Here is a 111,141-nt window from a genome sequence, read left to right as displayed (position 1 = left end):
TTCATTCAGGATGAGTAATGTTAGCAGTAACCTGTCTGGCAAGAATGTGGAAGCAACAACATTGGACATGCTTAAAATGCAGCTGGGTGCAGGACAGAAAGAGCTTGAGTACTAAAGGAATGAGTTTTAATGAATTAATCACATCCTGCAGAGCAGTCATAGAGGTTTACACCATGGAAACAGGCCCTTCGGCCCGACTTGTTCATGCTGCCCTTTTTAAACCCCTAAGCTAGTCCCAATTAAAAGTCAGAAATTAGGAAATAGAAACAGTTGTATGACATTTCTGATTTGTTGAGTTCTCATTTGTTATATTTTTAGTAAGAAGTTTAACAACACCAGGTTAAAGTCCAACAGGTTTATTTGGTAGCAAAAGCCACACAAGCTTTCAGAGCTCCAAGCCCCTTCTTCAGGTGAGTGGGAATTCTGTTCACAAACAGGGCATATAAAGACACAGACTCAATTTACATGAATCTTTGTAGAAACTTGATGTCTGTGTCGATATGCGCGATCTTCTTGGAGATCCTCTCCACTTGGACATCAAGTTTCTACAAAGATTCATGTAAATTGAGTCTGAGTCTTTATATGCCCTGTTTGTGAATAGAATTCCCACTCACCTGAAGAAGGGGCTTGGAGCTCCGAAAGCTTGTGTGGCTTTTGCTACCAAATAAACCTGTTGGACTTTAACCTGGTGTTGTTAAACTTCTTACTGTGTTTACCCCAGTCCAACGCCGGCATCTCCACATCGTTATATTTTTAAACAGATTGCGTGGTTGCTTTCAGAGCTGATCATATGATTTGATGGCGATGTCATTAGGGTGTTTGCAGAGGCTGCTGTTTTACACTCAGTTTTGTACACTGTGCAGTGCAGAGAACATCTCTTTCAATAAAACCTGTGATGTGTTGGTATGAATCTACACGTGCAAACCCCGTCTTTTCTTGTTGTGTGAAACCCACAACCCTTAACATAGTTGGGACATTACACATATTTTCAGGAATGTTTTCTGAAAAGCTGGGTACTGACTGAAGCAAAGACTAGCTTATATGTTTATTTTCCAAGTGGTTGCCTCATAGTTCCAGAATCTGAAGTGATGTCACAAGCAGCCAAATACTCATTGCACCATATTCCTGCTCATGTGACTTGAAAGAAATTAGCTCAGAATCCTGGAACTGTCTTCTGGCCCATTTGGAGTGTATGGTGACTCCTTCATGTGCATGACATTGGAGGTTAATAGATATGTAAGATTAATATATTGAAAGCACTAGCACAAACTAACACACATTTTGCGAACAAAATCAGTCATGAGATTTTATTGACAGAGTGAAGAGATACAGTCACATCAGAGAGATGTCAATTATTCTTTCAACAGTTTGTTTTGCAGAATATTAGGTCTAGGCTCCAGTGCAACCTTATTGGAGGGAGAATGAGCCTTCTGTCATCCAGGGGAGGCAATGGCCTAGTGGTACCGTCATTAGACTATTAGTCCAGAAACTCAGCTAATGTTCTGAGGACCTGGGTTCGAATCCCGCCACGGCAGATGGTGGAATTCAAATTCAATTAAGAATATCTGGAATTAAGAATCTACCATGAAACCATTGTCGAGTGTCGGAAAAACCCACCTGGTTCACTAATGTCCTTCAGGGAAGGAAATCTGCCGTCCTTACTTGGACTGGTCTACATGTGACTCCAGAGCCACAGCAATGTGGTTAACTTTCAACTGCCCTCTGATCAAGGACAACTAGGGATGGGCAATAAATGCTGGCCCAGCCAGTGACACCCATGTCCCATAAATGAATTTAAAAAAAGCTATTGTTGAATTGCTATTTCACAGAGGTGGTGAGGGGAAGGTATAACTTGCATTTTCATTGTGGATTCATCATATAAACACCACAAGGCACATCCCAAGATAAAATAATAGATAAGGGAAAAGGGAGTGGTCAGTAGAGATGTGCATGAGTGTCCGAAAGCTTATCAAAAATGGTAAATTTTGTCATGGATTTTAAAAACAGGAGAAAGATATAAGGAGTCAGTACAACTTAGGGAGGGAGCTATATGAGTTGGCTACAGGTTCTGCTTTCAATGGTGGGAAGACAGTAGACGAAACAATGGCCTAATGACAGAAATATGTGGGATCTATTGGGCCAAGGCCACACAGGAATTTGAGAACCAAATTTAAGGATCTTGCGAGCAATGCTCTGTGAAATAAGCAGTCTGTGTCAGCCAGCAAGGATGATGGTGATGAGCGAATGGTTTGTAGCGTCAGATGCATGGTAGATTTTTGGATGATTCGGAGTTTAAGGGCTGGGAGGCCATAAACAGGAGAATAGATAAAAGTAGAGGTAACAAGAAGTTAAAAGAGGGGTTTAGTAGCAGGAACACTGATGCAGTCAATACCCTTGGTTTGAAGTAAGCAGTCCCGGTGATAGAAAGTTGAATGAAAGTTCAATGAATGCCAAGGACAAAATTAATTGTCTCTTGGGAAAGCATTGGTTAATAAGGGACAGCCAGCATGGCTTTGTCAAAGGCAAGTTGTGCGACAAACCTGGTTGAGTTCTTCGATGAATTAAGAGACTCGGTGGATGAAAGTTGCAGTAGATATTAGATGCATGGACTTTTAAAAGACCAAAATGCTTTGACATCACATCATTGCAGTTTCAAAATAACTTTCCAAAATAAAACTAAAGACATTTTAAATTCCATTAGATTGAAAGCTTATAAGATCAGGCTTTCATCAGACGAGGTTAAGTTTGCTTTATTTTAGGTGATATATATTAGCACAGTCTTGGCATTGAAGGTTCTCTTTTGCTTGTGAGATATTCGTATCAGAGGTCAGGTTTAGTTGAGACAATAAGGCATTCATTGTCGGCATTCAAAATCTGTATTTTTCACAGTTTTTCTCTAGTAACTGCTGAACTATGTTTACAACTTGGTGGCTTACCTAGTATGGCTTTTGCTTCCAGGTCTCCCTTATTCTTCCCTAAGGAATGTATAACTTTCTTTTTAAGTCCTTTGACATGTATTACCTGATTAGGGTGGCAGAGTGGTTAGCACTGCTGCCTCACAGTGCCAGGGACCCGGGTTTGATTCCCGGCTTGGGTCACTGTCTGTGTGAAGTCTGCCCGTTCTTCCCGTGTCTGCGTGGGTTTCCTCCGGATGCTCAGGTCTCCTCCCATAGTCCGAAAGACATGCTGGTTAAGTGCATTGGCCATGCTAAATGCTCCCTCAGTGTACCCGAACAGGAGCCGGGGTGTGGAGACGAGGGGATTATCACAGTAACTTCATTGCAGCGTGAATGTAAGTCGACTTATGACATTAATAAATAAACTTTAAAAACAATTTGTTTAGTTTAGCTCAGATGAGCGATAGTTTTCCACTTTCATGTTGGTTTTCCCCAGTCCTTTGTGTACCCCATTTCTTCCCCAAAACAGGATATCTTCATTATAACCTTGACCACAACAGTAACTCTACGTACAGAGAAGAGTGGGATAATCTGAAGATTCCAAAACAATGCTACTTGAGATATTGTGAATTAATTTTCTGTATTTGCAAATCTGAAATTAGAAAATATAACCAGATTTTGATAATTATGAAGCATTCACCAGCTTTATTGGATCTGTTCAATATTTAAATATTTATTAACACAATTATCAGGCAACTAATACCCCTCAATGTGATACAATCAGACTGTCACTTAACCTAAACCAAACTGATTGGAATTTCACTCCTTCTCCCTCTGCTCAATATCACATTAACATCTTCAACATCAATGAAAAGAGCAAAACTAGAAAGACAAAGAGCCACCCCTCATTCTCTCATAATATCAGTTTCTATTTCATTCACTGAAACACTCCCAGTTCATAAAGAATCTCACCTTCCTGCACAGGCTGCCTGCTGCTCGCCTGTCAATCATTAACATTGCTCCTCCCATCTGGGCTGTCACTGGCTGAGTACATTCCAGAAGTCTCTGGAATGGCTCCAGTGGCTGTCACTGAGTCGACTCATTCTCCTTTCAGTCAAGGCTGAGATGAGACATCATTTATTTTCAGCTCCCCTGTCAGAAACCCAGCAAAGTTGAGTTCATTCTGGAAGTGTCTGGGTTTCTGCCACTAGAATATATAAGGCGTGTGTTCCGAGTGCTGCAGCAGATCAGAGACTGAAGACTGGGAGTTCACATCAGTGGCTTTGAGAGAAGTGAGAGAAGAGGCAGAGACAATGCTGAGCCTTCGGCCTTTCCACCCTTCACGTCAGTGCCAGCAGCCTGTGTACACATTGTGGCCTGTTCCACACAGGCTCTGGGAGCCGCTTGGATGCAACATGTGGAATCAGGTGGAAGAAATGAGAAAGAGCATGAACTTCATGGATCGAGTTCTTGAGGGGCTGGCAAAAGAATTTTGTGAGGACAAGTCAAGGAATCAAGACAAGAGAGCTGAAGATAATGAAGAAGGTAAAAGACAATCAGGGGACAAGGATGGAGATGGGTTTTCTCTGTCCCTGGATGTGCAGCGATTCTCCCCAGAAGAACTGAAGGTGAAAGTACTTGGAAGAAAAGTGCTGGTGACAGGAAAACACGAGAAGAAAAGCGATGATGGCAGCGGCTCCTACAGCTACAAATATGAAGAGTTCAGGAGAGAATTTCAGCTGCCTGAAGATGTCGATGCTGAAGCTCTTAACTGCTGTTTGTCACAGGACGGTCGGTTAAAGGTTCAAGCCCCACGCCTGGCACTGCCACCTGTGAATGAACGAACCGTGCCCGTCAACATCACCCCTGAGACAACAACCACTCCCCGGCTAAATCCTGAGCAAGAGGCAGAGAAACAGCAGAGTGGAAAAGATGAGAAGAGAAATGAGGAGGATGGAAAATGAAGAATTAAAACTCATTTCCAGTGAACTGTTGTAAGGTGTAAGAATGGATTATACAGAGAAATGTGTTTCTGAGACCATGATATGAAGGCACAATGCTGCAAATTAATTGTTTCCAGTTTGTATGTCAATAGCGTGATGTTCTCAGCATTTCTGGGAATTATTTCCATATATCTGTGTATATTGGAACAATAAATACTTTTGAATAAAATGATGATGATTCAGCTTTGTTACTTGATAAAAAGAAATTGATGTTAAACAACTGAAAACTATAAACTTACTTTCTTTACACTCAGTTAAAAAAATACATTTTATCCAACTTAAAACCCAGAGCAAGAATTCTCTGTGCCGCGATTTGTTCGAAATGGAATTTAGTTGATGAACAGATATATCAAACTATTGTACAGAGCCAGTGGGCCAACATCTCGGTATTCCTCTGCAGCCTCACAGTCAGCAGCAACAACAGCTTGGGCACAATTTTCCCAAAATCAGACTCGGTGAGAATAATCGAGTCCAGCGCACTCCACACCGCAAACGTCCCAAACTGAATCCCTTTTTTGGAGAATGCTGAGTCGGTGCCCGTATGGGGGAGGCCGAGCCTCAATGTGTTGGTGATCTGAAATGGGCTGACCACATCAGGCCATCCTGATGTGTGCCCCTGCGGTACCCCCGATGTACCACCCCCAGCATGACCCCATCCCCAATCAACCCCTACACAAACCTCCATGCAAGACCCTTGTCATGGCCCCACCCAGGCCCCACCCTTCTGGCACTGCTCCTGCCACACTGGCAATGTCCAACTGGCACACTGGCGGTACTCAAATGATACACCGGCAATGCCTATCTGGCACCCTGGCAGTGCCCAACCGGCACCACCAGGTTGCCTGATGGGCAGTGACAAGGTATCCAGTGGGCACAGCCACATAGGCACTGCTAACCCATGCCCCCAACAAGCGCAAGGGTCTTCAATTGCTCCCAAGCCCCCACCACAGGGAGAGCTGCTGCCTCACAGTGCCAAGGAGCTGGATTCGATCCCCGGCTTGGGTCAGTGTCTGTGCGGAGTTTGCACATTTACCCCATGTCTGCGTGGGCTTCCTCTGGGTGCTCCAGTTTCCTCCTACAGTCAGAAAGACGTGCTGGATAAGCGCATTGACCATGCTAAATTCTCCCTCAGTGCACTGGAACAGGCACCGGAGTGTGGCGATGAGGGTATGTTCACAGTGACTTCATTGCAGCGTTCATGTGAGTCTATTTGTGACTCATAAATAAACTTTATTTTTTAGCTGTGGCAATTCATGCCCTGGTGGCATCGCACTCAAAGGCTGGGAGATTTATTTTCTGGCCTGGCATTTGAACGGAGGGATGCATGCTATTTCACAGCATTAGAAAGGGGCCACGATGATCGCAACCTGTTTTGCGCCAGGCATGATTGTTAGCTTGGCACGCTGTATCCCAGCTCACCATGCTGATCGTCGGGCACAGTGAGGTGGTAAAATCGTGCCCCATTTCATCCAACACACACACACCAGACCAGACACCACTCATTTACTGGGCAGTGGAAACCTCTTTCATTGGGGTTACCCGTCTGAAATAAACAACTTGGAAATAGACCATGTTTCCAGGATTGTAAATAATGTTTATAAATGTTCAGCTGAATAATATTACTGATACAAAGAACAAAGAACAGTTCAGCACAGGAAACAGGCCCTTCGGCCCTCCAAGCCTGTGCCGCTCATTGGTCCAACTATCCCTCCATTCCCAGACTGCTCATGTGACTATCCAGGTAAGTCTTAAACGATGCCAGCGTGTCTGCCTCCACCATCCTACTTGGCAGCGCATTCCAGGTCCCCACCATCTCTGTGTAAAAAGCGCCCCTCTGATATCTGAGTTGTACCTCGCCCCTCTCACCTTGAGCCCATGACCCTTCATGATCGTCACCTCCGACCTGGGAAAAAGCTTCCCATTGTTCACCCTATCTATACCCTTCATAATTTCGTACAGCTCTATTAGGTCTTCCCTCATTCTCCGTCTTTCCAGGGAGAACAAGACCAGTTTACCCAATCTCTCCTCATAGCTAAGACCCTCCATACCAGGCAACATCCTGGTAAACCTTCTCTGCACTCTCTCTGTAAAGCCTCCACGTCCTTCTGGTAGTGTGGCATCTAGAACTGGACGCAGCACTCCAAATGTGGCCTAACCAGCGTTCTATACAGCTACAACATCAGACTCCAGCTTTTATACTCTATACCCCATCCGATGAAGGCAAGCATACAATATGCCTTCTTCACCATCTTCTCCACCTGTGCTGCCACCTTCAAGGATTTGTGGAGTTGCACACCTAGGTCCCTCTGTACATTGTACATAAACACATGGGGAATAGGAGCAAGTGAAGACCATTCGGTAAATTGAGTCCCAATCGCCATTCAATAAGATCATGGTCACCCTGAATGTGACGTTAACTCCATCTTCCTGCCTGCTCCCCATAACCTTTGACCCGATTGTCAATCAGAAATCTGTCTGACAGCCTTGAACGTGTTCAATGACCCAACCTCCACTGCTCGCTGTGGAAGAGAATTCCAAACACTGACCTCCGTCCGAGAGAAGACATTTCTCTGAATCTTCATCTTGAATGGGAGACCTCTTCATTTAAACAGCCCATTAGTTCTTGCTTTAACCATGAGGGGGAAACGTCCTCTCAGCATCCATCCTGTCAAAGCCCAAAGAATCTGACAAGTTTCAATAAGGGATCAATATCTCACATTATCAGTGTGGTGTGTAATATTTCTCACAGTGTCAGTCAGCAGTTATATTCCTCCAGTTCATTTCCTGTATTACACTGACAGACAAACAGCTCGTGTGTTTAGGTTGATGCTGGACAGTGGGAAACATCGACAATCGTATCACACGATGTGGAATACATGAGCAATGCCACAGCTTATCCATTCGTTTAAATATTAAATAGAATCATCGGATCCTACATTTCAGAAGGAGGCCATTTGGCCCATTGAGTCTGCAACGATCATAATCCTATCCTGGCCCTTTTCCTATAGCTCCATGCATTTACCCGAACTAGTTCCCCTGGCACTAAGGGGCAATTTAGCATGGCCAATCTAATTAACCCACGCATCTTTGGACTCTGGGAGGAAACTGGAGCAGGCGGAGGAAACCCACGCAGACATGGGGAGAATGTACAAACTTCACACGGACAGCAACCCAAGCCGGGAATCAAAACCAGATCCCTGGTGCTGTGAGGCAGCAGTGCAAACCACTGCGTCACCGTGGGGCCCTAAATGGTTCCCAAAGGTACATTGAGACAAATAATTTAAATTAAACCTGGAATCTACTTAGTTGCAATGCTACCAAAACACACCTGAGAATAAAGATTTAAGGTGCAGTTCACAGGAGACTCTTGTGTGTGACGGAATCTCTAATTTACCAATTGAGGAAGTTCTGATGTTGGGATCTTTGCAACAACATTAATGGGAGCGCCTCCATTTTTATTAATTTAACAACACAGAAAATGGAAACATTGCTCCATTTGATGATGAATATGTTGTCAATGTTGATGTTCTCAGTGAAGAGACCAGAGGGAAGACAAACAGTTTTCATTTGTGTTGTTTTGTTGTTCCTGGAATGGAAAATGTGAAAGGGGAGATTGAATGACAACTTTCAAATTGGGATTGCAAAGAAATAATTTGCAGAGCTTTGGAGAAAGAGCAGGAGATTTGGGAGTGATTGATTCAATCACTCCCAAATCTCCTGCTCTTTCTCCAAAGAGCTGACACAGGCATGATGGGCTGAATGGCCTCGTTCTGAGCAGAGATACTAGACTTATCAACAACGTATTATTGATTTTAAATTAGCAAATCTCAGACCAAAGCCCTTAACTGACAACAGGTAATTATAAGTGGAACAGCAGTTTATTTGTAACTATCTGAATTTTAAATATGTATTATCATTCTCACAAGGGAACTAATGCCTCTCTGTGGGATAGAATCAGAACTTCACTTCACCTGAATCAAACTGATTGGAATTTCACTCCTTCTCACTCTGCTCAATATCATATTAACATCTTCAACATCAATGAAAAGCATTCTCTCATAATATCAGTTTCTATTTCATTCACTGAAACACTCCCAGTTCATAAAGAATCTCACCTTCCTGCACAGGCTGCCTGCTGCTCGCCTGTCAATCATTAACATTGCTCCTCCCATCTGTGCTGTTACTGGCTGAGTACATTCCAGAAGTCTCTGGAATGGCTCCAGTGGCTGTCACTGAGTCGACTCATTCTCCTTTCAGTCAAGGCTGAGATGAGACTTCATTTATTTTCAGTTCACCTGTCAGAAACCCAGCAAAGTTGAGTTCATTCTGGAAGTGTCTGGGTTTCTGCCACTAGAATATATAAGGCGTGTGTTCCGAGTGCTGCAGCAGATCAGAGACTGAAGACTGGGAGTTCACATCAGTGGCTTTGAGAGAAGTGAGAGAAGAGGCAGAGACAATGCTGAGCCTTCGGCCTTTCCACCCTTCACGTCAGTGCCAGCAGCCTGTGTACACATTGTGGCCTGTTCCACACAGGCTCTGGGAGCCGCTTGGATGCAACATGTGGAATCAGGTGGAAGAAGCGAGAAAGAGCACGAACTTCATGGATCGAGTTCTTGAGGAGCTGGCAAAAGAATTTTGCGAGGAAAAGTCAAGAAATCAGGAGAAGGGAGCTGAAGATAATGAAGAAGGTAAAAGACAATCAGGGGACAAGGATGGAGATGGCTTTTCTCTGTCCCTGGATGTGCAGCGATTCTCCCCAGAAGAACTGAAGGTGAAAGTACTTGGAAGAAAAGTGCTGGTGACGGGAAAACACGAGAAGAAAAGCGATGATGGCAGCGGCTCTTACAGCTACAAATATGAAGAGTTCAGGAGAGAATTTCAGCTGCCTGAAGATGTCGATGCTGAAGCTCTTAACTGCTGTTTGTCACAGGACGGTCGGTTAAAGGTTCAAGCCCCACGCCTGGCACTGCCAACTGTGAATGAACGAACCGTGCCCGTCAACATCACCCCTGAGACAACAACCACTCCCCGGCTAAATCCTGAGCAAGAGGCAGAGAAACAGCAAAGTGAAAAAGATGAGAAGAGAAATGAGGAGGATGGAAAATGAAGAATTAAAACTCATTTCCAGTGAACTGTTGTAAGGTGTAAGAATGGATTATACAGAGAAATGTGTTTCTGAGACCATGATATGAAGGCACAATGCTGCAAATTAATTGTTTCCAGTTTGTATGTCAATAGTGTGATGTTCTCAGCATTCCTGGGAATTATTTCCATATATCTGTGTATATTGGAACAATAAATACTTTTGAATAAAATGATGATGATTCAGCTTTGTTACTTCATAAAAAGAAATTGATGTTAAACAACTGAAAACTAGATACTTACTTCCTTTACATTCAGTAAAAATAAAGCATTTTATACAACTTTAAACCCAGAGCAAGAATTCTCGGTGTCGCGATTTGTCTGAAATGGAATTTAGTTGATGAACAGATATATCAAACTATTGTACAGAGCCAGTGGGCCAACATCTCGGTATTCCCCTGCAGCCTCACAGTCAGCAGCAACAACAGCTCGGGCACAATTTTCCCAAAATCAGACTCGGTGAGAATAATAGTGTTCGGCGCACTCCACACCGCAAACGTCCCAAACTGAATCCCTTTTTTGGAGAGTGCTGAGCTGCGCGCTGATACGGGGGAGGCAGGGCATAAATGTGCCGGTGATCTGGTCACAGAGAATTCAAACCCCATTTCGCAAGAGCGTCCTGATCTCGCACTGCACTAGAAGACGCCCTCCAACCCCCCATAGACATTGAGACCAGCCCCCCTCTGAACACACCCCGCCCACCCCCCTCACCCCCGCATTGGTGGCATGTTTCCCCAGTTCGACATGAGGCCATCAGGGCCCTCCTGCTGTGTGCCCCTCTGTACCCCTAACATGCATGACCCCATCCTCAATCCACCCCTGCACAAACCTGTTCGCAAGTCCCTTATCATGGCTGCCCCCCAGGCCCCACCCACTGGCACTGCTCCTGCCACACTGACATTGACCAACTGGCACACTGGATGTACGAAATGATACACAGGTGGCGCCCATCTAGCACCCTGGAGGTGCCCAACTGGGGCCACCAGGGTGCCTGCTGGCCACAGCTGGCGTGCCTGGTGGGTACGAGCAAGGTGTCTGGTGGGCACAGAGAGATAGGCACAGATCCGCCATGCCCCCAACTAATGCCGAGGTCTTCAATGGCGACCTGGAGCAATTCATGCCCTAATGGTGCCGAACTCAAAGGCTGATAAATTGTCTGGGCTGAGATTTCAAAGGGTGATGCATGCTGTTTCACACTGTTAGAAAGGGGACGGAAATTTAGCAACTGTTTTGCGCCGGGTGTGAATCAGACTGTTGGCTTGGCACGCAATATCCCGCCTCGCTGTGCTGTTCGTTGGGTGCGGTGAGGTGGTAAAATTGCGCCCCTTGACTTCCAGCACACACATACCAGACTAGAGACCACTCATTTACTGGGGGTTACCCGTTTGAAATAAGCAACTGGGAAATAAATTATGTTTCCAGGAATGTAAATAATATTCATAAATTTTAAGTTGAGTAATATTAGTGATCCTGTACATTGTACACAAACACATGGGGAATAGGAGCAAGTGAAGACCATTCGGTAAACCAAAGTTCCTTTGCCATTCAATAAGATCATGGTCACCCTGAATGTGACGTTAACTCTATCTTCCTGCCTGCTCCCCATAACCTTTGACCCGATTGTCAATCAGAAATCTGTCTGACAGCCTTGAACGTGTTCAATGACCCAACCTCCACTGCTCGCTGTGGAAGAGAATTCCAAACACTGTCCTCCGTCCGAGAGAAGACATTTCTCTGAATCTTCATCTTGAATGGGAGACCTCTTCATTTAAACAGCCCATTATCTCTTGCTTTAATCACGAGGGGGAAACATCCTCTCAGCATCCATCCTGTCAAAGCCCAAAGAATCTGACAAGTTTCAATAAGGGATCAATATCTCACATTATCAGTGTGGTGTGTAATATTTCTCACAGTGTCAGTCAGCAGTTATATTCCTCCAGTTCATTTACTGTATTACACTGACAGACAAACAGCTCGTGTGTTTAGGTTGATGCTGGACAGTGGGAAACATCGACAATCGTATCACACAATGCGGAATACATGAACAATGCCACAGCTTATCCATTGGTTTAAATATTAAATGGTTCAAAAACATAAATTCTGACAAACTATTTATATTAATTCTGGAATCTATTTAATTGCAATGATTCCAAAACACACCTGAGAATAAAGATTTAAGCTGCAGTTCACAGGAGACTCTTGTGTGTGACGGAATCTCTAATTTACCAATTGAGGAAGTTCTGATGTTGGGATCTTTGCAACAACATTAATGGCAGCGCCTCCATTTTTATTAATTTAACAGCACAGAAAATGGAAACAGTGCTGCATTCGATGACGAATATGTTGTCAATGTTGATGTTCTCAGTGGAGAGACCAGAGGGAACACAAACAGTTTTCATTTGTGCTGTTTCTTTGTTCCTGGAATGGAAAATGTGAAAGGGGAGACTGAATGACAACTTTCAAATTGGGATTGCAAAGAAATAATTTGCAGAGCTTTGGAGAAAGAGCAGGAAATTTGGAAGTTATTGAATCGCACTTTCAAAGAGCTGACACAGGCATGATGGGCCGAATGGCCTCCTTCTCAGGAGCGATACTAGATTTATCGACAACTTATTATTGATTTTAGATTAGCAAATCTCAGATCAAAACACATAACGGACAACAGGTAATTATAAATGGAACAGCAGCTTTATTTGTAACTGTTTGAATTATAAATACATATTAGCATTCTTACAAGGGAACTAATGCCTCTCTGTGGGATAGAATCAGAACTTCACTTCACCTCAACCAAACTGATTGGAATTTCACTCCTTCTCCCTCTGCTCAATATCACATTAACATCTTCAACGTCAATGAAAAGAACAAAACTAGAAAGACAAAGAGCCACCCCTCATTCTCTCATAATATCAGTTTCTACTTCATTCACTGAAACAGTCCCAGTTCATAAAGAATCTCACCTTCCTGCACAGGCTGCCTGCTGCTCGCCTGTCAATCATTAACATTGCTCCTCCCATCTGGCCTGTCACTGGCTGAGTACATTCCAGAAGTCTCTGGAATGGCTCCAGTGGCTGTCACTGAGTCGACTCATTCTCCTTTCAGTCAAGGCTGAGATGAGACATCATTTATTTTCAGCTCCCCTGTCAGAAACCCAGCAAAGTTGAGTTCATTCTGGAAGTGTCTGGGTTTCTGCCACTAGAATATATAAGGCGTGTGTTCCGAGTGCTGCAGCAGATCAGAGACTGAAGACTGGGAGTTCACATCAGTGGCTTTGAGAGAAGTGAGAGAAGAGGCAGAGACAATGCTGAGCCTTCGGCCTTTCCATCCTTCACGTCAGTGCCAGCAGCCTGTGTACACATTGTGGCCTGTTCCACACAGGCTCTGGGAACCGCTTGGATGCAACATGTGGAATCAGGTGGAAGAAGCGAGAAAGAGCATGAACTTCCTGGATCGAGTTCTTGAGGAGCTGGCAAAAGAATTTTGGGAGGAAAAGTCAAGAAATCAGGACAAGGGAGCTGAAGATAATGAAGAAGGTAAAAGACAATCAGGGGACAAGGATGGAGACGGCTTTTCGCTGTCCCTGGATGTGCAGCGATTCTCCCCAGAAGAACTGAAGGTGAAAGTACTTGGAAGGAAAGTGCTGGTGACGGGAAAACACGAGAAGAAAAGCGATGATGGCAGCGGCTCTTACAGCTACAAATATGAAGAGTTCAGGAGAGAATTTCAGCTGCCTGAAGATGTCGATGCTGAAGCTCTTAACTGCTGTTTGTCACAGGACGGTCGGTTAAAGGTTCAAGCCCCACGCCTGGCACTGCCAACTGTGAATGAACGAACCGTGCCCGTCAACATCACCCCTGAGACAACAACCACTCCCCGGCTAAATCCTGAGCAAGAGGCAGAGAAACAGCAGAGTGGAAAAGATGAGAAGAGAAATGAGGAGGATGGAAAATGAAGAATTAAAACTCATTTCCAGTGAACTGTTGTAAGGTGTAAGAATGGATTATACAGAGAAATGTGTTTCTGAGACCATGATATGAAGGCACAATGCTGCAAATTAATTGTTTCCATTTTGTATGTCAATAGTGTGATGTTCTCAGCATTCCTGGGAATTATTTCCATATATCTGTGTATATTGGAACAATAAATACTTTTGAATAAAATGATGATGACTCTGCTTGGTTCCTTCATAAAAAGAAATAACTTAATAACCTCAAACCCAGAGCAAGAATTCTCTTTGCGATGATCTGCCCCAAACAGATTCATGGACAGATGTATCAAACTATTGTACAGAGCCATTGCACCAACAGGACGGTCGGTTCAAGGTTCAAGCCCCACGCCTGGCACTGCCTGCTGTGAATGAACGAACCGTGCCCGTCAACACCACCTCTGAGACACCAACCACTCCAGAACTAAATCCTGACCAACAGGCAGAGAAAGAGCAGAGTGGAAAAGATGAGGGGAAGAGGATGGAGGGGGTGTTTGGTGGGGATGGAATGGAGAATTAAAGATCAATTGCAGTGAACTCTTGTAAGATGTCAAAGTAGTTTATTTGGTAAAATGTGTTTCCCAGCACATGATCTGATGGCACAGTTCTAAAAATTCATCTTGTATGTCAGTACTGTGTTGTTATTGGTATTCATGTGGATTTTTATATATATATATGTGTATTAAAGCAATAAATATCTTAGAAAGGTAATGACAATGATTCAATTTATTATTTTTAAAAGCCTTATTTTCTAAACATCAAAAACTCTCCGCTTACGTCCCTTCACTCTCAGTAAATGCACTATTTTAATTTGGATGAACTTCACACCCAGGGATAGAATTCTATATGGCAAGATCTTCCTCTATTTGAACCAAGTCCAACCAAAAGGTATTAAAATAAAACTATTGCACAGACCCTGTGCATTAATACGTGAGGTAGCTCTCTATGCGAAGGTCCCTCGATTCCCTGCAGCCTCACAATGACCAGTGAGAACTGCTTGTCTTCCATTATAGACATCAGGCTGTACAAGACTCCTTTACTGGATGTTGGAAACCTGCTCCGATGAGGTGACCCATTCACTATTCGTAACTGGGATGGAAAGAAAAGTTTCTTTAATTTTAATCAAGTTTTAAGTTTCTGTTAAATAATCTTACTAATCCTAAATCCTAAACCACGGTGGCACAGTGGTTAGCACAGCTGCCTCACAGCACCAGGGACCCGGATTCAATTCTGGCCTTGTGTGACTGTGTGGAGTTGCATCTTGTCTGCGAGGGGTTTCCTCCCACAGTCCAAAGATGTGCAGGTTAGTTGGATTGGCCATGCTAAATTGCCCCTTTGTGTCGGGGGATTAGCAGATTAAATATGTGGGGTTATGGGTATACGGCCTGGGTGGGATTGTTGATAGTGCAGGCTTGATGGGCTGAATGGCCTCCTTCTGCACTGCAGGGATACTATGCTAAATTCTTGAGGTCTGCATCTTACAATATCAGTAAGGTGTGTAACATTTTTTGTAGTGTCAGCGAGCAGTTATATTCCTTCAGTAAATTTATTGTACTGGTGACAGGCAGCTTGTGCGTTTAGATTGGTACAGGACAGTGGGAAACATCAACAATCGTATTACAAGGTCCCAGATAATATACAAGTTTTAAAGTTTTAAGTTTAAGCTTATTTATTAGTGTCACAAATATGCTTACATTAACACTGCAATGAAATTACTGTGAAAATCCCCTAGTCGCCACTCTCCGGCACCTGTTCGGGTTACACCGAGGGAGAATTTAGCACGGCCAATGCACCTAACCAGCACGTCTTTTGGACTGTGGGAGGAAACCGGAGCACCCGGAGGAAACCCACGCAGACACGGGGAGAAAGTGCAAACTCCACACAGACAGTGACCCAAGCAGTAAATCAAACCCGGGTCCCTGGCGCTGTGAGGCAGCAGTGCTAACCAGTTGATTTGTTAATAACATATTACATGTTGTAGAAATGTAAACTCTTGACAATGAATGCACAATTAAGATGGAAAGTAGAAAGAGTGGGGAATACGGATTCATATTGCAGTTGATAAGCAATTTTATGTGAACTGTCATGGAGCCTTTCATGAATTATCATGTTGAGAACTTTACATCCACATTAAATATACATCCTTCATTTTTAACAATTGAATATAATGCAGGGGAAAACATTGCTGAATTTTATCAATAAACTTTTCAATGTTAATATAATTGGTGGTGTAACCAGAGGGAAGGCCAGCAGAATTGCTTCTGTTTGAGAAGATCAAATCCAGCCTCCTAGATTGCCTGGATCCACTACAGTTCATCTACCATCACAACAGGGTCCACAGCAGACGCCATCTCCCTGATCCTGCACTCAACCCTGGAACACCTAGATAACAAGGACGCCTATGTCACACTCCTATTTATTGACTACAGCTCAGCCTTCAACACCATTATTCCCACGAAACTCATCTCCAAACTCTGTGGCCGGGGCCCCGGCTTCTCCCTCTGTGACTGGATCCTGAACATCCTAACCCACAGACCACAATCAGTAAGGATAGACAACAACACCTCCTCCATGATCATCCTCAACACCGGTGCCCCACAAGGCTGTGTTCTCATCTCCCTACTATATTCCTTATACACCTATGACTGTGTGACCAAATTCCCTTCCAACTCGATTTTCAAGTTTGCTGACGGCACCACTGTAGTGGGTCGGATCTCAAACAATGACGAGACAGAGTACAGGAATGAGGTAGAGCATCTGGTGAACTGGTGCAACAACAATAATCTCTCCCTCAATGTTATCAAAATGAAAGAGATTGTCATCGACTTCAGGAAGCGTAGTGGAGAACATGCCCTTGTCTACGTCAATGGGGACGAAGTAGAAATGGTCGAGAGCTTCACGTTTTTAGGTGTCCAGATCACCAACAACCTGTCCTGGTCCCCCCATGCCGACACTACAGTTAGGAAAGCCCACCAACACCTCTGCTTTCTCAGAAGACTAAGGAAATTTGACATGTCCACTACGACTCTCACTAACCTTTACAAATGCACCATAGAAAGCATTCTTTCTGGTTGTTTTGCAGCTTGGTATGGCTCCTGCTCTGCCCAAGACAGCAAGAAACTACAAAAGGTCATGAATGTAGCCCAATCCATCACGCAAAGTAGCCTCCCATCCATTAACTCTGTCTACACTTCCTGCAGCCTCGGAAAAGCAGCCAGCATAATTAAAGACCCTATGCATACCGGACATGCTCTCTTCCACTTACTTCCGTCGGGAAAAAGATACAAAAGTCTGAGGTCGCGTACCAACCGACTCAAGAACAGCTTCTTCCCTGCTGCCATCAGTCATTTGAAAGGATCTACCTTGCACTAAGTTGACCTTTCTCTACACCCTAGCTATGACTGTAACACTACAGTCTGCACTCCTTTCCTTCTCAATGAACGGTATGCTTTGTCTGTATAGCGCACAAGAAACAATACTTTTCACTGTATACTAATACATGTGACAATAATAAATCAAATCAAAAAATGGACTGGGATGTGTGAAGCTTGCAAGATACAGACTCAATGGCAGCTTTCCAAAGGGAATTGGATACTGAACTGAAAATAAATCATTTATGGGGCTTGTGATTAAGAGAATAGATTGGATAGCTCTTTGAAAGAGCTGAAACCAGCATAATGAGCTAAATAGCTCCTTTTGTCTGGTGTGATTCTACATGTATTAGTTATTCATTATTCATAGAGTCATAGAATCCCTATAGTCCAAAAAGAGGCCATTTGGTCCCTTGAGTCTGCACTGACAACAATCCCACCCAGGCCCTATCCCCGTAACCCCATGCATTTACACTGCTAATCCCCTGACACCAGGGGGCAATTTAGCACTGCCAATCCAACCTCATCTGTACAGTTTTGGAGTGTGGGAGGAGACTGGAGCACCCGGAGGAAACCCACGCAGACACGAAAGAACATGAAAACTCCACACAGTTACCCAAGGCCGGTATTGAACATGGGTCCCTGGCGCTGTGAGGCAGCAATGCTAACCACTGTGCCACTCCTATTCCACCCTGTTACTTGGGATTTTCACAGTAACTTCACTGCAGTGTTCATGTACACTTACTTGTGACACTAATAAATAAACCTATTGTCACTTCCCCTCCCTATTATTCCCCCACCCCATTATTCCCCACCTCCTCTCCCCTGTTATTCCTAGTCCTCTCCAATTCTTTTCCACACTTCCCCCATTCCACATCTACCCCCAATAACCTTTGATTCCTTTGCCAAATAAGAATCTACCTACCTCCGCCTTAAAAATATTCAGTGACCCTGCTTCCACGCCTTTCTGAGGCAGAGAGTTCCAAAGTCACACAACCGTCAGGGAAATGCAAGAGGCCTGATGGGCAAGGCAGATGAACTCAGGGCATGGATGGTACATGGGACTGGGACATTATACCAATTACTGAAACATGGCTAAGGGAGGGACAGGACTGGCAGCTCAATGTTCCAGGGTACAGATGCTATAGGAAAGATATAACAGGAGGTAAGAGGAGAGGAGGAGTTGCACTTTTGATCAGGGAAAACATCACGGCAGTACTGAGAGGGGATATATCCGAGGGTTCGGCCACTGAGTCTATATGGGTAGAACTGAGAAATAAGAAGGGGAAAATCACTTTGATAGGGTTTTAATATAGGCCCCCAAATAGTCAGCAGGAAATTGAGGAGCAAATCTGTAAGGAGATTACAGATAGGATGCGTGGTGTCCCATGGGTAAGGTGTTGGATTTGGGGGAAGGCTAACTTTAGTGGGATTAGGCAGAAATTGGCAGCTCTTGATTGGGAGAGGCTGTTTGAGGGTAAATCCACATCTAGCATGTGGGAGTCTTTTAAGGAACGGTTGTTAGGGCTACAGGGCAGGCATGTGCCTGTAAAAAAGAAGGATAGGAAGGGTAGGATTCGAGAACCGTGGATAACCAGGGAAATTGAGGGACTGGTCAAAAAGAAAAGAGAGGCGTATGTTAGGTCCAGGCAGCTAAAAACGGAGGGAGCTCTGGAGGAGTACAAAGAAAGTAGGAAAGAACTCAAACAGGGAATTAGAAGAGCAAAAAGGGGTCACGAAATGTCCTTGGCAGACAGGATTAAGGAGAGCCCCAAGGCATTTTATTCATATGTTAGGAACAAAAGGGTTGTCAGGGAAAAAAATCGGACCTCTCAGGGACAAAAGTGGGGAATTATGCTTAGAGCCCAAAGAAGTAGAGGAGATCCTAAATGAATACTTTGCGTCGGTATTCACAATGGAGAGGGATGTGTTGACTGGGAGTGTCTCGGAGGGGAGTGTTGAACCGTTAGAGAAAATCTCCATTACAAGGGAGGAAGTGTTAGATTTGTTAGAGAATATAAAGACTGACAAATCCCCAGGGCCTGATGGAATCTATCCAAGGCTGCTCAGGGAGACGAGAGATGAAATCGCTGGGCCTCTGACGCAAATCTTTGTCTCGTCACTGGACGCAGGTGAGGTCCCAGAGGATTGGAGGATAGCTAATGTGGTCCCATTATTTAAGAAGGGTAGGAAGGATAACCCGGGTAATTATAGGCCGGTGAGCTTGACGTCCGTGGTGGGGAAGTTGTTGGAGAAGATTCTTAGAGATAGGATGTATGCGCATTTAGAAAGGAATAAACTCATTAACGATAGCCAGCATGGTTTTGTGGGAGGGAGGTCATGCCTCACTAACCTGGTGGAGTTTTTTGAAGAAGTGACCAGAATGGTTGACGAGGGAAGAGCCGTGGATGTTGTCTATATGGACTTTAGTAAAGCGTTTGACAAAGTCCCTCATGGTAGGCTGGTGCAAAAGGTTGGATCTCATGGGATAAAGGGGGAGGTGGCTAGATGGGTGGAGAACTGGCTTGGTCACAGAACTGGCTTGGTCCACTTCTCCAGCTTCCACACTAAACACGTAAAAGAAGCCATCCCCTACGGACAAGCCCTCCGAATACACAGGATCTGCTCGGATGAGGAGGATCGCAACAGACACCTCCAGACGCTGAAAGATGCCCTCATAAGAACAGGATATGGCACTCGACTCATCGATCAACAGTTCCGACGCGCCACAGCGAAAAACCGCACCGACCTCCTCAGAAGACAAACACGGGACACGGTGGACAGAGTACCCTTCGTCGTCCAGTACTTCCCCGGAGCGGAGAAGCTACGGCATCTCCTCCGGAGCCTTCAACATGTCATTGATGAAGACGAACATCTCGCCAAGGCCATCCCCACACCCCCACTTCTTGCCTTCAAACAACCACGCAACCTCAAACAGACCATTGTCCGCAGCAAACTAACCAGCCTTCAGGAGAACAGTGACCATGACACCACACAACCCTGCCACAACAACCTCTGCAAGACGTGCCGGATCATCGACACGGATGCCATCATCTCACGTGAGAACACCATCTACCAGGTACACGGTACATACTCTTGCAACTCGGCCAACGTTGTCTACCTGATACGCTGCAGGAAAGGATGTCCCGAGGCATGGTACATTGGGGAAACCATGCAGACGCTACGACAACAGATGAATGAACACCGCTCGACAATCACCAGGCAAGACTGTTCTCTTCCTGTGGGGGAGCACTTCAGCAGTCACGGGCATTCAGCCTTGGATCTTCAGGTAAGCGTTCTCCAAGGTGGCCTTCACGACACACGACAGCGCAGAGTCGCTGAGCAGAAACTGATAGCCAAGTTCCGCACACATGAGGACGGCCTAAAGCGGGATGTTGGATTTATGTCACATTATCAGTAACCCCCACAGTTCGCCCCTGGTCTTGCATAATCTCACCAGCTGTTCTGTCTGGAGACAATACACATCTCTTTAACCTGTGTTTAATGTTCCCTCCAACCACATTATCTGTACCTTTTAAGACCTGGCTGGCTGTAGAGTTTTGCATTCTAATTAGTATTCTGTAACTTGATTTCTGTGTCTGTGCACTGTTGGAGAACAGAGACCACTCCATCTGACGAAGGAGCAGCAAGCTCCGAAAGCTTATGGTATTTGCTACCAAATAAACCTGTTGGACTTTAACCTGGTGTTGTGAGACTTCTTACCTTGGTCACAGAAGACAGAGGGTGGTAGTGGAAGGGTCTTTTTCTGGCTGGAGGCCTGTGGTGTTCCGCAGAGCTCTGTATTGGGACCTCTGCTGTTTGTGATTTATATAAACGATCTGGAAGAAGGTGTAACTGGGGTGATCAGTAAGTTTGCGGACGACACAAAATTGGCAGGACTTGCAGATAGTGAGGAACATTGTCAGAGGCTACAGAAGGATATAGATAGGTTGGAAATTTGGGCAAAGAAATGGCAGATGGAGTTCAATCCTGATAAATGTGAAGTGATGCATTTTGGTAGAAATAATGTAGGGAGGAGCTATACGATAAATGGCAGAACCATAAAGGGTGCAGATACGCAGAGGGACCTGGGTGTGCAAGTCCACAGATCCTTGAAGGTGACATCACAGGTGGAGAAGGTGGTGAAGAAGGCATATGGCATGCTTGCCTTTATAGGACGGGGCATAGAGTATAAAAGTTGGGGTCTGATGTTGCAGATGTATAGAACGTTGGTTCGGCCGCATTTGGAATACTGCGTCCAGTTCTGGTCGCCACACTACCAGAAGGACGTGGAGGCTTTGGAGGGAGTACAGAGGAGGTTTACCAGGATGTTGCCTGGTATGGAGGGGCTTAGGTATGAGGAGAGATTGGGTAAACTGGGGTTGTTCTCCCTGGAAAGACAGAGGATGAGGGGAGACTTAATAGAGGTGTATAAAATTATGAAAGGCATAGATAGGGTGAACGGTGGGAAGCTTTTCCCCAGGTCGGTGGTGACGTTCATGAGGGGTCATAGGTTCAAGGTGAAGGGGGGGAGGTTTAACACAGATATCAGAAAGACATATTTTACACAGAGGGTCGTGGGGGCCTGGAATGCACTGCCAGGCAAGGTGGTGGGGGCGGACACACTGGGAACGTTTAAGACTTATCTAGATAGCCACATGAACGGAGTGGGAATGGAGGGATACAAAAGAATGGTCTAGTTTGGACCAGGGAGCGGCACGGGCTTGGAGGGCCGAAGGGCCTGTTCCTGTGCTATATTGTTCTTTGTTCTTTAGCTCTAAGAAAAATAGGATGGTAATACTAGGGGATTTAAACTTTCCCAACATTGACTGGGACAGCCATAGTATTAGAGGGTTGGATGGAGACAGGATCTACAGGCATTTAGAGATGCAAGGACTAATTAGGGACAGTCAGCATGGTTTTGTGATTGGAAAATCATGTCTCACAAATTTGATTGCGTTTTTTGATGGGATAACCAAGAAGGTAGATGAGGGCAATGCAGTTGATGTTGCCTACATGGTCTTTAGAAAAGCCTTTGACAAGGTACCGCATGGTAGGTTGTTGCATAATGTTAAATCTCATGGGATCCAGGGTGAGGTAGCTAAATGGATACAAAATTAGCTTGATGACAGAAGCCAGAGGGTGGTTGTAGAGGGTTGTTTTTCAAATTGGAGACCTGTGACCAGCGGTGTGCCTCAGGGATCGGTGCTGGGTCCACTGTTATTTGTCATTTATATTAATAATTTAGATGAGAATATAGGAGGCATGGTTAGTACGTTTGCTGATGACACCAAGATTGGTGGCATAGTGGTCAGTGAAGAAGGTTATTTCGGATTGCAACGGGATCTTGATCAATTGGGCCAGTGGGCTGATGAATGGCAGATGGAGTATAATTTAGATAAATGTGATGTGATGCATTTTGGTAGACTGAACCAGGGCAGGACTTACTCAGTTAATGGTAAGGCGTTGGGGAGAGTTACAGAACAAAGAGAACTAGGGTTACAGGTTCATAGCTCCTTGAAAGTGGAGTCATAGGTGGACAGAGTGGTGAAGAAGGCATTCAGCATGCTTGGTTTCATTGGTCAGAGCATTGAATACAGGAGTTGAGACGTCTTGTTGAAGTTGTACAAGACATTAGTAAGGCCACACTTGGAATACTGTGTACAGTTCTGGTCACCCTATTATAGAAAGGATATTATTAAACTAGAAAGAGTGCAGAAAAGATTTACTAGGATGCTACCGGGACTTGATGGTTTAAGTTATAAGGAGAGGCTGGATAGACTGAGACTTTTTTCTCAGGAGCGTAGAAAGCTGAGGGGTGATCTTATAGAGGTCTATAAAATAATGAGGGGCACAGATCAGCTAGATAGTCAATATCTTTTCCCAAAGGTAGGGGAGTCTAAAACTAGAGGGCACAGGTTTAAGATGAGAGGGGAGAGATACAAAAGGGTCCAGAGGGGCAATTTTTTCACACAGAGGGTGGTGAGTATCTGGAACAAGTTGCCAGAGGTAGTAGTAGAGGCGGGTACAATTTTGTCTTTTAAAAAGCATTTAGACAGCTACATGGGTAAGATGGGTATAGAGGGATATGGGCCAAACGTGGGCAATTGGAACTAGCTTAGGGGTTTAAAAAAAGTGGTGGTATGGACAAGTTGGGCCAAAGGGCCTGTTTCCATGCTGTAAACCTCTATGATTGTAAAATAAAAATTCCTCATCTCTGTCCAATGTTAAAACATTGTCCGCTAGTTCTGGACTTACCCGTGAGAGGAAATATCCCTTCAATTCCACTTTGTCAATCCTGTTCAGGACTTGATATACTTCAATCAAGTTACCCTCACCGTCTAAACTCTGGTGAAAAAAAGCCCAGCCTTTTGAACTGACCCTCATAAAACAAGTTGCGAATTCCAGGTATCTTTATTCATTTGTGGGACATGGGTGTCGCGGGCTGGCCAACATTAATTGCCCATCCCTAGTTGCCCCGAGTGGTGGTGAGCTGCCTTCTTAAATCACTACAGTCCATGTTCTGTGGGTTGACCCACAATGCTGTTCGGGAGGGAATTCCAGGATTTTGACCCAGCAACTGGGTGAAAATCCGAGAATTTCCTCAAACTAATAAACAAGCCTTAGTTCAATTTGAGAGGGATTTTTATATTATTTTTTTCTGGCTTGAGTCAAACCACATTAAAATGAGAACCAGCAATAAGCAGAAATCCAAGTATGTGGCCAGTTTTTGCAATATCCAATATCGTCTTTATATGATGGGAATGCATTGAATCATAGCCATTAGAATTTCAAAATCTTTATTTTTATATAGCATTTATATAAATAAACCACAGGAATGATACTGAAGACACAGTGAACAGTTCGATACAGAGGAGAAGAAAACAATAATTCATTTTTAGCTTACTACATCACATCACTGTCACAGTAATTCAGTTCTACACAGACTAACATTTATAGTTTACAAAGCTTGACTGAAAATGAGTTTTAATTGTTCATTTTCCATCCTCCTCATTTCTCTTCTCATCTTTTCCACTCTGCTGTTTCTCTGCCTCTTGCTCAGGATTTAGCCGGGGAGTGGTTGTTAACTCAGAGGTGACGTTGACGGGCACGGTTCGTTCATTCACAGCTAGCAGTGCCAGGCGTGGGGCTCGAACCTTTAACCGACCGTCCTGTGACAAACAGCAGTTAAGAGCTTCAGCATCGACATCTTCAGGCAGCTGAAATTCTCTCCTGAACTCTTCATATTTATAGCTGTAAAAGCCGCTGCCATCATCGCTTTTCTTCTCATGTTTTCCTGTCACCAGCACTTTTTTTCCAAGTACTTTCACCTTCAGTTCTTCTGGGGAGAATCGCTGCACATCCAGGGACAGAGAAAAGCCGTCTCCATCCTTGTCCCCTGATTGTCTTTTACCTTCTTCATTATCTTCAGCTCCCCTCTCCTGATTCCTTGTCTTTTCCTCGCAAAATTCTTTTGCCAGCTCCTCAAGAACTTGATCCGTGAAGTTCATGCTCTTTCTCGCTTCTTCCACCTGATTCCACATGTTGCATCCAAGCGGCTCCCAGAGCCTGTGTGGAACAGGCCACAATGTGTACACAGGCTGCTGGCACTGACGTGAAGGGTGGAAAGGCCGAAGGCTCAGCATTGTCTCTGCCTCTTCTCTCACTTCTTTCAAAGCCACTGATGTGAACTCCCAGTCTTCAGTCTCTGATCTGCTGCAGCACTCGGAACACACGCCTTATATATTCTAGTGGCAGAAACCCAGACACTTCCAGAATGAACTCAACTTTGCTGGGTTTCTGACAGGGGAACTGAAAATAAATGACGTCTCATCTCAGCCTTGACTGAAAGGAGAATGAGTTGACTCAGTGACAGCCACTGGAGCCATTCCAGAGACTTCTGGAATGTACTCAGCCAGTGACAGCCCAGATGGGAGGAGCAATGTTAATGATTGACAGGCGAGCAGCAGGCAGCCTGTGCAGGAAGGTGAGATTCTTTATGAACTGGGAGTGTTTCAGTGAATGAAATAGAAACTGATATTATGAGAGAATGAGGGGTGGCTCTTTGTCTTTCTAGTTTTGCTCTTTTCATTGATGTTGAAGATGTTAATGTGATATTGAGCAGAGTGAGAAGGAGTAAAATTCCAATCAGTTTGATTTAGGTGAAGTGAAGTTCTGATTCTATCCCACAGAGAGGCATTAGTTCCCTTGTAAGAATGATAATATATATTTAAAATTCAAATAGTTACAAATAAAGCTGCTGTTCCATTTATAATTGCCTTTTGTCCGTTATGTGTTTTGATCTGAGATTTGTAAATATAAAAACTGAATACCAAGATGTCGATAAATCTAGAATCTCTGCTCAGAATGAGGCCATTCGGCTGATCTTGCCTGTGTCAGCCCTTTGAAAGTGCGATTCCATCACTCCCAAATCTCCTGTTCTTTCTCCAAAGCTCTGCAAATTATTTCTTTGCAATTCCAATTTGAAAGTTGTCATTCAATCTCCCCTTTCACATTTTCCATTCCAGTAACAAAGAAACAGCACAAATGAAAACTGTTTCTCTTCCCTCTGGTCTCTTCACAGAGAACATCAACATTGACAACATTTTCTTCATCAAATGGAGCACTGTTTCCATTTTCTGTGTTGTTAAATGAATAAAAATGGAGGCGCTGCCATTAATGTTGTTGCAAAGACCCCAACATCAGAACTTCCTCAATTGGTAAATTAGAGATTCCGTCACACACAAGAGTCTCCTGTGAACTGCAGCTTAAATCTTTATTCTCAGGTGTGTTTTGGCAGCATTGCAATTAAATCGATTCCAGGTTTAATATAAATACTTTGTCTGAACTTGCATTTTAAAGGCATTCAATATTTTAACTAATGGATAAGCTGTGGCATTGTTCATGTATTCCACATCGTGTGATACGATTGTCGATGTTTCCCACTGTCCAGCATCAACCTAAACACACGAGCTGTTTGTCTGTCAGTGTAATACAGTAAATGAACTGGAGGAATATAACTGCTGACTGACACTGTGAGAAATATTACACACCACACTGATAATGTGAGATATTGATCCCTTATTGAAACTTGTCAGATTCTTTGGGCTTTGACAGGATGGATGCTGAGAGGATGTTTCCCCCTCGTGGTTAAAGCAAGAACTAATGTGCTGTTTAAATGAAGAGGTCTCCCATTCAAGATGAAGATTCAGAGAAATGTCTTCTCTCGGACGGAGGACAGTGTTTGGAATTCTCTTCCACAGCGAGCAGTGGAGGTTGGGTCATTGACCACGTTCAAGGCTGTCAGACAGATTTCTGATTGACAATCGGGTCAAAGGTTATGGGGAGCAGGCAGGAAGATGGAGTTAACGTCACATTCAGGGTGACCATGATCTTATTGAATGGCGAAGGAGCCTCGATTTACCGAATGGTCTTCACTTGCTCCTATTCCCCCTGTGTTTATGTACAATGCACAGGATCACTAATATTATTCAGCTGAAATTTTATAAATATTATGTACATTCCTGGAAACGTAATTTGCTTCCCAGTTGTTTATTTCAAACGGGTAACTCCAATGAAAGATGTTTCCACTACCCAGTAAATGAGTGGTGTCTGGTCTGGTGTGTGTGTTGGAAGAAATGGGGCACGATTTTACCACCTCACTGTGCCCGATGATCAGCATGGTGAGCCGGGAAAACAGCGTTCCAAGCTAAAAATCGATTGGCGCTTGGATCAAAACAGGTTGTGATCTTCCCGGACCCTTTCACCATGAAACAGCGTGCATCGCCCATTCAAATATCAGCCCAGAAAATCTTCCAGCCTTTGTGTGTGGCACTATAAGGACATGAATTGCTACAGGTCTCCCTTGGTGGGGTGCTTGGAGGCAATTGAAGACCCCCACATTTATTGGGGGGATGGCTGAGCAGAACCTATCTGGCTGTGCCCACCAGACACCTTGCCAGTGCCCACCAGGCATCCCAGCTGTGGCCAGCAGGCACCTTGGTGGCACCAATTGGGCACTGCTGGTGTATCACTTGGGTTCCATCAGTGTGCCAGTCAGACATTGACAGTTTGGCAGGAGCAGTGCCAGAGGGATGGGACCTGGGTGCTGACCATGAGAAGGGTCTTGAGAGGGGTTATTGTGCAGAGGTGGATTGCAAATGGGGTCATGCTGGAGGATCACGTAGGTGGTCATGGTGGGGTGAGGGGCGCATCGGGGTTCCAGCAGGGGCATGCAGCAGGAGGGCCCTGATGGCCCGATGTGGGTTGCCCATGTCGCAGGGGTGAAACATGCCACCAATGCAAGGTGGTGGGGAGGGAGCTGGCCTCAACGTCTATGAGGGGGTGGAGGGGGTCTCAAAGTTCAGTGTGAAATCGGGGCGCCCTTGCGAAACGGGGTTCGAGTTCTCTGTAGCCGGATCACCGTCAGATTTAGGCCACACCTTCCCCACATTGGCGCACAACTCAACACTCTCCAAGAAAGTAACTAAGTGTGCGAAGTTTGCAGTGCGGAGTGCGCCGGACTCGCTTATTCTCACCGAGTCTGATTTTGGGAAAATTGTGCCCGAGCTGTTGTTGCTGCTGACTGTGAGGCTGCAGAGGAATACCGAGATGTTGGCCCACTGGTTCTGTACAATAGTTTGATATATCTGTTCATCAACTAAATTCCATTTCAGACAGATCGCGACACGGAGAATTCTTGCTCTGGGTTTTAAGTTGTATAAAATGTTCTTTCTTACTGAGTGTAAAGGAAGTAAGTGAATAGTTTTCACTTGTTTAATATTAATTTCCTTTTCTGAAGTAACAAAGCTGAATCATCTTCATTTTATTCAAAAGTATTTATTGTTCCAATATACACAGATATATGGAAATAATTCCCAGGAATGCTGAGAACATCACACTATTGACATACAAAATGGAAACAATTAATTTGCAGCATTGTGCCTTCATATCATGGTCTCAGAAACACATTTCTCTGTATAATCCATTCTTACACCTTACAACAGTTCACTGGAAATGAGTTTTAATTCTTCATTTTCCATCCTCCTCATTTCTCTTCTCATCTTTTCCACTCTGCTGTTTCTCTGCCTCTTGCTCAGGATTTAGCCGGGGAGTGGTTGTTGTCTCAGGGGTGATGTTGACGGGCACGGTTCGTTCATTCACAGTTGGCAGTGCCAGGCGTGGGGCTTGAACCTTGAACCGACCGTCCTGTGACAAACAGCAGTTAAGAGCTTCAGCATCGACATCTTCAGGCAGCTGAAATTCTCTCCTGAACTCTTCATATTTGTAGCTGTAAGAGCCGCTGCCATCATCGCTTTTCTTCTCGTGTTTTCCTGTCACCAGCACTTTTCTTCCAAGTACTTTCACCTTCAGTTCTTCTGGGGAGAATCGCAGAACATCCAGGGACAGAGAAAACCCATCTCCATCCTTGTCCCCTGATTGTCTTTTACCTTCTTCATTATCTTCAGCTGTCTTGTCTTGATTCCTTGACTTGCCCTCACAAAATTCTTTTGCCAGCTCCTCAAGAACTCGATCCATGAAGTTCGTGCTCCTTCTCACTTCTTCCACCTGATTCCACATGTTGCATCCAAGCGGCTCCCAGAGCCTGTGTGGAACAGGCCACAATGTGTACACAGGCTGCTGGCACTGACGTGAAGGGTGGAAAGACCCACAGCTCAGCATTGTCTCTGCCTCTTCTCTCACTTCTCTCAAAGCCACTGATGTGAACTCCCAGTCTTCAGTCTCTGATCTGCTGCAGCACTCGGAACACACGCCTTATATATTCTAGTGGCAGAAACCCAGACACTTCCAGAATGAACTCAACTTTGCTGGGTTTCTGACAGGGGAGCTGAAAATAAATGACGTCTCATCTCAGCCTTGACTGAAAGGAGAATGAGTCGACTCAGTGACAGCCACTGGAGCCATTCCAGAGACTTCTGGAATGTACTCAGCCAGTGACAGGCCAGATGGGAGGAGCAATGTTAATGATTGACAGTCTAGCAACATGAAAATATTGTCTCATAAAGAGCTTTTGAAAAGAAGCAGAAGCATTTAACTTGACTAATCTTGAACATGAGGCGTTCAGGTTAAGAGCAATCCTTTTCTGTGCAGTAACTTTCAAGCAGATTGACTCAAATCACCATCTCAGCTGCTTTTGCTGGTTGATCATTAATGTGAGGAACACTGCCTCCTGCTGGACGGAGGAGCAGGAAGATATAGTCCATCAACATTTACTGTGGCGTATTCCTGAGCATGTCATAAATTGGGTATCACTTTCAGCATACAATAATGGATCAAATATTGTTATCTAAGTAATAACGAGGCTAATAGCACACACCATGATTTAGTTATGGGTGACGTGGTAACATAGTGATAGCACTGCTTCACAATCAAGTGTAGAAAACCTTTGTTGACGTTTTCTTCCTAATTAGTTAGTTCTGTAAGAGTTTCTGGTGGTCCAACTGCTGTCCCGCTCGAAACAATAGCTTTTGAGGTCGAGGAACAGTCTAACAATTGAATTAAACATTGGACTCACAACATGAGTACCCTAAAGTAAAGAAGGACCATTATTCAGTAAAATGCTTTGTTGGGGTCTTGGTTTAATCTGTTACTTCTAATGTAGTCATTTTATTCTAAACTTTAAAATAATTACAAAACATATTTTTGAGCAGCACGGTGGCACGGTGGTTAGCACTGCTGCCTCACATTGCCAGGACCCGGGTTCAATCCCCGGCTCGGATCACTGTCTGTGCAGAGTCTGCGCATTTTCCCCATGTCTGTGTGGGTTTCCTCTGGGTGCTCCCACAGTCTGAAAGATGTACTGGTTGGGTGCATTGGCCATGCTAAATTCTACCTCAGTGTTCCCAAACAGGCACCAGAGTGTGGTGACTCAGGGATTTTCAGAATAACTTCATTGCAGTGTTAATGTAAGCCTACTTGTGACACCAATAAATAAACTTTAACTTTTGCTTTTTTTGTTCAACTTAAAACTTCAGAGATGTTCATTTTCTACAAAATGTGTTAATAGCATAAATGCACACTTTCTTAAATAATATGGTAAGAAGTCTCACAACACCAGGTTGAAGTCCAACAGGTGTATTTGGAATCACGAGCTTTCAGAGCGCTGCTCCTTCATCAGGTGAGTCAGACTAACCTGTTGGACTTTAACCTGGTGTTGTGAGACTTCTTACTGTGCCCACCCCAGTCCAACGCCAGCATCTCCACCGTCTGCCCAAGACTGCAAGAAACTACAAAAGATCGTGAATGTAGCCCAATCCATCATGCAAACCAGCCTCCCAACCATTGACTCTGTCTACACTTCCCGCTGCCTTGGAAAAGCAGCCAGCATAATTAAGGACCCCACGCACCCCAGACATTCTCTCTTCCACCTTCTTCCATCGGGAAAAAGATACAAAAATCTGAGATCACGTACCAAATGACTCAAGAACAGCTTCTTCCCTGCTGCTGTCAGACTTTTGAATGGACCTATCTTGCATTAAGTTGACCTTTCTCTATATCCTAGCTATGACTGTAACACTACATTCTGCACTCTCATTTCCTTCTCTATGAACAGTATGCTTTGTCTCTATTGTGGACAAGAAACAATACTTTTCACTGTATACTAATACATATGACAATAATAAATCAAATCAAATCATGTTTAAACAATATGGCCACAGAATTAAGTTTTTAAATCAATGATTTAGCTGCCTTCTGCGTTTGGAATCCTTAACTAATTTCCAAGCTGTGCATCTGACATTCTGTACCAAAGTAGTATATTTTAACTCTTTAACTTTCAAAAGAAAAAGAATCAAGTTGCACTGAAATTTCCAGGTGTGAAAACACAACCAAGAATAGGCCATGAATGACCTCATTTCCTATTTGCCCTCTCTCCACTTTATTTACTGAGATTCACAGATAGTGGAAATTAAAACACAAACTGATTTTCTTTTGATGTGAGGATCTGGTACATTTGTAATGTTCAAAACAATTGTCAGAAAAAGCATTCCTTACAATATCACTGAGAATGCCAGAATCATGCAAGCTTGTCCTTTCAGCTGAAGCGATCATGTTGGTAACTGTGTTACAACTTTTATAGATGCACCATAGAAAGCATCCTTTCCGGATGTATCGCAGCTTGGTACGGTTCCTGCTCTGACCAAGACTGCAAGAAACTACAAAGGGTTGTGAACGTAGCCCAGTCCATCACGCAAACCAGCCCATCCATTGACTCTGTCTACACTTCCTGCATAATCAAGGATCCCACACACCCAGACATTCTCTCTTCCACCTTCTTCCGTCGGGAAAAAGATACAAAAGTCTGAGGTCACGGACCAACTGACTCAAGAAGAGCTTCTTCCCTGCTGCCATCAGACTTTTGAATGGACCTACCATATATTAAGCTGATCTTTAATATATCACTATATTCTGCACCCTGTCCTTTCCTTTTTCCCTATGTACTCGATGAATGGTATGTATAGCGCGCAAGAAACAATACTTTTTACTGTATCCCAATATGTGTGACAATAATGAATCATATCAAATCAAATCATGCAGGGAACCAGAGCTGCTGTAGCAACATGCACCTTTTACGTGCAAGGTGCAGTCTGGAGCTATGGATAGTGATGATAGAGGTTTCAACTTTCTTACCATCATACGGCTGACCAGGAATCTCTGACGCTTGTACTCGTCTGCCATTGACATGTGTTGGAAGGGCCTGCAGGTTGCTACTCAGCCTGTTTAGCTATGTTATGAGGGCACCTTCCTTGATCGTCAAGTCCTGAGGTGCCATTCGAACATTGGCAGTGTTAGTTCCTCTTTAATGCAAGACCGAGAATTATAATAAATTACCTCACATCCTTAGGTCGCTGGTTCAATTCCACCTCGAAGGAAGCCCAATATCCACTTTGGGGCGGCACGGTGGCACAATGGTTAGCACTGTTGCCTCACAGCGCCAAGAACCTGGAATCGATTCCCGGCTTGGGTCACTGTGTGGAGTTTGCACGTTCTCCCCGTGTCTGCGTGGGTTTCCTCCGGGTGCTCCGGTTTCCTCCCACAGTCCAAAGATGTGCGGGTTAGGTGGATTGGCCATGCTAAATTGCCCCTCAGTGTCAGGGGCTACCTAGGATAAATGCATGGGGTTATGGGGATAAGGCCTGGGTGGGATTGTGGTCGGTGCAGACTCGATGGGCTGAATGGCCTCCCTCTGCACAGTATGATTCTATGATCTAACATAAGTCAAACTTCTGTTAATGCTGCAAGGCTATGGGCTTCTCAGAGTAGAATGAATGAAGCATGAATTGTGGATACTCAGAGACTGAAGATTGGGAGGTTTCAGCAGACAGGATTTTCTGACAACTGAGAAGAGTTGTACGAAAGGCAAAGAAAAATGCTGAGCCTTTCCCAGTCCTGATGCTTGCACCCAGCAGCCTGAGTCTTTGAACAATTTTAGCACAACCCACAGAAATAAATGGTGCAAGTGGAGAACAGAATGAGCAGGGCTTAAAAAAACATTGTTGCTGCAAAGGCCAAGGAATCAGGACAAGGGAGCTGAAGATAATGAAGAAGGTAAAAGACAATCAGGGGACAAGGATGGAGACGGCTTTTCTCTGTCCCTGGATGTGCAGCGATTCTCCCCAGAAGAACTGAAGGTGAAAGTACTTGGAAGAAAAGTGCTGGTGACGGGAAAACACGAGAAGAAAAGCGATGATGGCAGCGGCTCTTACAGCTACAAATATGAAGAGTTCAGGAGAGAATTTCAGCTGCCTGAAGATGTCGATGCTGAAGCTCTTAACTGCTGTTTGTCACAGGACGGTCGGTTCAAGGTTCAAGCCCCACGCCTGGCACTGCCAACTGTGAATGAACAAACCGTGCCCGTCAACATCACCTCTGGGATATTACTTGGGATTAGAAAGGGCACTTGGGTGCCCTCGGGCTGGCGTGAACAAGATGTGTTGAATGGACCCCCTTTGAGCTGTAACTTTTCTATGAGAATCATTGAATCCCTGCAGTGCAGAATTAGGCCATTCGGCCCATTGAGTCTGCTGAACATAATCCCACCTAGACCCTATTCCCGTTACCCCATATATTTACCCTGCTAATCCCCCTGACACTAGGGTCAATTTAGCATGGCCAATCAACCCAACCCATACATCTATGGTGCCACTATCCAATCAGAAGCTGGCACAGAGAAAAGTAGGGACAGAATGACTGCAATGTTAAGATTAATAAGAGGTACAGGAGAACTGATCAAGTCTACACTTGTGTCCTATCCCCACAGTCCCATATCTGAGTAAATGTTGCATAAAAATTTGTGGATGGTGAAGAGATTCAATTTGATATTTCTAGTTATTTGCTTCGTTGTTCTTTCTCTTCGAATGAACAGTTTTATGTTTGCAATAAATTGCTTCTTAAACACTGGCACAAGGAGCAAGACAGAACAGGTAAGTAGCAGAAAGGAAGAGAGAGACGCATGAATGATTTCATTTAGATGGTGGTGACTTCAATGTCGCAAAACATCCCAAAGCATTTTTCAGGAGCATTCTCAAACAAAATTTGACACTAAAATGTCATTAGGAGATATGGGGACAGATGGCCAATAGCTTGGTCATAGATGTAGGTTTTAAGGAATATTTTGAAGGAGAAGGGAAAGGCAGAGAGATCATAAGATCATAAGATATAGGACCAGAATTGGGCCATTCGGCCCATTGAGTCTGCTCTGCCATTCAATCATGACTGATACGTTCCTCAACCCCATTCCCGCTTTTTCCCCATAACGTTTGATCCCCTTACCTATCAAGAACCTACCTATCTCTGTCTTAAAAGCACTCAATGACCTGTCCTCCACACCCTTCTGTGGCAATGAATTATACAGATTCACCAACCACTGGCTGAAGAAATTCCTCCTCATCTCAGTTCCAAAGGGTCGTCCCTTTATTCTGAAGCTGTGCCCACAGATCCTAGTCTCTCCTACTAATAGGAATATCCTCCCCAGGTCCCCTCTATCCAGGCCTTTCACTATTCTGTAAGTTTCAATAAGATCCCCCCCTCATCCTTCTAAACTTCATCCAGTACAGACCCAGGCTCCTCAAATTCTCCTCATGTGTCATGCTTTTCATTCCCAGGATCATTCTTGTGAACCGCCTCTGGATTCTCTCCAAGGCCAGCACATCCTTCCTTAGATACAGGGCCCAAATTGCTATTCCAAATGTGATCTGACTAGAGCCTTATAAATCCTCAGTAGTACATCCCTGCTTCCAGTATTCTAGTCCTCTCGAAATGAAGGCTAACATTGCATTTGTCTTCCTAACTACCAATTCAACCTGCAAGTTAACCTTAATCGAGTCTTGAATTAGGACTCCCAAGTCCCTTTGCGCTTCCGATTTCTGAATTCTCGCCCCATTTAGATAATAGTCTACACCTCTATTTTTCCTACAAAAGTGCATAACTTCACACTTTCCCACATTGTATTCCATCAGGAAATTCCAGACATTAATTCCCAAGCGGCTGAAGGCACTGCTGCCAATCGTGGAACGATTAAAATCAGGGATCACAAGTGGTTTGGACCGGAGGAGCACAGAGTTGTGTCAGGGGGAATTAACAGGGTAAATGTGTGGGGTTACAGGAATAAGGCCTGGATGGGATGTGGTCGGTACAGCTCAATGGGCTGAATGGCCTCCTTCTGTATTGTAGGGATTCTGTGGATTCTATGTAACGCTACATTCTGCACCCTCCCCTTTCCTTCTCTATGTACGGTATGCTTTGTCTGTATAGCATGCAAGAAACAAAACTTTTCACTGTATACTGATACATGTGACAATAATAAATCAATTCAAAGCAAATAAGAATGGGAGTAAGAGTAGGCCATTTGGCTCTTTGCACTGAATCGGCCATTCAATAAGATCGTGATTGATCAAATTGTGGCCTTAATTCCATTCACCTGCCAGCCACACCCTCCCCCTCCCCCTCCCCCTCCTCCATCCCCTGCCCACCCCAACAACATTGACTCCCTTGTCGATCAAAAATCTCTCTAACTCTGTCTCGAAGATATTCAATGACTCAGCCGCCACTGCTCTCTGAAACAGAGAATTCCAAAGACTAACCATCCTCTGAGAAGGAATTCCTCCTCACCCCCCTCTTAACTGGGAGGACTCTTATTTTGATACTGTGTCCCCTAGTTCTAGATTCCTCCACAAGGGGAAACCTTAGGGATCCACAAGTGGTTTGGAGTGGAGGAGCACAGAGTCATGGAATTGGAGGAGATTACAGAGAAAGGAAGGGACAAAACCATAGTGAGATTTGGAAAAGATGATGGGTATCTTAACTTTGGAGCATTGCTGGATAGGAACAATATAGGTTAATAAAGAAATCAATCCAAATCTTATATATTTCACTAGATTGATTCCAGAGAAGAGGGGTTTGTCGTATGAAGAGAGATTGAACAGTTTAGGCCTATGCTCTCTGGAATTTAGAAGAATGAGGGGAGATCAAATTGAGGTATACAAGATGATTAAAGATATGGATAAAGTAGATGTGGAGCGGATGCTTCCTCTTGTGGGGCATTCTAGGACGAGAGGTCATGGTGTTAGGATAAGGAGTGGCAAATTTAAAACAGAATTGAGGAGAAACTACTTCTCCCAAAGGACTGTGAATCCTTTGGGTGGCATGGTAGCACAGTGGTTAGCACTGCTGCTTCACAGCTCCAGGGACCTGGGTTTGATTCCCGGCTTGGGTCACTGTTTGTGTGGAGTTTGCACATTCTCCTCGTGTCTGCGTGGGTTTCCTTTGGGTGCTCCGGTTTTCTCCCACAGTCCAAAGATGTGCGGGTTAGGTTGATTGGCCATGCTAAAAATTGCCCTTAGTGTCCTGAGATGCGTAGGTTAGAGGGATTAATGGGTAAATATGTAGGGATATGGGGGTTGGGCCTGGGTGGGATTGTGGTCGGTGCAGACTCGATGGGCCGAATGGCCTCTTTCTGTACTGTAGGGATTCTATGATTCTATGAATCTTTGGAATTTGCTATCCCAAAGTGCGGTGGACGCTGGGACAGTGAGTAATTTTAAGGAGGAGTTAGACAGATTTTTAATTGGTAATGAGTTGAAGGGGTTATAGGGAAAAGGCAGGAAAATAGGGATGAGGAGCATATCAGTCATGATCGAATTGCGGAGCGGACTCGATGGGCCGAATGGCCTAATTCTGCTCTTATATCTTATGAACTTATGAAAAAGATCACCTCTCATTCTTCTGAACTCCAATTGGTATAGGCTCAATATGCTGAACCTTTCCTCGGGGAAATCATCCCAGGAATCAGCCTCGTGCGTCTTCTCTGAAATGCTTCCGATGCAAGTACATCCTTCCTTTAAGTAAGGTGATAAAAACTGTACACAGTACTCTAGGTGAGGTCATTCTCTATGTCTGGATATTTTATTTATTTACCCTCTGGATTTACATGCATTTTACAATATTGGCGAATAGAATTATATCCACAAAGTACCAGATGAAAGGTTGTTTTAAATTAAAATTAATTAAAATTAAGTTAAATTAAAATTACATTTAAATTAAAGGTTTTAAGTTCTTCTCTGTGCCAAGAAGCATCATGGAATGTTTGTAGTCATTAATGTAAAAAAAAACTCGCAGTTCGTGTCTTTGGTTTTCACACATCTTGTGTGTCAGCCTCTGTTCCTCAGAGAAGGCTGATGCTCTTTTCACACAGTGGTTTTACAATCAGGAAGGGGCCACGAAAGGAGCTGGTCAGAATGCTCACCAAGCATCAGATGAGACTTGAACTATCAGATAGACTGACTCAAGATGAACTATAGGTCACTGGAGTGAACTATAGTCAAAAAAGGAGCAGTGCAGAGGCCCCGTTTCCACTCCAAACATTATGAACAATGCCCTGTTCAGTTTTAAAGTTTATTTATTTGTGTCACAAGTAGGCTTACGTTAACACTGCAATCAAGTTATTATGAAATTCCCCCAGTCACAGTGGCACAGTGGTTAGCACTGCTGCCTCACAGCGCCAGGGACTCGGGTTCGATTCCCGGCTTGGGTCGCCGTCTGTGCAGAGTCTGTACGTTCTCCCCGTGTCTGCCGTGGGTTTCCTCCGGGTGCTCCGGTTTCCTCTCACAGTCCGAAAGACGTGCTGGTTAGGTGCATTGGCCGTGCTAAATTCTCCCTCAGCGTCCCCGAACAAGCGCCGGACTATGGGATTTTCACAGTAACTTCATTGCAGTGTTAATGTAAGCCTGCTTGCGACACTAATAAATAAGCTTTAAAACTCCGGTGTCTGTTTGGGTGCACTGAGGGAGAACTGTGCATGGCCAAAGCATCTAACCAGCACGTCTTTCGGATTGTGGGAGGAAACCGGAGCACCCGGAGGAAACCCATGCAGACATGGGGAGAATGTGCAGACTCCGCACAGACAGTGACCCAAAGCTGGGAATCGAACTTGATGATATCATTTATTCTGCATTGCTTCTGCAACACCATGTTAAAGGTTCAGAAAATATTGATTCCTTGCAGCAACCTGTCAGCCCCAAGCTGTTGAAACCACTTCAAGAATGTGATAATGATTTCCTTTCCAGGTCATCAAGCGAGCTATATTGAAGCTCAAAATATTCCAAATTTCATGACTGCAGAATTGACAAGAACATTTTGCCTTTTTTTAAAAAATGCACGATTTGAAATGAAATGCTGCAAAATGAAGCATATACTTTAAAGCCAGCATAATGGTGAGTTTCCAATTCCTGATATAACAACGTCAATAATATTGTTGCAAAAAGGGAGGTGAAGTTTTTCATCTTGCTCTCATCAGGACAAACACAAGAATGCCAAATTTCAAATGGTCACACCACAGGAGCAAAGGGTGCTGATTGGTTCACAAATTGATTGTGATTGGAAAATGGAGAAAGCAAAGGGGAACTACAACCTCCCCAAGCTTCTGGGTAATTTAACAAAGGCTTTTTAACATTCTTTCATGGGATTGGGACATCACTGCCTGGGCCAACATTTATCGCCCATCCCTAATTGCCCTTGAGGGGGCAGTTCATGTTCGTAGAATCATAGAATCCCTACAGTGCAGAAGGAGGCCATTTGGCCCATCAAGCCTGCACCGACAACAATCCCATCCAGGCCCTATCCCTGTAACCCCACGTATTTACCCTGTTAGTCCCCCTCAATTAAGGGGCAATTTAGCATGGCCAATCAACCGAACCCACACATCTTTGGAGTGTGGGTGGAAACCGGAGCACCCGGAGGAAACCCACGCAGACACAGGGAGAAAGCACACGCAGACAGTGACCCGAAGCTGGAAATGAACCCGGGTCCCTGGCGCTGTGAGGCAGCGGTGCTAACTACTGTGTCACCATGAACCTGGTGTCGCATGCAGACCAAACTAGGTACGAATGTCAGTATTTCCTTCACTAAAGGACATTAGTGAGTCAAATGGGTTTTTACAATGGTTTCATGGTCATCATCAGACTTTTAACTCTAGACTTCTAATGAATTCAAATTTCACCATCCGCCGTGGTGGGATTCAAACCCTGGTCCCCAGAACTTTACCCTGGGACCCTGGATTATTAGTCCAGTGATAATATCACTGTGTCACTGAACATGTCATATTTTCACTGATGTCTCTGGGGACTACTGGCCTTATTCACTACTCTGTACAACCTCTAAACTCCTGGAGTGGCTCACTCTTTTAAGAATTAACCCTATTACAGATTCATCCCTCCCCCAAGAGCCTGTCTCCGTGCTGTACATTCTCTGATTCTATAGGCTTAGATGGCCTTTTTGATTGGCACGGACCAGTTTGGGATGAAGGACTTGTCTCCGTGCTGTACATTCTATGATATGTCCCTTTTCTTTGCAGAGGAAGGGCACGAATATGTCGGTTCTCGGGTCAATAGTGATCCAACTGAAATGACTGAAGCAGCAGCACTCCCTCACCTCTTAATTCTGTCTCTCCTAGACTTTGTATTTTTTTTGTTTCTTTTTCCACCGCAATTTAATTCCCGCCGCTCACCTGAGACAGTGCAAGGAGAATCCCAGCAGCAGGTGAAAGAGCCCCAAAACAACAATAACACCAAATTGAGTGCACAGATTTGGGAACGGGCCAAAGGAATGGTCATGGCAAATAAGTGAGATGCTGATGTGTTTTGCAGTCAAATCAGCAGTCGTTGGTTATTCATTAGACTGTTCGCTGCTGAACATGTATATCGATCAGGCAAGTTTCCCTGGAAATAGCTAAATTATTTAAGTTCTGAAACAAATTCCTTACACCCATCATGCAGTGATTGCACACATGGAAACAGAAGTCAATTTGGTTTCTTTTTATTCATTCGTGGGACTTGGGCTTCACTGGTTGGCCAGCATTTACCACCCTTGAGCAGAGTGACTCGCTAGGCCATTTCAGAGGGCAGAGTCAACCACATTACTGTGGCTCCGGAGTTACATGTAGGCCAGACCAGGTAAGGACGGCAGATTTCCTTCTCTAAATGATATTGGTGAACCAGATGGGTTTTTCCGACAATGGTTTCACGGTCATCAGTAGATTATTAATTCCAGATATTTTTTTTATTGAATTCAAATTCCACCATCTGCCGTGGCAGGATTTGAACCTGGGGCCCCAGAACATTAAAACAAAAGAGAAAATACTGGAAAATCTCAGCGGGTCTGGCAGCATCTGTACGGAGAGAATAAAGACTAAGAGTCATCTGGACTCGAAACGTCAGCTCTTTTCTCTCCTTACAGATGCTGCTAAGATTTTCCAGCCTATTCTCTTTTGGTTTCAGAATCTAACATCCTCAGTAATTTTCTTTCTTCCCCCAGAACATTAGCTGAGTTTCTGGATTAATAGTCTAACGATAGTACCACTAGGCCATTGCTTCTCCCTTAGAATATGTCATAGAATAGCTAAAATATAATGGGACTCCATAGTTATCATAGTCCAAAGATGTGCGGGTTAGGTTGATTGGCCATGCTAAAATTGCCCCTTAGTGTCCTGGGATGCGTAGGTTAGAGGGATTAGCGGGTAAAAGATGTAGGGATATGGGGGTAGGGCCTGGGTGGGATTGTGGTCGGTGCAGACTCGATGGGCCGAATGGCCTCTTTCTGTACTGTAGGGTTTCTACGATTTCTAATCTCCGTAGTTAGTATGGGCTAGAGGTCATTGAAGGAAAATATGTTTGAAAATCAGGTGATAGAAAAAGCTTACATTGATAAGCATTTTGGTAGATTGAACCAGGGCAGGACTTACTCAGTTAATGGTAGGGCGTTGGGGAGAGTTACAAAACAAAGAGATCTAGGGGTACATGTTCATAGCTCCTTGAAAGTGGAGTCACAGGTAGACAGAGTGGTGAAGAAGGCATTCAGCATGCTTGGTTTCATCGGTCAGAACATTGAATACAGGAGTTGGGACATCTTGTTGAAGTTGTACAAGACATTGGTAAGGCCACACTTGGAATACTGTGTGCAATTCTGGTCACCCTATTATAGAAAGGATATTATTAAACTAGAAAGAGTGCAGAAAAGATTTACTAGGATGCTACCGGCACTTGATGGACTTTTTTTTCTGAAGCGTAGGAGGCTGAGGGGTGACCTTATAGAGGTCTATAAAATAATGAGGGGCATAGACAAGGTAGTCAATATCTTTTCCCAAAGGTAGGGGAGTTTAAAACTAGAGGGCATAGGTTTAAGGTGAGAGGGGAGAGATACAAAAGTGTCCAGAGGGGCAATTTTTTCACACAGTGGTGAGTGTCTGGAACAAGCTGCCAGAGGTAGTCGTAGAGGCGGGTACAATTTTATCTTTTAAAAAGCATTTAGACAGTTACATGGGTACGATGGGTATAGAGGGATATGGGCCAAATGCAGGCAATTGGGATTAGCTTGGGGGTTTTATAAAAAAAAAGGGCAGCATGGACAAGTTGGGCCGAAGGGCCTGTTTCCATGCTGTAAACCTCTATGACTATAAAGACTTGCATTTACATAACACCCTTTACATCTTGGGATATCCCAAAGTACTTTACGGTCCAAGCACTTTTGAAGTGCAGTCGTTGTTGTAATATAAATGCAGCAGCCAGTTTGCACAATTGTTGTGTAAAGTGCTTTACACAACAATTAACTGCTGAGGACTAGTTGGTTTCGCTCAGTTGGCTGGACGGCTGGTTAGTGACTCAGAGCTTTGCCAACAGCGTGTTCATTTCCTGTACCTCGCCTGAGGTGTGGTGATCCCCAGGCTAAATCAGCACCAGTCAGCTCTCTCCCTCAAAAAAAAGGGAGGGAGAGGACTACGGTGACTATACCTTTATAGTAATCATTATGCAGAAAAATGTAGCTACTACTCTAAGTTAACAACACACAAATAGCAATGATGCGAGTGCTCAGTTAATTTGATCCCTGCTGGTGTTAGCTGAGAAAGGAATGTGGACCAGGGGAATCCCCTGCCGTTTTAAAATTAATTTGTGATATGTGGGTGGTGCTGGCACAGCCAGTATTTGTTATCATTCTTAATTGCCCTGGAGAAGGCGGTGGTGACCTTCCTTCTTAGGCTGCTGAAGTCCACGTGGTGTTGGGGACACAGTGCTGTCATAGGGAGGAAGTTCCTGCCCTTGTGTGTTAAAGATTCTAACATCCACTCAAACCATGGCAACAGGCTGGCAATCTCTCATTTTAAAGTCTTTAATCAACTTGTACTAATTCTTGGACAGATGGGCTAAATTTTGGATCCAAGTGTTTTGTTGGGGAACAGTAAACATCAAATGTTGCGCAGGACATCTGGATTCTAAGCCATCTGTTTGGGAACAGCTCATATCAGGAACTCCTTAAATATAATAACTTAAGCACAACTGTGATTACTCATGTTAACTTCAACCTGAAAAAAAATGATAGATGATATTAGCTTGACTGGCTCACTGAATAAATATTCATGATGCATCACTGACTCATTGTACTGAAACAGTTTGCATAGGTATCGGGTGTGGAGTAGAGAGGATGGCACGAAATTCCATTCTCTAAAGTGTATAAGTAAATTGGTTACTTAGTCAGCGTCAGCAGTGTGTACCATCTACAAGGTGCACTGCAGCAACTCACCAAGGGTCCTTTGACAGCGCCTTCCAAACCTGCAACCTTTACCATCTAGATGGGCAGCAAATAGCTGAGAACACCATCCCCACCTGCAAGTTCCCCCCCCATAGTAAATAGTAGGCCATTCAGCCCCTCAAGCCAGATCCAGCATCCAATGTGGTCATAACTGATCCTCTATTTCAACACCATATTTCTGCTCTCGCTCCATATCCCTAAAAACCCTAAAGTGTCTAGAAATCTATTTCCTCAAATACATTCAGTAATTTAGCCTCCACTGCCCATTGCGGTAGAGAATTCCACAGGTTCACCATCTTCTTAATGAACAGATTTCTTCTCACCCCAGTCCTAAATGGCCTACCACATACTCTGAGATAGTGACCCCTTGTTCCAGCACTCCCAGCCACAGGAACCATCATCCATTCTGTACAACCCTCAGAACGTTATACTTTTCAATGAGATTCCCACTCATTCTACTAAACTCCAGTGAATACAGACCTACTCAACCCAATCCCTCCTCATATGACAGTCCTGCCATCCCAGGGGTCAGTCTGGTGAACCTTTGCTGCACTCCCTCTATGGCAAGAATATTCTTTCTTATTTAAGGAGACTAAAACTGCTTACAACTCCTCCACATGTGGTCTCACCTGTACAATGGCAGTAAGACATCCTTGCTCCTGCACTCAAGTCCTCTTGCAGTGAAGGCCAATGCATTTTCCATCCTGACAGCTTGATGTCCTACATTCTACATGCTCTCGGTGATTGGTGTACAAGGACATCCAGGTCCCTTTATAAATTTACATACTCTGCCATTCTGTTTTTCCTACCAAAGTGAAGATCTTGGCACTTATCCATGTTGTACTGTATCTGCCATGTATTTTCCACTCACTCAACCTGTCAAAATCACCTGAAGCCTCTTTATATCCTCCTCACCACTCTCATTCCCACCCAGTTTTGCATCATCAGCAAACTTGGAAATGTTACACTTGATTCCCGAATGAAAATCATTGATATATATTGCGAATAGCTGGGGCCCTAGCACTGATCCCTGCTATATCCCACTCGTCACTCTGCTAAAGATATTATTCCTATTTTCCATTTCCTGTCTGCCAACTACTTCTCAAACCATACCAGTATATTACCCCCAATCTCGAGTGTTAATTTTATACATTAACCCCTTATGTGGGGCTTTGTCTAAAGCTTTCTGAAAATCCAAATACACCATTTCTACTGCTTGTTCCTTATCTGTTCTACTAGTTACGCCCTCAAAAACTCCAGTAGGTTTATCAAACATGATTTCCCTTTCATAAATCCATGTTGACTTTGTATAATACTACTGATATTTTCCAAGTGTCTGGTTATCACACCATTTGTAATAGACACTAGCAGTTTTCCTACTACTGTGAGGTTAGCCATATGACCTTAAGAAATAGGAACAGGAGCAGGCCATTCAGCTCCTTCAAGCCTGATCCATAATTTAATAAGATCATGGCTGATCTAACACTGAATCCACTTTCCATCGATCATCGTCATCTTTTGTTGAATTCTAAACTGTTTCCAATCCTCAGACTTGCTACTTTTTCCAGCAACTTCATACAACTCCTCTTTGGATCCAATACTATCCTGAATTTCTTTTGTAAGTCACAGTTGGGACACTTTTGCACCAGAGAAAAGTACAAGTGTTGGAATGCATGCATGCACTCCTTATGTTATACCATTGCCCATCCACCATCATGCCTTTTAATGAAAGTTCCTCAATCTACCTTTGCCAGCTCACCACTCATGGCTATGTAGCCTCCTTTGTTTAGATTTTAGGGCCCTAGTTTCAGATTGGACTAAAAACAGAAAATACTGAAAATTCTCAGCAGGTCTGACAACATCTTTGTCAGAGCAAATGACTCGAAATGTTGGCTCTACTCTCTCTGCAGATGCTGTCAGACCTGCTAAGATTTTCCAGCATTTTCTGTTTTAGATTCCAGCATCCGCAGTATTTTGCTTTCATCTTCAGATTGGACTACTTCACTTTCCGTAAAGAATTCTATCATGTGACGGTCACTCTTCCCTAAGGAACCCCACATAAAACTAATTAACCCCTTTGCAATGCAATGTCAAATGCAGGCTAGCCTATTCCCCAGTTGGTTCCTTGACATACTGGTCTAAAAAGAAACCTCTCACTCTCCAGGAATTCATCTGCCATAGTATTATTGCTAATTTTTTGCCCAGTCTATATGTTGATTAAAAAAAGTTTGTCACAAGTAGGCTATTAGCACTGCAATGAAGAAGTTACTGTGAAAATCCCCTAAAGACAGCCATCAATACTGTAGCACCCCGTAACATGCATTTTTCTAATTTCCTGTTCGACACCCTGATCTTACCACTACTGTTTGGAAGGCTATAGACAACTCCCATTAATGTTTTCGACTCTTGATGCTAGTTAGCTCCACCCCAGCCCGATTCTACATCTTGATTTTCCAAGCCATTTTTGTCTCACTATTGCACTGATGGCATCTTTTCCTAACAATGTCACTCCATCTCCTTTTCCCTGTCCTTCCTAAATGTCGAATATTCAATTCCCATCCTTGATCACCCTGCCACCATGTCGCCACAATGATGATCATGCTGTATCCATTTACATCATTTGCAGTTAATTCATCTACCTTAATACAAATGCCCTGTGCATTTGAGTGCCATTAGACTCAACATTTTTACACTTTTCTTGTACTACGGCCCTATTTGCGGCTAGCTCTCATTTCCTCCGCCTTTCACTTTTGATTTTTACTTTAATTTCAGTTTCCCTCTCATGTTTCCCCCTCAGGCTCCCATTTCCTTGCCTTTGACACTAGTTTAATCCCTCACCCACAGTGCTCACCACACACTTCTCTAACAGCACCATGTACCTACACCACATGGACTGCAGCAGCTTCTTGGGGGCAATTAGGGATGGTCAATAAATGCTGGTCTAGCCAGCAGTGCCCACATCCTGTGAAAGGATGGAGGTGATAAAACCAAAGGCGTACAAAAGCCTCAAAGCTTCCCTCCCTCTACAGAATGCAAGTCACTATTTTAAAAAAATGTATGATATGCATTAAAACACCTTTTAACTCATTGCTAACCACTTCAAAATTTCTGAGAATTGGTTGTCAAATGCCTCATTGAAATCTACTGAACTGGTGATCAAAGCCATCAAATGCCAAAAGTCAGTGGAATGTGACTGCAATGGCGTCTGGAAAATTTTCCTTCAGTATTTCTGGGAATGTCAATAGTAACTCAAAGCCAAGTGGATCACATCAGTTTTGTGGCAAAGCCAGTGGTACATACGCTAAAGAATGATTTTCATGTTGATGCCATTACATTTAATGACGACAAGTTTGAATGTAATCTTGGCGTTATATCTACAACCTTCAAAGTAGTGAAACTTTCCATTTCAATAACATTTGTAAATGGAAATAGAATTATTTTGAATAAAACCATAATGCATCATCAGTACATCAGTCTTGGCTCAGTGGCAGCATTGCCTCATCTGAGTGAATCATCATGGGTTCAAGACCCACTCCAGAGACTTACGCTCACATGTAGATTGAAACCGTAGCATATTACTGAGGGAATGCTGCATTATAGAAACTTACAGTGCAGGAGGTCAATCGGCACATCAAGTTTGCATTGACCACAATCCCACCCAGGCCCTATTCCTGTAAGCCCACATATTTACCATAGCTAGTCCCCGACACTAAAAGGGGCAATTTTAGCATGGCCAATCAACCTAACCCGTACATGTTTGGAATGGGGAGGAAACTCGCGCAGAAAAGGGGAGAATGTGCAAACTCACCCAAGCCGGGAATCGAACCCCGGGTCCCTGGTGCTGAGAGGCAGCAGTGCTAAGCACTGTGCCACCCCTTATCAAATAAGTCATTAAAACATTCATCTGAGCTTTGAAGAAGCTGTGGCACTTTTTAAAAGTGAAGTTCAGCCAGTGCCCTGCCAATATTACTTGAGCAATATAACAAAGCAGCTGATCTGCTCACTACCACAATGCTGGTTATAGGAGCGTGCACGCAAATTGGCTGTCACATTTCTTATATTAAGGGAAGGCAATGGCCTTGTGGTATTATCGTTTGATAATTAATCGATTAACTGAGTTTATGTTCTGGGGACCCGAGTTCGATTCCTACGCATGGCAGATGGTGGAATTTTAATTCAATAATAAATAAAAATATCTGGAATTAAGAATCTACTGATGACTATGAAACCATTGTCGGAAAAACTCATCTGGTTCACTAATGCCCTTTAGGGAAGGAAATCTGTCGCCCTTACCTGGTCTGGCCTATATATGGCTCCAGAGCCACAACAATGTGGTTGACTCTCAACTGCCCTCTGAAATGGTCTAGCAAGCCACTCGAGTTCAAGGGCAACTAGAGATGGACAATGAATGCCAGCCAACCAGTGACACCCATAATTACATGTGACTAGTTTTTGTACATGCCAACAGGGCACAAGAACAGGTATTGATTCATGAAAGGAAAAGCTTTGATTGTCACTTTTTTACCTATAGAATTTAGTGCACACTAGCTCAGACAAAACTCAGATGCCCCTAGCCTAACCCATACCAAGTCACTTAGATCACCGACTGCTCACAGCTCTGTACAGTGCCTTGGGACATGTACTACATTAATCATGCTGTATAAAATGAAAAGGGTTGCGGTAGCAGCAGCAATACACAGAACCCATCAACTTCCTCGATTTCCTCTTCAGCTCTGCTGACGAACTTGACCTTTTTCCTTTCCCCAGGACTTTAATCAGTGCACACATCATTTACTGGTGTTTCAGATTTCTTTGCATAGTTCTGTCATCTGCTCCTCAAATAGGATTGGCGGCTTATCCAGATCTATAATCCGACAGAACAACAGGTTCTTTCAATAGCAATGTCTCATACCAACTTTCCTCAAAATAAACCTGACTGGTGTTTATCCAGGTTGGTTCTTTTTGGGAGTTTGTGCACAAATTGACTGCTGGATTTCCAACATTACAACAGTGACTACATTTCAAAAGTACTCAATTGGCTGTAAAGTGCTTTGAGAGATGGGGTGATCATTAAACATTCGACGTTATCCTGGTCAGTACGTCAATTCAAAAATCACAAGTTCTGGTTATCACCACATTGCAGTTTGTTTTGCTGTATGCAAAATTAGCTTTTCTACAACAGCAACTACCCTGCAAATGCAATAAGAAGTCTCAATACCAGGTTAAAGTCCAACAGGTTTATTTGGTAGCAATAAAGTCCTGTAGGACTTTAACCTGGTGTTGTGAGACTTCTTACAGTGCCTACCCTAGCCCAATGCTGGCATCTCCACATCATGACTGCAAGTGCTTCATTGGCTGTAAAGCACTTTGGGGTAACTGGGACTTGAAAGGTTATACGAATCATTTTTAATATAACTCCTATAAACACACAAATCTGAAAAACTACTTTCAATTGTCCTGACAGCATAGAAGCAGAGATTTAAACCAATTAAATGGAGACAATGGCCTAGTGGTATTATTGCTAGACAATTAATCGAGAAACTCAGCTAATGTTCTGGGGACCTGGGTTCAAATCCCACCATAGCAGATAGTGGAATTTGCATTAATAAAAAAATCTGGAATCAAGAATCTACTGTTGACCATTGTCGAAAAAACCCATCTGGTTCACTAATGTCCTTCAGGAAAGGAAATCTGTCGTCCTTACCTGGTCTGTGACTCCAGAGCCACAGCAGTGTGGTTGACTCTCCATTGCCCTTGGGCAATTAGAGATGGGCAATAAATGCTGGCCAGCCAGTGACACCCATGTCCCACGAATGAATAAAAAAATTAAGGACAGATTTAGAAACAGTGAAGAAAAGTTCTTCACAAATTGATCAATGGAATGTACCTCCAATAGGAGAGAGATTGAAATAATTTAATATCTGACCACTGCAGCAGGAAAACTGGAGGTTTTCTGAATAGATGAGTGATGTGTTGAGTCGTCTTTTTCCATCCATAAATAACTGGTGGCCAATCTGCCTGAACTAACGCACTAAGTGAAGAGAATGCTGCCTGGTTCCTTTTTCCTCAGTTTGAAATCAGTTCCTGTAAACTAAAACATGGTTAAGAACTCATACTCTATATTGGGAATTTGTATCTGGTCATTTTTGACAGCATAATCAAGACTATTATGTCATTCTTCACATTGGGGTTTTCCATTTTACGCATTCCATTTCTAAAGACCAGTTACCCAAACAGCCAGTGTTACCAAATGGGAAAGAGCAAAAATTAATTAGGGTTGCTTGTGAAGTCAGCAGACGCAAGCCAGCGACTAAAACACTAACCATGTTTTATTGATAATTATAATTGGAATATTCTTTTACTTTCTAAAGAGCTCATTCTGCTGTAAGAGTTAGAGAGAGAAACACAGTGGGGGAGGAGGAGAGGGGAAGAGATGTAGATTTACAAAGCTCAGCTATGATGATTCAATATTAAAGTGTTGTCTGTGAAGCCTCGGTGTTCTCAATCAGGCTCACAAAACACTTGGTTTCTAAACTGATCTCTGACCCAAATCCATTAAGTTGCAGATTTCTTACAAACTTCTCCAAACAAACCAGGTGCTGACAGTGACAAAGTAACCATGGCACGCGTTCCAATGCTTCACCAAGCCATGTGCACAGGCAATTCGGAGCTCAGAGGTCAGTCTCCTTTGTATATTTAACCATCTAGACCCAGGTTGTATTCAGGAAACCACAGCACCTCACTTTGAACTGCGGTGGCTTTGTTTGTTGCAAGTTCACATTACCAAAAAGGAAGATAGATACAGCCATTTTTTGAAGTTGATGAGTTTATTAGAAGTAATCAGCACGAATTTGTGGGATGTTAAACCACTAGTGCTCAGTTATCAAAATGTGCCTCAGTTCCAGAATGTTAAAGGCTGCTGCACAGCAGTGTGTACAGATCCACATTTGATATCAGTAGGATACACTTGTACGAAAAATACAGATCGAGATTATGGTGCAATTAATATTGCAAGGCACTAGTTGCTGGATGAGTCCTGCATTGTACTTAGCACAAGTCATCTCAGAACTAGGACCACTTACTGAAGTTAGTGAAAATGAAATCACACACTGCTGGAGAAAAATGAAGTTTCATTATCACTACCAGTTTTTAAAAAAAGCCATTCTCTCACCCTTTTACATTCTAAATCCTGTCACATTAGGCATTTTATCTCAAGCTAGCTGGCAGCAACGTCTGAAGATGCTATTAACAGTACTGCACTTGAAGCATACTTTATACCAAATTGTTATAAGCATTAGTTCCACCATTTGCATTTGCAAAGTTGTCAAATTAATACTTCAATACATAAAAGATACTGTAGGTTAATTGCCACTTGCATTACTACAAGTCTGTGACACCAAGGGAGTTGGTAATTAAAAAGTTCTATACACTCTTTATTACAGAACAAATACAAACTGGAATTAATGGATACCTCCCTCTATTTTTATTTGTCAAATTACAGATTTTTGTATTACAGACTGGTGCTTCTCACACACGCAAGCTCGGTCTTTCACTGCCAACAGTCACAGCGTGACTGAACAAGCTCCACAAATCAGAGCAGTGTGCAAGATTGTAATTACTGACATTAGTGACATCACATCACCTCCAAGGACATCAAAATTTACAAGTTATTGCAAACATCGGAATAGAATAGTGCATTACACTGGAAACCAAAAAAAAAACACTCCATGCTTTCGGAACACAAAAGGAAGGACAAAATAGGTATATTCGAAGGTGCTGTATGGACATAATGGTCTACTGATTGAATATATGGAAAAGAAAACTTACATTACAAATACAGAGAAATCCTTTTCAAAATTCATAATTGAGATTTGGTCAGAACATTTAACCGCTGATTCCCATGTTAAATTAATATCTGTTACATTTATTAGATGGGTGGTTTACTATGCAAAGTAGCTCTTTAGGAAGATTTTTCACAAAAAGACACCTAATCTATTATTTTTTTTTAAATCTTTTCTCTCCAGAATATTATACAAGATTGTAGAGTCTGAAAATGAAGGATTCACCCAGAAAAAGTTGGGTCAAAATAACTGGTGCATGCATCCGCCACCGCAATTAGAAGGGAAGAGCAAAGGGTTCATATTAAAAAAGGTGATTTAAGACTTAAAATTTATTTTATACGGAAAAGTGTTGGCGGATTTCCTCCCATCTGATTGGAGTGGTGCGAGGAACCAATGCGGTGATCGGTCGCCGGTCTTGCGGTAAGTGCGAGTGGTAAATGGGATTCCGGTTGGGGTTTTGTGAAGACACCTGCCAGTTACCAATTTAATTACTGCAGCACTGGCTCCGACTCTGCGGACTGGTCTCCTGGAGGTCCACGCCCCTGGTTCGGCCCGAGGTTCCACCCGCATTCTGAGGCTCGTTCTTCGGCAGCTTTTTGGCTGTAAAAGGTTTGGATAGTTAATTTTTTTTTTAAAAGAAAAACACGCACATTATTGCCAAACTTTCTCTACTTAGTCGCAACATAAAGATCCAGTCATGAACAATCTAAATGAGAAATTCCGGAGGAGCTTTACCAGCTACTGCCATTTACTGAGCACCTGAAATGACAATATGGACATTACGGCGTGGAAGTGAATTGTGGTGGCTTCAGAAAACATTTACAGACTGTAAAGTCGACCCATGCCATCAGATTGGAGGAAAACCTTTGGATTTCCACCCACCCTGGAAATACCAGCCCAGTTTCACCCCAAATTTTGGCTGCACTTTTAACCCCACACATTGTTAATGCGAGACACCACTCACTGGCCTCCTCCATAATGTCACTCTAGTTTAGAAACATAGAAAATAGGTGCAGCTGTTGGCCATTTGGCCCTTCAAGTTTGCACCACCATTCAATATCATGGCTGATTATATGTTCAGTATCCCACTCCGGTGATGCTTTTAGCCGCAAGGGCCACATGTAGCTCCTTCTTGAACATATCTAACAGACTGACCCCAACAGCTTTCTGTGGTAGAGAATTCCACAGGTTCACAACTGAGTGAAGTTCTTTCTCATCTCAGCCCTGAATGGCTTCCCTGTTATTCTTAGACTGTGACCCCAAGTTCTGGGCTTCCCCACCATCAGGAACATTCTTCCTGCATCTAGCCTGTCCTGTCCCATCAGGATTCTATATGTTTCTATGAGATCCCCTCTCGCTCTAAATTCCAGTGAGTACAAGCCCAGTCAATCCAGTCTCTCTTCATATCAGTCCAGGTGGCACTGTGACAATTGTTAGCACTGTTGCCTCACAGCGCCAGGGACCCAGGTCCAATTCCTGCCTCAGGTAACTGTGTAGAGTTTGCATATTCTTCTTGTATCTGTGTGGATTTCCTCCGGGTGCTCTAGTTTTCTCCCACAGTCCAAAAAGTGTTCAGGTGGATTGGCCATGCTAAATAGCCCCTTAGTGTCTCAGGATAGGTAGGTTAGGGGGCAAATACGTGGTGTTATGGGGATGGAGCCTGGGTAAGATGCTCTGTCAGAGAGTCAGTGCAGACTGGATTGGCCAAATGGCCTCCTTTTGCACTGTAGGGATTCTATAGAAGGGCATTAAAACACCAAGAAATTTCTTAATCATCTGTTCAGTACTGTGTTCGGAACACTTTTTTTTGAGAGGATAACCTCTCTTCAGTTGCTCTATAATATACTGGAGTGTCAGCCTTTGAGTTTTGTCTTCAAGTCACTAGAGTGGGACTTGAATCCAAAACTCCCCCGTCTCAGGTGCAGAAAGCACTACCAAGCAAGCCAAGCTAACATACAACTGGAATTCATTCTCAAAATGACAAGCACCGCATAATTAAAAAAATCCAAATTTTTGATGAAAAAAATCCATTGTAGTTTCAAAATGTGCTAAAACGACAATGAACATTTGCAGGTTGAGGCAGGGTATAAACTTCAAGCATTCGCATGTTTATTTCCCTCAGGCTTTCATGTATTTCCTTTAATACAAGCAAACTATGTCTGGCATACCTAAAGCATGTGAAAAGACCACAACCATTTGGCTTCACTGGTTATCGGGTTGTAATCAGGGCATTTTTGGAGTAGCTTTTAATGGTTTACCAGTAATGCATAATGACGCTACCACTTGCAATTAGCTTATTTGAAGTGATGCAGTATTTCTCCTAAGGGACAGCAACAACAAAATCCTGTTAATAAAATAGAGGGTGATGCAACTTCAGTTAGCTGAAAATTTTTGGAGGGCTACTGCCCAGTGACCTACCTTCAGTGATCGTTATCTCAGTGCATTTGGGGAGGATTAATAAGTGATCAAGTGCATTTAAGACTAGTGATCACTTACCACCTTAGATACATTAATGTTCAACTGGGTGTCGTGAATCAATAGAAGTACAAAACCAAACCAGCTCACAGAAAAAACAGTTGCAGAGGAGACTGCGTGCATGCAACTGTCAAAATGGCAACACCAGAAGGACAGGGAAATCAGAAAACTTCTCAAGATAAAGAATCTGGCTGTGCAATCAAAGGCATTCACATACCTATGGCCATAAATATCTCATTCACATTCATTGCAGTCTTTGCTGATGTCTCCATGAACAGCAAGCTGTTGTCTTCTGCATATGCTTGTGCTTCCTGAAAATCAAAGCAATCAGAACTCTAATAACAGCATCCAAATGAGCGACACACTCAACATATCTAAATATAAAATAAGGCTGCGAAAAGGGCGGTTTACATCCAATGGGGAAAGGAAGATAACTGAAGCACGCACATGCTTAGCAACGACTTACCTGGAATTCTACAGCTCTCTTATTTGCAAGGTCAGCCTTGTTACCAGCTAATGCAATCACTATATTCGGGCTGGCTTGTCGCTGCAGCTCTTTTACCCAGTTCTTGGCTCGTGCAAAGGTGTCCTATAAGTTTAAACATAAACATTAAACTTTTTGGAGCAGGGGTGCAGATCCACAATAGATTCCATCTAATTGTCCGGCATTCACCCAGTGGTACAGTATTACGTACATACAAGATAGGAGCAGGAGGTGGCCATTTTGGCCCTTCGAGCCTGCTCCACCATTCGTCACGATCACGGCGGATCGTCCAACTCAACAGCTTTCTCCCCATAACCTTTGATCCCATTCACCCCAAGTGCTATACCCAGCCGCCTCTTGAATGCATTCAATGTTTTGGCATCAACTACTTCCCGTGGTAATGAATTCCACAGGCTCACCATTCTTTGGGTGAAGAAATGTCTCATCTCCGTCCGAAATGGTCTACCCCGAATCCTCAGACTGTGACAGTCACACAGTTAATGTGAGCAGGAAATGCAACATGTTTAAAATGTCATGAGCTACACAGCTGAGCAATCTCTTCACCTACGCAGGAGGGTTTAAGTTATCTGCTACCCAATTAATTGCCCATAAAGCACATCTTGTAACCTAGTTTGGTTCAATACTTGACTATTCAGGCACAAACAAAACCATAACTAATTTGGAGAATATTTTTACTAGCTAAAAACGCACAGTATTATTAAACCAGCTTCAAAAAAATGATTGTGACTGAACAAATGAGCAACTTATTCAATGGCCTTGGGGCAGCACTGGAACATTTACAAGTTCAGGAACCAACAATGTTGGTTCAAAAAAAAAGGAAATCATATGTTCAAAGTAAAGTGTTCCAAGACTTAAATCCTTTGTGCAAAACAAGTGGCTATGAGGGAAATCCCAACCAGATCAAAATGTCAGGACAGAGCTTGACAGCACGCGCACACACACACTTGTATAGAGCCAAATGTTTTATCATAGAATGTTACAACACAGGAGGCCGCCATTTACCCAATCGTGCCAGTGTCAGCTAGAGAGATCAAATTAGTCCTCATTCCCACCTACTCTCTCCCCCGTGGCCCTACAAAATTTCCCTTTATTTATCCAATCCTTTACACATGTGGCAAGCTTTTATCAATAATTATTTATTAAAATCAACTCCCGTCTCAGCCTGAGTTTAGTTACAACTAGAAAGTTTCCCACCAAGCAGTAGGCAATAGCAAGCATAAATCAAAAAATCTTTGGAAGCTAAAGCTCAAGTCTAGAAGACTTAAAAACATCCCAGTCTGGATTCCTTGTGTCAATTTGAAATATGGAGGAAATAATGGAGAGAAAATGCTTGAAAGTTTGGCAAAGGTTCCAAATGAAGGTTGTCAGAAGGGAAAACCCATCATAAACCAGTTTGTGAACAGTTCCAGACCTGCTAGTTCAGTGGAATTCAGAAGTTTAAGGTTTTATTGGCAAGACTTAAATAATCAAGATTATAAAACTTGTTTTGCAGGAAGCATTTAATATGGTTAATAGTATACTCATTTGCATTTAAGAATTTTCCCCTTGTTAATGAGTTGAGAATTTGGTGTTTAAACCAGTATTAACATTTTTCTGACTCCTTTCTGAACTCAAGACAAATTAATTACCATTAAGTTTATTCTGCAAACTGACAAAACTAAATAGAGAAGGCTTACTAGACGAATTGAGATTGAGTAAACTAGGGTTGTTCTCCCTGGAAAGACGGAGGTTGAGGGGCGACCTAATAGAATCATAGAACCCTACAGTGCAGAAAGAGGCCATTCGACCCATCAAGTCTGCACCGATCACAATCCTACCCAGGCCCTACCCCCATATCCCTATATATTTTACCCGCTAAAAAGGGGCAATTTTTAGCATGGCCAATCAACCTAACCCGCACACCTTTGGACTGTGGGAGGAAACCGGAGCACCTGGAGGAAACCCACGCAGACACAAGGAGAATGTGCAAACTCCACACAGACAGTGACCTGAGCCGGGAATCGAACCCAGGTCCTTGGAGCTGTGAAGCAGCAGTGCTAACCACTGTGCTACTGTGCTGCCCTTTGGTTTATAATAATGGTTATATAGAAGTTTATAAAATTATGAAGGGCATATATAGGGTGAACAGTTGGAAGCTTTTTCGCCCAGGTCAGAAATGACAAACACAAGGGGTCACAAGTTCAAGGTGAGGGGAGCAAGGTTCAGGTTCAATATAGATATGCGGGAAACGTTTTTTTTTTTTACACGGAGGGTGGTGGGGGCCTGGAATGCACAACCAAGCAAGGTGGTTGAGGCAGACAAGCTAGGATCATTTAAAACTTATCTAGATAGCCACATGAACAGACTGGGAATAGGGGGATACAAACGGATGGTCTAGTTAGGAACACATGATCGGTGACGGCTTGGAGGGCTGAAGAGCCTGTTCCTGTGCTGTATTGTTCTGTGTTCTAATGCCAGGAAGAGGCAGGTTGTCTTATGAGGAAGGGCTAGAGGGGTTAGGTTTGTATCATTAGAATTTGGAAAAGGAAGAGGCAACTTGATCAAAACCTTTAAGATCCTGGAGGGGTATTGACAGCGTAGGTGTGGAGAGGGAGTTTCCTCTTGTGGAAGAATCTTGAACGAGGGGTCACTGATTTAAGATGGAGATGGAGAATTTTTCTGAGGGTCATGACAGTGGAAGTAGAGTCTTTGAATTTCTCAAGGCAAAGCTACATAGATACTGAAACAAAGGGGTGAAAGGTTATTGGGGTCAGCAGGAATGCAGGGTTGAGGTTACAGTCAGTTAGATGAGCCATGTTCTTATTGAATTGCAGAGCAGGCTCGAGGGGCCAAGTAGCCTACTCCTGCTCCTAATTCATATGTTTGAATGTAATAGGCAAGGCATCACAACGGACCAGCCAGATCGACCAGGTGGTCAGTTGCTGCTCACTATTTTCTGGATATCAAACCCTTTTTTCTTTGACAGACACAAGGAACATAACAGAAGCCTTCAACACATTAAAGCGAACAGAAGCCTTATTGCCTAAACTGCTCATCATACACCGGTGAAGTTTACAACTTCATCCTAGAAACTTCTGTATGTACATTACGAATGGCTCAGAAGGAAATGGGAGGGGGGGGGGGGGTTGCAGAACAAAAAAAGGAAGCCATAGGGGTTACTTACTGTGTTGGTAATGTCGTAGACCACAATAGCAGCCTGTGCTCCCCTGTAGTACATTGGTGCCAAGCTATGATATCTCTCTTGGCCAGCAGTATCCCAGATCTCAAATTTAACTGTTGTATCATCCAAACAGACTGTCTGCGTTAGAAAGGCAGCTGAAAATAAAATTTGATACAGGTACTCATTTCAGGCAATGAGAAAGGCAAATTAAAATCACCACTGGTCTTAAATAGAATCCCTACAATGCAGAAGGAGGCCATTCAGCCCATTGAGTCTACACTGACAACAATCCCACCCAGGCCTTATCCCCATTACCCCATGTATTTTCCCTGCTAATCTCCTGACACTAAGGAGCATGGCCAAGCTACCTAACCTTCACATCTTTGGACTGTGGGAGGAAACCCATGCAGACACGAGGAGAACGTGCAAACTCCAGTGACTTGAGCATGCATTGAACCTGGGTCCCTGGCGCTGTGTGGCATCAGAGCTAACCACTGTGCGGCATCAGAGCTAACCACTGTGCCAAAGTTCAAAGCCTGGTGCTGAGGAGCAAAAATATAATTTGGTTGGTTTGCCCCTTGAGCCCACATCAATTACTTTAAATGTTAACTAATAGCAGCATGCTGTTGTCCACCACCACCTGCCCCTTCTCCTCCTAACACCCAGGGGCTACCCAGGCTTTGCTCTTGGGCTACGTACAGCTCAGTGCCATTAGCCTCAGTAGGTTTAGGAGTGCTATTCAAGAGCCAGGGTTCTCAACTCAAGTAGCTTAGTGATTTCTATTTAACAAAAAATGAATCGTAAAAGATAGTGGTTGACCCAGTGAATAAAAAACTGCATTTCCATCCTTTTATATGGAGATCCACAGTCTTTGGCAACAGATCAAGTCAAATTCCATTTACCTACATTTTATTTTTAACAGCTTGATGTTTTGGAATCATATTCCACTTGCTTCTTTGTGAAAAGAAATCTTGGTAATTACTGAAACTGCATACCACGTTCTAGGCTGTGGATGCATAACCATTTTTTCCTCTTCCAAAAAAAAGGCTTAAAAGTTGAGCTTCCATTCCACTGACTCAATATCCTGAGACACTACTACAGCAAAAATGCTGACACATTTCCCACTCCAAAGACTAAAAATGTCTGTGACAAATGCAAGCACACGGATATTATTTCAAATGGCAATGATTTGACAACTCATTCAAAGCTACAAGGGAATATTTTAGCAGCTCTATATCCAAGTAACGTGATAAAGATCATTTTCCCAACTGATTTAATTCTCTTCATTTTAAGTTTATTATTCTACTAATCTAACTAATCCAAGATACTTACTGGTTTTCAATTTTCCAAGTTGAGACTCCAAAAATTAATTACACTGAATTACAGCATCATTGACTTGGTTTTGACAGAAGCCCCAATTAATTCTAATGCATTCCAATAAAGTTTCATTTCTTTTTATTTCTGTTTTCTTGCGTTAAGCAAAAATACTATTATTTGTAAACAAGTCCATGTTCTAGCAAGGTAACTCTGCACATATTTCAGAACTGTAGAATTCAGCGACCCGAAGAGCGGCTGCAAGTTCAGTTACTCCTGTAAACTGAAGCAATAATGCAGCTTTATAGAGAAAGCAAAGCTATTCAATATATAACAGGATCTCAGCTGATCAGTCCATATTCATGTTTAGGGTTTGCATGGCATGCACAGAAACAAAGAAGGAGCAAAGTTCATGAACTATCTTTAATTCAATCTTGGCAGAGGGAAGGCAAAAACAAAGAATCCTGGCAGCCTTACAGGAAATGTCCAAGTTGCATAGTTGGCAATTTTGTCAGAAGAAAAGGCAATTATTGTACATTTTTTGGAATTTATGCAAAACAGTCAGTTCCATGCAGCCATGCTCATGGAATCATAGAATCCCTACAGTGCAGAAGGAGGCCATTCAGCCCATCAAGTCTGCAACGACTGACAAACTTTCCTAGTCCCTATCCCTGCAACCCCACATATTTACCCCACTAATCCTCCGAACCTACACATCATGGGTCAGTAAGGGGCAATTTTAACATGGCCAATGCACCAAACCTGCACAATTTGAGGCAACTGAAGCACTGAGGAAGCTCACACAGACATGGGGAGAATGTGCAAACTCCAGTCTTCCAGATCCTTTGTGCTGAGACAGCAGTGCTAACCACTGCGCCACCATGCTGCCCATGCTTAATTGAGTCAGAAAGTTATGGAGCCAATATTTGAGATTTCAGAATATAATCTCAGTTGCCACTTTGCTCTACTAGGGTCCAGTAATTGCAGGTGCTACACTTGAGAGATTAAACTACCCTCTTTAGGTGGTTGCAAATGATTAAAGAACTGGATGAAGAGTTGCTGCCCTGGCTAACATTTCCCCTCAATTAATGCCACTAAAACAGACTTACTCATTTATTTGTTGTTCTGGCAAATTTATTGGCCACACTGCAAAAGTACTTCATTGGCTGTAAAGTGCTTGGAGACTCAGGGCATGAAAGGCAACGTTCCAAATGCAAATTTGTCCTGTTTCAAATGCCCGTCAGTCCTAATTTGGCACAACAGATCAGTACCTAAACAGCTCGTCAAAGTCTCACAGGCAAACTTTCACTCATCCTTGGACCTGCTTGCAGTTGAACACATCATTTTCCTCCAACGCCTCTCCATTGTTGTCCAGCTGAATGGGACTGCCTCTTATTTGGTTAATTGCAGCCAGGGTGTCACTTATAACGGCTTCATTTCCTGCTCCTACATAACTTCTAGCATCCCAAGGATCCATTCCTATTTCTCATCTACATGTTGCCCCCTCAGCAACATCATCCAAAAGCACAGCAATCCTTCCCCTCCATGCAAGCTGATGATATCTAGACACACCACACCACCACCTCGTTTCTACATTGTCACACTGAATCCAACAACTCCAGCACTGAATGAGGAGAAACTTGCCCCAAGTATCAGGAAGAATGAAGCCACCATTTTGGGCTCTAGCTCAAAATTCTGTTTCCCAGCTACTGACTCCATCCCTCTCTCTGGGAACAGTCGAGATTACACAAGGCTGTTTTAACCTTGGTATCACAGCTGATCCCCAAAATGAGCTTTCAACCACTTTCAAGCCATCTCCCACACCAACTATTTTCCATCTCCTTAATTAATCATCTCATCTGCTGTCAAAACCTTCATTCGTGCCTCATTACCTCTAGACTTAACTATTCCAAAATACTTCCGGTCGGTCTCCCAAATTCTACGCTTTGCAAACTGGATATCATCCAAAACTCTGCTGCCGTCTCAATTTGTTCCGTTCCCTTACCTTACTGACCATTGGCTCCAGTCAAGCAATATTTGGTTTTAAAATGCTCATTGCCGTTTCCAAATCCCTCTGTTGCCTTGCCTACTGCGATCTCTGTATTCTCTTCCCCACCCAACCCTCAGATACCTGCACTCCTGATTCTGGACTTTGAACACCCTCAATTGGCACAGTGGTTAGCACTGCTGCTTCACAGCTCCAGGGACCCGGGTTCGATTCCTGGCTCGGGTCACTGTGTGGAGTTTGCACGTTCTCCTCGTGTCTGCGAGGGTTTCCTCCAGGTGCTCCGGTTTCCTCCCACAGTCCAAAGATGTGCGGGTTAGGTTGATTGGCCATGCTAAAATTGCCCCTTAGTGTCCTGAGATGCGTAGGTTAGAGGGATTAGCGGTTAAATATGTGGGGATACGGAGGTAGGGCCTGGGTGGGATCGTGGTTGGTGCAGACTCGATGGGCCAAATGGCCTCTGTGCACTGTAGGATTTCTATGACTTCACCATTGATAGTCGTGCGTTAATGGTCTAGTCCCCAAGCTCTGGGACACACTCCATGTAACTTGGTGCCTTTCAATTTCCTCAAGATACTCAAAAGTTTACCTCTGATCAAGTTTTTGGTTTGGTGTCAATTTTTATAATACTGCTATGAAGTGCCCTTGGACATTTTATTACATTAAAGGCATTATTCATTGCTGCATCAAATCCATTTTCTTAAGCTGCTTGTTATCTTTAGTTGGTTCACTGCTATTTCATGCACAAACTTCAAAAAGATCAGACTTCACAAACTCAACTCTGCTCAAATGTAAAAGGTAAACACATCAATATAAAGCACAAGATAAATTTTATTCTCCAGAAATCTAACCATTACTCAAGAGAGCAGCCCCCAATTACATTCATTGGGACATTTGCCTTTCTGGTTCTGTTAAATATACACACATTCACAGTTTGCACAAAAACAAAACTTGCATTACTGTTACATTCTAGATCAAAGCTCGAAAATGACAATATTATCCAAGGAGAAGTAACAGTAGTCATTCCTTGCTAGGGGAATCATGCAAGAGATTTACAAGCTTCTGGCAAACTAAAGTGGCACTTACAATGTGCAATCTTCCTTCATAAAAACAATTAAATCAACTGGTGCCAGTCTTGTGCTTACTTACATAAATGATACTTTGTGGTTTTAAAGGGAAAGACAAGATTAAGCAGTTCTCATTAACCTTGCACATAAAAGCCATAAAACAGCAAACAGCCCATTTAACTGGAGCAGTGCCACTGAGCAGCGAGTATAATCATTCCTTAAATATATGGCAATTTCTAAAACTCATTTCCAAAGTAAATCGCCAACTATTAATTGATTGGATTGTTCCTCCCAGTTCCAGGTTAGTTCAGAACATATTCGGTCCCAGCTGCTAGCAAGTCCTGCCCAAATCATTTCAGAAAACAAATGGTAGCCACTTACCGGTGAACTACTTTGCAGACCAGTTAACTAGCAGTTAATCTGCCCACCTGACTGCACATTTGCTTTCACAAACTACAATGCCCAGGTTAAAGAGGCAATGGGGAATCTGATACTGGCCTGTGGTGTGATATTAGACCTGGTCTCGCACGGTACTGTTTGAGTACTTAACTGTTTTGGATTTATTAGATCATAGCCACTGTCAATACAATTCTTATTCTGGAGATTTGTCATCCAACCAACTAGTGCCCCATTGATTCATGTTGCTCTATTACTGACCATGAAACAGGAGTTTATAAGGACTGAAAATCAGCAGCAAATGCCCCGAGCCCAAAATGGCCCAGAATCTAAGATTATGTGCATCTCAACTTGCTTTGGATTCATTTTCTGGATTTAGCTTTCTTATTTCAAGGTCTTCACATGCAAGTTACTTTGAAACACAGTGGCTGTTTACAATACCTTCCATTTCACAGATATTAATATTCCAAACAAGCAATGGACAGCACAGATTGCTGCAACCACCATCTCCATGGAGAGTTTACACACTTGGATATGACCCCCCAACCCCCAAAGCACACATTACAAGGAAAGCACACATTGTGATACAAGGAAAGCAGAGCTGCCTCCAATAAGGCAAATTCACAAACCATTTCCAATAACTTTCAGGTGAGCAGTAATGATACAGCTGGAACATTTGTGCTGCTGAAGTCACATTAATAACCCAACTGTTGAGATGGGTTGTGGTACTTTGGGTTTGCTGCAGTTGTTTTCTCCATTTTGGTCACTGCTCGGAACACAGTAACCGTTTCTGCTTTTTAACCTGTGTTGACTCTGGTTAGGTTATGGCCACTACTTGTTTGGAATATTACTGTCTCAGTGAAATACAAGATACTGGAAACAGCCACTGTGTTTCAAAGTAACTTTCAAAGAACAAAGAACTGTACAGCACAGGAAACAGGCCCTTTGGCCCTCCAAGTCTGTGCCACTCATTGGTCCAACTACAACCTTAGTTTGTATCCCTCCATTCCCGGACTGCTCATGTGACTATCCAGGTAAGTCTTAAACGATGCCAGCGTGTCTGCCTCCACCACCCTACTTGGCAGCGCATTCCAGGCCCCCACCACTCTGTGTAAAAAACGTCCCTCTGATATCTGAGTTATACCTCGCCCCTCTCAGCTTGAGCCCGTGACCCCTCGTGATCGTCACCTCCGACCTGGGAAAAAGCTTCCCACTGTTCACCCTATCTATGCCCTTCATAATTTTGTACACCTCTATTAGGTCTCCCCGCATTCTCTGTCTTTCCAGGGAGAACAAGCCCAGTTCACCCAATCTCTCCTCATAGTTAAGACCCTCCATACCAGGCAACATCCTGGTAAACCTTCTCTGCACTCTCTCTAAAGCCTCCACGTCCTTCTGGTAGTACGGCAGCCAGAACTGGACGCAGTACTCCAAATGTGGCCTAACCAGCGTTCTATACAGCTGCAACATCAGACTCCAGCTTTTATACTCCATACCCCGTCCTATAAAGGCAAGCATACCATATGCCTTCTTCACCACCTTCTCCACCTGTGCTGCCACCTTCAAGGATTTGTGGACTTGTACACCTAGGTCCCTCTGTGTTTCTATACTCTTGATGGCTCTGCCACTTATTGTATAACTCCCCCTACATTAGTTCTTCCAAAATGCATCACTTCGCATTTATCTGGATTAAATTCCATCTGCCATTTCTCCGTCCAATTTTCCAGCCTATATCCGGCTGTATTGTCCGACAATGTTCATCGCTATCCTCAAGTCCAGCCAACTTCATGTCATCCGCAAGCTTGCTGATAACACCAGTTACACCTCCTTCCAAATAATTTATATATATCACAAATAGCAGAGGTCCCAGTACAGAGCCCTGCGGAACACCACTGGTCACAGACCTTCAGCCGGAAAAAGACCCTTCGACTGCTACCCTCTGTCTCCTGTGGCCAAGCCAGTTCTCTACCCATCTGGCCATCTCTCCTTGTATCCCATAAGCCTTAACCTTCTTAACCAACCTGCCATGAGGGACTTTGTCAAATGCCTTACTGAAATCCATATAGACGACATCCACGGCCCTTCCTTCGTCAACCGTTTTGTCACTTCCTCAAAACCTCCACCAAATTTGTAAGGCACGACCTCCCTCTTATTGTACCATTCTAAATGCGCATACATCCTGTCTCTAAGAATCCTCTCCAACAACTTTCCGACCATGACGTCAAGCTCACTGGCCTATAGTTACCCGGGTTATCCCTGCTACCCTTCTTAAATAACGCATTCGCTATCCTCCAATCCTCAGTGACCTTATCTGTGTCCAATGAAGAGACAAAGATTTCCGTCAGAGGCCCAGCAATTACATCTCGTCTCCCTAAGCAGTCTAGGATAGATGCCATCAGACCCTGGGGATTTGTCAGTAATGTTACCTAAAAAACCTAACACTTCCTCCCTTGTAATGGAGATTCTCTCTAACGGGTCAACACCTCCCTCTGAGACACTCCCAGTCAACAAGTCCCTCTCCTATGTGAATAGCAATGCAAAGTATTCATGCGAAGACTTTTTAAATAATAACGCTAAATCCACAGAGAATCAAAAGTTGAGATGCGCATAACCTTAGACCCTGGACCATTTTGGACTCAGGACATTTGCTGTTGATTTTCAGTCCCTATAAACTCATCTGCTGACCATTTCACTGTCAGTAATAGATCAACATGAATGAATGGGGACACCAGCTGATTGGATGACATGTTGCCAGAATAAGAATTGTATTGACAATGGCTATGATCTAATTAACATACCGATGAGCCCAAAGCAGTTAAGTACTCAAACAATACTGTGCTAGACCAGGTCTAATATCACACTACATGCATCTGCAGTTCAATGTGTTATCAGGAAAAAGTAGCTTAAAACTGCACTCATTAGAAAAACAAGACCCAGGTTATTTCAGAAAATACACGGCATCTAGTTAACTTATCAGTAAACTACTTTGCAAACTAACTAACCAGTATGTTCATTAATAGTTAATCTGCTCGAATTGTTTTGATTGAGGGAGGAATAACAGTCAGAACTTTCTTCTCCTTCCAATAGAGACCTTTAGTGCTAGCTCAACAGGCAGAAGCAGCCTCTATTTTAGCAGTTCATCTAAAGGACAGCATCTCCAACAATAAGTACATCACTGCACAAAGTGCTACACTGAAAGCAGCCAGGAAGTCCTAGTGGGAGCTACTCTATGGAGTGTGTCATCACTAAATGTGCCAAGCTGACAAAGTTGATGTATGGACATCTGGATACCCAGGAAATAGCAATGCTCCAATGTGCATCCCAAAAACCTTTGTAAAACTGAGCTTGTTCTGATGGCCCAACCATCAAGGGATTTGTTATGCTTCAGCACAAAGTCCCAAGACAGATTTGGCTCAGGCGAAATGAAAGCTGAGAATACAGCTGTAAAACTTTTAGTGTTGACCTCACTAGAAGATTATACAATATCAAAATCCTTGCAATGTGAAACCTTACTGATCCTGATTTGGTGCACAAATCAAACACATCTTTGTACTAATTATGACATTTCCATCTTACACAATAGAAGACAGACAACCATAATTTACCAATAAACTGATCCTCACTGGACAGTTTCCCATTATGAGAAAAGTTTTTTATGCTGGTGTTATTTTCAAATAATTGAGGTAAATTCATCAGTTAACATGCATTTACACTCAAGTTTATAAACACAAAGTGACTTCAGCTTCATACTAACATTAATAGGATGGTGCAAATTGAGATTCAGGGTCTGATGGTCAAAGCAGAGTGAGCCTCCGTAAACTGAATAGTTTCACCGCACTTTGACCTGACACTGCAAAAGTGCAGAAATCCATAGCGGCATCAAATGTGGTTTAACAGTGAGGGACTCCATTAGATTTTTCAGAATCAAGTTTGGGTAGGTTTGCACAAGAACAGAAATCCTTACAAATTTGCTCAACATATATTCAAATCTGTAACTTGGGGAACCAGTTTTATCCACGCACACGTTCAGAAAGGCATACGCAGGAGAGTTAAAGCTGAAGCCAGGCAGAAACCATGCAATGTAAAACAGGGTTCTGTCTGGCCTGAACCCGAAACAGCTGCCAGTCTCACTAAGTTGGGCAGCCACTTCTCTCCTGCACGCCAGGTGGTTTGATATTACAACTGCAGAATTACCACACTAAAATATTCGTCAACAATCACTTACCTCCAATTGTGCTCTCCTGAAATTCATGAAACTGCCCTTTGACAAAACGCAACACGAGGCTGGACTTCCCGACTGCCGACTCACCCAGAAGAACCAACTTAAACTGACAGATTTTATTTCCAGCAGCTGGTCCATTGGATCGAGCCGTGCCTACCCGACCCGCCATGGCCTAAAGTGCAGAGACTCCCAGAACTGTTCCAAGTTTCAACAGCAGAAGCAGTGTGATGTCAAGCTTCGGATCCCAAGGAGGCAGCTATCACCAAGTTCAGAACTGCAAAACATAAAAATTATGCTCGTATCACGGATAAAGTGTTTGTTGTAAAGTTTATTTATTAGTCACAAGTAGGCTTACATTAACCTACAATGAAGGTACTGTGAAAATCCCCCAGTCGCCACACTTTGGCACCTGTTCGGGTACACGGAGGGAGAATTTAGCATGGCCAATACACCTAACCAGCACGCCTTTCGGAATGTGGAGGAAACCAGAGCACCCGGATGAACATGCAGACTCCACAGTGACCCAAGGCAGGAATCGAACTTGGGTCCCTGGCGCTGTGAGGCAGCAGTGCTAACCACTGTGTTGCCCCTAGAGATGCCATCTCAAATTATAATACCCCAACAGGCAACTGGTTACACAGAAAAATAAAACTGGAGACCAACTCGTGCAAACTGCAAAACTGGTCACTTACTACTGTTTCTGGAGTTCACTGTGCCTTATGCTTCAAACTAACTTAGTGCGATGTTTTAGGACATTATAATGTGCTTACATAAATGCAAACTATTTCAATGCATTGCCATGCCCTCTGAGGTAATTTTAATTTATCAGGTTAACACCTCCTGCCCATATACTGACCCAAATTGATTATTTACTACCTTGTGACAAGTACCCCGAGGCAGCACTTCAACTCTAATTCCTTCGGCCTTTGCTTCTCAAACAGTTATTTTTTTGATTGCTAATCCAACTGTTTCTCCAATTAACACCAGATCAAAGGTTAAGTTACTTGGAATTGGCTTTTGACTTCAATACAAACATGAAACTTTCAATAGGAGTCTTCAGTGTGTCAGACAGTTTTAGCCACAATGCTATCATTCTGAGCCAGCCTCAAGGTGCAATCATCTGATTCACCCTATCCTGCGGATAGCTCCACAGATAGCATAGGTTTTGTGCTGGCCATTAAATCTTCCTGTTACTTTGTCAGCATCAGCAAGGTTGATTTGAATGGAAGCATAGTCCTTGGCACCAACAATTCTGTGGCTTGCAGAGTATTTACGTGGAACGTAAAGATCAACAAATTCACCAGCATCGTTCTGCACGTTGGGTTTTATTTAGTTGAGTTTTTATGCAGGGATATGGTTGGTCCATGTTTCAGCCAATATTAGTCAGGATTCCAGAAATCTGTTAAGAAATGGTGACTGTTGGGACAGATAGTAAACACTGCTCTGCCATGATAATGTAACATTCCATCTACAAGATGATCTTTTAATCTTCCAAAGGCAAGGGATGGGCACCATACGTTGAAATTGGAAAGATAATTGGTGGTTGTAAATTAATATAGGCACAAACATCGGAGAGGGGGAAGAGGAGTTTTTTTTTTAAAGGGGGGCAGGAATAAAATGTTGCACAAGGATATGGTTTTCAAAGAGGGCTCCAGAAGTGTAGCTCAAGTATCAGGTTTCAGTGTTAAAGGAAAGAGCACAAGGGAATAAGTGGTCAGCTTCAAAGTGGAAGTAAGCAAAGGTTGTTTTAGGTAGCAATTACAACAGGAGGTGGAGGATGATGACATTTGTAGTCTCCACTATATGCAAATATCACAGGTCTTCAAAATTAAGAATCCCTCGAGTTTAGAAGGCTAAGTGATAACCTGGGATAGCACATGGGATACAGGGTAATTTGGAAAAACGGATTCAAAATTGGCTCAGTTGTAGGATGATGTGGAGATTTCTGACGAAGGAGCAGCGCTCCGAAAGATAATGGTATTTGCTGCCAAATAAACCTGTTGGACTTTAACCTGGTGTTGTTAAAACTCTTACTCAGTTGTAGGAGACAGAGGGTGATGATAGAAGGCTGCTTTAGGTGACTGGAAGCCAGTGTCCAGTGGCGTACCACAGGGATCGGTGTTGGGCCCCCTATTATTCATCATTTATATAAATGACATTGATGACGATGTTAGGGGTAGGATTAGTAAGATTGGACGAGTGGCTAACAGTGAGACGAAGTGCCTTGGACTACAAGATATAGACGGAATGGTCAAATGGGCAGATAAATGTCAGATGGAATTTAACCCTGAAAAGAGGGGTGATAGGCTTGGGAAAGAGAAATTTGCCAAGAAAGTATTCAGTGAGTGGTAGGAGACTAGAAAGTTCTGTGGGCAAAGGGACCTTGGCATGTTTGTCCACAGATCTTTGAAAGTGGAAGGGCATGTTAGTAGGGTGGTGAAAAAGGCATATGGGACACTTGCCGTTATCAAGGCATAGATTACAAAAGCAGGGAAATAATGTTGGAGTTGTATCGAACTTTGGTGAGGCCACAACTAGAGTACTGTGTGCAGTTCTAGTCACCGCATTATAGGAAGGATGTGATTGCGCTGGAGGGGGTGCAGACGTGATTTACCAGGATGCCGCCTGGGATGGAACATTTAAGTTACGAAGAGAGGTTGGATAGGCTTGGGTTGTTTTCGTTGGAGCAGAGAAGACTGAAGGGTGACCTGATCAAGGTGTACAAGATTATGGGAGACATGGACAGAGTGGATAAGGAGCACTATTCCCCTTAGTTGAAAGGTCAGTCACAAGGGGACATAGGTTCAAGCTGAGGGACATGAGATTTTGGGGGGCTGGGGGGGGCGGGGGAGGTGGTGGGTGTGGAGAAAGATATGAAGAAAACCTTTTTTGCCCGTCAGGGAGGGTGGTGGAGGCAGGTTGCCTCACATCCTTTAAAAAGTATCTAAATGAGCACTTGGCACATCATAACATTCAGGACTATGGGCCAAGTGCTAGCCCATGGGATTAGCTGAGAGTTCAGGTGCTTCTAATGTGTTGGTGCAGGCTTGATAGGCCAAAGGGTCTCTTCTGCGCTGTATGATTCTATGAATCTACTTGGGTGATTAAAATGATAGAACGATAAAATGTATGCCGAGTTATGGATCAATTCAAATTTAAGAGATAGAATTTTGTTAGGCAATTGGATCAAGGATTACAGAATGGAGCAATATTAGAGTTGAGACACAGGAACTTCGTGATCTAACACTGATTGCAGACCAGACATAATATGGCTGAATGATTTCATTAGAACCAGAATAGGCAAGAGGACAGAAGTTGGAAGCTGTAATCTCAATTATACAGTAGTTTCAAACAGTGGCATTGCTGGCATAATCCCATGGATCAAACTAATGAGACCGATAAGAGAAACGAATGAGAAGATGACTACAGACGCAGAGGCTACACATGGGCTATTGGAAATACACACCTTAAGAAATTGACCACACCCCTTTGGTGAAACACTAACACGAGTGGCAGGATTCTAAGTGCAGTTTGCACAACAAATAAGACCATAAGATATAGGAGTAGAATTAGGCCAGTCATCGAGTCTGCTCCGCCATTCGATCAAAGTAGATATATTTCTCAACCCCTTTTCCCTGTACCATTTGATCCCCATACCAATCAAGAATCTATCTCTATCTTAAATACACTCATTGCCACAGAAGGCTGTGGAGGTCAGGTCAATCAGATTCATCACCCGCTGGCTGAAGAGAAATTCTCTCTCATCTTGGTTCGAAAGGATTGTCCCTTTATTCTGAGACTGTGCCCTCAGATCCTAGCCTCTCCTACTAATGGGAACATCTTCCCCACGTCCACTCTAACCAGGCCTTTTCAGTATCCTGTAAAAAACTGGAGATGCTAACATCGAAAGTTTTTGAACCTCTCTCTTAGCTATAGTTAACTGAAATTAAGCTTTATAACACAGACAAATACCTTGCCACAAAGACCTCAGAACATAAAATGGTGTCTTGCATCTCAAATATATGAAGGGGCTTTCACGTATGCATACAAGCTAGAAATTATCTATCCAACAGTCACACAATTGTCATCCATTGTTGTTTTAGAGATGGAGGAATTAAATCAGAGTAAATCAGGCTATTAGGTAAAACCTTTGTACAATTTCCCTCAGTCAGTGCAATCAACAAGATTTATTTGCCCTACCTTGTACACCCCATGTAATTCACATAAAAAGCCATGCAAATCAATTGATCAATTTAAAGCACTCAGAACCAAGGTGTACAAACACACACCCAAATCAGGGATATTTATTCCCCCACTTATTCATTATTGTAGAGATGAGTACGGTTCTGATTTCACACAATCAGCAACCCAAAGTTGCAATATCCCAATTGTTTCTTTGCTGAATGTAGGGCTGCATCTTTCAGTGGCTGTGGAGCACAGCATTACAGTTGCACCCAAAAGGTCGCTAATTTGCCACTAAGTGTAACCAGCTCACATTCTGAAAGGATCTGCCAAATCACTGTCATGTTCAGTTAAAAACCACTGGTGGGAGGTGAAGTGTTTTGTAAAACCAATCTTTTGAAATTACTTATTTTGCACTTGTTACTGGTTTCTACTCCATTTTGAAGTTTTGAGTACAAGAACTGAAAGGACAAATGGTATCAGGGAAACTAATATTCTTGCAGTTGGATTCAGAGATTTAGGAATTTCAATCATTTTAATCCCATTATGAAGGTGCTCAGTAATTTCCATAGCTCTTACCAATGGTGTATGTTAGTTTTTGGAATGATTCACATGTTAGAAATGTACTTTACAAGGTCATATGAACATACATATTAGGAGCAGGAGGAGGACACTTGACCATTCGAGTCTGCTCCACTACACAATGAGATCATGGCTGGCCTCCCACCTATCCCTGGTAACCTTTCACCCCCTTGTTTACCAAGATTCTATCTAGCTCTGCCTTAAAAACATTCAAAGACCTTGCTACCACTGCCTTTTGAGTTTTAAAGAGTCACTACCCTCAAGATTTATGGCCATCTCATAAGGGTGACCCCTAGTTCTAGATTCTCTCACAAGAGTAAACAACTTCTCCAAATCCAACCTGTCAGGATCCTTCAAGATCTTGTATGTTTAAATCAAATCATCTCTTACTCTTTGAAACTCCAGTGGATACAAAACTAGCCCAAATCTTCCCTCAATACCATCTACCCATTCTGGGTAAACCTTCTCTGAACTGCTTCCAATTTATTTACATCCTTTCTTAACAGAGACCAATGCTGTACACAGTATTTCAGATGCGGTTTTGCCAGTGGTTTGAACAACTGGAACACAATCTCCACATTTTTATATTCAATTGTCCTCACAATAGATGACAACATTCCACTAACTTTATTCATTACTTGTGGTGCCTTCATACTAGCCTTTTGTGATCATGCACTAGGACACCCAGGTCCCTCAATCTCTCAACCCTGCAATCTCTCACTATTTAAGTGATATGCTTCTCTTATTTTCCTGCCAAAACGGACAATTTCACATTTTTCTACATTATACTCCATTTGTCAGATCTTTAGCCACACACTTAACCTATGCGCCCTTTACAACTGGCTTTCCTACCTATCTTTGTAGCAGAAAATAGAGCACCTGCTGTCCCTTCATTCAAGTCATTTATATAAATTGTAAACAGTTGAGGCCCCAGCACTGATCCCCATGGCACACCACCCATATCTCGCCAACCAGAAAATTATCCATTTAAGCATAGGGTTTGCTGTTAGTCAGCCAACCAATCTTCTTTCCATATGAATATGATACCACCCTCACCACAAGCTTTCATTTTCTGTAATAACCCTTTGATGTGGCAGCTTATCAAATGCCTTCTGGAAGTCTAAGTACAGTACATCCACCCATTCCACTTTACCCACAGTAGCAAGAATAATGGAAGACACTCAGCTCGTAAAAGCCCTTTCTTTCCTCCTCTGCCTCCACTGTTAAATTTGCATGCAAAATGCTGCCAGCAGATTTAACACAACTATACCTTCGGTACTTTCGTCCAAGGTATTTATATAAATTGTAAAAGGTCGAGTTCTCAGTGCTGATCCCTGTGGCACACCACTTGTTACATCAGGGGAGGCAAATGGTACTGAACATTGTGCAATCATTGGCGAACATTCCCACTTGTGGGGGTAGGGCCTGGGTGGGATTGTGGTCGGTGCAGACTCGATGGGCCGAATGGCCTCCTTCTGCACTGTAGGGTTTCTATGATTTCTATGACTTCTGACCTTATGATGGAGGGAAGGTCACTGATGAAGCAGCTGAAGATTGTTGGGCCTAGGACACTACCCTGAGGGACTCAGGGTAGTGTCCTAGGCCCCAACAATTTGCTAAGTATCACTTCCCTGGTGATTGTAAATTTCTTCAATTCCCCCCTCCCAATGATTTACAGCTATTTTTGGGATGTTACTCGTATCCACTACAGTGAAGACTGATGCAAAAACACTTGCTCAATTCATCTGCCATCTCCATTTTCCATTGATTCATCAGACTCACTTTCTATAGGATCAATCACTAATGCTTCTCTGATTTAAGTATCTATAGAAACTTACTACTCATTTTTATATTTCTAGCTAGCTTTCTCTGGTACTCAACTTTCCCTCCTTATCATTCTTTGCTGTTCCTTATATTCTATACAATCTTCTGACCTGCTGCCACCCTTCCACAATTATATTTGTTTCTTTTAAGTTTGATACCATCTTTAACTTTAGTTAAAGAGAGATGATGAGCCCACCTCTTGGAATGCATCTATTATGCATGTTCTGAAATACCCCTTTGAACATCTGCCACTGCAACTCTATTGATTTATCCTTTAGTTCACTTTAGCTAGCTCTGCTTCTACTTCCTCATAGTTACCCTCAAGTTTAAATAGTCTTGGACCCACACCTCTCCTTCAAACCTAATGTAAAATTCACAATCATATTATGATCACTGCTACCCAGGATGCCTTCACTATGAGGTTATCAATTAATCCTATCTCAATACCAGTTTGATGTAGCCTTTCTGGTTGACTGCAGAACATGCTGTTCCAAGAAACTATCCAAAAAACATTCTATGAACTCAGCCAGGATACCTTTATCGATCTGATTTTTCCACTTTACACAAATTAAAATCCTCCACGATGTTTGCCGTACCTTTCTGCCAAGCTCCCACCATCTCTTCCCTTCTACTCTGTCCCACCACGTAGTTACAATTAGGAGGGTTGTATACTACTCCAAGTGACCTCTTACCTTTATTCCCTCATCTCAACAACACCACTTCTACATCCTGGTTTCCTGAACTTCGTAAGAAGTCTCACAACACCAGGTTAAAGTCCAACAGGTTTATTTGGTAGCAAAAGCCACTAGTTTTCGGAGCGCTGCTCCTTCATCAGGACTTACCTGACGAAGGAGCAGCACTCAAAAAACTAGTGGCTTTCGCTACCAAGTAAACCTGTTGGACTTTAACCTGGTGTTGTGAGACTTCTTACTGTGTTTACCCCAGTCCAACGCTGGCATCTCCACATCATTCCTGAACTTAGGTCATCCCCCTCTCATTCACCAATACAATTAATTAGCAGAGCCATCCCTCCACCTTTTCCAAGCTTCCTGTCCTTCCTAAAGGTCAGAAGCCTTTCAATATTCAGGTCCCAATCTATGTCATCCTATAGCCATGACCCTAATAGCCATCAGGTTGTACTTTTTCTATCTATTGCACTCAGTTCAGTAGACAATCCCATTGAGAGTGCAATTGTAAATATAAACGTTAGGCATAGTCTGCCAAACTCAGTGTACACCACAATTGGACTTAATCCTTGGATTAATCTGCTCTCTCTAACATTTCAGGTGTAAGCACATATACCATTTTAAATTCTGTTCCAGCTCTGAACATCTTAATAAATCAAATATATAAGATATCAAATGTCTACATATCAATTTAATTCAGAAAGGCTTATCTCAAAGGAGTGTAAAATATTTAAAAAACTGTTCAAGAAAGAAATTAATCCAAATCCCTTAGACAGTATTCGGGCCCTAAAAAGGAGAAGTCAGTTTAAAATTCCATTTTGTGAAGAATGATTTTAAGACTGAACACTTGTGTACTTAGCTAGTTTAAGTATCTTCTGGCTCTGATGTTTCTGAATCGACAGGGTAATCAAAACTGCCCCAAGGCACATAGCACAGTTAGAGTAACTCCAGTTGAATAAACTTGCAAATTTTGGATGGGAGTGAGGGGCAGAGAAGGGATTGAGAGAAATTTCTCGCTAAAAATTTTTTTACAAATTATTCAAGGGATGTGGGTTTTACTGGCCAGACTAGCATTTATTGCCCATCCTCAATTGCCCTCGAGCAAGTGGAGGAGAGCTGCCTTCTTAAACTGCGGTAAGAAGTCTAACAACAGCAGGTTAAAGTCCAACAGGTTTACTTGGTAGCAAAAGCCACTAGCTTTCGGAACAGGCTGTTCCTTCGTCAGGTGGGTGGGAGTTCCAAAAGCTAGTGGCTTTTGCTACCAAATAAAGCTGTTGGACTTTAACCTGGTGTTGTTAGACTTCTTACTGTGTTTACCCCAGTCCAACGCCAGCATCTCCACTTCTTAAACTGCTGCAGTCTGTGTGGCGTCAGTACACCCATGATGCTGTTAGGGAGGGAGTTCCAGAATAAAGAGCAAACAACAGGACAGCACAGGAACAGGCCCTTCGGCCCTCCAAGCCTGCGCCGATCACGTTTACCTACCTAAACCAACCACTTATATCCCTTTATTCCCCGTTTGCTCATTTGCCTATCAAGGCAAGTCTTAAATGTGGCTAACATAATGCCTCAACCATCTCAGTTGGCAGTGCATTCTAGGCCCCCGCCACCCTGTGTAAAAAAACCTCCCCCGCACATCTCCACTGAACCTGTACCCCCTTATAATTGTCATTTTTGCCCTGGGAAAAAGCTTCCAACTGTTCACCCTATCTAGACCTCTCAATTTTATAAACTTCTATCAGGTCGCCCTCTCAGGCTTCATCTTTCCAGGGAGAACAATCCCAGTTTATTCAATAACTAATACCCTTCATACCAGGCTGGTAAACCTTTTCTGCACTCTCTCCAAAGCCTCCACATCCTTCTGGTAGTGTGGTGACCAGAATTGGACACAGTATTCCAAATATAGCCTAACCGACATTTATACAACTAACAATTTGCCAACTTTTATACTCGATGCCCCGTCCGATGAAGGCAAACATGCCATATGCTTTCTTTACCACCTTTTCCACTTGTGCTTTCACTTCAGGATCTGTGGACCTGTACTGCCAGATGTGTGTGTCTACCTCCTATAGTTCTGCCATTTATTTTATAGCTCCTACCCGAATTGGATCTACCAAAATGCATCACTTCATATTTGTCCGGATTAAATCCCATCTGCCATTTTTCTGCCCAATTTTCCAGTCTATCCATATCCTGCTGTATTCTCTGACAATCTTCATCACTATCTGCAACTCTGCCAATCTTAGTATCTGTAAACTTGCTAATCAGACCAGCTACGTTTTCTTCCAAGTCATTTGTATACATTACAAACAGCAGAGGTCCCAGCACTGATCCCTGCGGAACACCACTAGTTACAGACCTCTATTCAGAAAAACACCCTTCCACTGCTACTCTCTCTTCGATGGCCAAGTCAGTTCTGAATCCATCTAGCTAGTTCACCCGATTCCTGTGAGATTTAATCTTTTGCACAAGCCTGCCATAAGGGACCTTGTCAAATGCCTTACTAAAGTCCACGTAGACAACATCCATAGCCTTCCCTAGTCAACCATTTTTGTCACCTCCTCAAAAACTCAATTATGGAGACATGAGCTCCCAAGTACAAATCATGCTGTCACTAACAAGACTATTCAGTTCTAAATCTGCATAGATCCTATTCCTAAGAATCATCTCCAACAGTTTCATTATCACTGACGTCAAGCTCACTAGCCTATTACCCGGGTTATCCTTGCTACCTTTCTTAAATAACGGGACACCATTGGCTATCCTCCAATCCTCTGGTACCTCACCAGTGGCCAACCAAGAAACAAAGATTTCTGTTAGAGACCCAGCAATTTCATCTCATCTCCCTCAGTAATCTGGGATAGATGCCATCTGGCCCTGAGGATTTGTCTACCTTAATGCTTTTTATTCACCTAACACTTCCTCCCTTGTAATGATAACTTGTTCTAAACGGTTTACACATCCTTCCAAGACACCATCAATCGATGTGTCCCTCTCCTTTGTGAATTCCAATGCCCACTTCCTTTGGTTCTACACAATTTCCCTCCTTTGTCCTTAAGTGGACCAACTTTCTCTAGCTACCCTCTTGTTCCTAATGTATAAAATGCCTTGGGATTCTCCTTAATCCTGTTTGCCAAAGACATTTCGTGATCCCTTCTTGCCTTAACTCAGTTTGAGCTCTTTTCTACTTTTCCCGAACTCTTCAGATGCTTCATCTGTTTTTAATTACCTAGACCTCATCTACGCATCCTTTTTCTTTTTGACAAGACTCAATTTCCCTCGTCATCCATGGTTCCTGAATCCTGCCTTTTTGTTCTTCCTTTTCATAGGCACATGCCTGTCCTGCACGCCGATCAACTGCTTCTTAAAAGACTCCCACATGCCTAATGTGGATTTACCCTCAAACAGCCTCCAAATCCTGCCTAATTTGGTTGTAGTTAGCCTTCCCCCAATTTAGCACCTTAACCCTAGGACAACACTCGTCCTTTTCCATCAGTAACCAAAAGCTTACGGAATTGCGATCACTGTTCACCACATGTTCCCCCGCTGCAACTTTGATGACCCGGCCAGGCTCATTCCCTAGTACTAGGTTCAGTATAGCTCCCTCGTTGTTCCGAAAAGCCTTCCTGGACACACATTCCTCACCATCTGGACCCTTGGCCCTAAGAGATTGCCAGTCAATGAGGAAAATTAAAGTTTCCCACGACAACAACCCTATTTCAACATCTATCCAGAATCTGCTTACATATCTGTTCCTCAAGTTCACGTGGGCTGTCGGGAGGCCTGTAATACAGCCCCATCATAGTGACTCTCCCCTTCCTGTTTCTGAGTTCTACCCAGTGTCTCATTACATGATTCTTCCAAGATGTCCTCCCCCTGTACAGCTGTAATATGTTCCCTAACCAGTATTGCGAATCCCCCACCTCTTTTACCTTCCCGTCTCGCCCAAAACATTTATATTCCGCAATATTTAGCAGCTAGTTCTGTCCCTCTTTTAACCAAGTCTCCGTTATCGCATCCACATCCAAGTGGCACACAAGAATCAAGGCTCTGAGTTCATCTGTCTTACCTGTTATACTTCTTGCATTGAATACATGGAAAAAACACTCAGTCATTTCCCAGTTCTTACAACATCAAAATATTTCACTGCTAATCACTTTTAAAGCCACTCATTATGGGAAAACAGCATCTAATTTGTACACAAAATCCCACAAGGAAACAAATTACCACTGTGTTGAGGAACAAATGTTGGCTGGGACATTTCTGAATAATGCCAACGCATTTTAAATCCATCTGTTAAATTGGAGGCAAGAGTCTCGCCTGAAGGGCAACACCTGCAATTCAGCACTGAAGGTTCATGCATTCTGGAAGAAGCCCATAGTGTTCAATTCTTGCTTGCACCCAGAATCTTGAGACTTGAGGCAAGAGTGCAACCACTGGTCAAAACTAACACTTGGATGAATCAAGCAGCAACAGGGAATGCAGAGATATCTGGACATATCAGCAAAATAATTGATTTTGTTAACAATCATTGAATGGTGCTCTCCTGCGTTGTAATCATTTGGTCTATCATGTCCAAACTGGCCCTCTACAAGAGCAACTCAGCTAGTCCCATTATCCCACCTTTCCCCTCCATAGCCACACAAAATGTATCTTTTAAAAGTCACAATTGAATAAAAATCTCCACCATATTTTTAGAGAGTGCATTCCAGAACTTAAATGTCACCTTTGGATCTTACACCACTCACCTTAAATCAATGTTCTCTCGTAGATAAAGGCAGGGCTTACGTCAGCAGTTGTGAAGTCAGATTATTTTTAAATGGCTAATGGAAATTTAAGTGCGATTTCATTCTCCAGACAAATGCTGCTCATCTCAAATGATTTAATTAAATGACAGAGCAGATACGAGGGGCTGAATGGCCTACTTCTACCCAATTGCAGAATAGGGAAATTAGGGGTGGCAGGAGGTAGGTTGCAAAGCAGGGTTTCAAGTGGGGAGAAATGCAGCAAAACAAGAGGGAGTGTATTTCACAGCCGAAGTCCAAGGTAGACACTGCAATGCTGCCAATAATTATGAATAGGAGACCCAAACACTACAGAATGTCATGAGGTCACTCAGAATTTGCTCTTGGTGAATGAAAGGGAAAACGTACTTAATCAAGAGGGAAAGTCACCACCAGACCTAAAGGAGAATGATTAACTTGGATGTTAGTTTAATCCAGCTAGGCTAAGTATTGCCGACAGCAAATTGTCTTTACAATATCAGCGCTCAATGCTTAATCACACACAGAAATAACAGTTAATTGTGACTAACTTTCTTTTAATTGGCTTGACATTTACAAGTGGTCCTTATGAGTGCAATTATTTGTATAGAACACTTACCTGTACAGAGTACAGGTACTCTGCTGGCATGGCATCAATAAAAAGCAGTCTACAACTTCACTGCTGTCAGTTTATGCAGATATTAACACTGAAGCCTAGTCAAACTAATGGCACCTATTAGATTTTAATAGTTTATTGCAAATGAAAGCATTTAGAAAGACAAGGCAAGAAAGAAAGCAATTACTGGAGATTCTTCCTCTTCTGAACTCTTTTCAAAGTGAAACACGTTTTTGACTCCCTGCCTCAAGAAAAGTTCTAGCTGATAGATTTACACAAACTCCAGATCTCAATTACAGAAGCAAAACAAGCATAGAATCCCTACAGTGTAGCAAGAGGCTATTCGGTCCATCGAGTCGGCACTGACCACAATCTCACCCAGGCCCTATTCTGGTAACCTCACATTTACCCTGCTAATCTCCCTGACACTAGGGTCAATTTAGCATGGCCAATCAACCTAACCCGCACATCTTCGGACTGTGGGAGGAAACCGGAACACCTGGGAGGAAGCCCACACAGACACGGGGAGAATGTGCAAACTCCATACAGACAGTGACCCGAGGCCGGAATTGAACCCAGGTCCCTGGCGCTGTGAGGCAGCAGTGCTCACCCACTGTGCCACCTTGCTGCCCATGCAAGCATATGCTGCTTGGAACAGAATTTGTGTACCCTGAAATTGTTGAAACTAATGTCATAGTGAAGACGCATCCCCTGCCTATACAATCACGGGGTGGTGACATTTTGCACTGCAAATGCCAGGCCATAATTTCCTGGGACCTTGGCCCTGCTCCTTGATGCAATGTTAGAACCATGGCTTCCTGCTGAAATTTTCCAGCTTTTCCTGTTTTTGTTTCAGATTCCAACATCCGCAGTATTTTACCTTCACCTTAAAAATGAGTGTGGTGCCCTCATTAGGCACCTTATTTGTGACCTGGCTTTAACAGGTCCTATTGCAAGGTAACAGAAACTAAGTTCTGCTGAAAGGTCATCTGCCTGAAACATTAACTGTTTCTTTCCACAGGTGCTGCATGGCCTGAGTGTTTATATCAGATTTCCAGCATCTGCAGTATTCTACTTGTGACAAATTATTTCGGGAGGGAATGAGTTGCTGGCTTCCAGCCTGAAACTATCATTCAAATGTGGACTTCTGTAATTCAGATGATGAATCCCATGCGTTGAGTGTCATTAAAGATCATAATTTGTCCATCTTGATCTTAAAATCAAAGGCAGAAATCAGAAATAGTCCACATTTGAAATGATAGTTTAAGACTGGAAGCTAGCAATTCATTCTCTTCCGAAATAGCACAAGAGATAACCAAAGCATTGAACTTGTTTTGTTTGCGGCAATCTGAAAGGAAGAGGGTGGGGTGGTGGAGTGGCACAGTGTCACTGTCCCATTTAAATCAATGAACCAGACAAATACAAATCCTCAAAGTGAACCATCTATCAAAAGTGTTCATTAAGTTGTGTGCATCAGTTAACCATTAACTATCCACCTTAAAAACACTTGCGGGCCAAAGGAGCATCACATCAATGGGTTTTTTTTATTTTGGCCACTGCCGATACGGCTCCCAATCCATTGGTATGCTTGTTGCAGCACATTCCAATTATTAGCCCAGCAAACTGAGGTTGAAGTCAGGGCATCAGAATGCTTTAACTCACCACTTGTAGTCACTTCCAGGCCACATAGTCACTGCAAAACACCACATCAAACAAGCAATCAACTAGCATAGTTAAAAATAGAACTGCTTTTTGAAAGGAGTTTCAGGCAACTGATGTTTATAACTGTCTAGGAAGTTACCATTAGCAACAACATCCATTGTAAGCTAGTTGCATTGGAAATGCACCTGGGCATTTGAAAAGAAAATATATATGAACCACAATCTACTGCAATAGAAATGCTCATTAAATTCTACATTGGGGATCAGAGGTATTATTGGCTACACCATTACTACCGGCACACTTGCTAAATTGCTAATCAAAATACTGTAAACACTCAGCAAAATGAGGAGCAAACTGTGAAGTTAATGAAAAACATACCCGAGCTAGACATAAAACAAACGCTGGGTACCAAAAGGTGCAGAAAGTGTTTGAAAATATATCCAGCAGTTGTTTTACCTCCTGGTCATATCTCTTCTCACCAGGTCACAAAGGTACTGGATCCAGAATGAACACCCCTTCTCCGCATCAAATAACTGGTTGGACTGTATTGCAAAGGATGCAGGAAGTGCCCAGGTGAAATTCCTCAAATTTTCCATCAGCTCCTCCCTCTGCACACTTCAATACACAGCCACACACTGAATAGTTTTACAAGCAATGGCACACCTCTGGTCTATTCTCTAAATTTTACTATTTGGTAAGGCAAGATGCTGATGAGCTATTTTCCACTAATGGCATCACAGCCAAGTTTAATCTCATTCTCTCAAATTGCCATTGGTGCCGTTTCCATCAAGAGTCACTAGATGATAAAGCAGGAGTGGAGAACTAATGCACTTCTACTCTCCTTTTGGGCACTAAGCCAAAACATTCATGGGTTGATACTTGCTAAAATCAACGCAGCATAGAACCTTCCTGATTCGTATGGCGCAGTATTCCCATTCTCTTCAGGGTGCAGGAGGAAAGACAAGGATGATATCTTAGGATTGCATTCAAAGCAGCATTAATATATTACCATACATGATTGGTCCACAAAATGCTTCTGCTCTTTGCTGAAATTTCTTTCCCATACCTCAAATGAACTTATTCAAGATATTCACTTTCCAGGGATGTTTGCTCTCCAGTCTCATGCACTATTATCCATTGTTTGCTTCTTGCTGTCAACCATTAGGCCAGAGTTAAATTGTCAGAAGTGGTCTAATTATGTGTTCTCTTAGCCGTCCCATGGGGAATAACCAACCTCAGCAGCAAAAGAACTATTCCAACTTCAGCATTAATCCAACGCTGATCACTTCCATTTAAACAGGCCCAGTGCGCATGAAAATCTCAGTGTGCTGGTTACGTCAGGGCAAAGCTGACAACTAAGAGCAAATAATAGCAAAAAGATAAAAAGTTCAAATGTCAATCAGAAGTGGAATTATCCTTTTAAGAAGCATTTTGTCCAAATATTAATGATAACATAGAAAAACTACAGCACAAACAGGTCCTTCGGCCCACAAGTTGTGCCGAACACATCCCTACCTTCTAGACCTACCTATAACTCTCCATCCTATTATGCTCCATGTACTCATCCAGGAGTCTCTTAAAAGACCCTATTGAGTTCGCCTCCACCACCACTGACGGCAGCCGATTCCACTCACCCACCACCCTCTGAAAAACTTACCCCTAACATCTCCCCTGTACCTACCCCCCAGCACCCTAAACCTGTGTCCTCTCGTAGCAGACATTTCCACCCTGGGAAAAAGCCTCCGAGAGTCCACCTGATCTATGCCTCTCAACATCTTATACAAGTTAACTAAACGACAAGAATAAAAGTATTATGGGGCATAGGAAGATAATTGGACTATTTAACTCGAGTCTGTCTTGTGACATCCACATTCTCACCTTTGCCCTTGTCTCAATATTGCTGGTTTACAAAAATCACATTTTAAATGGAACTTTTAAAAGCTTAGATACAGAATAGGCTGACTAACTGATCAATAATACAGATTTCATTGATACAAATACTTCCTTAAACAAACTGCAGCATCAATAGCACCAGCTGTCAAATCGAGACGCCTTCAGCAGAGTACTTAAAAAAAAAACTCTGACCAGAATACTAAACAGTTTCTACGACAATATTCCACAGATGCCAAAATTTCATCCAACAACTGCATAAGCTGCCGCCCAAGGAGACAGCAAAATGTCTTAGCCAACAGTCATAAGCACATAACCATCATCCTCCAAAACTTGGAGAGATAAAATGTACCAGTCTATACATTGCAACCACTGTAATATTGTAACATGCGCAAGGATATCATATTGCCACAATAGAGGTTATTTACTGACATTAACCATTCAACATAATGCCATCTCGTTCTGGCACCACTGAACTGACTTTTAAGATTGCAGGTTGCCAAATTCCTGCTACAGTACAAACCTTTGCATCATTTTCTAATTTCCCCAATGGAGTGCAGTATTTGGCCTTGCTTCCCTCAGTGGCAATGGATCTTAATTCCATTACGGATGGTTAAAATGGTTCACTTTGGACGATACCATTCTGCTCATTAAACACTATCCCAACAATTTTCCATTAAAAAAAGCATTCCATTATTGACCCAGCTTTAATTTTTTAAAAACTAACCAAAGCTTGAGCTCAGTCGGGGAATTAAAGGAAAAATAAATATTTTTTGTCGCTTGTGTGTTTGCAGTGAATTTGTAAACTTGCTCCCAGAGAAAATTCTGTGCTGCAAGGTTTCCTTTTTTTTTAAAAAAAGTGTTGCTTTAAATGAAAACCATAGCTAGCAAGCTGAGGAAATAGAACCGAGGATGGAAGAGAATAGCAGCAAGATAAAGCATCTTTCTGCAATCGGCTAGGTAGCAGTGGTTAGCGCTGCTTTTCACAGCACCAGGGACTCGGGTTGGGCCACTGTGTGTGGAGTTTGCACGTCCTCGATGTGTGGGTTTCCTCCCAGTCTGAAAGACGTGATTAGGTGGATTGACCCGAACAGGCGACGGACTGTGGTGACTCGGGGAATTTCACAGTAAATTCATTACAGTGTTAATGTAAGCTTTAGAATCATAGAAACCCTATAGTGCAGAAAGAGGCCACCTGACCCATCTGCACTGACTACAATTACACCCAGGCCCTACCCCCATATCCCTACACATTTACCCACTAATCCTCTAACCTATGCACGTCAGGACACGAAGGGGCAATTTTAGCATGGCCAATCAACCTAACCCACACATCTTTGGACTGTGGCAGGAAACCGGAGCACCCGGAGGAAACCCACGCAGACACGAGGAGAATGTGCAAACTCCACACAGACAGTGACCCAAGCTGGGAATCGAACTCAGGTCCCTCGAGCGGTGAAGCAGCAGTGCTAACCACTGTGCTACCATACCTTGACTAATAAACAAACTTTACTTTGGAATGAGGAGCAAAGGATTTCAACTATTCAGCCAGGCTGGCTAACTGAAAATAAAATTCAACTTTCAGCTTCTTTCCTGTCCCTGAATTAAATTTTAATTGATATTAAATAATGAAATGTGGGGGATGGAATTTTAATTCAGTCTGCAATTCTGGTCTACACAAACAGACTACTTGAGTTAGAAAAAGTTTTAGAGGACCAGAAGGCATGAGCGCAAGTGACATGAGCACAGAACTAAGTTAGCTGTTCAGAGCTACTACTTCACAAATAATTGGTGACTTCAGACACATTTACGGTGCGAATTTTCTACAAGCATTGGAAGAGTTCCTGAGTGATTGCAAGATAGAGATTTTAAAGACGCATTTGCAACTTGTTTGATCACCTTTGGAGATCAGTTAATTTCCCAGAATGTTTCGAAATTGATCATCATGCTATGTTTTTTGATGCCCCCAACACATTGCCACCACTCACCAATTGTGCAAAATGTACAGGAGTTATGTTAGGAAAGGCTTAAATGGACCAGCGGAACCTTTCCTGTGTCTGGTGCTCATACTTTTGAGTGTATTTTTATGCCCATGGAGACCACTAACTTAAAAACAAACCTTGCCAAGCAAACCCAATGGAATAAACCTATGGAAAAGATTTCACTTTTTATAACTTTCACTATATCAAACCAAAATCAACATGAAACATGAAATAGGCACATTTTATTCACTAGAAACTACAAATTGCAGTTTAAGCAGATGAAGATAGATCTCACACCCATAAGACATAGTAGACTTAGACCACTCGGCCCATCGAGTCTGCTCCGCCATTCAATCATGGCTGATATTTTTCTGATCCCCATTCTCCTGTCTTTTCCCCATAACCCCTGATCCCCTTATCAATCAAGACCCTATCTTGGTCTTAAAGACACTCAATGACCTGGCCTCCACAGCCTTCTGCAGCAAGGAGTTCCACAGATTCACCATTCTCTGGCTGAAGAAATTCCTCCTGATCTATTTTAAAGGATCATACCTTTAAGCCTGAGGTTGTGTCCTCTGGTTCTAGTTTTTCCTACTAGTGGAAATATCCTCTCCACATCCACTCTATCCAGGCTTCACAGTATCCTGCAAGTTTCAATAAGATCCCCCCTCATCCTTCTAAACTCCGAGTCCAGACCCAGAGTCCTCAACTGTTCCTTATACGACAAGCTCTTCATTCTAGGGACCATTCTTGTGAAACTCCTCTGGACCCTTTCCAAGGCCAGCACATCCTTCCTTAGATATGGGGCCCAAAACTGCTCACAATACTCCAAATGGGATCTGACCAGAGCCTTATACAGCTTCAGAAGTACATCCCTGCTCTTGTATTCTAGCCCTCTTGACATGAATGCTAACATTGCATTTGCCTTCCCAACTGCCAACTGAACCTGCACGTTAACCTTGAGGATCTTGAACAAGGACTGCCAAGTCCCTTTGCACTTCTGATTTCCAAAGCATTTTCCCCATTTAGAAAATAGTCTATGCCTCCATTCCTCCTTCCAAAGTGCATAACCTCACACTTTTCCACATTGTATTCCATCTGCCACTTTTGCCCACTCTCTTAACCTGTCCAAGTCCTTCTGCAGTCTCCCGCTTCCTCAATACTACCTGTCCCTCTACATATCTACAAACTTAGCAACAGTGCCTTCAGTTCCTTCCTCCAAATCGTTAATGCATATTGTGAAAAGTTGTGGTCCCAGCACTGACTCCCGAGGCACACCACTAGTCACCAACTGCCATCCTGAGAAAAACCCCTTCATCCCCACTCTGCCTTCTGCCAGTCAACCAATCCTCTATCCATGCTAGGATCACTTACCACCATGGGCATTACTTATTTAACAGTCTCCAATGCGGCACCTTGTCAAAGGCCTTCTGGAAATCTAAAAAAAATAAAGATTCCAGAAAAATGCCTGGAATTAAGAATCTACTGATGACCAGGAAACTATTGTCAATCATTAGAAAAGCCTGGTTGACTAATGCCCTTTGGGAAGGAAATCTGCCATCCTCATATGATCTGACCTACATGATTCCAGAGCCACAGCAATGTGGTTGACTCTCAACTGGCTTGGGCAACTAGGGATGGACAACAAATGCTGGCCAGCAACGCCCATGTCCCATGAATGAGTCAAAGAAAAGATTTTTCAACTGGACTTTGTAATCCAAAAGGAAAACACACAATGCTCTCAATCAGCCTCTGTTTTCCTAGCAATTTGAAGTCACAGTCAGATTTCCCCAGAAGTCCGACGACACGGCCAGGAGTCCCAAGTTACCACCCACCTTCCTCAAACTTTAAGGTTTGGTTTCTCTTTCCATTAGCGACTGTCTCAAAAACAAAATGCAAGCTTTGTAACCGAAGTCAGTGCAGACAACAACACGCACACATCGCCATCACTGCACATCCCATACTCCCAAACACCAGATTTCACATGTACATTAGCATCTGGCACATTAACACAACACAGCCATGGCACTAGTTTGATCCAGCCTTAGGCAGTGAATTTCTGGTCTCAATAATGACATTTTTACAAAATCAAATATAAGCTGTGCTCAGAGTATTCACAATGTGGGGCCCAGTGCATTGAGGAGAAAGAAAGAAGCTTACATACAATTCTTAAAACTTCCTATTTTTTTTCTATTTGGCAAGCTGAAATATACTGTATTACAAAGCAGAATCAGTTTTATGCCTCAATAAACCAGCAGGAATCTGCAATGACTGTAGTCAACTTCCTTAAACCAACACCTTCCAAACAGGTTCAGATCAAGAATTTTTGTAATAACGCAAGTGCTCAGTAATTTGCTCATTTAGTACAATTTCTCTTCTACATCATCCACAACCCAAGAGATTGAGACACCCACTCTAAATTTATGCTGCCCTCAAATCAGCTACTGGAAAATGCAAAAACATTGCGCACTGCCACTCTAAAGCCAACTGTGCACAAAGAAATTAGCACCTCTTGATCACATCATTGTAACACTAAAGACTGGTAACTTTTAACAATTGAAGATGCAAACACTCACTACTTCATAGCATAGCATACTAGCATTCCTGTGAGCTGTATGTACCACGAAACCACTACTAATATTCTTGACCACTTCTTTTAATCTCCAATTTCCCCTTTCGGTGAAAAGACAATGAATCACAGGATCCTCCACAGCTTCTGGTAGCTGGTTTAATTCCACACTGCCAAAATTGTCTCGGCCGTTTGGCTAAGATCAAGTCTAGTTATGCGGATGCTGCACTTGGTTGAGGTCACTGGGTTGCATTTAAGCTTCACTTTCATATGAAGCAATTTTTAAAAGCGGCATCTCGGCCTTTTGGCTAAGATGCAAATGAGATCAAGCCTTGGAGGAGGAAACCTCCACCTACTCCAATCAGCTTGGCTCATGTAGATCAGGCCCAACAGGGTAAAGGATTGCATACCCTGTCTTGTCAGCTTGGATCGGAAATGTCTCAACTTGTTGAGACTCTGAATTGGACTTGATTTGATTGAATTGGAAAAGTATTTTAAAAAATGATCAAGCTAGCAACTGGAGCAGCGATGCCAGTCATACCAGAGGCCATGATGGTAGGGAAAGAACAAAGACATTACCAAGTCTCCAGGATGTCATAAAACCTAACTGATTTACTAAGGTGCTTCAGACAAGAGAAGCTGTCAATACTGCCTAGCCTGGATCACATTAGTTCACATTACGTGACTGACTCAATACCTCCCTAAATCACAAATCATTGCTTCCTATTGCCATCAGCTTAGTGACTGGAAATGGGCAATAAATGTGACTGTCAGCACTGCACATATCCAGAACACCCCCCCCCCCCCCCCCCCCCAAAGATATAATGCCAAATACAACTGGTGAGCTACCAGTTTATATGGCCCAAGTTCAAGAACTGGTACGTACAGACAAAGCAACCCCCCCCCCCCCCCCAACTCCCTTTAACCACAGTAATACGAAACATGCTTAACTGCATAAATTAGATCTGCTATGCTAGTGCACCCATGACAAAAGTTAACCTTCTGGAATCAGCTCTCTGCCCAATTGCCTATTACACTGTATTGCTTGGGTGTAGCATTGTGTCCGTATGAAGACAGCACTGAAAGGACATTCATTGTTAAATCCAACTTTCAAACAACTGGCCACCTGAACTACAACAATCGCATGCTCCTCTTTTCACTGCAATATAATTCTGCCAAAGCCAGTCCATTAAATTTGGAGCATTTTCCATATGGATGCATCAGGATCCATTGCTGATTTCATGTTCGAGTCATTTAAAAAAAAAAGGACAATTTTTTCTCAAATATAAAAACCCCAGATGATTTGGCTGAGGGTTTATTGGAGGGAGGCAGGAACATTTCTAATGGCTGCAATTATACACCATTAAAAACTGAACCCAGAAAGACCGACACCCAACTGATCTCCTCTAACAGCCTCAGATCATATCATTACACAGCTGGGTGAGTCAAGAGCACCGCAGCTGGTTCTGGTATCAGGCTTTGTCCAAGACTTCATGTTTTTAAAATCAAATGACAAAAAGGGAAGGGCATCGACAGATGGTCCGACATTGCTCAGTACAACTCAACCATAGTTTCAGAAGTTTCAGTTTCTTGTTCACAACAGAAGCCACGAGCAAAATGGCGACCAGGCTCAAGTCATTATGTGAAAGGATGAAGAGGAAATTCTTTCCAGCTGAAATATTGCAGTTTAATTAATTATGTGAATATTTAAACAGCACTATTAGTAAAGCAAAGCTACACATACTGATGTAAAAGAAAACAAAAAGATTGCCACTGAACATTGATGCTGTCCAATCTACGCTGTTGACAGATTACTGAAGGGCAATTGACCAAAGGAACCCCAGGATGAGGATGGGTTCGGCAGGCTGGAGTTCCCACTTACCATTGTTATCCAGTTCTAATCCTGAAAAGTGCATGTATGAACAGAGTACAGCATGAACCATGATACCCAGCTGACTATGTGAATCAACTATTCTCAACCAAGATGACCACTTATGCAAGGAACTGGAGGGTCATCATTATCCACTGATCTGTACTTCCCTATGATTCAATAGCTTCAGGCATTTAAAAACATTATGACATTTTTAACAGTGGGCCAAAAGAAGTCTCTCTGGACTCTGACTTGAATCTAGCCAAACTGATCCTATTGGCCATTACCATCCTCCAATGGGTTAAAGGATCCATCATACAAAGTTGATCCCAAATGATAACTTCACCTGACAGGCCAGGGAGGCAGATGTGTGCATCTAATTGCACAAATAATTGCACTCAGAGGTCTATTAGCATAGGGAGCTTCACTCTGTCCATGTTGTGTCTGTGAGCGTTGATACGTTATCTGAAAAGGTGGCCACTCCACACCCAAATAACATCTTTCACATCAAACATGCAAGGAATGGGGGTGCAGTAAGAAGTGGAATCTATGTTTTCTGCATAACATTTGTTAGAACAAATTATATTAAGCACCAATAAAATGGAAGTCCTGTAATACACACAGAGGGAATCCTGCAAACCTTCATCTCAATTCAAGTTTACAAAATGTCTGATCACATGGTTTCTGACTAAGCAACTTTCTGAAGTTTATCATTCAAAGCCAATCCTCATATACTTGAGGCAGGAGTCATCAGATCTAAAATAAGACATGTTGCTACAATTTGAAATCAAGTTAGATCAGGTCATGGAATGCATGAGGAAATTAGACATATCAGTTGAACAAGAATCACATTCCTCCCTGCCCTTAAACCATACCTGGGACATGCTCATGATTTCCACTTCCTGGTATGATATACCAGGAGTTATATTTTTAAAAAGTCTCATTTATCAATTAATCCAACTTATTTTCAGCGAGAAAGACAACACCCAAAATTAGAAGTGCAATAATATCCAGAGGAATCCTATTAAACCTTTCCACTTGGGTTTCATATTCCAGATATAACATGCAGAAAATTGGGGTTTAATCTCATGACTAAATGGTCCACAAGGTGGCTGAAGGCCTTTTAAATGCTATACCCCAATTTAAGAGAAATAAATGTTATCATTCCTTCTCACCCCACCTTACAGGAGTCTGAAATCATTCAGCTAATTTTCAACCATTGTGCTTCCACATTAGTAACATTGCGCCATGAAAGAGAAATTAAATTTTTAAAAATTCACAAATAGTGAGGGCAAACAAAGCGAATAGTTACAAAAAAGATATAGGCTGACATTCTCTGGCCATTCACGCCCCACTGCCGGCGAGAATGGAGAATTTGGCGCTGGGCCAAATCCCCACTCAATGTAGCAGGACAGGAGACTCACAGCTGCAGGCAAGGTTGGAGAGCAGAAACAAACTAGGAGCAGGAGTAGGCCATTCAGCCCTTCGAGCCTGCTCCGCCATTCATTATGATCATGGCTGATCATCAAATTCAATATCTTGATCTCCCTTCTCCACCCCACCCTTCCCTCTGGTCCAAAGTCATGTGCTCAGTACTAATGCAGCAGGAACACAAGTCTTTAGTTGCTACAAGTATAAATATTTTTCTCAAACATTTTTTGAATGGCTCACTCAAGAATGACATAGTGCTGTTTAAATCTAGAGTTAAAGGGAAAAGAAGAGGCTATGCTTTTACTTCTGTTGGTTTTAGGAATTCCACCCGTCTCCCATTTTGGTAAATTTATGTCACATGCATATTTCTAAAAAGCAACACGCGAGCTATGTACTCCTACACATACACAAATCACAACCACTTTATAATTAGGCAACAATTTTAAGTATCCAGCACATAAGTTAAAATAAAGGGAAGCACTTTAGCTTCATTCTCTGTTCCCTTTAACAAAGCTGAGGGAAAAGGAGCTGGGGGCAGGGACAACATCAACCTCAACTTCAGCAGCAGTTGAAAAAGCATCATTTGAAATTACAGGATCACCAAACAGGGTGGCCATTTGATCGATCATGTCACTACCAGCTCTTTGAAAGAGCTATTACTGTTACCCCAATTACTCCCTCTTTGTCCATAGTCCTGCAAAGCTGCCTTTCATGTGCATATTGAAATAAATTACCAAATCTGCTTCCACCAACCTCTCAGGCTATGCATTCCAAATCATAACACTGCATGAAAAACAACATCTCTCTGCTCTTTGGTTCATTTGTCAATTATCCTAGTGTCCTATGGTTTCTGATCCTCCTGCTAGTGGAACCAATTTCTCACCATCAATCTCCCTCAAATTTGAACCTCTATTAAGACTCTCTTTAGGCTTCTCCAAGCACAACAATCTTCACTTCAGTAATCCCTCTGAAAATCTGAAGTTCCTGATTCTGGACACCATTCTCAAATGCAGCCCAAAAATTACTTGCCTGTTCAACCCATTGCACAAAACACACCTTAAACCAAAAATGCAAGAAAGCAGGTTTATAAAATACAACTAAACTTAGGTGACCTATACTCAAGAGCTGAGTGAAGAACCCAATCAACCTGTCTCAAGGCTAGTGGACAAGAAAATATCTGTCAGTCTGGATATCATGCCTCCCTGCACCCTACAAAACAAGTCAAATGAAAAGCTCCTCATCCTTGAAAACGTCTAATGGATTCTGTTTTAATTCCCCACCCACAAAGTTAGCATTTTGTGCTGTCCCTCAGTTTTTGGGTTAGAACAGTTGACACCTGCAGTCGCAGACTGAGCAATTTTGACCCCTCATTATGACTACTTACTCATTACCAACTAGAGACTGGCCTTTGCTGCATTTTTCAAATACATTTTGCAAATAAAAGACATGCTAGAGATATCCAAGTAAAGTTAAAGGTTAAAGTTAATTTATTAGTCACAAGTAAGGCTTACACTGCAATGAAGTTACTGTGAAATTCCCCTGGTCGCCACACTCTGGCACCTGTTCGGGTCAATGCACCTAACCCTCATGTCTTTCGGACTGTGGAAGGAAACCAGAGCACCCGGAGGAAACCCACGCAGACACGGAGAACGTGAAAACTCCACACAGACAGTGACCCAAGCTGGGAATCAAACCCGGGTTCCTGGCACTGTGAGGCAATCCCAGGTCCCTGGTGGTGTGAGGCAACAGTGCTAACCATTGTACCACCGTGCCACCCTGTAAAGGCGTTTAGTTATATACGCACATATATAGACATTCACACTAAAAAGAAAATACTTTATATGGATGTGGCATTGACGCAGCCTCAGGCCAATCTTTAAGGAATATACTTGCCAAACATTCCCCTTGTATGTAAAGTTTGACGGAGCCTGCCCCACTGCTTTAGAGTTTAGCCTGTCAGCCATTCAAGATTTACAAATATTCACACTCCACAGTATTAATGCCAGCTCATATTTGTACACACTAGCTTCATAGAACTAAATTTGAAGTTTAGTTGCAACACAGAAACTGCTGCATTAGTATATATAAAGGATTAAAAGCTGCTAAAACCCAAACCATTCAAAATCATTTGAGATTGAAACACTTAAGGTCTTAAAGAAATCCATTGGCACATTTGGGTTCTTTGCAGACCTGGGTAACAAAATGCACAAACTACAGTAACAAATTGATACGACTACATTGTGGTAGTGAATTACACACATTGACCACCCTCTGGGAGAAGAAATTTCTCCTCATCAGTTCTAAAAGGTTTATCCCTTATCCTCAAACTATGGCCCCTAATTCTGGACTCCCCCCACCATTGGTAACATTCTTTCTGAATCTATCCTGTCTAACCCTTTTTTTTAAAAAAAACCCTGTTAGAATTTTATACGTTTCTATGAAATCCCCTCTCACTCTTCTAAACTCCAATGAATACAATCCTAACCGACTTTGTCTCTCCTATGACAGACCTACCTTCCCAGGAATCTGCCTGGTAAACCTTCACTGTACTCCCTCTATGGCAAGGACATCCTTCCTGAGATAAGGACACCAAAACTGCACACAATACTGCAGGTGTGGCCTCACCAACACTCTATACAATTGCAGCAAAACATCGCTATTCCCAAACTCAAATCCTCTTGCTATGAAGGCCAACATACCATTTACCTTCTTTACTGCCTACTCTACCTGCCCACTTACTTTCAGCGACTGATGCATGAGGACTCCAAGGTCTGAGTATCCACCTCTCTAAATTTACACTCATTCAAGTAATGTCTTCCTTTTATTGCTCCCAAAGTGGATAACCTCACATTCATCCACATTACATCTGCCATGCAGATGGCCCCACACACAGCCTGTCCAAATCACACTGAAGCATCTCTGAATCCTCTTCACAGCTCATCCTTCCGCCCAACTTTGTTTCATCTGCAAACATGGAGATAATACATTCAATTCCCTCTTCCAAATCATTAATATCTAAAGTGAACAGTTGGGGTCCTAGCACAGATCCCTGTGGAACCACACCAGTCACTGACTGCCAATCAGAAAAAGACCCATTTATGCCAACTGTTTCCTATCTGCTAACCAGCTTTCTATCCATCCCAGGACACTACCTGAAATCCCATGTGCTTTAACTTAACACAGTAGTTATGAGACACCTTGTTGAAAGCCTTCTGAAAGTCTAAATAAACCACATCCACTGGAAATCCTCAGTCAACTCTACTGGTTGCATTCTCAAAAAATTCCAAGAGATTTGTCGAGCATGATTTCCCTTTTGTAAATCCATGCTGACTTTGTTTGATTATACTACTGCCTTCGAAATGTCGAGTTATGAAATTCTTGATAATACTCCAGCAACTTCCCCAGTACCAATGTTAGGCTCACTGGTCTACAGTTCACTTCTTCCTCTGTACCTCCCTTTTTGAATAGTGGGCTTACATTAGCTACTCTCCAATCTGTAGGAACTGTTTGAGTCTAAAATATTTTGGAAAATAACCACCATCAGATTTACTATTTCCAGGGCCACTTCCTTTAAGTACTCTGGGATGAAAATTATCAGGACCTGGAGATTTATCCACCTTCAATCCTGTCAATTTTCCCAAAACCATTAAACAATTTTGATGTTTAACTATTGCCAGTTACTGTGCTCTCTTCCTATATCTCTAGGACTATTCTTCAGCAAACTAACCGGAGCAATGGGTTACAATATTTTCAGTACAAGTTTGACCATCACCCAATTTACTCAAACAATACTTACACAGAATGCACAATTGTGTTTCCTTGTTTTTGTTTCATTTTGCAGACTGGAAAGGGAATTGTGGCTCTTTGCTCACTCAGTGGCCCACACAAGGTCAAACACCTTGGAAATAGAGAAATGGGTAATTCTACAACCGATGGGGCATTTTTTCCCCCCCTGGAATTACAGACAAGAACCAACACATTTGCAAAATTTGGTTCAAGGAGGATGTCTACAGATACAAACTCTTTGAAATGTCACTGCAAAAGCCATTCATTCTACATTTTGAACAGCATCACCTAATCTGTGGTGACATCTTCACAGTTTTACTTAATCAGACTGTTCCCACCACCACATGTAAAAACATCCCAATTTACAGCACAAAATGTTATTCTTACAAACTGAGCTTCAACTCAGCAACTTTATCCTGCTTTGTAAGATACCTGGTATACTACTTAGTACTCTGGAGTGGTTACCTCTCAAGGCCTCAGAAAAATCCACTAACCCATATAAAAATCGCTGGCAAAAGGGACCTTGCTGATCCAAGTGATGAATATTAGAACCATAGAAAATTACAGCTCAGAAACAGGCCTTTTGGCCCTTCTTGCATTCACTCTATCTATACCCATCAAAATCTTATACACCTCTATCAAATCTCCCCTCAATCTTCTACGCTCCAGGGAATAAAGTCCCAACCTATTCAATATTGTCTTTAATGTGTGGAGACATTTTTAAGAAAGGCAAGCTTAAGCTCAACATTAAAAGCAGGATCCCAAGAGTGGGCTGAGATTCAAGAATAGTAATTAGTACAAAGATAACAGAGAAAAAGGGAAGGCAGGGTGGGAGGCTAACCAGTAGTTGAATTGTTAAAAAGGTTGATTACTTTTGACTGCAACAAAAACCCAGTTATCAACAAAACTAATGCTTTGCACTGTGCCCCGGATTTGTTTCGCAATAAAAACTCTATTTAAGTAGCTGACTCAGTACATGATTCACATTTGTTGTTGTTGTGCAGAAACCTTTTTAAAATAGACAGTTTGAAAGTCAAATTTTTTTGTAGAAGAAAAGCAGTTTCGAGGCTGCAACAGTATTTTTTTAAAAAACCAGGAACAATGAACCATCCAAGCTGCCCAGCAACTGGAATCCAATCCCAAACCCTCCATTCCCTGGACTGTGGATTTTAAAAGTTCGTCACCATCAGGGTTTGATTCTCCCTGTTAAGTTCTGGGTGACGTGGGATTTTAAGGGGGGAGGATTGCAGGGTGGGGGGAGGAGGATTGCAGGGTGGGGGTGGGGGTGGGGGTGGGAGGAGGATTGCGGGGTGGGGTGGGGGGGGGAGGAGGATTGCGGGGTGGGGTGGGGGGGGAGGAGGATTGCGGGGTGGGGTGGGGGGGGAGGAGGATTGCGGGGTGGGGTGGGGTGGGGTGGGGTGGGGTGGGGTGGGGTGGGGGGGGGGGAGGATTGCGGGGTGGGGTGGAGGGGGAGGAGGATTGCGGGGTGGGGTGGGGTGGGGTGGGGGGGGGGGGAGGAGGATTGCGGGGTGGGGTGGGGGGGGGAGGAGGATTGCGGGGTGGGGTGGGGGGGGGGAGGAGGATTGCGGGGTGGGGTGGGGTGGGGGGGGAGGAGGATTGCGGGGTGGGGTGGGGTGGGGGGGGAGGAGGATTGCGGGGTGGGGGTGGGGGGGGAGGAGGATTGCGGGGTGGGGGTGGGGGGGGAGGAGGATTGCGGGGTGGGGGTGGGGGGGGAGGAGGATTGCGGGGTGGGGGTGGGGGGGGAGGAGGATTGCGGGGTGGGGGTGGGGGGGGAGGAGGATTGCGGGGTGGGGGTGGGGGGGGAGGAGGATTGCGGGGTGGGGGTGGGGGGGGAGGAGGATTGCGGGGTGGGGGTGGGGGGGGAGGAGGATTGCGGGGTGGGGGGGGAGGAGGATTGCGGGGTGGGGGGGGAGGAGGATTGCGGGGTGGGGGGGGAGGAGGATTGCGGGGTGGGGGGGGAGGAGGATTGCGGGGTGGGGGGGGAGGAGGATTGCGGGGTGGGGGGGGAGGAGGATTGCGGGGTGGGGGGGGAGGAGGATTGCGGGGTGGGGGGGGAGGAGGATTGCGGGGTGGGGGGGGAGGAGGATTGCGGGGTGGGGGTGGGGGGGGAGGAGGATTGCGGGGTGGGGGTGGGGGGGGAGGAGGATTGCGGGGTGGGGGTGGGGGGGGAGGAGGATTGCGGGGTGGGGGTGGGGGGGGAGGAGGATTGCGGGGTGGGGGTGGGGGGGGAGGAGGATTGCGGGGTGGGGGTGGGGGGGGAGGAGGATTGCGGGGTGGGGGTGGGGGGGGAGGAGGATTGCGGGGTGGGGGGGGAGGAGGATTGCGGGGTGGGGGGGGAGGAGGATTGCGGGGTGGGGGTGGGGGGGGAGGAGGATTGCGGGGTGGGGGTGGGGGGGGAGGAGGATTGCGGGGTGGGGGTGGGGGGGGAGGAGGATTGCGGGGTGGGGGTGGGGGGGGAGGAGGATTGCGGGGTGGGGGTGGGGGGGGGAGGAGGATTGCGGGGTGGGGGTGGGGGGGGAGGAGGATTGCGGGGTGGGGGTGGGGGGGGGAGGAGGATTGCGGGGTGGGGGTGGGGGGGGGAGGAGGATTGCGGGGTGGGGGTGGGGGGGAGGAGGATTGCGGGGTGGGGGTGGGGGGGGAGGAGGATTGCGGGGTGGGGGTGGGGGGGGAGGAGGATTGCGGGGTGGGGGTGGGGGGGGAGGAGGATTGCGGGGTGGGGGTGGGGGGGAGGAGGATTGCGGGGTGGGGGTGGGGGGGGAGGAGGAATCCGGGGTGGGGGTGGGGGGGGAGGAGGATTGCGGGGTGGGGGTGGGGGGGGAGGAGGATTGCGGGGTGGGGGGGGGAGGAGGATTGCGGGGTGGGGGGGGGAGGAGGATTGCGGGGTGGGGGTGGGGGGAGGAGGATTGCGGGGTGGGGGGGGGAGGAGGATTGCGGGGTGGGGGGGAGGAGGATTGCGGGGTGGGGGGGAGGAGGATTGCGGGGTGGGGGGGAGGAGGATTGCGGGGTGGGGGGGAGGAGGATTGCGGGGTGGGGGGGAGGAGGATTGCGGGGTGGGGGGGGGGAGGAGGATTGCAGGGTGGGGGGGGAGGAGGATTGCAGGGTGGGGGGGGAGGAGGATTGCAGGGTGGGGGGGAGGAGGATTGCAGGGTGGGGGGGAGGAGGATTGCAGGGTGGGGGGGGAGGGGGAGGAGGATTGCAGGGTGGGGGGGGAGGGGGAGGAGGATTGCAGGGTGGGGGGGGAGGGGGAGGAGGATTGCAGGGTGGAGGGGGAGGAGGATTGCAGGGTGGGGGGGGAGGGGGAGGAGGATTGCAGGGTGGGGGGGGAGGGGGAGGAGGATTGCAGGGTGGGGGGGGGGGGAGGAGGATTGCAGGGTGGGGGGGGGGGGAGGAGGATTGCAGGGTGGGGGGGGGGGGAGGAGGATTGCAGGGTGGGGGGGGGGGGAGGAGGATTGCAGGGTGGGGGGGGGGGGAGGAGGATTGCAGGGTGGGGGGGGGGGGGAGGAGGATTGCAGGGTGGGGGGGGGGGAGGAGGATTGCAGGGTGGGGGGGGGGAGGAGGATTGCAGGGTGGGGTGGGGGGGGGGGGAGGAGGATTGCAGGGTGGGGGGGGGGAGGAGGATTGCAGGGTGGGGGGGGGGGAGGAGGATTGCAGGGTGGGGGGGGGGGGAGGAGGATTGCAGGGTGGGGGGGGGGGAGGAGGATTGCAGGGTGGGGGGGGGGGAGGAGGATTGCAGGGTGGGGGGGGGGAGGAGGATTGCAGGGTGGGGGGGGGGGAGGAGGATTGCAGGGTGGGGGGGGGGAGGAGGATTGCAGGGTGGGGGGGGGGGAGGAGGATTGCAGGGTGGGGGGGGAGGAGGATTGCAGGGTGGGGGGGGGGGAGGAGGATTGCAGGGTGGGGGGGGGGGGAGGAGGATTGCAGGGTGGGGGGGGGGGGAGGAGGATTGCAGGGTGGGGGGGGGGGGGGGGAGGAGGATTGCAGGGTGGGGGGGGGGGAGGAGGATTGCAGGGTGGGGGGGGGGAGGAGGATTGCAGGGTGGGGGGGGGAGGAGGATTGCAGGGTGGGGGGGGGGGAGGAGGATTGCAGGGTGGGGGGGGGGAGGAGGATTGCAGGGTGGGGGGGGGGGAGGAGGATTGCAGGGTGGGGGGGGGGAGGAGGATTGCAGGGGGGGGGAGGAGGATTGCAGGGGGGGGGGAGGAGGATTGCAGGGTGGGGGGGGGGAGGAGGATTGCAGGGTGGGGGGGGGGGAGGAGGATTGCAGGGTGGGGGGGGGGGAGGAGGATTGCAGGGTGGGGGGGGGGGAGGAGGATTGCAGGGGGGGGGGGAGGAGGATTGCAGGGTGGGGGGGGGAGGAGGATTGCAGGGTGGGGGGGGGGGGGGGAGGAGGATTGCAGGGTGGGGGGGGGGGGAGGAGGAGGATTGCAGGGTGGGGGGGGGGGGAGGAGGATTGCAGGGTGGGGGGGGGGGAGGAGGATTGCAGGGTGGGGTGGGGGGGGGGGAGGAGGATTGCAGGGTGGGGTGGGGGGGGGGGAGGAGGATTGCAGGGTGGGGGGGGGGGGGAGGAGGATTGCAGGGTGGGGGGGGGGGGGAGGAGGATTGCAGGGTGGGGGGGGGGGGGAGGAGGATTGCAGGGTGGGGGGGGGGGGAGGAGGATTGCAGGGTGGGGTGGGGGAGGAGGATTGCAGGGTGGGGGGGGGGGAGGAGGATTGCAGGGTGGGGGGGGGAGGAGGATTGCAGGGTGGGGGGGGGGGGGGAGGAGGATTGCAGGGTGGGGGGGGGGGGGAGGAGGATTGCAGGGTGGGGGGGGGGGGGGGAGGAGGATTGCAGGGTGGGGGGGGGGGAGGAGGATTGCAGGGTGGGGGGGGGGGGAGGAGGATTGCAGGGTGGGGGGGGGGGGGGGAGGAGGATTGCAGGGTGGGGGGGGGGGGGAGAGGAGGATTGCAGGGTGGGGGGGGGGGGGGAGAGGAGGATTGCAGGGTGGGGGGGGGGGGAGGAGGATTGCAGGGTGGGGGGGTGGGGGGGTGGGGGCGGGTGGGGGGAGGATTCTCGGGGGTGGGGGGCTGGCGTTTGGCAGGGTGGGAATGCCCGATTCTGCTGCCAGATAAACTTGGCCCGACTCTGCCAGCCGGACACAGGCGAATAAAATTTACCTCAGAACTGACTCACCGCCCGCCCCCATTTCCCCACCCACAGAGCAGCTACTCACTCGGCAGGGATGCAGATCAGAAGCCAAGCGGCCAATATATCTCTCCTCTGGACTCTTGACTTCACTTCTCTCCCCAACTTCACTTCAGACTGGGGATGGGAGAAACTCCAGGCCCCAAACCTCGGCCTCCACTTCCGCTTTCACATCGCCCATCCCCCCACGCCTACTTCCGATCCTGCGTGGTGGGCGGGGATTCGGAGGGCGGGACGGGGCCGGAAGTCGGCTCCTGCCTGATTGACGTCGCTATCCACCAATCGGCAGTCGGGCAGGGCGGACGGTACACGCAGCGGGTGAGGTGAGGCCGGCCCGCCAATGGCGCAGCCGCGCCAAGCCCGGCCACCGGCCAATGGCAGCGGCGCTGGGAGGGGCATGCCGGGAGTTGTAGTCCAGTGGCGGTACACTACAATACCCAGAGGGCGCAGCGAGCGGAGCTGGCCGATTTCTGGTGGAAGTCAGGGCTGATTGACAGGGCAGTCAGCTGTGAGTTTAGGAACCCTTGTCCAGTATTGCAGAGTATCTGAGGGTAATTTGGAAGAATAACGCTTTTAATTACCCAGGTGCAAATATATGCATATGTACATATAAATATGTCTTACTAAAATCCATGTATATGACATCAACTGTCCTACCTTCATCAACACACTTAGTTACCTCCTCAAAAAATTCAATCAAATTTGTGAGGCACGACTTGCCCTTCACGAATCCGTGCTGACTATCCTGGATTAATCTGCATCTTTCTAAATGGTCGTAAATCCCATCCCCAAGGACCTTTTCCATCAATTTACCAACCACCGAAGTAAGACTAACCGGTCTATAATTACCAGGGTCATTTCTATTCCCTTCCTTAAACAGAGGAACAACATTCGCCACTCTCCAGTCCTCTGGCACATTCCCCGTGGACAGTGAGGACCCAAAGATCAAAGCCAAAGGCTCTGCAATCTCATCCCTTGCCTCCCAAAGAATCCTAGGATATATTTCATCAGGCCCAGGGGACTTATCGACCTTCAGTTTATTCAAAACTGCCAGGACATCCTCCCTCCGAACAACTATTTCCTCCAGCCTATTAGCCTGTAACACCTTCTCTTCCTCAAAAACATGGCCCCTCCCCTTGGTGAACACTGAAGAAAAGTATTCATTCATCACCTCGCCTATCTCTACTGACTCCATACACAAGTTCCCACTACTGTCCTTGACTGGCCCTAACCTCACCCTGGTCATTCTTTTATTTCTCACATAAGAATAAAAAGCCTTGGGGTTTTCCTTGATCCGACCCGCCAAGGATTCTGCACTTTCTTGTTTCCTTTTCTATGAACAGTATGCTTTGTCTGCATAATGCACAAGAAGCAATACTTTTCACTGTATACTAATACATGTGACAATAAATCAAGTCAACATTTTGGTTTTCAGAAAGGCAGCACAGTGGTTCAAGTTAATTTTTATTAGTCGCAAGTAGGCTTACATTAACACCACAATGAAGTCACTGTGAAATTCCCCTAGTCGCCACACTCTGGCACAAGTTCAGGTACACCGAGGGAAAATTTAGTATGGCCAAAGCAACCTACCAGCACGTCTTTCAGATTGTGGGAGGGAGGCAGAGAACCTGGAGGAAACCCATGCAGACACGGGGAGAACGTGCAAACTCCGCACCTACAGTGACCCAAGCTGGGAATTGAACCTGGGTCCATGGTTCAATAGACTGTGAGAGATCAATGCTAACCACTGTGCCACCATGCCACCCGCTTGTCCTAGATGCAGAGTACCTGAGGGTAATTTGGAAGAATAACCCTTGTAATTCTATATATATATAGATGCACATATAAATATGCTGACACATATTTTCAATTAATCATTTCCAAACCTGTCAACAGCAGCCCAGAATGGTTACAGCAGAGAATGAAGCCATTCAGGTCATCCTGATCATGCTGGCCTCTATGTCATCACCAAGTACCACTTCCTTGCCCTTAACCTGTAGCCCCACACATTTTGCCTTTTCGGAAAGGCAGCACCGTGGCACAGTGGTTAGCATTGCTGCCTCACAGCGCCAGGGACCGGGGTTTGATTCCGGTCTTGAGTGACTGTCTGTGTGGAGTTTGCACATTCTCCCTGTGTCTGTATGGGTTTCCTCCAGATGCTCTGGTTTCCTCCCACAGTCCAAAGATGTGCAGGTTAGGTTGATTTAGCCATGATCAATGCAAGGTGTTACAGGGATAGGGTGAGGGAGTGGGCCTTGGTAGAGTGCTCTTTCAGAGGATTGGTGCAGACTTGATGGGCTGAATGGCCTCCTTCTGCACTGTAGGGATTCTATGGATTTCCTTGGAAAGAAAATAATCCAATTCTCTATTGAAGGCCTTGATTGAATCTGCCCCCATCACACTCTCGGGCGGTACATTGAAGGTGACCAACTCTCACAGAGAGGATTAAGGGACACTGGCATGGGAGTCTATTAGAGCTGGGTGGAGGGAGGATGCTGCCCGTGCTGTGAGAGCAGGGCTGTGGAAGGGGGATCCAGAGCTGAGGTGATGAGGGTTGAAGGGGACAAACAGGTCGATAGTGGATACAGCGCATGCTCAAGACTTAATGGTCCAAATTATGAGACACGTGCACCCCGAGAGCCAGGACAGTAGCCTCAAATACGGAACAATCCCTTAAAATAAAGGGTGCTGAGTACATTGCAGATCCTAACCATTGGCTCCATAAATCATGTCACTATTTCTTCTTTTGCCAATTACCTTAACTCTGTGTCTGCTGGTTCTCAATGCTTCCACCAATGGGAACAGTTTCTCCTTATCTAATCTGTCTAGACCTCTCGTGAATTTGAATACCTCCCTCCAGGTCAAAGCTCATTTATTGGTATTGAATAGAATCATAGGAAGTTTTAATGACATAGAAGGAAGCCAATTGACCTGTTGAGCCTTGTTGGCTCCCTTCAATTTATAATCTTACAATTTAAGCTGCCCTCACTCCTCTGTCCTTTTCCACGAATCCCATTTTGGTTTAAGAATCAGAGGGTAGAAATTCATCTCCGACTGTGCTGCAAAACAAGTAATATTGGATCATTATGTGACACCACTGTTTAAAAAAGGAGGTAGACAAAAGGCAGGTAACTATAGGCCGGTTAGCTTAACTTCTGTAGTTGGGAAAATGCTTGAATCTATCATCAAGGAAGAAATAGCAAGACATCTGGATATAAATTGTCCCATTGGTAAGACGCAGCATGGGTTCATGAAGGGCAGGTCATGTTTGACTAATTTGGTGGAATTCTTTGAGAACATTACATGTGCAGTGGACAATGGGGAACCTGTGGATGTGGTGTATCTGGATTTCCAGAAGGCATTTGACAAGTGCTGGGACCGCAATTGTTTACGATTTACTGAGATGGTTTGGAGTTGGGGACCAAGTGTAGTGTGTCAAAATTCACAGATGACACTAAGATGGATGGAAGAGCAAAGTGTGCAGAGGACGCTGAAAGTCTGCAAAGGGATATAGATAATCTAAGTGAGTGGGCGAGGGTCTGGCAGATGGAGTACAATGTTGGTAAATGTGAGGTCATCTATTTTGGTAGGAATAACAGCAAAACGGACTATTATTTAAATGGTAAAAAATTGCAGCGTGCTGCTGTGCAGAGGGACCTGGGTGTCCTTGTGCAGGAATCTCGAGTTGGTTTGCAGGTGCAGCAGGTAATTAAGAAGGCAAATGGAATTTTGTCCTTCATTGCTAGAGGGGTGGAGTTTAAAAACAGTGAGATTATGTTGCAGCTGTATAAGGGGCTGGTGAGGCCACACCTGGAGTACTGTGTACAGTTTTGGTCTCCTTACTTGAGAAAGGATATACTGGCACTGGAGGGGGTGCAGAGGAGGTTCACTATGTTGATTCCAGAGTTGAGAGGGTTGGCTTATGAGGAGAGACTGAGTAGACTGGGGCTATACTCATTGGAATTCAGAAGAATGAGGGGAGATCTTATAGAAACATGTAAGATTATGAAGGGAATAGATAAGATAGAAGCAGGGAAGTTGTTCCCACTGGCGGGTGAAACTAGAACTAGGGGGCATAGCCTCAAAATATGGGGAAGCAGATTTAGGACTGAGTTGAGAAGGAACTTCTTCACACAAAGGGTTGTGAATCTGTGGAATTCCCTGCCCAATGAAGCAGTTGAGTTCATTGAATGTTTTTAAGGCAAGGTTAGATAAATTTTTGAACAGTAAAAGAATTAAGGGTTATGGTGAGCGGGCAGGTAAGTGGAGCTGAGTCCACAAAAAGATCAGCCATGATCTTACTGAATGGCAGCGCAGGCTCGAGGGGCCCGATGGCCTGCTCCTGCTCCTAGTTCTTATGTTCTTATTAGTTTTTTGCAGTGCTTAATATAGAGTTCCATTAACACCCCAAAGTCTGTTTTGATGTATCCCACTGGTTAAAAAAAATACAACTTCAAATGGGTGGCATGGTGGCACAATGGTTAGCACTGCTGCCTCACAGTGCCAGGGACCTGGTTCGATTCCCAGCTTGGGTCACTGGCTGTGTGGAGTTTGCACTTTCTCCCAATGTCTGCATGGGTTTCCTCCGGGTGCTCCCATTTTCTCCCACAGTCCAAAGATGTGCTGGTTAGGTGCATTGGCCATGCTAAATTCTCCCTCAGTGTAACCCGAACAGTTGCCGGAATGTGGCGATTAGGGGATTTTCACAGTATTAATGTAAGCCCACGTGTGACTAATAAATAAACTTATACTTACTTTAGGATATAGATAGGCTGGAAAATTGGACGGAGAAATTGCAGATGGAATTTAAACCAGATAAATGCGAAGTGATGCATTTTGGAAGAACTAATGTGGGGGGAGTTATACAATAAATGGCAGAGCCATCAAGAGTATAGAAACACAGAGGGACCTAGGTGTGCAAGTCCACAAATCCTTGAAGGTGGCAGCACAGGTGGAAAAGGTGGTGAAGAAGGCATATGGTATGCTTGCCTTTATAGGACGGGGTATGGAGTATAAAAGCTGGAGTCTGATGTTGCAGCTGTATAGAACGCTGGTTAGGCCACATTTGGAGTACTGCGTCCAGTTCTGGTTGCCGTACTACCAGAAGGACGTGGAAGCTTTAGAGAGAGTGCAGAGAAGGTTTACCAGGATGTTGCCTGGTATGGAGGGTCTTAACTATGAGGAGAGATTGGGTAAACTGGGCTTGTTCTCCCTGGAAAGACAGAGAATGCGGGGAGACCTAATAGAGGTGTACAAAATTATGAAGGGCATAGATAGGGTGAACAGTGGGAAGCTTTTTCCCAGGTCGGAGGTGACGATCACGAGGGGTCACGGGCTCAAGCTGAGAGGGGCGAGGTATAACTCAGGTATCAGAGGGATGTTTTTTACACAGAGAGTGGTGGGGGCCTGGAATGCGCTGCCAAGTAGGGTGGTGGAGGCAGACACGCTGGCATTGTTTAAGACTTATCTGGATAGTCACATGAGCAGTTTGGGAATGGAGGGATACAAACGAATGGTCTAGTTGGACCAATGAGCGGCACAGGCTTGGAGGGCCGAAGGGCCTGTTTCCTGTGCTCTACTGCTCTTTGTTCTTTGTTCTTTTTTATCCTGGTCTGCCTCACGGATAAGTTTTCCGCTTAATATTCATGCAAAACAGAGGGGGTAAAATTGGTGAACGTCTCTGTTCAGTGTTGCTTCATTTACAGAAACTCCACACCATGTTTCAGAGTCTGCACACCAACTCTGATATCTTCTCACAGAAATACTCCCCATTTGTCTCAGATTGGAGAGCTTTGATCTCGGTAAAATGAGCCAAGTAAAATATATGGAATTACATAGAAATTATGAGACAGAAACTGACTATTTGGCCCATATTGATGTCAATATGGGCGGCACGGTGGTTAGCACTGCTGCCTCACAGCGCCAGGGATCCGGGTTCGATTCCCAACTTGGGTCATTGTCTGTGTGGAGTTTGCACGTTCTCCCCACATCTGCGTGGGTTTCCTCTAGGTGCTCCGGTTTCCTCCCAAAGTCCGAAAGATATGCTAAATTTTCCCTCAGTGTACCCAAACGGGCGCCAGACTGTGGCGACTAGGGGACTTTCGCAGCAACTTAATTGCAGTGTTGTAAACCTACGTGTGACACTACTAAATAAACTTTAAAGCCTCCACATGAACAGTAGTATACTGCACAGTCTCACAAACATCTAATTCTCTCACATTTGATCTACTATCTTTTCTAGACCCCTCACTACTGGAAGCAGCTGTTTCTATTACACTGTCCCATTTCTATATACTTTTGTACACCTCTATCAAGTCACCATAGTTTCCTCAGCTCTAAGCCCCAAATTCTCAAGTCTTTCACCATATTGTTTTCTCCCATATGAGTAACATTCCAATGGATCTGTGCTGTTCCCTCTGCTTTCTGAGTGTCTTTATATTGCTTAGCTCAAAGCTGGACACAGTGCTCCAACTGATTGTACTAAAGCTTATTTTACATTTTAATGTTGCTTTCTCTAATGCAAGACCTTGGTCAATAAGTGTTGACTTACCATTCTCCTGTGGTATAAATTGTTGAGATTGTTTGAAATTTGGCATTCTTGCATTTGTCCTGATGTGTGCAAGATGCAAAGCTTCAGCATACTATAGTTTTATATAGATCCACCATCATGTCTTGACTTCCATATTCTGCACATATTCTGGGGCGGCACAGTAGCACAGTGGTTAGCACTGCTGCTTCACAGCTCCAGGGTCCCGGGTTCGATTCCCGGCTTGGGTCACTGTCTGTGTGGAGTTTGCACATTCTCCTCGTGTCTGCGTGGGTTTCCTCCGGGTGCTCCGGTTTCCTCCCATAGTCCAAAGATGTGCGGGTTAGGTTGATTGGCCAGGTTAAAAATTGCCCCTGAGATGCGTAGGTTAGAGGGATTAGCGGGTAAATATGTGGGGGTAGAGCCTGGGTGGGATTGTGGTCGGTGCAGACTCGATGGGCCGAATGGCCTCCTTCTGCACTGTAGGGTTTCTATGATTTCTATGATAAAGTTATAGTTTATTTATTAGCGTCACAAGTAGGCTTACATTAACATTGGAATGAAGTTACTGTGAAAATCCCCTAGTCGCCACACTCTGGCGCCTGTTCGGGTACACTGAGGGAGCAGTTAGCATGGCCAATGCACCTAACCAGCCCGTCTTTTGGACTTGTGGGATGAAACTGGAGCACCCAGAGGAAACCCACGCAGACATGGGGAGAACATGCAGACTCCGCACAGACAGTGACTCAAGCTGGGTCCCTGGCACTGTGAGGCAGCAGTGCTAACCATTGTGCCACCATGATAAAACACAATGGGTGGAAATTTCTGGTCCTTTTCACCAGCAGAATCTTCTGGTCTTGCCAAAGTCAACCCCACCTGTGGCAGGTTCCGCAGCCACAGGGTGAGCAAGCCAAGCAAAAACCAATGGGTTGCCGCATCCATCATGGGAAAACCCTTCATGGGGAGGGAGCAGGGTGGGCAGAAAATCCCGATCAATGGGTCCTATAGGAAACCCAATTGGAAAGGAACAGTGTTTATTGTAAAGCATAAAGTAAAGCCACGTCTCTATGGTGTACATACATAAGTCCCAAATGGGACAATAGTTCTGCAGACCCTTCCCGGGTCTTACCCTTGCCTTATATAGGGCTCAGGTGACAAGTTTTACCTGGTGAGGCCATTGCCTGTTACCAAGGGAACTCGTATTCAGCGACCCGCACAGGGAGATCAGGTAGAGATTGCCCATGGAACTCATGGGGGTTATCATACCATTTTTGAATTTTGGACAACTGGCAGAGTTTTAGTAACAAAGAATACCCCTTCGATTTTGAGACTCTGGCCTCATTTGAATTTGTTATCAGATAGGGATCCCAGCGTCGGGTGCTGGATTCAGACCTGGGTTCAGGCTGGGGTGGCTGCCAGCGAGGGGAGTTGCCAGGTGAGGAGTAGCAGTGGGGGTGGATGAGGGACGTGGTAGCAGCAGTAGGCCATATTATCTTTGTGCACCTCAGAGGTGCACTCCTGGAGCTGAGCGGGAAGGATCCCAGGAATGCCGCACTGTCAGCGATGCCAGCTTTCAGAGATGTTAAACCAAGTTTAGGAGGAGGTAGTGATGTTGTTGCTGGGCTAGTAATCCAGAGGCCCAGGGTGATGTTCTGCGGACCCGGGTTCGAATCCCACCACGGCAGATGGTGAAATTTGAATTCAATAAAAATCTGGAATTAAAAATCTGGTGATGGCCATGAAACCATTATCAATCGTCATAAAAACCCATCTGATTCACTAATGTCTTTTAGGGAAGGAAATCTGCTGTCCTTACCTGGTCTGGCCTACATGTGACTCCAGAGCCACAGCAATGTGGTTGACTCTTAAATGTCCTCAGGGATGGGCAATAAATGCTGGCCAGCTGCCAGCAACACCCACATTTCATTAATACATTTTTAAAAAGTCCCTATCAGACCTCTTAGGTAGACGTAAGTGATCCCGTGGCACTTTTGATGAAGCCGAGAGGATTATTGACATTGTCCTGGCAAACATTTATCTCTCAGTCAGCAACAGATTATTCAATTATTTCCTGTTTGTGAAACCTTGCTGTGCGCAAATTGGCTACTCAATTTCTATGTATACAATTAAATAGTCAAAGCCAATCAATCAGTATATCATTAGTCAGACTCCAGAATCATTTCTGGGCAGGCAATGGTATTATCGCTGGACTATTAATCCAGAAACTCAGCTAATGTTCTGGTGACCCGGGTTCGAATCCCACCATGGCAGATGGTGGAATTTGAATTCAATAAAAAATATCTGGAATTAAGAATCAACTGATGACCATTAAACCATTATCGATTGTCGGAAAAACCCATCTGGTTCACTAGGGAAGGAAATCTGCCGTCCTTACCTGGTCTGGCCTACATGTGACTCCAGACCCACAGCAATGTGGTTGACTTCCAACTGCCCTCGGGCAACTAGGAATGGGCAATAAATGCTGGCCAGCCAGCGATGCCCATGTCCCGTGAATTAATTTTTAAAAAAAGAACTGATGGTCTATTGACCTGACTCAGTGGCGTCAGGCCCAATTTCAGAAATACTCATGGCTGTACAGCAGTTTTGGAGATCCGGAGGGTGTGAAAGACGTTATATAAATATGAGTTTTTCTTTCTTCAATTAACGTAATTGCGAGACTTAGCTTATCTTTACACATTTCCATAGTGATTCAAACTGACAAGACTCACAAATGCGCATACGAAGCAGGAAGGATCTGTCTGGCACCTTTCCAAATACATCGTGGCGAAAAGGAGGAAACTAGCAAAATGCACGTTTTGGTGCATCGGCGATCCTTGGAACTGTTGGTCATCTGGCAAGATGACAATGTGAGCTGATGTTCAGGAACAGCATAGTTTGTGCACTGTAGGAGGGGGAAGTGGGGGGACATATTGAATCTGAAGATCTCAACAGTAACTGCCTTCAATGATGAGGTTACAGGAACAAAAGAAACAATATTTCACACCAAAAGATCATAAAACTTCAGATGTTCGATATATTCATTCGACTCGTGTGTCTTTTGAATTGATGGTCACATTCGATTTTGCTTTCTAGAGCTTACAGACATGATGCAAAGGCAGAGTGTTATCAGGCCCCATGACTGGGCCTCCCAGTTCCTCATTCATCTTTCAACTGAGTTTTCCTGCGTGGTTTTAAAGTACCTTCCTGCCTGTTTTCCTGTGTAAAGTCAAAACGAAACATAATCTAAAGGAGCGTGCAACCACACTGCTGTTTTATCAAGTAACAAAGAATGGCAGCATGTTTTGCAGAAAATAATAACTTACAATTTGTTAAAATTGAGAAACCTTTCTGATTGAGGCCAGTTTGAATAAATTGCTGGTTGGTGATTTGCTGAAGGAATACTGACTGGGACCAACAATTGTTCAGAACAAATATTAAGAAAGATTGAATTGCTGTGATAGCTGGGAGCCTCCCATCACATCCTTTTGTTTTGAATCACGGACAGATAGTATTATAATATAGTTTACATGACTTACATTTTGTATTTTTAAATTGCTTTTATAGTTTTTGCAAACTCATGTTTCCTCCGGGTGCTCCGGTTTCCTCCCACAGTCCAATGATGTGCAGGTTGGGTGGATTGGCCATGCTAAATTGCTCCTTAGTGTCCAAAGATATGTAGGTTATGGGGATTGGCTATATTAAATTGCCCCTTAGTGTCCAAAGATGTGCAGTTTAGGTAGATTGGTCATGTTAAATTGTCCCTTAGTGTCCCAAGATGTGTAGGTTAGGTGGATTGGCTTAATTAAATTGCCACTTAGTGTCCAAAGATGTGTAGGTTAAGTGGAATGGCCATGTTAAATTGCTCCTTAGTGTCCCAAGATGTGCAGGTTAGGTAGATTGGCCATGCTAAATTATGCCTTAGTGTCCCAAGATATGTAGGTTAGGTGGATTGGCCATGTTAAATTGCCCCTTAGTGTCCCAAGATATGTAGGTTAGGTGGATTGGCCATGTTAAATTGCCCCTTAGTGTCCCAAAATGTGTAGGTTAGGTGGATTAGCCATGGTAGGTGTGGGGTTAACGGGAGAGGGCCTGGGTAAGATACTCTGCCATTCAGTCGGTGCACGCTTGATGGGTCGAATGGCCTCCTTCTGCGCTATAGGGATTCTATGAGGATTCCATGTTAGTGGAAGCAATGGCCAATGCAACTGGCTACAAATTGAAAGTAAACCTGCTGTGAATTTGCTAAGACCAGTCGATATGAGGACAAGTCCACAGGCTTGAGCACATCATAGTCTTGAAAATAACCAAGGGTGCTTCCCTAATGGCATTTACACCACCTGGTGTGATACAGAGCAAGCCAGAAAGGGTCAGTTTCTATCCCCATACTGTTCATAAATTAGTTGATCTCATGAGGGAATGCCACACTAGTCGAGGTGCCTCGGGCTTTGGAGGAGAAATGAAATCAAGTGAGCATTGGTGAGCAGGATTGACTCCGATGTCATCTATGACTGAACAGCCTGCAACATGTACGTTCTAGGCTTACACATGAAGAATGGGCACTTAGATGAGGCGTCTGGGGGTTAAGGCAGCTCTAGAATGATACGGTGGCACAACGGTTAGTCTCACAGCACCAGGGGTTCGGGTTCAATTCCCGGCTTGGGTCACTGACTGTGTGGAGTCTGCACGTTCTCCAGGTGTCGGCATGTGTTTCCTCTGGGTGCTCCGGTTTCCTCCCTGAAAGACGTGCTGGTTAGGTGCATTGGCATCCGAAATTCTCTCTCGGTGTACCCAAACAAGCACCAGAGTGTGGTGACTAGGGGATTTTCACAGTAACTTCATTGAAATGTTAATTAAGCCTACTTGTGACACAAATGAATAAACTTTAAATCAATGTGCATCATTACCTCCAAGGGAGGAGAAATAATTGGGGAAAATTATGAGGGTTTTTTTGTTTATATCCAATCAAAGTCTCAACAAGTGAGACATTCCCGATCCAAGCTGACAAGACAGGCGTCCCACTTCCTGTCTTGGGCTTGATCTACATGAGCCAAGCTGATTGGAGTAGGCATTGCACCTCCTCCAAGGCTTGATCTCATTTGCATCTTAGCCAAAAGGCTGAGATGCCGCTTTAAAAAATTGCTTCAAATGAACTTCATGACTTCAACCAAGTGTAGGACGCCAATACTACACTTGATCTTAGTCAAAAGGCCAAGAAGCAATTATAAGGGATTTGGAAAAGCTTTGATGCCTACAATAAAATCAGTGGATAAAAGCAAATGACTGCGGATGCTGGAAGCTGAAACCAAAAGAGAAAATGCTGGAAAATCTCAACAGGTCTGGCAGCATCTGTAAGGAGAAAAAAGAGCTGATGTTTCGAGCCCAGATGATCCTTTGTCAAAGCTTTGACAAAGGGTCATCTGGACTCAAAACATCAGCTCAAAGCTTTGACAAAGGGTCATCTGGACTCAAAACATCAGCTCAAAGCTTTGACAAAGGGTCATCTGGGCTCGAAACATCAGCTCGTTTCTCTCCTTACAGATGCTGCCAGACCTGCTGAGATTTTGTGGCTTTTGCTACCAAATAACCCTGTTGGACTTTAACCTGGTGTTGTTAAACTTCTTACTGTGTTTACCCCAGTCCAACGCCGGCATCTCCACATCATGAGATTTTCCAGCATTTTCTCTTTTGGAATAATATCAGTGGATGTTTTTCAGAAGACATTCTAAAACACAACTTACGACAATGCAGTCACATCTTGCTGAACAGAGTGAGGACAGAGATTTCCTTCCTGGGTACCACAGGCACTGTCACCTTTCAAATAATTTATGAGTTCTGAATTTATTTGGCCAGACAAACTGAGGGAACAGATAAGATAACACTCCCCCTTGAATATGGTGAACAAAGATTTGAGAACTCTCAGCTCTGACACGCAACAAACTAATGTCCAGTCCACCTTCTAGGTAATTGATCAGCAGCAGAAACCCCCTCACTTCCTGTAGAGGGTGCTGTCATCCACCTTAATCCAACCTACAGAAAAGCAAACACCAAAAGAATTATCCCCTCCACAATTCGACGATTGATTTTCAGAAATAAGGAATATT

At 44.3% G+C, this 111,141-nt stretch overlaps 6 protein-coding genes and 2 pseudogenes across 6 annotated transcripts; 3 read left to right on the top strand and 5 right to left on the bottom strand.

Moving 5' to 3' along the window:
• Window positions 1–3,993: 3,993 nt before the first annotated feature.
• LOC144500709 (heat shock protein 30C-like) lies at window positions 3,994–5,057 on the top strand. Its single transcript, XM_078224042.1, has one exon. The coding sequence runs from the start codon at window positions 4,211–4,213 to the stop codon at window positions 4,859–4,861; it is 651 nt and encodes a 216-aa protein (XP_078080168.1). The 5' UTR covers window positions 3,994–4,210; the 3' UTR covers window positions 4,862–5,057.
• Window positions 5,058–9,161: 4,104 nt separating this feature from the next.
• Window positions 9,162–10,275, top strand: LOC144500708 (heat shock protein beta-11-like). The gene has a single exon (XM_078224041.1). The coding sequence runs from the start codon at window positions 9,357–9,359 to the stop codon at window positions 10,005–10,007; it is 651 nt and encodes a 216-aa protein (XP_078080167.1). The 5' UTR covers window positions 9,162–9,356; the 3' UTR covers window positions 10,008–10,275.
• Window positions 10,276–13,127: 2,852 nt separating this feature from the next.
• LOC144500707 (heat shock protein beta-11-like) lies at window positions 13,128–14,207 on the top strand. The gene has a single exon (XM_078224040.1). The coding sequence runs from the start codon at window positions 13,341–13,343 to the stop codon at window positions 13,989–13,991; it is 651 nt and encodes a 216-aa protein (XP_078080166.1). The 5' UTR covers window positions 13,128–13,340; the 3' UTR covers window positions 13,992–14,207.
• Window positions 14,208–24,180: 9,973 nt separating this feature from the next.
• LOC144500981 (heat shock protein 30C-like) lies at window positions 24,181–25,279 on the bottom strand. The gene has a single exon (XM_078224479.1). It carries the CDS (start codon window positions 25,039–25,041, stop codon window positions 24,391–24,393), a length of 651 nt encoding a protein of 216 aa, XP_078080605.1. The 5' UTR covers window positions 25,042–25,279; the 3' UTR covers window positions 24,181–24,390.
• A 2,935-nt stretch (window positions 25,280–28,214) lies between these two features.
• On the bottom strand, window positions 28,215–29,292 carry LOC144500980 (heat shock protein beta-11-like). Its single transcript, XM_078224478.1, has one exon. The coding sequence runs from the start codon at window positions 29,075–29,077 to the stop codon at window positions 28,427–28,429; it is 651 nt and encodes a 216-aa protein (XP_078080604.1). The 5' UTR covers window positions 29,078–29,292; the 3' UTR covers window positions 28,215–28,426.
• A 19,510-nt stretch (window positions 29,293–48,802) lies between these two features.
• On the bottom strand, window positions 48,803–98,733 carry LOC144500706 (ras-related protein Rab-5C). The gene is made up of 6 exons (XM_078224039.1): window positions 98,543–98,733; window positions 65,479–65,749; window positions 56,475–56,626; window positions 53,273–53,395; window positions 53,024–53,117; window positions 48,803–50,931 (listed from the first exon to the last, which is right to left on the bottom strand). The coding sequence occupies exons 2-6, from the start codon at window positions 65,642–65,644 to the stop codon at window positions 50,816–50,818; spliced, it is 651 nt and encodes a 216-aa protein (XP_078080165.1). The 5' UTR covers window positions 65,645–65,749; window positions 98,543–98,733; the 3' UTR covers window positions 48,803–50,815.
• On the bottom strand, window positions 66,540–78,161 carry LOC144500281 (small ribosomal subunit protein eS21 pseudogene; annotated as a pseudogene).
• Window positions 98,734–110,082: 11,349 nt separating the features above from the next.
• On the bottom strand, window positions 110,083–110,260 carry LOC144501007 (U2 spliceosomal RNA; annotated as a pseudogene).
• Between the last annotated feature and the right edge of the window lie 881 nt (window positions 110,261–111,141).

This window comes from Mustelus asterias, chromosome 11, assembly GCF_964213995.1.
Source record: "Mustelus asterias chromosome 11, sMusAst1.hap1.1, whole genome shotgun sequence".
NCBI classification, from domain to species: domain Eukaryota; kingdom Metazoa; phylum Chordata; class Chondrichthyes; order Carcharhiniformes; family Triakidae; genus Mustelus; species Mustelus asterias.
Note: the sequence above shows the minus strand (reverse complement) of the source record. Positions and strands in the feature narration are given on the sequence as shown.

Bases quoted from the DNA above. Each gene is read 5' to 3' on its own strand.
- LOC144500709 (XM_078224042.1), top strand. From the start codon at position 4,211: ATGCTGAGCCTTCGGCCTTTCCACCCTTCACGTCAGTGCCAGCAGCCT.
- LOC144500708 (XM_078224041.1), top strand. From the start codon at position 9,357: ATGCTGAGCCTTCGGCCTTTCCACCCTTCACGTCAGTGCCAGCAGCCT.
- LOC144500707 (XM_078224040.1), top strand. From the start codon at position 13,341: ATGCTGAGCCTTCGGCCTTTCCATCCTTCACGTCAGTGCCAGCAGCCT.
- LOC144500981 (XM_078224479.1), bottom strand. From the start codon at position 25,041: ATGCTGAGCCTTCGGCCTTTCCACCCTTCACGTCAGTGCCAGCAGCCT.
- LOC144500980 (XM_078224478.1), bottom strand. From the start codon at position 29,077: ATGCTGAGCTGTGGGTCTTTCCACCCTTCACGTCAGTGCCAGCAGCCT.
- LOC144500706 (XM_078224039.1), bottom strand. From the start codon at position 65,644: ATGGCGGGTCGGGTAGGCACGGCTCGATCCAATGGACCAGCTGCTGGA. The intron at 56,627-65,478 runs GTAAGTGATTGT...TTTTATTTTCAG, and splicing joins TCAGGAGAGCACAATTGGAG to CTGCCTTTCTAACGCAGACA. The intron at 53,396-56,474 runs GTAAGTAACCCC...TTAAACTTATAG, and splicing joins TCTACGACATTACCAACACA to GACACCTTTGCACGAGCCAA.